The sequence below is a fragment of the Eptatretus burgeri genome, chromosome 4 (assembly GCF_056783735.1).
Source record: "Eptatretus burgeri isolate ZD-2024b chromosome 4, Ebu_testis_v1, whole genome shotgun sequence".
Lineage (NCBI taxonomy): Eukaryota > Metazoa > Chordata > Myxini > Myxiniformes > Myxinidae > Eptatretus > Eptatretus burgeri.
This window is the reverse complement of record NC_140964.1, coordinates 137,436,760-137,580,938: the sequence shown is the minus strand read 5'-3', so window position 1 is coordinate 137,580,938 and position 144,179 is coordinate 137,436,760. Positions and strand designations below refer to the sequence as shown.

The window sequence follows — 144,179 nt, the reverse complement described above, 5'->3', positions numbered from 1 at the left end:
CCTCTTGTGTTTCACGGTGTTGTCAGAGTCTCGAGGCCCCATAAACCCCATGAACCCAAACTCATCGATTCCAGTCAAATATATAAAATAAAACAAGTCACAGAGTTTATTCTGTTCGCCTCCATTTCCTTTATTCATTTTAAGACCGATTTACAGAGTCGATGGAGATTCTGGATCAACTGATAAAGTGTATCCGGTTCACACGACCAGGGGATCCCGAACTCTGGAACACAGAGTGAAACACGTGATCTGGTTCTCCCCACTGAGGACATTGAGTGAACATGTGTTCCAGGTTCAATTCTCAGAGCCGAGAGGCTCCACATATGCCACACACCTGGACACCTCGGCTGAGCGAAACACCCCTAGGGTACTGACGGTGTTCGCCCCGTTCATTTAATACATTGTAAAACCGATTTACAGAGTCGAGGGAGATTTTGGCTCAGATGGCAAAGTGTATCCGACACTCCTTACCCGATGATCCCCATTTCTCGGGGAGTGTGGAAAAGGGACGATCTGGGTTCTCCGTACCGAGGACATTGAGTGAAGATGTGTTCGAGATCTTCAGGAATCTCACACCGCTCACAGAACCCCGTCGGGTGACATCCTTTCCTTTCCCATGTTAATTGGAATGAACAACATAATGTCCGAGTCTGATTCCACAAAGGATTCCTTGGTCTCTTGGGGAAAGTCGAGGATCCGACCAAAGGGTTCACCTTGTATCACCATCTCCCCTCGGTGAAGATCTCCCACAGAAATTGTCATTTTCTTTTTTTCATGTTGATCATAATTCACATTCACAAAGGGCGGACGAGCTCCTTGTGAACCAACGACCATCCATATCTAGTTCCTAACAATGTCTGCGGACGTCCTCCTGCAGTTGGGTTACTTTTTTATCAGTAGATTGGTGGCAGGATTTACACTCCATCCACCGTAAATCCCGTCATTCCTTAAAACATATGAAAAGCACAAAAAACAAATCTGAAAACCCACTCCATGGGAGTACCTGCTGTAGAGGTTCCCTTCGCAGGGCAACTCACCAGATGACAGGATTGGGGCAAAGCCTTTGAGACCCCCATTCTTTCTTTGATGAGAGGAAGAAAACCACGGGGTAACCTTCCCGGGTCAGATTATGGGAGTGTGTATCGGGGTGGTGCTGAGGTCCACCAGATGGCACTCTCCTTGGGTGAACCTTAGGAGGTCCCTTGGGGTGGGTGCCTCAAATGCCCTATTCCTCAGAGAGGATGATCAACTGTCTCTGTTATCATCTGAGCTCAAGCATTTGGACATTGGTATTGCAGCACTCTCTGAACTTTGGAGACCAGATTACGGAGAGATCATGGCCGGTGGTTACACCGCCTATTGGTTTGGTCGCCCTGATGGTTACCATGCCCAAGTACTTGTTGCAGCTGTGTTCAATAAACTGACTCCAATGATAATTGAGGTAACACTGGTAAACGAGCATATTATGGGACTAAGGATTCGTCACTCCTTGGGTATCATTTCCTTGGTCTCTGTAGATGCTCCGACTGAGGCGAGTGATCTCACCGTGAAGGACATTCTGTGCCACACTCGAGACTGTGGTTGATCAGTGCCCCAGGCGAGATACTCTTCTCGTCTTGGGGGATTTCAATGCATCAACTGGAACTGATCGGGATAGTTTTGAGACATGTGATCGTCTTCATGGGTCTGGAACTGTGAACCAGAATAACACGAAGTTCCTTCACTTTGCAAGAAGTCATGGACTTTGGGTGTCTCGTTCACGCAGCGACGTCCTGCTCCAGCATATGCCCCCATATCTGACCTGACCTGATCATAATTCGATTGGAGAGTGATGACAGGTCCAGAGGGATTGGGGTTTCAAAAATTGACCTTAGTACCCATTTGGCTGCCTGATCGCAGCTTTGTTTTTTTTATGATGTCATAATTGTGACATCAAACGATTTATCCGGTCAATGTCAAAATTTGAGGATCATCTCGGGCTAAATTCGATGGTGGGAAGAAATTGACGACGTCATTGGTCATGTGGTTTGGTACCTCTGATTTTTTTTTTTTTGAAGAATAAACATTTAAAAACTTCTGCTTCATAACGGCTTGACAGATCAAGAGGAAACTTCACCCACCTGTTCCCCAAGCCTTGGGCATACCAGGGTTTCAAAAATGATTTATGTTACATCGTCTGGCAGCCATATTGGATGGAACCGTCCAGGCATCCATTGGGACCATACGATGTGCAGAGCATTGGTGCTGTCGAAGCAGTCTCCTTGGCCATTGGACACAACCCTGGACGGGTCGCCACTCTTACACAGTGTACAACCATGCTGGCACTCATTTGTGCCAACCTCAGAAGGATGACAGACAGGGTCAACCCCACATGGTTGTGTGAACATCACATTCAACAGCCGAGTGGGATTTGAACTCAGGGTCCTCGGGTCAGGGTCCTAACCCTAACCCCAACCCCCCCCCCCATCACGAAGCCAACACCAGGCATGATGGAACAAAAACCTTAAAAAAAAAAACATTATATATATATATATATATCTGTTGAGTCACTTCATCAATCAACGTGAAACTTCACAATTATGATCCAGTCGTCATGGAGAATATAAGTTTTAAATTTTAACCTGTTTGGATGCATGGTCTGGCAGCCAGAACAAGAGGGGGAGCACTCGGTCGAGTGCAAAACCTCGGCCGCCAATACTGCTGGGTCACTGAAGTGAACCTGATATCCTATTCATTGGAAGTCAAAACGGATTAGACTCCACTGAACCACGATTGAATAAACTAAACGAGATCGACGCGCATGAAGAAATGGCAAAAAAATAAAATCGAAATTTTTTTTTCTCACAAATTTTTTTTGGGGGGGTTGGAAATCACTAAAAACATGTAGAAATGCAAAAAAAAATTCAAATAAAATCCACATTTTTTTGAAAAAAAGTTGCAAAATTTTCGAAGTTTTTTTTTTGGACCAAGTCCAAAATCTAATGGCATGATCCTTGGATCATACCTAATCCCCCCAACAAGTTTCGTCGACATCCGTCCAGGAGTTTTTCCGTAATACTGTTCACAAAGAAAGAGACAGGAGTGAAAACAGTAACCTCCGTCCATCTTCGATGATGGAGGTTAATTATTTAATATTTTGAGTCAAGGTGCAGGGATTTAAGTGTGTGTGTGTGTGTGTGTGTGTGTGTGTGTGTGTGTGTGTGTGTGTGTGTGTGTGTGTGTGTGTGTGTGTGTGTGTGTGTGTGTGTGTGTGTGTGTGTGTGTGTGTGTGTGTGTGTGTGTGTGTGTGTGTGTGTGTGTGAGTGAGTGAGATGGAATCAAGAATTATCAACTAACCCCATGCTAATTATTTGAGCAAAGACCTTGCCCAGCAGTTAGAGCAGCGTCATCCCTCGGAAGTTGTTGCAGTCTTGGCGATCACCCTTCCCTTTCCAGAGATGGACAACAAGACCCCTCTTCCAGTCAGTTGGGGTGATGCTTGTGTTCGAGGCAGAGTACAGAACTGAATGCAATGACATGAGTGCAGCATTTCCACCAGCCTTGAGAAGTTCAGCATGGATGCCACAGATCCATGGAGCTTAACCGCATTTCAACCAGTTCACCAAAGCCTGTGTTTCCACAAACGAAGGTCGATCACAGTTGATTAGAGGGTCAGCAATAGGGATAGTAACATCCTTGACATCCAACTCGACAGCTGGTGGATCACCCTGATTCAGCCATTCAAAGTGACCGCCCCAGGGGGTCTTCACTTCCGACTCCTCTGCCAAGAGCCCATTACCCTCCGCTCGAACTGCAGAACACCAAGCGATGGACTTAGAGGAAAACAATGCACACCATCTTTTGGAAGAAAGACGAGATTCACATGACCACAGGTGATGCTCCACCCCCTCAGATTCCTCGCACATAGGCCTTCTTGTCCACCCTCAGTGCAAGTGCAGTTTTAATCCTCAACACCCTGAACAGCTCAGCTCTGCCATAAAGCCTGGCCCTGCAACTCTGGTTCATGGTATCCTGTGTCCCTTGAGAGACGTAATTATTCCTCGCCCGACAGACAAAGAGTCAGTGTAACCACTCGCCATGATCTCGCCACCATCTGGTCTCCAAACCTCAGAGGGTGCTGCAATACTTTGAATACTGTCTTTCCACACAGGTTGCGACTGACAAACCAGACATAATCAGCCTAACAGAAACTTTACTTCCTCAAGACGTGTCTGACTCCCAAATATCTCTTCCTGGTTACTCCCTCCTCCCGTATGACAGATCTGAGCCTCGTCCTGGTGGAGGAGTTGCTCTCTTCATCAAAGACTACATTTCTCACTCTCCATGCACTGCCCTCGCTCCACCACACCCCCAAGAATACCTCTGGCTCCGGCTTCCCCTACACTCTCACCTCGTGTTTAAATGTGCACTGTACCATCCACCAAACAGTGATGACGCCATTTACACCTCACTTTCCGAAAACATGGACTAACTTCTACCCTCTCGTCCGAACTCCCTCCTCCTTAAATGTGGTGACACCAATTGTCATCATGCCAGTTGGCTTGGTGTGGGTACTTCTCTCACCTGCCATGCCACTTCAGCATCAGACTTCCGTGAATAATTGGGACTGACTCAATTAGTCAACTTCCCGACCCGGATCTCAACCAATGTTACTCCATCTCTTCTGGATCTGATTTTCAGAAATTTCTCTGAAAATATCTACTGTTCTTCTACGCACCAATCGGTGCTTCTGACCACGTGCTTGTCAACATAACCATCTCTTTGGCTGTTATCAGAAATCCACCTCAGTGCCGTCAAGTCTGGCATTACACTCAGGCCGACTGGCAGGGTCTCCAAGCAGCCATCAAACTTCGAGACTGGTCTCGCATCACTACTTTCTCCAACATCACCTCGTCCTGGGAATTCTTTCAAAGAAACTTGCTCTCTCTCTCTCTCATGCACAGATTTATCCCCTCTCGTCTTCAGTTGTCCTTCCCTTCCTCCCGCCCATGGTTCACTGAAGCTTGCGGCGAGGCAGTTGCACTGAAACAACTTGCCTTCACCTCATGGAAAGCAAACCCAAAATGAGGGTAATCTCAATTCCTTCCATAAAGCTCGGAACAAGTGTGTGTCTCCCCTCACGAGAGCCAGAAAACAACATCTTTCACAGCCCAAATCTGAACTCTCAAACCTCTCTCCCTCCTCCAAATCCTGGTGCCGTCTAATCAAATCTGTTTCTGGTGTATGTTCCCCCTCCGTCTCTCCCTTACATCAAATGGCCCCACTGCTGATACCGCACGTGAAAAGGATGAATGCCTAAACTCGGTGTTTGCATCTAAATCTTGTGTCCGAAACCCATCGCTTTCTCTACCCACCTTACCCAGCCGCACCAAACTGTCCAGAGACTCTGTGTCCTTTTCTCCTGACAAGGTGGAGAGCTTGCTGTCAAACCTCGACTCAGATTCTGCAACTGGTCTCGATGGCATCATAAAAAGGTGCAAAAACAGATCCCTGCAACTACAGACCAATCAGCCTTCTCCCAATCATCAGCAATGTTATGGAATCCATCATCGATTCAGCCATTAAATCCTTCCTCTTCTCCAAGGGCCTGATTTCCGATCATCAATTTGGTGTCAGACCAGGTCACTCTACCCTGGATATGCTGCTACTGCTCTCCCAACAATGGATGGAGGTCATCAATGCCAGCCATAAATTCAGAGCCATATCCCCAGACATATCGTGTGCTTTTGACACGGTCTGGCACCCTGCGCTGCTCATCATACTCTCTTCCTATGGTATCCAAGGTCATCTCCACTCATAGCTCGCATCCTTTCTCCTGTCGCAGCCAACGTGTGGCTCCAAATGGAGTTCTCTCATCACCTCTTCCAACCCAGGCTGGAGTTCCTCAAGACAGCATTCTGGGCTCTCTTCTTTTTCTGTTTTTCATCAATGATCTCTCCAACTCTCTGGAAAATCCTCTTTACCTCTTTGCTGATGACTCTACCCTCTGTCGTACCATCTGTCATCCCTCAGACTGGCAAGCCACAGCTTCTTTGCTCAGTGTAGATTTGGATAAAATCACAAACTGTTCCAACTCGTGGAACATGTCTTTCAATCCTGACAAATCTCACACTCTCACAATGTCTCTCCGGAAGGACCTTTGGAACCCCGCCACCCCCCTCCCCCCCATCTTTCTTAACAATCCTCTGGAAGAAGTCCTTTCATTCAAGCTTCTGTGTCTCACTATCTGCCATGATCTTTCCTGGGAAAGCCACATTTACAAGCTGGCGTGCAAAACCAGTTGACGACTGGGCATGCTCCATTGAGCAAAGTCCTTCCTTGGCACACCTGAACTCCTGACCACGTACAAAACTTTTGTCCACACCCTTATGGAGTACTCCTCTCCCCTCTGGGCTGGTGCTCCTGCCTCTCACCTTTCTCAGCTTTACACTGTGGAAACCAAGGCATTTCGGATCATTGGTATCTCCCATGATGAGGCTGAGTGTTTGGGTCTCTCACTCTCTCACTGCAGGCAGGTCGGTGGTCTTTGTCTTCTGTTGTCTCCTCTCCGGCCTCATCCCCTTGCGCTGTCTGCTATATGCCCCCCCATATTTCCTCAGGGTGCTCAAGGTCCGCCAGGATCCGCCTTCTGATAAAACTACCAAAATCAAGAATCACTGCTCACCTTCACTCTTTCATTCCTCTTTTTCCCCACCTCTGGAACAAACTCCCACACTCTCTTCAATCCCACTCTTCCCTCAAGGTCTTCAAAACAGCTGTGCACCACCATCTCTTGTCTTCCCCCTTTGAACACCGTGATCTTTTCAACCCCCGTTCATCCAACCCAAACCCACCTCCTTCAAATTCCCTGCTTTCCTTCCTCAAAGTCCGTGCCGTGTCCATCTTCTTTCCCCTTTGCACCCTACCCCATCCCTCCACCTTCCACAGATCTCCTCATGTCTCTGTTCCCCACTGTTTTGTCCTTCCCTCTCCCACCCCTCTTGTCTCCTGCTCCCCTTGTTTATGTTCCGTGTTAGCTCTCACACGAGCCTCGACATTACATGCAAAAAACCCCAAAAACTTGATGACATCATCGGCCATGTGGTTCCACAGCCACTTTTTTTCTTTTTTAACATAAAAACTTTCAAAAATCTTCTGAAACGCTGAACAGATCAGAGCAAAACATTTCAGCTCTGATTGCCGATCCATGAGGATCAAAAAGTTCTCCACCTCTGATGTCATAGGTCACATGGTTTGGCAGCTCTGATTTTTTTTTGAAAAATAAACTTAAAAACTCTCTCCAGACCGGCTTGACAGATCAAACAGAAACTTCACCCACATGTTCCCAAGACTTGGACATATCAGGGGTTTCACAGATGATTAAAGGGTCACATGGTCTGGTCGCCATATTGGATGAACAAAAATCTTAAAAAATTATTTCTCTTGTTCCGCTTCTTCAATCGACGTGAAACGTCACAATTATGATACAATAGTCATTGGGAAAATATTTTAAATTTGAACCTGTTGTTCTGGCAGCCAGAATTATTTAATATTACAAATCTGGGTTCAGGGATATAAATCAAACTTGGTGCAAGTATTATAATGATGTAATAATGGGGACGGAGGCATATCTGGTGATGTTGTCGGAGGGGTGGAGGACAAAAAGGTAGAGGAATGTAATGTTGAGTCATCAGTGTACAAATGCATTTGGATATTTGTGGAAGAAACAAGATCACTGATAAAAAAAATTAATTAGAGTGGAGGAGACAGGACAGAACCCTGAGGGATATCGTTGTTGGAAGGGAAGGAGGGGGAGGTTGAAACTTCAACAATTACGGAGATTGAACAGATGAACAGAAAACTCTGAATGAGAAAGCAAAGTGAAGGAGGAAATCAGGAAGAGAGGAGTTTGGAGATCAGACCATGAAACCACAATCTGTCAAAAGCTTTTGAGATATCGAAGGGTCTGTGGGAGCTGGATTATTAAATGTAATATAATAATCACGTAAAAAGTAAAATTTACTTCGTTCTTTTTAAAAAATATTTAATTAACTTAGTTTACAAATGATTTACTGGTCGAGCGAATCGACAGGCATGCGAAAAAAAAAACTAAAATATACGTGCAGAGTGAGCTTGGTGTACGTGCAGAGTGAGCTTGGTGTACCTGCAGAGTGAGCTTGGTGTACGTGCAGAGTGAGCTTGGTGTACGTGCAGAGTGAGCTTGGTGTACGTGCAGAGTGAGCTTGGTGTACGTGCAGAGTGAGCTTGGTGTACGTGCAGAGTGAGCTTGGTGTACGTGCAGAGTGAGCTTGGTGTACGTGCAGAGTGAGCTTGGTGTACGTGCAGAGTGAGCTTAGTGTACGTGCAGAGTGAGCTTGGTGTACGTGCAGAGTGAGCTTGGTGTACGTGCAGAGTGAGCTTGGTGTACGTGCCGAGTGAGCTTGGTGTACGTGCCGAGTGAGCTTGGTGTACGTGCCGAGTGAGCTTGGTGTACGTGCAGAGTGAGATTGGTGTACGTGCAGAGTGAGCTTGGTGTACGTGCAGAGTGAGCTTGGTGTACGTGCAGAGTGAGCTTGGTGTACGTGCAGAGTGAGCTTGGTGTACGTGCAGAGTGAGCTTGGTGTACGTGCAGAGTGAGCTTGGTGTACGTGCAGAGTGAGCTTGGTGTACGTGCAGAGTGAGCTTGGTGTACGTGCAGAGTGAGCTTGGTGTACGTGCCGAGTGAGCTTGGTGTACGTGCCGAGTGAGCTTGGTGTACGTGCAGAGTGAGATTGGTGTACGTGCAGAGTGAGCTTGGTGTACGTGCAGAGTGAGCTTGGTGTACGTGCAGAGTGAGCTTGGTGTACGTGCAGAGTGAGCTTGGTGTACGTGCAGAGTGAGCTTGGTGTACGTGCAGAGTGAGCTTGGTGTACGTGCAGAGTGAGCTTGGTGTACGTGCAGAGTGAGCTTGGTGTACGTGCCGAGTGAGCTTGGTGTACGTGCAGAGTGAGATTGGTGTACGTGCAGAGTGAGCTTGGTGTACGTGCAGAGTGAGCTTGGTGTACGTGCAGAGTGAGCTTGGTGTACGTGCAGAGTGAGCTTGGTGCACGTGCAGAGTGAGCTTGGTGTACGTGCAGAGTGAGCTTGGTGTACGTGCAGAGTGAGCTTGGTGTACGTGCAGAGTGAGCTTGGTGTACGTGCAGAGTGAGCTTGGTGTACGTGCAGAGTGAGCTTGGTGTACGTGCAGAGTGAGATTGGTGTACGTGCAGAGTGAGCTTGGTGTACGTGCAGAGTGAGCTTGGTGTACTGCAGAGTGAGCTTGGTGTACGTGCAGAGTGAGCTTGGTGTACGTGCAGAGTGAGCTTGGTGTACGTGCAGAGTGAGCTTGGTGTACGTGCAGAGTGAGCTTGGTGTACGTGCAGAGTGAGCTTGGTGTACGTGCAGAGTGAGCTTGGTGTACGTGCAGAGTGAGCTTGGTGTACGTGCAGAGTGAGCTTGGTGTACGTGCCGAGTGAGCTTGGTGTACGTGCCGAGTGAGCTTGGTGTACGTGCAGAGTGAGCTTGGTGTACGTGCAGAGTGAGATTGGTGTACGTGCAGAGTGAGCTTGGTGTACGTGCAGAGTGAGCTTGGTGTACGTGCAGAGTGAGCTTGGTGTACGTGCAGAGTGAGCTTGGTGTACGTGCAGAGTGACTTGGTGTACGTGCAGAGTGAGCTTGGTGTACGTGCAGAGTGAGCTTGGTGTACGTGCAGAGTGAGCTTGGTGTACGTGCAGAGTGAGCTTGGTGTACGTGCAGAGTGAGCTTGGTGTACGTGCAGAGTGAGCTTGGTGTACGTGCAGAGTGAGCTTGGTGTACGTGCCGAGTGAGCTTGGTGTACGTGCCGAGTGAGCTTGGTGTACGTGCCGAGTGAGATTGGTGTACGTGCAGAGTGAGCTTGGTGTACGTGCAGAGTGAGCTTGGTGTACGTGCAGAGTGAGCTTGGTGTACGTGCAGAGTGAGCTTGGTGTACGTGCAGAGTGAGCTTGGTGTACGTGCAGAGTGAGCTTGGTGTACGCGCAGAGTGAGCTTGGTGTACGTGCAGAGTGAGCTTGGTGTACGTGCAGAGTGAGCTTGGTGTACGTGCAGAGTGAGCTTGGTGTACGTGCAGAGTGAGCTTGGTGTACGTGCAGAGTGAGCTTGGTGTACGTGCAGAGTGAGCTTGGTGTACGTGCAGAGTGAGCTTGGTGTACGTGCCGAGTGAGCTTGGTGTACGTGCCGAGTGAGCTTGGTGTACGTGCAGAGTGAGATTGGTGTACGTGCAGAGTGAGCTTGGTGTACGTGCAGAGTGAGCTTGGTGTACGTGCAGAGTGAGCTTGGTGTACGTGCAGAGTGAGCTTGGTGTACGTGCAGAGTGAGCTTGGTGTACGTGCAGAGTGAGCTTGGTGTACGTGCAGAGTGAGCTTGGTGTACGTGCAGAGTGAGCTTGGTGTACGTGCCGAGTGAGCTTGGTGTACGTGCAGAGTGAGATTGGTGTACGTGCAGAGTGAGCTTGGTGTACGTGCCGAGTGAGCTTGGTGTACGTGCCGAGTGAGCTTGGTGTACGTGCCGAGTGAGATTGGTGTACGTGCAGAGTGAGCTTGGTGTACGTGCAGAGTGAGCTTGGTGTACGTGCAGAGTGAGCTTGGTGTACGTGCAGAGTGAGCTTGGTGTACGTGCAGAGTGAGCTTGGTGTACGTGCAGAGTGAGCTTGGTGTACGTGCAGAGTGAGCTTGGTGTAATGTGCAGCAGAGTGAGCTTGGTGTACGTGCAGAGTGAGCTTGGTGTACGTGCAGAGTGAGCTTGGTGCACGTGCAGAGTGAGCTTGGTGTACGTGTGCAGAGTGAGCTTGGTGTACGTGCAGAGTGAGCTTGGTGTACGTGCAGAGTGAGCTTGGTGTACGTGCCGAGTGAGCTTGGTGTACGTGCCGAGTGAGCTTGGTGTACGTGCAGAGTGAGATTGGTGTACGTGCAGAGTGAGCTTGGTGTACGTGCAGAGTGAGCTTGGTGTACGTGCAGAGTGAGCTTGGTGTACGTGCAGAGTGAGCTTGGTGTACGTGCAGAGTGAGCTTGGTGTACGTGCAGAGTGAGCTTGGTGTACGTGCAGAGTGAGCTTGGTGTACGTGCAGAGTGAGCTTGGTGTACGTGCCGAGTGAGCTTGGTGTACGTGCAGAGTGAGATTGGTGTACGTGCAGAGTGAGCTTGGTGTACGTGCAGAGTGAGCTTGGTGTACGTGCAGAGTGAGCTTGGTGTACGTGCAGAGTGAGCTTGGTGTACGTGCAGAGTGAGCTTGGTGTACGTGCAGAGTGAGCTTGGTGTACGTGCAGAGTGAGCTTGGTGTACGTGCAGAGTGAGCTTGGTGTACGTGCAGAGTGAGCTTGGTGTACGTGCAGAGTGAGATTGGTGTACGTGCAGAGTGAGGTTGGTGTACGTGCAGAGTCAGCTGGTGGTACTGCAGAGTGAGCTTGGTGCACGTGCAGAGTGAGTTTGGTGTACGGCAGAGGAGCTTGGTGTACGTGCAGAGTGAGCTTGGTGTACGTGCAGAGTGAGCTTGGTGTACGTGCAGAGTGAGCTTGGTGTACGTGCAGAGTGAGCTTGGTGTACGTGCAGAGTGAGCTTGGTGTACGTGCAGAGTGAGCTTGGTGTACGTGCCGAGTGAGCTTGGTGTACGTGCCGAGTGAGCTTGGTGTACGTGCAGAGTGAGCTTGGTGTACGTGCAGAGTGAGATTGGTGTACGTGCAGAGTGAGCTTGGTGTACGTGCAGAGTGAGCTTGGTGTACGTGCAGAGTGAGCTTGGTGTACGTGCAGAGTGAGCTTGGTGTACGTGCAGAGTGACTTGGTGTACGTGCAGAGTGAGCTTGGTGTACGTGCAGAGTGAGCTTGGTGTACGTGCAGAGTGAGCTTGGTGTACGTGCAGAGTGAGCTTGGTGTACGTGCAGAGTGAGCTTGGTGTACGTGCAGAGTGAGCTTGGTGTACGTGCAGAGTGAGCTTGGTGTACGTGCCGAGTGAGCTTGGTGTACGTGCCGAGTGAGCTTGGTGTACGTGCCGAGTGAGATTGGTGTACGTGCAGAGTGAGCTTGGTGTACGTGCAGAGGAGCTTGGTGTACGTGCAGAGGAGCTTGGTGTACGTGCAGAGTGAGCTTGGTGTACGTGCAGAGTGAGCTTGGTGTACGGCAGAGTGAGCTTGGTGTACGTGCAGAGTGAGCTTGGTGTACGTGCAGAGTGAGCTTGGTGTACGTGCAGAGTGAGCTTGGTGTACGTGCAGAGTGAGCTTGGTGTACGTGCAGAGTGAGCTTGGTGTACGTGCAGAGTGAGCTTGGTGTACGTGCAGAGTGAGCTTGGTGTACGTGCAGAGTGAGCTTGGTGTACGTGCAGAGTGAGATTGGTGTACGTGCAGAGTGAGCTTGGTGTACGTGCAGAGTGAGCTTGGTGTACGTGCAGAGTGAGGTTGGTGTACGTGGCAGAGTGAGCTTGGTGTACGTGCAGAGGAGCTTGGTGTACGTGCAGAGTGAGCTTGGTGTACGTGCAGAGTGAGCTTGGTGTACGTGCAGAGTGAGCTTGGTGTACGTGCAGAGTGAGATTGGTGTACGTGCAGAGTGAGCTTGGTGTACGTGCAGAGTGAGCTTGGTGTACGTGCAGAGTGAGCTTGGTGTACGTGCCGAGTGAGCTTGGTGTACGTGCCGAGTGAGCTTGGTGTACGTGCAGAGTGAGCTTGGTGTACGTGCAAAGTGAGATTGGTGTACGTGCAGAGTGAGCTTGGTGTACGTGCAGAGTGAGCTTGGTGTACGTGCAGAGTGAGCTTGGTGTACGTGCAGAGTGAGCTTGGTGTACGTGCAGAGTGAGCTTGGTGTACGTGCAGAGTGACTTGGTGTACGTGCAGAGTGAGCTTGGTGTACGTGCAGAGTGAGCTTGGTGTACGTGCAGAGTGAGCTTGGTGTACGTGCAGAGTGAGCTTGGTGTACGTGGAGAGTGAGCTTGGTGTACGTGCAGAGTGAGCTTGGTGTACGTGCAGAGTGAGCTTGGTGTACGTGCCGAGTGAGCTTGGTGTACGTGCCGAGTGAGCTTGGTGTACGTGCAGAGTGAGATTGGTGTACGTGCAGAGTGAGCTTGGTGTACGTGCAGAGTGAGCTTGGTGTACGTGCAGAGTGAGCTTGGTGTACGTGCAGAGTGAGGTTGGTGTACGTGCAGAGTGAGCTTGGTGTACGTGCAGAGTGAGCTTGGTGTACGTGCAGAGTGAGCTTGGTGTACGTGCAGAGTGAGCTTGGTGTACGTGCAGAGTGAGCTTGGTGTACGTGCAGAGTGAGCTTGGTGTACGTGCAGAGTGAGCTTGGTGTACGTGCAGAGTGAGCTTGGTGTACGTGCAGAGTGAGCTTGGTGTACTTGTAGAGTGAGCTTGGTGTACGTGCAGAGTGAGATTGGTGTACGTGCAGAGTGAGCTTGGTGTACGTGCAGAGTGAGCTTGGTGTACGTGCAGAGTGAGCTTGGTGTACGTGCAGAGTGAGCTTGGTGTACGTGCAGAGTGAGCTTGGTGTACGTGCAGAGTGAGCTTGGTGTACGTGCAGAGTGAGCTTGGTGTACGTGCAGAGTGAGCTTGGTGTACGTGCAGAGTGAGCTTGGTGTACGTGCAGAGTGAGATTGATGTACGTGCAGAGTGAGATTGGTGTACGTGCAGAGTGAGCTTGGTGTACGTGCAGAGTGAGCTTGGTGTACGTGCAGAGTGAGCTTGGTGTACGTGCAGAGTGAGCTTGGTGTACGTGCAGAGTGAGCTTGGTGTACGTGCAGAGTGAGCTTGGTGTACGTGCAGAGTGAGCTTGGTGTACGTGCCGAGTGAGCTTGGTGTACGTGCCGAGTGAGCTTGGTGTACGTGCAGAGTGAGCTTGGTGTACGTGCAGAGTGAGATTGGTGTACGTGCAGAGTGAGCTTGGTGTACGTGCAGAGTGAGCTTGGTGTACGTTTAGAGTGAGCTTGGTGTACGTGCAGAGTGAGCTTGGTGTACGTGCAGAGTGACTTGGTGTACATGCAGAGTGAGCTTGGTGTACGTGCAGAGTGAGCTTGGTGTACGTGCAGAATGAGCTTGGTGTACGTGCAGAGTGAGCTTGGTGTACGTGCAGAGTGAGCTTGGTGTACGTGCAGAGTGAGCTTGGTGTACGTGCAGAGTGAGCTTGGTGTACGTGCAGAGTGAGCTTGGTGTACGTGCCGAGTGAGCTTGGTGTACGTGCAGAGTGAGCTTGGTGTACGTGCAGAGTGAGCTTGGTGTACGTGCAGAGTGAGCTTGGTGTACGTGCAGAGTGAGCTTGGTGTACGTGCAGAGTGAGCTTGGTGTACGTGCAGAGTGAGCTTGGTGTACGTGCAGAGTGAGATTGGTGTACGTGCAGAGTGAGCTTGGTGTACGTGCAGAGTGAGCTTGGTGTACGTGCAGAGTGAGCTTGGTGTACGTGCAGAGTGAGCTTGGTGTACGTGCAGAGTGAGCTTTGTGTACGTGCAGAGTGAGCTTGGTGTACGTGCAGAGTGAGCTTGGTGTACGTGCAGAGTGAGCTTGGTGTACGTGCAGAGTGAGCTTGGTGTACGTGCAGAGTGAGATTGGTGTACGTGCAGAGTGAGCTTGGTGTACGTGCAGAGTGAGCTTGGTGTACGTGCAGAGTGAGCTTGCACGTGCCGAGTGAGCTTGGTGCACGTGCCGAGTGAGCTTGGTGTACGTGCAGAGTGAGCTTGGTGTACGTGCAAAGTGAGATTGGTGCACGTGCAGAGTGAGCTTGGTGCACGTGCAGAGTGAGCTTGGTGTACGTGCAGAGTGAGCTTGGTGTACGTGCAGAGTGAGCTTGGTGTACGTGCAGAGTGACTTGGTGTACGTGCAGAGTGAGCTTGGTGTACGTGCAGAGTGAGCTTGGTGTACGTGCAGAGTGAGCTTGGTGTACGTGCAGAGTGAGCTTTGGTGTACGTGGAGAGTGAGCTTGGTGTACGTGCAGAGTGAGTTTGGTGTACGTGCAGAGTGAGCTTGGTGTACGTGCCGAGTGAGCTTGGTGTACGTGCCGAGTGAGCTTGGTGTACGTGCAGAGTGAGATTGGTGTACGTGCAGAGTGAGCTTGGTGTACGTGCAGAGTGAGCTTGGTGTACGTGAAGAGTGAACTTGGTTGACGTGCAGTATGAGCTTGGTGTACGTGCAGAGAGAGCTTTGTGTACGTGCAGAGTGAGCTTGGTGTACGTGCAGAGTGAGCTTGTGTACGTGCAGAGTGAGCTTGGTGTACGTGCAGAATGAGCTTGGTGTACGTGCAGAGTGAGCTTGGTGTACGTGCAGAGTGAGCTTGGTGTACGTGCAGAGTGAGCTTGGTGTACGTGCAGAGTGAGCTTGGTGTACGTGCAGAGTGAGCTTGGTGTACGTGCCGAGTGAGCTTGGTGTACGTGCAGAGTGAGATTGGTGTACGTGCAGAGTGAGCTTGGTGTACGTGCAGAGTGAGCTTGGTGTACGTGCAGAGTGAGCTTGGTGTACGTGCAGAGTGAGCTTGGTGTACGTGCAGAGTGAGCTTGGTGTACGTGCAGAGTGAGCTTGGTGTACGTGCAGAGTGAGCTTGGTGTACGTGCCGAGTGAGCTTGGTGTACGTGCAGAGTGAGATTGGTGCACGTGCAGAGTGAGCTTGGTGTACGTGCAGAGTGAGCTTGGTGTACGTGCAGAGTGAGCTTGGTGTACGTGCAGAGTGAGCTTGGTGTACGTGCAGAGTGAGCTTGGTGTACGTGCAGAGTGAGCTTGGTGTACGTGCAGAGTGAGCTTGGTGTAATGCGTGCAGAGTGAGCTTGGTGCACGTGCAGAGTGAGCTTGGTGCACGTGCAGAATGAGCTTGGTGTACGTGCAGAGTGAGCTTGGTGTACGTGCAGAGTGAGCTTGGTGTACGTGCAGAGGAGCTTGGTGCACGTGCAGAGTGAACTTGGTGTACGTGAAGAGTGAACTTGGTGTACGGGCCGAATGAGATTGGTGTACGTGCAGAGTGAGATTGGTGTACGTGCAGAGTGAGCTTGGTGTACGTGCAGAGTGAGCTTGGTGTACGTGCAGAGTGAGCTTGGTGTACGTGCAGAGTGAGCTTGGTGTACGTGCAGAGTGAGCTTGGTGTACGTGCAGAGTGAGCTTGGTGTACGTGCAGAGTGAGCTTGGTGTACGTGCCGAGTGAGCTTGGTGTACGTGCAGAGTGAGATTGGTGTACGTGCAGAGTGAGCTTGGTGTACGTGCAGAGTGAGCTTGGTGTACGTGCAGAGTGAGCTTGGTGTACGTGCAGAGTGAGCTTGGTGTACGTGCAGAATGAGCTTGGTGTACTTGCAGAGTGAGCTTGGTGTACGTGCAGAGTGAGCTTGGTGTACGTGCAGAGTGAGCTTGGTGTACGTGCAGAGTGAGCTTGGTGTACGTGCAGAGTGAGCTTGGTGTACGTGCCGAGTGAGCTTGGTGTACGTGCAGAGTGAGCTTGGTGTACGTGCAGAGTGAGCTTGGTGTACGTGCAGAGTGAGCTTGGTGTACGTGCAGAGTGAGCTTGGTGTACGTGCAGAGTGAGCTTGGTGTACGTGCAGAGTGAGCTTGGTGTACGTGCAGAGTGAGATTGGTGTACGTGCAGAGTGAGCTTGGTGTACGTGCAGAGTGAGCTTGGTGTACGTGCAGAGTGAGCTTGGTGTACGTGCAGAGTGAGCTTGGTGTACGTGCAGAGTGAGCTTTGTGTACGTGCAGAGTGAGCTTGGTGTACGTGCAGAGTGAGCTTGGTGTACGTGCAGAGTGAGCTTGGTGTACGTGCAGAGTGAGATTGGTGTACGTGCAGAGTGAGCTTGGTGTACGTGCAGAGTGAGCTTGGTGTACGTGCAGAGTGAGCTTGGTGTACGTGCCGAGTGAGCTTGGTGTACGTGCAGAGTGAGCTTGGTGTACGTGCAGAGTGAGATTGGTGTACGTGCAGAGTGAGCTTGGTGTACGTGCAGAGTGAGCTTGGTGTACGTGCAGAGTGAGCTTGTTGTACGTGCAGAGTGAGCTTGGTGTACGTGCAGAGTGACTTGGTGTACGTGCAGAGTGAGCTTGGTGTACGTGCAGAGTGAGCTTGGTGTACGTGCAGAGTGAGCTTGGTGTACGTGCAGAGTGAGCTTGGTGTACGTGCAGAGTGAGCTTGGTGTACGTGCAGAGTGAGCTTGGTGTACGTGCAGAGTGAGCTTGGTGTACGTGCAGAGTGAGCTTGGTGTACGTGCCGAGTGAGCTTGGTGTACGTGCCGAGTGAGCTTGGTGTACGTGCCGAGTGAGCTTGGTGTACGTGCAGAGTGAGATTGGTGTACGTGCAGAGTGAGCTTGGTGTACGTGCAGAGTGAGCTTGGTGTACGTGCAGAGTGAGCTTGGTGTACGTGCAGAGTGAGCTTGGTGTACGTGCAGAGTGAGCTTGGTGTACGTGCAGAGTGAGCTTGGTGTACGTGCAGAGTGAGCTTGGTGTACGTGCAGAGTGAGCTTGGTGTACGTGCAGAGTGAGCTTGGTGTACGTGCAGAGTGAGCTTGGTGTACGTGCAGAGTGAGCTTGGTGTACGTGCAGAGTGAGCTTGGTGTACGTGCAGAGTGAGCTTGGTGTACGTGCAGAGTGAGCTTGGTGTACGTGCAGAGTGAGATTGGTGTACGTGCAGAGTGAGCTTGGTGTACGTGCAGAGTGAGCTTGGTGTACGTGCAGAGTGAGCTTGGTGTACGTGCAGAGTGAGCTTGGTGTACGTGCAGAGTGAGCTTGGTGTACGTGCAGAGTGAGCTTGGTGTAATGCGTGCAGAGTGAGCTTGGTGTACGTGCAGAGTGAGCTTGGTGTACGTGCAGAGGAGATTGATGTACGTGCAGAGTGAGCTTGTGTACGTGCAGAGTGAGCTTGGTGTACGTGCAGAGTGAGCTTGGTGTACGTGCAGAGTGAGCTTGGTGTACGGCAGAGTGAGATTGGTGTACGTGCAGAGTGAGCTTGGTGTACGTGCAGAGTGAGCTTGGTGTACGTGCAGAGTGAGCTTGGTGTACGTGCAGAGTGAGCTTGGTGTACGTGCAGAGTGAGCTTGGTGTACGTGCAGAGTGAGCTTGGTGTACGTGCAGAGTGAGCTTGGTGTACGTGCAGAGTGAGATTGGTGTACGTGCAGAGTGAGCTTGGTGTACGTGCAGAGTGAGATTGGTGTACGTGCAGAGTGAGCTTGGTGTACGTGCAGAGTGAGCTTGGTGTACGTGCAGAGTGAGCTTGGTGTACGTGCAGAGTGAGCTTGGTGTACGTGCAGAGTGAGCTTGGTGTACGTGCAGAGTGAGCTTGGTGTACGTGCAGAGTGAGCTTGGTGTACGTGCAGAGTGAGATTGTAAGAAAACACACACATGATCTTTACTTTAGTCCAAATAACCTATTGTTAAGTCAGATCTGTTAAATAAACTCTTGACCTGTCATCATGTCGTCAGCAGAATGAAACAATGACTCTCTTACCCCTCCCCACACTCCTTTCCTTGGTTCAGAAAACAAACTCCAACCATTGTAAACCATTGTATGAGGCATCTTTGAACAAATCAAAACCATTGTTTGTGACATATGTGACAGACTAATACCATTGTATGTGGCTTATTTGAAGTCAACACAGTTCCATCTGATATCTTGGTAACAACTGTATAAAACACTCAGAAAAGTTCTGTAACCTGAAGTCTTCAGCTTGTAACCATGTATCAGGTTGGGGTCTTCCTTCCGTGCACGGGGGTGTCTTTCTGTTTTATTTAAATAAACAGCTGGTACATGAACTCACTTGATTTCTTTCCTTGAGGTAGTAGGCCTCGGCCCCGACAGCTGCAACAAAGGATTCCTCAAACTCTCAGAGAATAAGAACAGACGTTTCATTCGTAATATCGGAAAGGATATCACAGGTAGATCTCGCCTTGCGAAAACCACACTGATGATCAGGCAGAAGACTGTGGGGTTCAAGATACTTGAGAAAACGTTGAAAATGGTGGAAGGCTGAGCAAAAGGACGGGAGTTGGAAGGATTTGAATGATCACCCTCCTTCATAACAGGTTGGACGAATGCATGTTTCCAGGAAAGAGGAACAATGAATGCTGACAGACAGGTCACTCGTTTAACGTCCATCCGAGGGACAGCACAAACATTGACACGTCACCCTGTCCATGAAACAATGGGATGACAGTTTATAACTGTGTGTGTACCTCGAGCTCATCCTACCAGTCCTATATAAAACTCATATTTAATATGTTTCCATATAGGATGCACCCCAGTATCTGCTTGTAGTCTGCAAGCAAATCCCACTCGTATGTGGATAACACACCTTGGTGATGTCTGTGTTTGTCTCACTGCTCTCACTCCCACTCCTCTATCCCTCACAACTTCTCCTCCAGTGAATTTAAGTTGACTCATTAACCCACTCCCAATATGAGCAGCAGGAAGGGTTATGTTGTTATCCTCTCTGGGGTATATAGATTACACTAGATGTAGGTTCGGGCCTCAAGAACGTCAAGTTTCCTCCCTTTCAGTTTCGTGTGAAACAGCAACATCAACTGTTTAAAAATGTAAACAAATGTGTTTGTAGTTTATGATTTATTTAGTTTTTTCACTTCCGGTTGGGATGCCCCACAAAACTCCACCATGAGTTATTTATCCATGTGAACATGATGTTTGTCCAATGAGGGGAAATCCCTTGGGGAGAGGGGTTTATTATTCGTTTTTTTGTTGTTTTGTCATCACATTAATATTATGTTATTTTCATTAGTGCTGTTATTCGTCCCCGAACAGTTTCACCTCCTAATCTGTGGGATTGCTGTCCATCTGTCCGTCTCACCTGTGGTTTTTCCTACTTTTTCCCATACCCTGAAACATATTCAACTGAAGCTTGGTACATGACTTTACTATGATAAGTTACAGAAAAAGTTCAAGTTTCAGGTCATTTCGTCAATTTTTTTACAAAGTTATGCCATTTTTAAACTTATAAAACATCACATTATATTGTTGCGGATCCGGGGTGGCGGGATTCTCACCCGGTCCAAGGCGCCACCCTCACCACCACCGTCTCCGGGGTTTATAACGCCGGCCGGCTCAGCACAGGCCTCGGGTCACACGTCCTCAATCGCGATACCAACGTACTCCTTATATCTTGCCAGTTGGTGAAATAGAATCCCTGGTTACAGACTGGTTTTGTCAGAGACCGAGCGGAGACTACCAGTCTGTAAGCACTTTGGTTTTATATGCCAATCGAACGGATCGTTCCTCCACGCGACACAAATTATTCCATAGCGGCAACTTCATACGAATTAACCAGATATATTGGGGAACATCAGGGATCACAACACAAGCAATAAACACGACAATGTTTTTACGAACTATCTTTAACCCGTTCTTAACTAGGGGACTATGGAGTACAGGTTTCGAGGGGATCGCTCCCGAAATATGCCTTTGACAACGTGCAGACAAAGACAGAGACAAACAGCATGCATACAGACAGAGTACTTGGTGATGTCTCATGGATGAGAGGAAAGTGTCCAACGCACGAATGGCACCCGCAACAGGCGGATGTCCACGGATTTGAACTCCTGCTCGAACGTGCCGCGTGGCAAAATGGAGGCGTCATACTCTTGGTCCCTCAAGGCACCACTTGCGCACGCTCTCCTCAGCGCGTTCCGGCCCCACGCAATGTCGACGATGGGCCTCAGCCGATCTCTCTCGTGGTCCAGCGTACAAATCCAGGCCTGGCCTGTCCTCCAGACAAGGCCCAAATCGAGGGGCCGAGCTTCGCAGGCGGATCGACTACGTGTCAAGCGGTGAGGTGAGTACGGACGGAGGCTCTACAGCCAGACGCAGGCTGAATGGGTCGATCACCTCCCCATACGAGTCGATCGTCGACTCCACGTGCAGGCAGCCTCTCAAAGCCGACTGCCGTTTTTGTACCGGCAGATTCCACAGTCCCTCCTTCGTTCGCTCGCTTCCAAAACACGAGCAGCCTCTCAACCGACTGCAGTTACCCAAACTGCCAAAACTGAGCCTCAACCTGAGGTCTTCGCTTTCCCTCTCGCTCGTTTCTTCATCGACACACCAGCCCGTTTTTATGAAGCATTCGTTTCTCTCGCTTCGACACACGAGGACCGCCTCTCAGCGACCGCCAACAAAAGCTCCCCCCCGCTCGCGTCACTTCCTCTCTCAAGACACACTCTCTCTCCAGGCCACACCCCCTCTCCGACTGGGCGGGGCTTATCGTCTGTCGAGGGGAGGAAGAAGATCGAGCCCTTGTTTCACCACCGTATGAACATAAAAACAGCCTTTTACACCTCCTGACACACATATAACGTCCTTTTTACAACACAACCTCGCTAAACAGGCATTTAATGGGGGATCTGAGCTAATCCTATCTTTCGTATTCCAATAAGGGCCATTTCCGTAACACTACCCCCACCTTTCTCCGGAGACTCTCCCGAGCCTCCATCTGGGGCAGCCCATTGCAATGGCCCTGTCTAACATACAGCACAGATCTCCCATTTACTCCAACCCCCACATGGGAAGCACTTAACTCCAAAAATTAAAGTGTCAGTAAGATTGGCATGTCCCTATCCTCATGTGTTGGGTCACCAATCCAACAAACAAATTTACACTCTATGCACACTACTTAACATTCTAATTACGGATTTGAACGGGAGGGCATTCAATTTTACTTTTTACACCAATATCGGCATATGAGCAGGACATTCAAAGGTTCAAAGTTATTTCAGCTCCTTCATGCCCCCTCCCGGCAGTATCGTCCATTTCACCCCTGAGGGTTTCCTCACTTCGTGGCCTTATTGGCCTCACACCAGCTGAATTCAGTTGGCCCAGTGGCCTAATCTCACAGAGTTCTTTGGCCCACTGAGCCCACAAAATGGCGTGAATCTTTGGCCGCAACGGCCCACAAAAGCACTTTGGCCTCAATGGGCCACAAAAATGCTTCGGCCCATATGGCCTACTCACAAGCAGCAGCAGGCAACAAGCCCTGCATTGGACAGCAGGTGACACAGCAATGGTGGCACGGTGATATCGATGGTAAACAAATGCAGTTTGGAGACGTTCTTGAGGACGCAAATGGGTGTGATGAACTTAGACCAGGTGAGATGGAGTGTACCCTTAACCTTCCTTGCCTGACTTGTTTTGGTCAAGTTCTCCTTTTTTTTTCTCTTTTTTTTTCTTTTACAGACAGGATGGTGTGTTTCTTACTCAATTGTTATCTTCGTGGATACGTGCTCATGACATACTGGTGGCCTCTCTGGCACTTGGAGAGGTTGACCTAGCCTGGCCCTTGCCAACAATTTCTCCCATCAACACTACTCATACCAGGTATCACAAATGAATGGTGCGGAGGAGAGTCCATCGAACCCAACCATTTACTTTTAGTTCGAGACAATGCAACAAACCCTGCTGTGGCTGGAATGATCCTAATGACCCATTTTTCCCGACCTGGCACACTGTTCCATTCTATTAAACCTGGGCAAGGCCCTTCTTTGTCCTTTTCCATTTGGTGGTGCCAGGCATAACTCGCTGGCTGGGGAGTGTGACTACTACTCGGCCTCTTTGCCTGCTTCCAATCGGGGGTGGAGGACACCCAGTGACCTCGGGGTTCACCTGAGCGTGCTTCTGGCGCTCATAACTAAGGGGTGGCTCTCTCTAGCCTCCATACTTTGCTCTCATAGAACCAATACTGTGCTTTCATAGCACCCATACTGTGCTCTCATAGCACCTACACTGTGCTCTCATAGCACCCATACTGTGCTCTCATAGCACCTACACTGTGCTCTCCTGGCACTGAACACTGCGGTGCTCTCCTGGCACCTCTGACAGCCTTCACCTGCCAGGAACCCCCAAAGCCCTGCTACCGTATTTCCCGACTCATCAACCTCCCATAACATGTCACACTACCAACCAGTACCCCCATACCTTGGCCTGCACCTACCCCTCGCAGTCTGCCTGCACAATGGAACAGCAGCCAGAATCCATGTCGAATCCTCTAAGTCCCCCTAACCTACACTAACCTGGTTAGGAGACTCCTACCGACAGGGTACGTTGTTCGCACTCACTCTCCTCATCCACACAATCACGCCATTCACCCAAACACTTTAGTCATTCATTCCACAGTGCCACACACCCAGCCCACAACACCATCCAACATCTTTCACGTTTATGTGAAAACAAAAACACACCAGTCCCTCGGATACCACTTGGTCATCAAATTTAACTGGTACACTTTTTCATCAAACCCCAATTAATTTGTCACTACGTCCGTCGTCCGCTGGCCTCCTCCAGACTGCCCAAATCGTTTATTTCCAAAAGTTTAAACGAAACATCAAAATCTCTTCACCAGCCCCATGGAACCTCTGCATGGTTCCAACCAGGCATTTCAATCCTTCCTCAAACAAGCCACTCTTTGTCATCCACTTGTTTCAGGTGTGTTTACGCTCTGCCGGTAATGTCTCCACCACTCTTTTTCAATAATCACCCAAATCCACTTGTGCCACTCTTATGCCCTCTGCCATCTCTCAATTTGCAATCACTTTCGGTACAATTTCCAATCAAAATTTTCACATCCCCATATAGCCGGCTTCTTTGGCTCATTGGAAGGGGAGTGAGGGAACGAATCCCTCATTACCCATTTCATGAGCCCGCACCTTTCCGCCACGGCACAAAGGGGTCACATCTCAATGGGGGCCGTGATCTACCACCTCCTTTTCTCCAGGGTTCGCGGAAATCAGGAAAACCCCAATCGGTGGAATGGCCTTCCCCTCTTCTCCATAACTCCCTGAAGACAGATGAACCCCATTCAGCTTGCCAAACCACTAGTGTGCTCAGAAAGGTCCGAAGACCAAGTGACACACGCCAGTGTCGCCTGCCACTCATCTGCACTCCACTCCAAAGTTCCTGTGAGGCTGATAGAGAAATTAAAATCCAATTTCTAAATTGGATTTCTAAAATCCAATCTAAAACTGCTCCTGGATGCAGCACCTCCAACTCTGTATGAACCCATGCGGAGCTGTCCATTATGGTTTCCGTCCCTTGGCTCAAGTTCTGTCCTGGTGGCATTTCTATTTCTCTTTGCACCTCAAACCTATTTCCTGTGTCACCACTCATTCCATGCTCAGGACTCCCACACACAGCAGGCTGCACACATTCCAAGGTTAGGTGTTGACCCTCCACACATTCAACCTTGCTTGTGTACTGACCAACTGCGTCGCACTCCAGGGCTACATTCTCGACCGCCAGGTGAGTACCCACACACACTTCGGCCTCGGCAGCACATACCGGTGCTGTCGTCTGGACTGTGGGCTCACAGCATTCGTTCACAGGCACTCCACACACCCATTCAGGGGTCACGGATACGTGCACCCCATCGGACAGAGTCTCTTCCTTAACATAAAATTCAATTTCTACCTTAAGCTTCTCGTCCGCATCATGTATGCATGTACCCACGTACCTGCTTCGTTCCAGAGCCGCCTCTGTCCGGTCGCTTCTCTCCAGCAGGTTGCTCATCGTTGATTCACCACACTCCTCCGGGGCTGTCAGCTCCACATGCTGGACCTGCTCAAAATGTATCTCACTCGTCAACAACCCCGCATGCTCCCTCAATGTCAATGTCTCAATCACCAGGGTTTGCTCTAATTGTGGTGTCATCCGACGAGTGAGGTGAATCAAGTTCCACACCACGAACATGACTCCCTGTGGTGATGTCACACATCCCATATTATTGTGCTGTTCTACTTCCTGGCTCCATTTTCCTTCCCATTTGAGTCGTTCTTCCTCTCCGAGCCTTTTGAGTTGTTTGTTATCTTTCCAGAGTTTTTTTTTAATCTCTGTGGAATCCAACTTTGCTCTCTCCTTGAGTTGGTCAGTTTCAAATTCGTTTTCTTTTTGTTTTCTATCCCACCGTCTCTCTTGTTCTTCCTTCTCCAATCTCGTTATTTCCCTCAATTGGTTGATCTCCCTTTCCTGCTTCATTCCTTGTTCTTTTTGTTTCTTATCCCACTGTCTCTCTTGTTCTTCCTTTTCCAATCTCGTCGCTTCCTTCAATTGGCTGATTTCCCTTTCCTGTTTCATTCCTTGTTCTTTCACTATCACCTCGTACTCCAACCTTGCTTTTTCCTTGAGTTGTTCTTGTCCTTTTTGTTTCCTCTCCCACTGTCTCTCTTGTTCTTCCTTCTCCAATCGCATCGTTTCCATCAATTGGTTAATCTCTCTTTCCTGCTTCTTTCGTTGTTCTTTCACCATTCTTTCTTGCATCTCATTCTTTCGTCTTGCTTTGGCTTCTCGCTGTTCGATCTGCACAGTGTGGTTCCTTAACGTTTCATTCTCCGTTCTCGTTCTTTCCTCTCTGAACATCCTCAGCTCGTTTTGTAATGCCATCTCTTTGTTTTGGTGATTCTGTAACTCAGAAGTTTTTTTCCCATAATTCCTCTCTCATTTCATCCATTCTCTTCCTCATCTCCGCACCTCTTTCGCATGCTTCCCTCCTCATTTCGTCCATTTTCTTACCGTGTTCCATGAGTTGTTCCTGATATTTCTTTTTTCCATTTATCGTCTCTTCGAGGCGCTCCTTTATCTTACCTCTTCCTTCAGTAGTTCCAATTCCACATCATGTTTCCGTTTTTCCTCTTCCAGCTTTGTTTTTTTCCCGTTTTTCCTTTTCCAGCTTTGTTTTTTTTTCCGTTTTTCCTTTTCCAGCTTTGTTTTTTTTTCCGTTTTTCCTTTTCCAGCTTTGTTTTTTTTTCCGTTTTTCCTTTTCCAGCTTTGTTTTTTTTTCCGTTTTTCCTTTTCCAGCTTTGTTTTTTTTCGTTTTTCCTTTTCCAGCTTTGTTTTCCATTCTTCTTCCAAGTTCTTCCTATTGCGAGAATTATAATTTGCTCTTCCTCTTTTCTTTTGTTCAGTTTACTCGCCTTTTGTAGCAAAAACCCACGAAACCATTCAACTTTCGTCGTTTCTCCATGTAGTTCCACGCATGTGTTGGCTAAGTCCTTTTCCAGCTCTTGAATTTGTTCCTGTGCATCGGCCAATCGTTGCGATTCCATGTGCACATTATACTCATGAACCCAGTCTGCGTTGGCGAAGTCCTTTTCCAGCCCCCAAATTCGTTCCTGTGCATCGGCCAATTATTGTGACTCCCCATGCACACAATCCTCCTGAACCTCGTCTGCGCGCTGCTGTGCCTCGTCCAATTCAATCTGCAATTCCTCTATATAGTTATGAGCACACCTCCACTGCCCCAAGGCATCCGACAATCGTCCATGAAGCTCATGAATGTATGCGTCGTCGTCCTGCTTCGTTTGCCATGGCGCCGTGGTTTGAACCGGTGGGCGGGAGCGCTTCCCCCGTGCCGCGTGGTTCATTCCGCTATAATTCACCCACTCCCGCTTGGTGTCGTGCTGAGATGGAGCCGCGCCACCATTTTGCGAATCCATTTTCTTTATAATTTGCAAGTTTTTCCTCCGATCCGCTCAAACATAAAATCAAATCAAATTTGAAGCGTTAATTTTTTTGCAACCAATGTCCGGGGTGCGAAATACACCACAGGTCCAAATATCCCACTCCTGACGACAGTTGTTGCGGATCCGGGGTGGTGGGATTCTCACCCGGTCCTTGGCGCCACCCTCACCACCATCGTCTCCGGGGTTTATAATGCCGGCCGGCTCAGCACAGGCCTCGGTTCAGGCGTCTTCAATTGCGATACCAACGTACTCCTTGTACCTTGCCAGTTGGGGAAATAGAACCCCTGGTTACAGACTGGTTTTGTCAGAGACCGAGCGGAGACTACCAGTCTGTAAGCACTTTGGTTTTATATGCCAATCGAACGGATCGTTCCTCAACGCGACACAAATTAATCCATAGCGGCAACTTCATACGATCAACCAGATTTATTGGGGAACATCAGGATCACAACACAAGCAATAAACACGACAATGTTTTTACTAACTATCTTTAACCCGTTCTTAACTAGGGGACTACGGAGTACAGGTTTTGAGGGTATCGCGACCGAAATATGCCTTCGACAACGGGCAGACAAACACAGACAGACAAACAGCATGCATGCAGACAGAGTACTTGGTGATGTCTCATGGATGAGAGGAAAGTGTCCAACGCACGAATGGTGCCCGCAACAGGTGGATGTCCACGGATTCGAACTCCTGCTCGAACGTGCCGCGTGGCAAAATGGAGGCGTCATACTCTTGGTCCCTCAAGGCACCACGTGCGCACGCTCTCCTCAGCGCGTTCCGGCCCCGCGCAATGTCGACGATGGGCCTCAGCCGATCTCTCTCGTGGTCCAGCATACAAATCCAGGACTGGCCTGTCCTCCAGACAAGGCCCAAGCCGAGGGGCCGAGCTCCGCAGGCGGATCGACGTGTCGACCCATGAGGTGAGTACGGACGGAGGCTCTACGGCCAGACGCAGGCCGAATCGGCCGATCACCTCCCCGTACGAGTCGATCATCGACTCCACGTGCAGGCAGCCTCTCAAAGCCGACTGCCGTTTTTGTACCGGCAGATTCAACACTGTCCCTCCTTCATTCGCTCCCATCCAAAACACGAGCAGCCTCTCAACCGACTGCAGCTTCCCAAACTGCCAAAACTGAGTCTCAACCTGAGGTCTTCGCTTTCCCTCTCGCTCGTTTCTTCATCGACACACCAGCCCGTTTTTACAAAGCATTCGTTTCTCTCGCTTCGACACACGAGGACCGCCTCTCAGCGACCGCCAACAAAAGCCCCCCCCCCTTGCGTCACTTCCTCTCTCGAGCCACACCCTCTCTCCAGGCCACACCCCCTCTCCGACTGGGCGGGGCTTATCGTCCGTAGAGGGGAAGAAGAAGATCGAGCCCTTGTTTCACCATCGTATGAACATAAAAACAGCCTTTTACACCTCCCGACACACATATAACGTCCTTTTTACAACACAACCTAGCTAAACAGGCATTTAATGGGGGATCTGAGCTAATCCTGTCGTTCGTATTCCAATGAGGGCCATTTCCGTAACAATATCCACATGTGAGAGGGCAGCTGCCCTGACTCCACCTCCTGCTTTCCACCCATTGGCTGTATGGCTGGTCTGACTCCACCCACTGCTTTACACCCATTGGCTGGATGGCTGGTCTGACTCCACCTCCTGCTTTCCACCCATTGGCTGGATGGCTGGTCTGACTCCACCCACTGCTTTACACCCATTGGCTGGATGGCTGGTCTGACTCCACCCACTGCTTTACACCCATTGGCTGGATGGCTGGTCTGACTCCACCTCCTGCTTTACACCCATTGGCTGGATGGCTGGTCTGACTCCACCCCAATAAAATCACGCACCACAATTGCATGAAACAGCACAGATCGGTCGGGCCTCGGCCTGGATGATTGTCCATGACACAGTGCAATTGAAATGATCCCAGGTATATAACCACGATGTATTGTTGTGGGCCGGTGTTCGGTGATGATAAACAACCACTAGGTGGAGCAGTAGAGCCGTCTCCCACCGAACACCCGGAATTTAGGTCGTGACTCTCGGATAAGTCCGAAAGGTCACGGGTCACTTAAATGACCGTGTTCACCAATATTTTGATGTCGTGGTGTAGGGTTAATTGCCTAATTTCAATGTACCTAAGTACCCATGCCGTCTTACTACCGGGGAAGCCACACCCTCAGCCGACTTTGTCCGAACCAAGTCGTTATCACCGACTCGGATCCGGCGTAACCGAGCGGAAGTTACCAAAGCCGCGCCGGATCCAATGACAACTTACCGGCCCAAACGGCCTCACTAATGCTCAATATGCACTGTGCTGGGCCAATGGTAGAAACGACAGGCAACGAACTGGAACATTTAACAGATATTTATTTGCAATAATAAGACAGTGCAGACGGAATCACGAATATCAGGCAGGCAATGTACAGTGAGCAAAAGCACTTAACAGTTCTACTTATCAGACTGGCGCCACACACACACACAAAAGAAATGGACCCCGTGGGGTCTTTATTCGGTACCTCAGCTCAGGAGGGAAAGGCGAGCTGGGGACCAGGGCCAAGCCGGGTACCTCCCCGCCTCATGCAGTTTCACCGGACCTGCACTTGTGGAGCTCGGAGTCCGTGGACGGGAACGGGGATCCCAGCTCGAGCGCTCCAACGCAAACCACCATGGTGGGCCTCAAACCCCACGAACCAGAAGTCCACAAGCTGAGGAGGCTGACTGCTCGACCACCACCACCACCACGAGGAGCCACCGTAAAGGACCACAGACCACGTTCGCAGACCATGCCACGGCGCCAGACCAGACCAGACGCAAAAGGCCACGATGACTGCCGTACTCTCCTCTCGCAAGGCCCGAGCGATTTCTTTCCTCGCCACTCGCCTTCTGATTGGACGGTTCCATCGCGCGATTCGCTGGCCACCCCTCATTGGACAGGCCCACAGAGTAGGTGGGGCAACTCCCACCTTTCTTGGGCGGAGTCGGAGCTGAGGCGATTGTCGCTCCACCTGCCTCCTCACCTAAGGCCGTGTGCATAATGGTGACGGTGGAGCAAGGCGACGGTCCGCTGTTGTTGATGTATAAAGCCTGACTGTAAAATAACTCGCAGCGCACACAAGAAACTCCCATTTGACAGAAGGAGGGATTCTAACTTTTCACATACTTATCGAAATAACTGGACTATGGGTACTCTGGCTGTTTGTATGCAAAAGGTTTTCAAATCCGTAAAAGTATTATGTATGTACACAAGGCAGACATGTTTTTTGCTTCATGTTTGTCCATTTGGGTATTATTTGATACCAGCAAATGCAACCTGTCGTTTTGCTGATGGGGGGTATTAAGGAGGGAGACTGAGAGAGGAGGAAAGGGAGGGAGAGAGAGGAAGAGAGGAGAGAGAGGAAGAGAGGAGAGAGAGAGAAGAGGCAGGAGGGAGGGTTTACCAGCTTGTTGCAGGAGAAAAACAGCAAATGGTCGCCAGGTTATCTGTTCAGTGAACAGTAGTTTCTGCAGAGACTGCAATCGAAAGGCCACAGTCCAACCAAAGATGTGGATAACACCTTGGCTACCTTCCTTCCGGAGATAGTACAGTATCTCACGTTGGAGCCAATGGTATCCACTCCAAAAGAAAATTACCAGCATTCACAGAATAGCCATAATTAGTTGATTTGATGGCTGCAGAACAGTGATTCTGTGCCACAATTTTGTTGCAATCAAATTACTAATGACAAGAGTATGACCTGTTTATGAAAGGGACTTCAACAGTCCTTCCCATGTTTTCAGTGTGTACTTAATTTGTTCCAAAACTCCTTCCCAATTTTTCATCTCCATCTCATGATTACCAAGGTACACTCCAAGATATTTAACTCCGTCCGTTCTGCAGACCAAGTTCTGTGGGAGTGATAGTGGTAATGCACAAGAGGTCACTTTTCCCGCACAATAAAAACCGAACAATATTTTCTTTAATCACTTCAAAATGTTCATCTTCCTCTTGAGGTGCACTCGAAGCTTCCCGCAAAGAGGATGGAAGGTCATCAGCCATTACATCTGGCTCATCGTGGTCAGTTGATTGTGCTTCAGCAGCAAGCTTTGCTTCTGTGCTTCCTGCTCAGTCATCGTCCACCTTCAGCTCCTCATCCTCATTCTTCTCAAGCGGGAGGGTGGAGACATCGCCATTAATATCACCATCAGTGATCAATTTGCTTTTGCAGGTTTGATGTCTGCTTTCAGAAAACCCTTTGTTTTCATGATGAGCAGGTGGCATGATCTCAGCCCTACTCTCACCACTTTGCTCACTCTCAACAGCATTGGGACTATTTTCCACTTCGACCACAAACACCTTGCTGCCCTTATCCTCCTTTCCAATTTAAAAAGGACCTTTTCAAAGGCTTCCTCAAACCTGAGTCCACAATCATTTCCTCTGCAGGCTGTGACTCCTCTTCTGTGTCATTTTCACAACACACAGGCACATTGGCTGACCCATCGTTGACATGATTAACTGCCATACTTGTTATCTCATTGTTTATACTGTGCCTATGAACTTCATCAGCATCCTTCTTGACTGCACCCCGGCGTCCCGGCACAGACTCCTGCTCTGCACGTGACTCGTTTTCAACATTCTCTGTGACGTTCACAGGAGGGCTTGCTCTGGTTAACGTAGAATATGTTTTCCTCACATGAGGACAATTTTGCCTTGTGTGGCCATACACTCCGCACTCATAGCACATTCGCCTCTGTTCTTCTTCTTCTTCTTTCGGCTGCTCCCGTTAGGGGTCGCCACAGCGGATCATCCGTATGATCCGCATTGTGATTTGGCACATGTTTTACGCCGGATGCCCTTCCTGACGCAACCCTGGTCACCTCTTACGACACAGGGATATGGTACACCTATTTTAACCGGGGTATTCACGGGCCCAGTACACTGGTACTCATTTCGCCGACCTTGGAGGGATGACAGGCTGAGTCAACCCCCTGGTGTATTAATTCAGTGGCCCAACGGGGCTTGAACTCAGGACCTTTTGGATCCCAAGCCGCTGCCCTAACCACTGCGCCAACACCAGGCTTAACCACTGCCCTCACCACTGCGCCAACACCAGCACATTCGCCTCTCTGTTGCTGCAAAAATCCTCTGCTCACGTTTTGCTGTTTTGAACATGAGAGAGGCATTTAACTGTGTCGCACCATCTCTTAAAACAATATAGCAAACCCGTCCAAACGTTTCAACATGTCTAAGCTTTCCATCCATGGTGTGAATGGAGGATTTAATAATTCTCGACACTACAGTACCATACTGACTGAGTTTTTGAAGAATTTCTTCCTCAGCATCGGTAAAACGTTGGACAACAAAATCTTTGATGCTGGAGTATCCCACGATGAATTGGAAACATTCTGGGCATCACCCAGAACGAGTCCATTCTGCACAACAACGTGTGCGAGTTGGACTTTCAAGATGAAAACAATGATCTTGTGGTTAATTCGAGATGCTGCACTAATGTTCTCACAACCGATCAGTTCGCCAATCATGAGGAGAGCTTCCTCCATAGAAACACCTTCCGGCGGCACAAAGCACATGCCGTGCTTGTCTGTTAACACCTCGTCGGTGTTGTGAGTGGCAGCACCACGCCGATCTTTACGAGCCATTTTACTAATAAAGAGGAAATAAAAACAAAAAAAGTATAGTGGTTATAATCCCAAGTAAAGAGCAGAAAGAAGAGGAAAAAAACCTTAATAATAACTATGTGGGAGACCCACTGTTCCGCGAACACGATCTACCTTAAGTGGTTAGCCGCAAAACACTCCGCGCTGTCTCTTTCTCTCTCTTGCTCAATTGATAAGACAAACCAAGGAGAAAGGGGTAAAGAGAAACGAAAAAAAAGAAGAAAACGTTAGACGATAAGAAGAGAGAAAGGAGAAAGCAAAACAAGCTCCACACGTACCGCCAGAGACCGAGCAACAGCACCCTGTGATTGCACGTGCATGCCAAGCGAGCAACAGCTGTGCAAAGTGGGAGGAGAGAGAGGGGGAGAAAGAGAGGGGGAGAAAGAGAGGGGGGAAGAGAGAAAGAGAGTGGGGGAAGAGAGAAAGAGAGGGGGAGAGAAAGAGAGGGGGTAAGGGAGAGAAAGAGAGGGGGGAGAGAGAGGGGGAGAGAGAGAAGAGAGGAGAGAAGAGAGAAGAGAGAAGAGAGAAGAGAGAAGAGAGAAGAGAGGAGAGAGGAGAGAGGAGAGAGGAGAGAGAGACTTCACTTGTTTATACTTTTATTCTAAAAGTATCAAAACACACCAGAAAAGTAGACTCCATAAAAACAAGACAAAAAAGTTTTTACAGCAAAAATAAAATCAACAAAAGCAAAACAAACAAGGATGTATGTTCATGTCAAACACACCACAGAATGATACATATATGCAAAAAATAAGTGAAAGTACTTTACACTTTCACAAACCGGATTCCTTCACAAAAAGAATCCATAAACCTCATCAGTGTACCGCAGATCACCCTCAATATTCGAGCTCTCAAGATAAGCTTGCTCCATTTTTACTCGTGCCAAAACCAGAACTTTATAACAAAAAACATATTTGCATTTTTCCCTTCAATTTTGCTTTCCTGGTTTTGTAAAATGCCAGTTTAGCAATACCCAACAGAAAAGACAAAAACGGGAGTACTGGTTTACTCTTAGAATTCCTGTCAATTCCATAAATAAAGACTGGAAAGGAAAAAACAAAATTAAATTTATAGAATAGCTGTTGAAGGAAGAGAAAGAGGGGTACCGATCTGTTACATTCAATAAGTGTGGGCAAAATTTTCAACGAAACCACAAAACGGAAAAAAAAACATTGGAACAGAAGAGTTAAACTTATGGAGTAATGTCTGTGTGACCAGGGCTTGATGTGCGAGTCTCCAATTCGTCCAAGACTGAGAGAACAACACATTTTGTTCCAAACTGGAGTTAAAAAAGCTCCAGCAGGTAAGGTCTTATTCCACGGGTTTTCAAAGTTTTGTAAAACCAGGTATACACGCTTCTCGACATATTTTGTAGATAGCCGTTTTCCCCATGACATGAAACACACCAATTTCCTCAAAGTATGAGAAGAACATACCCTCCTTCTGTTTTTTTTTTTGAAGCAATTTGAATGAAGTTCAGGGAAATAGAGACATGAGTGGACATGAGTGGACCCAATCCACCCAATGTTTAGTCGATGAAAGTTTGAATTGCAGCTTTCAAGACATTTTCCACTATTTGAGCAGAAAGAACCCCAATATTTGAGAAAAGTGAGCAAGCAGGTAACCGGGTGATTAAGGATGCCTCCAACAGGTCTTGCACTCTGTTTATTCCAACAATGGTGAAACAATGCCTAAATGACTGAGAGGTTGAAATTCCAGAGAATAAGGGATTTTGAACGAATGGCTCATGTATAAACTTTTGGGCATCGTATGACACCTCCAAACGTTGCACTCTTCGGACTTGCCAAGCATTCAAAAGGCCCTGGTGAAAACTGGAGATCTGAGATATGTCAACGTGTTGCAGGTCGATGAGGAAGAGTTCACGGTCATATTTCAAACCTTCTGCTTTACGCAGCCAGGTGTTTGTGAGAGGTCGCCGAGGAACACACTTACTGCAAGTAAGCGCCTTGTCATGTAAATCCGAAACGCCATTATCCGACTTGGCATATGCATCAGGTTTTGACCAACTGCATTTTGGGGTCTGCAGACCATGTCTCGGCCAAGCCAATGGAGGCCACCCCAGAAAAAATATCAGTCAGAACCCTCTGAATGCCCATGACCAAGTATCTCGGAGGCTCAAGTGAGACAACTTGATGCCAAATAAATGGAACCACCATGTTGTTTATGATTGTCACCCGTGTCTGAAGCGAAAGAAGGTGATGCAATCTTTTCCACCTTGCCAGTTTCAATTTGATTTTTCCCAGGAAGTTCTCCCAATTTTTTTGTTCATACACTTCAATTCCTAAAAATAAGCCGAAATATTTAAACCCCTCACGACTCCACTGTATTCCTCCTGGCAACACTTTTATTCCAATTTACCCTTGCAGTTGAAGCGAGCTCAAACTGGGTAAGACAACGAGAGACCTCAGAAGCATCTTTTTGATTTGAAATAGCAACACAAATATCATCAGCATAAGCTGAAACAACAACTTTGGAGTTTTTTGAAAGAGAGACTCCTAACACTGAGTTCCGGAGTAAAGTGAATAAAGGTTCATTGGTTAGATTGCAGAACATGCCTGAAAGAGCACAGCCCCGACGGATGCCTCGCTGAAAGGGGAAACGGTGACGAAGACTTATTTATGTTCAGTAGACAGGATGCATTTTTGTTCAATCACTTAACAAACAAAATAAATTTTTCCCTGAACCCTGTTCTCCTGAATACATCAAACAAAGAAGAATGGTTAACACTGTCAAAACTATTTCTTGATTTAAAAGTAACAAACCAAAATCGAAAGATGTTGTTCGACCGAGACCGATCCAGTCTGTCACCAAAAAAAATATTATCATGTATGGAACATTCTGGAACACAGTGTGAGTGATCAGTGCCAATCAAGAAAGAGATGACTTCCTTCAGACGGGTTGCAAGTGCTTTGACAAGATTTGTCATCCATGTTGAGGAGTGACACGGGTCGCCAATTTGCAGTCCCATGCAGGTTTCCTTTCTGAGGAAGGAGGCACAAAACTGCCCTCCGGCACCTCAGTGGCAATTCTCCTTGTTCAACACTCTCCTGAAAGACCTCAAGAAGAGTAGGGCCGAGAATGTCCCAGAAAGCCATATAAAATTCAGTCAGAAGGCCATCAAGTTCAAGGGCTTTCCCATCTTTGCGATCTTTAAGTGCAGCAGTAACCTCTCCAAGAGAAATGCCAGGCTCAAGCAATTGTTGTTGATCTTCAGACAGAAAAGGGAGCAGTTCAAACATCGCTTTCCTGTTCTCCTCATTCACAGTTCTAATTGCGAAGAGTTTTGAAGAATAATCCTGCAGTTCATGCTTCATATCACTCTGGGAGGTCAAAAATGCACCAGCAGAAGAGCGCAAAGCATGGAACTGTTGAGAGGTCTTGACCGCTTTTTCCAAACTGAAGAACCCTTTGTGTGGTGTGTCAAGATGCATTTTGTCGTTCCGCAGTTGGACGAATGCTCCGGCCGCCCACTCTTTCACAATTTCAGCCAGAAGGGTCCTTTTCTCTGACAACTGCTGAACATTCTCATGAGAGATTCCAACTTTCTGCTCCCAAATAAGTATATCGATTTTAAAGGCAGATATCACACCAAAAGCGTTGTATGTGCTGCAGGAGCTGTATTGTTGGCAAAAACATTTGATTTGGGATTTTGTGCAATCCCACCATAGTCTTAAGTATGAACCCTTTTGCAACTCACAATTTTCCCGAACCATTTTAAAAGCTTTGTGGAAGTTTAACATTAAAAGTCCAAATTGCACTTCTGCAGACATGATGAGGAAAGCCACACACCATAACAATCATGTGATGATAGGACAAACCAGATGGTCTTACATAAGAGTTCTTAACCAGATTTACCATTTTGTGATTCACATAAAATCTGTCAAAGCGAGCCATCATTAGAAGATTTCTTGACGCACAGACCCATGTAAACTGACGGATGTAATGGTTTTGTACCGCCCACACATCCACAAGTTTAAACTTTTTAACGAGCTGTGCCAAAGGCTGTGCAATGGGTCGATGAGACTCACAAGTGTTCCCATCAAGTTGTGGGTTGAGGATATAGTTGTCGTCACCCCCCAGACACAACAACATTTTTAAGTCAATGGTGCTTTCAAACTCTGCCAACTGATACAGAAAGGCACCTCTTTCAGATTTTGCACTACGACAGTCAACATTCGTCATGCAAATCTTTCGGACACCACTGATAAATTGCACAGACAATCAGTAACCTTTTCAGATTTCTTTACAAGTTATCTCCGAAGTCTTGAGTCTGGGATGCACCATTCTTACCAGACCAACCTTGGCCTCAACAAGCGCACTGGGGGAAAAAAAGACAACCTTTAAAGATCCGACGCCACTCATCCTCAGAAGACTGATTTGCATGCATCTCCTGTAGTATTAGCAGATTAATTTTTCATTTTGAAAGAGCTGAAATGACGAGACGATGCAAACAACTGCGGTTTCCATTGATGTTCAGGGATGCTCCGTTCATCTCCATTCTGTCAGTTATTCTTGAAGCTCCTTCCCAGCACGAGTAACACATTTCCTTCATCTTTGGAATTGGGGATCTGACATGTTAATCTGAGAGGGTTCACGAATCATACTCCTTGCAGTTTTAATAAAATTGTGTAGATTTGAGAAGTAATCTTTGATTTCGACATGTCTTTTCCTGAATATACCATCCAGGAAATTAATTACATTTTCTTGAGACACGAAGGTTGTGTCGTTTACCCCCTCATCCTCGTGAGAGCATAAAGTACTGAAATATGGGGTCGAAGAGGTTTCGTCCATATCAGGTTCTTCAACTATGATCTCTCCTATTACAAGTGGAACACAAACTTTTGGCTCAAAAGATCCCGTGGGAACAGAAAGTTCTGCCCTCTTTACAGACCCCTCCAAATTTGCCTTGCCCATGTCCTTCACTTTACATCCCTTTTATCATCATCTGTGAGGAAAGGGTTAACATTTAGCTCACAGAGATTTTCCCCTTTATCCATTTCCCCATTACTGTCAGATGCAGCTGTTAACTCGTATGAACACGTTTGGCCATCAGGAAAAACACGCAAGACATCCTGAGACGCTTCACTATTCTGTGTCACGCTCAGTCGGCAAGTGGAGAAAGCGAAGTTTCCACACCCGCACATAACTCCGGTACCACCAAGGGGTTTCCGATATGGGATATACCTCGGAGGTCCCGCGATCCTGACACGATCTGAACCTTATTCTGCTCTTTTGCATCAAAGGCATCAACGTTTGTCCGTTTTTGGACTTTCTTCCTGGAATCACTGAAGCCTAAGTCACATTTGCTCTATGGCAAGGATACGGCAGCCGTGCCCCCCCCTGAATTGACAGAAACGTGCGGCAGCCGCAGAGTTCCTGAGGTGGCCTCAGGATGGCCCTATGCCATTTGGCTACGTTTTACAGACCGTAGGGGTCGCCGTGGAATTAGAGCACGGAGTTATAACTTTTTTCATTTTGACGTTGGCCATAGCATTTTGACAAGCCAGAAAAAAAAACTGGTAAAAAAAAGAAAAACCCACTCGTTACCGTCCATCTGGCCGCACGTTCGCCTTAGTTCGCCCTGCGGTCGCCTAGCGGGCACCTTGAGGCTACCTTGCATCTGCCTTGAAAATTCTATGGCCACCGCAGGGCCGCGCTAAGGTCACCGTGCGACATCAAATCAAAGACCGCACGGCACCCCCACGTTTTCGGTCTCCACAATTTCAAAATACACTGTGTGGCTCCCCGAAAAATAAAAACACATGTGACTGCGACATTGTGTGACCGTGGAAATACTGCAGCCGCCGTATAATTGTTAGTGGCTGTCAGTAGGGTGAATAGACTGATTCTGGCTCACTTTCCCCATGTAAAGTGAATGGGCATTCTCAGCGATTCATTTTTTTTTCCCCCTAAAAATAAACCCCCTTTTTATCCCAAGGTATATTTATTTGTCTCCCCTTTTAACCTCGGGGCACTTTTTTCAAATAACCAATGCATATCGTTTAGCTCACTCATTGAACCTATAAAGATTTGTTCAAGTAGTAAAGTAGTAGTATAGGGTGAATATACTGTGATTTGTTAAAGGTGATTCTAAAGAAATATCTAAAACATGTTGGTGAATGGAGATTTTAATAACCTCCCCTTTTCACCTTGGAGCACTTTTTTCAAATCACCAATGCATATTGTTTTGCTCACTTATTGAACCTCTAAAGATTTGTTCATTCTCAAATTCCTTCAACAGTTTAATTTTCTTTGCACAATAATCCCCATCGAAAATATTTAAAAATAAAACATTTGAATGTTTATATTTTTCAAGATACCCCATTTGTGTCATTATGAAATGATATACTGCTCTCATTGATCTCATCTGACCACCTCCTGAGTTGCATATCATTTTGAGAAAGTAGTAAATTATTTTTCCATTGTTCAATTGATAACCATCAAAGTTTTCAGTCCATTCAAGGATATATATTTTTTCTTTACATCCTCTAACTCAGTAGTTTTTAAATTTATTCACGTATTTGTTATATTTACCTTTGTTTTAGTTATTTTTTCAATAAGACATTTGATATTTTTAACATTCATTATGTTTTCCATTTATATACCAAGACTGTGATTTTCTCCACTCTTTAGTTTGACTATATATATATATATATATATATATATATATATATATATATATATATATATATATATATATATATATATATATATATATATATATATATATATATATTGTGAAAAACACAGCGGTTGCCCTTGAAAACACTAACCCATATTTTATTTAGTTAAAACTTGTATCCATCTGGAACACAATCTATTCCATTATCTAAAATAAATCTCTTATCACCAAAGGCTCCTCATGCCTTTTTATTGACTTCTTCACTATATATCTTACGTTTATAACTTCTTATTGTATTCATTTTCCTGTATTCTTCTTTCTTATTCATCAAACAATTATAATAATTTCTAAAGGTTATTGATTTCTTTATTACATATTTCTTTATTCCCTTTAACCTTTTATCAATCTGATCACCATACTTATAGGCATATGCCTTTGTTCTCAATCCAATAAACTCACTCATTACTTTTCCACCCAACTCATCCTGAAACTTACCAATAACCTTTTCATTCTTTTTTGAAAATAACTCACTCTTCTTACTAAAATTACTTGGATCATCGACTCCAATATTTTTCTTCATATCTTTATAAACCATCAGTTTTTATATGAAGAATAAAACTTTCAGTGTCCATATACAACAATGAAACATTTTCACGATACTCTTTCTTGAAGCAATGATACAAATAATCATACATCAATATCTTTGATAAATCAAGAACTGCTGTTCCAATATAAATTGGTTTATCCATTACAAAAGTTTCCTTTTTCATATGAATTGCAGAAAAGTTCTCTGAAAAAACCTCTTCTCTCTCAAAACTTGGTTTATTTATCAAACTCAAAGCTTCTTTCCAAGAAGGTTGCAAATCTAATGTTTTGGCTGTTTCTAACATTCTCCATTGTCTTTCCAAAGACAGCATTATTCATCAATTTATAGAATTCCCCTTCAAATTTTACCTTTGTATTTGTTCTCAAATCTGTATTGAATTCAAAATACTTTTCCATCCAAGAACTTTGTTTGAATTTTAAAACTCGTCTCATTCACTCGTCTAAAACTCGTCTCAAAATTTTAGCTCGTCTCAATCCTTCTCTCAAAATCTGTTTCAAGCTTCTCTGATGCAAAATATATCCCTCTTTATCATAGAATGTTGTAAATAATTTTTCTGTTGATTTTCTATTAATATTAAAACTTTTATGATTATCACTTCACCATTCTTTCTTTGGGGTTTCTTTCTCACATGCAAAAGGAAGGTCTTTATGCTTATCATGAAGATCACTCTGGTACCTCAAATCAACTTCAAAATAATAATCTTCTTCTTCCTCATTCAATTTCACTTGAGAAGAAATAACAATATTCATCAAAGCCTTTTCATAATCCTTTTCTTCCACCCACTCTAATTTACCATTAGGCAGAGATTGAGACATTGCCCATCCATACAAATTATTAGCATCAAAATACATCAAAATCTTTTTCACTATCATAATTTGGAAGATATTTATTATTTGCTTTAGCATATCTTTTTGAACATACTTGTGATACTCCACCTCTCTGAGACTTCTCAATCATCAAAAGCATATCTACATCACTGATTAAATCTATATCTTGTTTTGTCATTTTCAACAATGCACTCCAAGCTAAACCAGGAGCTGTGAAATAGTGGGCAGGATCTAATCCATAACAATTTTTATGATGACAGAGTGATCTCAAAGCTTCAAACACATCAGCGAACAATAAAACATCTGTTTATAGATACAAGTCATGATATTCTCCAAGGTTCTTTATCTTAAATATTTTCCAAATTTCTTCTGCGTGTTTATATTCCTTATCACTTATCTCTTCTTCATAAAGGTCATGAAAGAAACTTTCTTTTGAAGGAAGTTGTGTTTCTTTAAATCTCATAAATGAATCCATATAATCATAAGGACAAATTCCCTGACTTAGAAGAATTTTCTCTTTACTTTAAATTTCATTCCTTGTTTGAATTTCCTCTCGAGTTAGAATTCCCCCTTTAATCAGAATTTCATCTTTAATCAGAATTTCCTCTTTAGTTAGAATTTCATTCATTGTTCGAATTTTCTTTATAATTAGAATTTCATCTTCAGTTAGAATTTCTTCATTAATTTCCTCATTAATTAGAATTTCCTCTTTACTTTGAATTCTCTCTTTAATCTGAATTTCCTCTTTAGTTCGAATTTCCTCTTTTGGAAAGAATGAATTAAGATTTGGAAAATACCCCGTGAAAGCTCAGATTTGATGTGATGGAGGATCGTGGTGTTCCCATAAACTTGTAAGAATCTACAAACCTAATACGAGTAAAAGGTTTTGTGAATATCATTTTTGCAAATGAAATATACTTTTGACTTGTGTTTGTTATGGCAGAAATATTCCCTGGTGTTTTTGAAAGTTCATTTATAAATAGATGTGTATCATAGTTGGTGCAGTTGTGAAGAAAGACTGGAATAAAAGAAGGAAATTTATAATTAAGATTAGAACAGGAATGAGCGGGACCTCTATATTTACCAGTAAGATGACAATGAACCCTAAGTTTAGACTCCTCAATTTCCTCCCCACAAATATGACATTTATTGTTCTCTCCAAATTCCTTTTCCTCTTCTTCGGTTAATTTCATCGGTTCACTTGCTTCTTTCATTAATTTGGTTAGTCTTTCACAATCCTTTTCTAATCGTTTTACAAACTCTTGTGAAGCTTTTTTTCCACTATAAAGGTCGAACTTGTATTCATCACCAGCAGCTGATTTGATATTATAACAGAAACCACAAGGAATATGTTTTTGATATTTATTTGTATGTGATTCTTTTGGATAAGGAGAAGCAGTATTTATCTTTTTTAGGATACATTCAAAATCAGCATACATCACAAATGGGTGCATGAGAGATTTATTAAAGTCTTCAAAAGAAATCTTTTCACCAGGTTTAGGCATTGTAATTACAGCTGATTTATGATTACTACAATATTTTGAATGTTGTTCTAATCGTTCTTTTGTATGAAATGAATGAAGACATCGCTTACAAGGATATATTTTGTTTGCTGTTCTGAATACCTAAAAAGAGATTAATCTTGATAAATTATTGATGCATGTATAATGTGAATTCTTTCCAACACTAAAATATAAAAGATCAAGTGTGTTTCTTCATTTTGATAGTTGTTTGAAATTTTTAAAACCTGATCTTTATTCTCTCTCATTAATCCATATGTATTAATAGAAAGGTTATTCTTTTTCTCAAATTTAGGAATATCTGTTTGTGGCATTGGGAATTTAAAATCTTAAATGTCCAAGGTATTCTCATATTTCATATATTGTTTTACCCTTTCTGAATTACAATTTGGTGGATGTCAGTGAGCAAGAACAGACCAGAGAAAACATTTATTATCATTGTTCTTAATATTAACAACTGCCTTCTTTAGTTTTATTTGTTTTGGTAATTCAATAGGTAATTCAATAGGTGTCATTTCCCTGGTCTCTATTTATGCTCCGACTGAGGCGAGCGATCTTACCGTGAAGGATGCATTCTACGCCACACTCGAGTCTGTGGTTGATCAGTGCCCCAGACGAGATACACTTCTAGTCTTGGGGGATTTCAATGCATCGACTGGAACTGATAGGGATGGTTATGAGGTGTGTGTTGGTCCCCATGGGTCAGGAACTATGAACCAGAATAGCACTAAGTTCCTTGACTTTGCAAGAAGTCATGGACTTAGGGTGGCTGGTTCATGGTTTCAGCGCCCGCAAGCTCATCGCTGGACTTGGTATTCCAACGCTGGCGGTGTGGCAAAGGAGATTGACCATGTCCTCATTGACGGTCGTTGGAGGATGATCCAGAACTGCAGGGTCTACCGGAGTGCTCAGTTCCTCAATACTGACCACAGGCTTGTTGTAGCAACTCTAAAGCTGCACCTTAAATCCTGGAGAATGGTACCATCCCAGCCTAGGCTGGATGTTGCCAAGCTCAGGGATGAGAGAGTAGCTGAGGAGTTTGCGAACAGGCTGAGTGGACACTTGGGGGTCTGGGTGCTTTGGGGGGTCCTGAAGAGTTGTGGAGCACCTTCAAGACCACCGTCCTTGATGTTGCCGGTGGATGCCTTGGAGTTCACCGCAGGGCAAAGAAGAATTTTGTCTCTCAAGGGACACTGGATACCATTGACCAGAGTCGCAGGGCCAGACTGAATGGCAGAGCTGAGCTGTTTAGGGAGCTGAGGCGTAAAACTGTACGTGCACTGAGGGTGGACAAGGAGGGCTATGTGCGAGGAATCTGTGAGGGGGTAGAGCATCACCTGTGGACAGGTGATTCTCGTCCCGCTTACAGGGGAATTCGCGCATTACGTTCATCCAAGCCCATCCCTCGGAGCACTGCAGTTCGAGCAGAGAGTGGTAGGCTCTTGACAGAGGAGTCTGAAGTGAAGGCCCGCTGGGCCGGTTACTTTGAGCGGTTGTACCAGGCTGATCCCCCAGCTGTCGAGTTGGACGTCAAGGGTGTTACAATCCCTGTTGCTGACCCTCGAATCAACTGTGGTCCACCATCGCTTGTGGAAACACGGGCTGCGGTGAACCAGTTGAAACGGGGCAAAGCTCCAGGGATCTGTGGCATCCATGCTGAACTTCTCAAGGCTGGTGGAAATGCTGCACTCGCGTCGTTGCATGCAGTTTTGTGCTCTGCCTGGAACACAGGCATCATCCCAACTGACTGGAAGAGGGGCCTTGTTGTCCCTCTCTGGAAAGGGAAGGGTGATCGCCAAGACTGCAACAACTACCGAGGGGTGACGCTGCTCTCAGTGCCGGGCAAGGTCCTTGCTCGGATAATTCTTGATAGGGTTCGCCACCATCTGCTTGAGCACCAGCGTCCAGAGCAGTCAGGCTTTACACCAAAGAGGTCAACGATTGACCGTATCCTTGCTCTTCGTGTCCTCACTGAACGCAGACGAGAGTTTCGGCAGGGGCTGCTTGCAGCCTATGTTGATCTCTGTAAAGCGTTCGATTCAGTGAATCGGGATGTCCTCTGGAGGATTCTTGGTCTTCGTGGGTGCCACCGAAACTGATCGATCTGATGTCTGAACTCTACTCTGGTACTGAGAGTGCTGTGAAGTGTGGTGGTACCGCCTCTGACTTATTTCCAGTTGTTACTGGAGTTCGTCAGGGATGTGTACTTGCCCCCACACTTTTCAGCACTTGTATGGACTGGATTTTTGGGAGGATGTCGGAGAGATCAAGTTTCGGTGCATCGTTTGGCAATGTCAAGATCTCGGACCTTGATTTTGCAGATGATGCAGTCATCTTTGCGGAGACTTTAGACATCCTCTTGGGGGCCCTCGAGGTGCTGAATGAGGAGTCGGAGCCGTTGGGATTACGGATTTCTTGGGTCAAAACAAAGATCCAGGCTTTCGGTGACATCTTGGATGCTGCTGTCCTGTCTGTGTCTGTTTGTGGTGAGGATGTTGAGGTCGTGGATAGATTCACTTACCTTGGCAGTGATATTCATGTCTCCGCAGGTTGTGAGCCGGAGGTCAATAGACGTCTGGGTCGGGCCTGGGGAGTCATGGATTCACTGGATCATGGGGTGTGGCGCTGCCGGTACCTGTGCGGGAGGACGAAAGTCCGAGTCTTCAGGTCCTTGGTACTTCCAGTCTTGCTCTATGGGTGCGAGACTTGGACTTTGACCAAGGATCTGAGACGGAGACTTAATTCCTTTGGTACCAGGTCTCTTCGGAGAATCCTTGGCTATCGCTGGTCGGATTTTGTGTCCAACGAGCGGTTGCTGAGAGAGACTCGGATGAGATTTGTTACCTGCATAGTCCGTGAGCGTCAGCTGCGGCTGTATGGACATGTGGCTCGTTTTCCTGACGCTGATCCTGCTCACCAGATTCTCTCAGCGAGGGAGTCTCATGAGTGGAGGAGGCCAGTGGGCCGACCACGTGCCTCATGGTTGCAGCAGGTTGACCATCATCTCAAGGAGATGGGGATGGGCCTGGCATCTGCCTGGGGGATGGCCAGACGGAGGCCCCTGGAGTACCGGCGGAAAGTGGACGCAGCGACGCGCTGTTCTGGCACATGCTCCCATACCTGACCTGAATAGAAGAAGCTTAAAGAGGGTATGCTTTTAGAATGTGTATATCTAAAAAGATGATTTTTAAAAATATTAAATCCACTTCCTACCACTGTATTATCAACATCCTCCTCTTGTCTTGATAGTTCTTCATAAACCTCACTTTTCAAAAAATCTTGAAATGATGTTATAAAATGAGGATCTGTTCTCATCTCAGGAGTTTGTTCTTCATCTTGTCTTTTCATATTCATTTTCACTCCCACATAAAACTTTAAAGTTTTCATTTCTTTTAATGTCTTTTTAATAACTTTTTCAACATCAGGTTTCACTATTTCAATTGATTCAGCTCTTGATGATGGACCGGGTTCTCCAAATTGAAAAATCCTTATTTTTATATGCCCTTGAAATGTGGGTTCTGGCTTGGTAACTCACAATGTGATACATATCTTGGAAACTCAACAGGAATGTGGTTATACCTTGGAGACTTGGAAAGTTGGGTTTATTTTGGAGACTTGAAATGCGACCACTCTTTGGGATCTAAACCTATCAAGAAAGTTCTTACTCCCTCTTTCTACGTCATCAAACCTGAAAGCTTTAAAAGACAGAATTGGAAGAAGAGAAAAAAAATATACATTGTTCGTTCTGGGAAGAAAGTGCAGGCTTACTCCCCCTTTCTATGTCATCAAACCTGAAAGCCTTAAAAGACAGAATTGGAAGCAGAGAAAAAAACATAAAATATATACATTGTTCATTCTGGGAAGAAACTGCAGGCTTACTCCCCCTTTCTACGTCATCAAACCTGAAAGCCTTAAAAGACAGAATTGGAAGAAGAGAAAAAAACATTAAAAAAATACATTGTTCGTTCTGGGAAGAAAGGGCAGGCTGACTCCCCCTTTCTACATCATCAAACCTGAAAGCCTTAAAAGACAGAATTGGAAGAAGAGAAAAAAAAAAAACGTAAAAAATATATACATATAGGTGGAAATCTCATTTTGAAAAAGACATTGTGTTGGGCGAGGATTGAGTTGGGGTTGAGATTTTGAATGTGAGGGTTGGGTTGAGATTTTGAATGTGAGGGTTGGGACACACACACACACACACACACACACACACACACACACACACACACACACACACACACACACACACACACACACACACACACACACACACACACACACACACACACACACACACACACACACATCAACAAACAAAGTTAAGCCTTGACTATTCAGTTGAGGATTCTGTGTTTGGGGTTCACAGATCTAAGAACGTCCACCCCTTGACACACATTATATACTGTTATACACCTCGGACTTGGCCCTCGAGTGTCCACAACGGTGTATAGTAGGAGGGAGTGAAGCGCCAACCCATTGCTCCCATTGCACACACACACACACACACACACACACAACAACAAACAAAAGTTAAGCCTTGACTATTCAGTTGAGGATTCTGTGTTTGGGGTTCACAGATCTAAGAACGTCCCCCTTGACACACATTATATACTGTTATACACCTCGGACTTGGCCCTCTAGTGTCCACAAAGGTGTATAGTAGGAGGGAGTGAAGGGACAACCCATTGCTCCCATGGGTATTATCTGCTTAGTTTTGTCTTTTGTAATTCCTGTGAATAAAATGAACCTAAAATCTCTTCCCTTTCCAAATCATATATCTTATAAGTCCAAGGAACCGTATCTATTACATCAACAATTTTAAAAAGTTCGTTCATCCATCGTTTAGTATAACCCTTTTCAAAATGAGATTTCCACCTATATATTCTTACGATATCACCAACTTTGAACTTAGGTTTTCTGACATTAATCTCTTTTTCATATTTTAATTTTGTAAATGTTTCTGATAGTTTCATATTTGTTGACGTGTGAATCGTGTCATTATACTTCTCCACAATATCCTGAATAAAAGATGACCATTGTTGTAAACCGAGTTGTGTGAATTTTTTATATAGTCTCTCTTTTAAGGTACGATTAAAACGTTCAACAACTGCCTTCCCTTCATTAAAGGTACTGTATAATGTAATACTGTTATTTTTTAGAAAATTCATAAATTTCTTGTTATAAAACTCTCTTCCCTCATCAGTCCACAATTTTTAAGGTTTTCTCTTACTTTTATTAAATATCTGTTGAAAGGCGAACATAAGAGTATTTCCTGTTTTGTTTTTTAAAGGGACAACCCATGCGTATCTACTCCTCAAATCAATAACGGTTAAAGCATACTTGTACCAATACCAACGAAACTTTGTGAATATTGGTTTATGTAATTCATCAGCTAATGCTCTTCAGTCTTAATGACATTAGAGCCTATAAGTTTTTTGAATTTCCAAGTCCAAGTTTCAATTTAGCACTGATCATCTTCTTCACAATGAAACGATCAACTTTTTCTCTCAAGGTTGGATTTTGTATCAGAGACAAATTATACAACATTTCTCTATCAGCTTCATGCTTTTCTTCCAAAGTTGTGGTATTCCCATAATCAATATCGTGTCTCATGCACACTTCATCAACTCTATTGATGGGTTTACTCCATGATTTAGGATTGTCTGCCTCATCTAATCTTTTATGCAAGTTTGTGCCTGGACCACAGAAAGAATACCCTGGAAGATGTAATTCCCCTGGTATTCCAGTAGTTGTAAATTTACTTCCTGATAAAAACTTTTGTATATCTCCTCCGAGTTTGTGTTTGGAGATAAATTGATTTTTTTTTGAACCACACACCGAACATATACTTTTTTGTATAACCCTGTTATTTTTACTTTTAAAATATGAAATATTTTTAGTATTAGTTTTCTTTTTACATTTGAGACAATAACTCATTTATTTATGAGAAAAATTCCTGCAGAGTGCAAAAACCTTTTTAGTTTCCAACATGCACATTTGAATCTTATTTTTAAAACATAAAGAATCCTTAGAAATGCCTTCACTCTCTCCTCCATTTATTTAAGAAAAAAAAAAAATGAAAAACTTGAATTAAAATGAATATCTTGTCGATGTCAATAGTCTTGTCGAAAGTATTGCAAATAGACTTGTCAATTTTTTGTTTTCCTCCTCGGTGGGTTGAGTTATTTTCTGTAATACCACCAATATTTTTTTTAATCTCACTGGTTTCCATATTTTGATATTTATTTTGTCTCGCTCTTTCCTCCCTCTCCTTCTCCCTCTCCTCCCTCTCCTTCTCCCTCTCCTTCTCTCTCTCCTCCCTCTCCTTCTCGCTCTTCTCCCTCTCCTCCTTCTCCTTCGCTCTCTTCTCTTTTTTCCTCCTTAACTCCTTCCTCATCCCTTATTATCCTTGAATCGCTTACACCCCATAGAATATCATACATATATTCATCAGGATTTCTTGTTATTCCTGTATCCAAAATAATTTTTTTTTATAACAGGAAACCAATAAAATTTCTTTTGAATTTCTAAAAGAGCCTTACCTTTTCTTAACTTCATAATTTTTTCATTATTTAACATTCTAATTAAATCTAAAGTTGTCGGTTTATCAACATCAGCATAATGCCAATCTTTTATTGAAAATACCTCATTCTTATGTTGTAGAACATATTTATTAAAATACCGAATACCCTTTTCTTGAAGGTATGCTTGAACACAGAAATGATAATTTTCTTGAAGCTTATTTGCTGTCATTTATGTATTAGAAATATATGTTAGAATAATATTATGGCACGAAACACCTCCCCATCTTCCCATAGTTAAATCATTTTGTATTTCCTTACTTATTATATATAATCCTGTTTTTTCTGTTTTCATGATATAGACAAGGGCAAAACCATTATTATATTTACCCTTATTAAATTATTTTATTTGTTGTTTACGAATCGTGGCCCCACAAAACTCATTCTCGATACCAAGTGGATAATATTCTTCCTTACGAGACTTATTTAATTGTTCCAGGTCTTCGAGGTCAATTTTAAATGACCAATTATACCCTAAATCATTCATATCATACCCCCATTGTTCTATTCTCATACAAACGATACGCCCTTCTTTATAAAAATTTATTTTAATTCGAACTGTGAATTCTGTATGACCTGGAGATAATATCAACACTTCTGTATCTTTGGAATACACGGCCGTTTTATTTAAGGATATATATTGTGATAAATCGCTTAATCTCACAAAGTCATTCGCGTCAGTCGGGCTTGGATAATTTTTTAATTTATAAGCATTTTTCATGTTAATATTTTTGGTTATATTAATGTTGTTCAGCCTGTGCCTTTGTGTAATAATTTGATAAATCAATATCCAGTTCTTGGGATACACCAAAGATAGAACCATCTTTACCAACATAAGTCATTTATATTAGATAAAAAATAATATCGTAAAATTTTTTATTTTTGTTGAGTTGAAATAACACATGTAGACATAATTGACCAAAACACTTGGAATTTAATTCTTGGACTTGAAATGTTTGATAAACACCATTCTGTAAGAATTTTATGACTTCAACAGGTGGTGGAAGACCAAAACTATCAAAATAATATTTGTCTTGACTATTAAAAATACAAACCCAATGAGAACCGTTCCCATTATTATCTTCTAAGTTCATAATCATATTCTTTGTATGTTTCGGCACATTTGTTAATTCATCTCTCATACAAATAACCACATTATGAATTTTTAATTTCTTACAATATTTGACAAGTTTTAAATTTGATGTTGTATTCTTTCCAAATTCTTTAAAGCACTCATCAATGCTCATTTATTTATTAGAAAGATATAATCCATGACCTCTTTTCGTTAATTTTACACCTGCTTGTGCTATAGAAGAAAGCATATCTCCAACTAACAATCTCGCTTTATCAGGCAGACCTTCAAGTTTTTCAGCAAAATCTACAATTACACCACTTCCACTAATTTGTTTCTCCAACTCTTTGTTATGTCTTTCCAATTCTTTTTGAGCCTGGAGTTGAGCCTCCCTTTCGTTGGCAGTTTTCACCACTGTTGAAATACCACCCGTCAATACTCCAACCGCACTTAAACCAGCAAATAAAGGAATTAGAAATGGGAGAAATCCTCCACTCGTCTCTCTTATTGAATATTTTTTCAACATTGGTTTTGTCATTTTAATTTTAAGTGAGCCAGTGTCATTCAAGATTTTAACCTCTTCTCTTGTGAGCAACATCAATTCTTACTGCTCCTTTTCTCTGAATTGTATTAACGTTAATCGTACAAGGCTTTTGATTTTGAACACAAGATGATAGTTTATGAAGATTGATTTGATTAACATATACCCCAGTTGGTACTTTGCCACTCATTTATTTAACAAAAAATTATGTGAGACTAATCATCACACCATTATCTGTATTAATCTGCAATTCTGTTTCTTCCAAAAGCAAACAATATGCATCAACTTCTTCAATCTCTCCTCTTTCAATGTATAGGGAAGTATCCACTCGATTAGACTTTATAGTTTCCTTTTGAGCACTCAGGTCAAACGCATAGATTGTATACAAACTTTTAAATGCTGTCGTATCCAAAATAGGTTCTTTATTTCCATTACTTTCACACACCTTTTGGTAAGACTTGTATGCTTCAGCAAAATCATTTTTTCCCAATTAATTTCCAACCTATCTCGTGGATAAAATGTTCCATCGAGAGAAACGCGAAGTTGTTTCACCTTAGCATTATCACTCAATGCATTATTCTTATCAGTTGCAGTATCACCATCTGGCTTTTTTAAAATGATCCACAGATATCGTGGCTTTCCTTCTAGAACACCCAAATTCCACGTGTAAGTGGTGTAGTTGAGTTTAACATGTTGACATCTTCTTTTGAGGTATGATACACTGAGTGGTTTCTTTGAGTTAAGTCTTCTATTCAACATCTCTTCTGTTTTAAGATTAGGAGTATATTCACTGAAAAACCAACTCATTTCCTCAATTACAAATTTATTCTGTTCAGCAAAAGCACTACCAACACCAAAAAGCAATCTATTTTCATTATCATTCCTTTGTAGTTGAAATATAATTTTAAGACCATACAGAACTTTATCATGATCACAAAATCCAAATATACCTTCAAGAGGAACTGCCACAGTAAAACTATTACCTGCTTTTGAATCATCATTATACGCTCCTTTCCTTTGAGTATATCCAGGGTCTGTGTTTGTTCCCGTTGACATATCAGGAATAAAATCTTCGACAGACCCCTTTCCCATTCTATCACTGAATGTATAGAGTGTAAATTTCATCATTTCAGATACAGCAGAGACATCATCAACCGCTTCAACTTCTTGTGTTCCAATATACAAACGCACACTATCAAACATTTTCCAGAAGAAATCATTTACAAGTGTAGCGTTTGTGTTAGTCACAGCCTTAATGAATTTAAATTTACACAACAAGAAACTTTCGGATAGATTCAAATCGGTTTGTTGATTATTTATTTCAAAACTTTTTGTACCATTCGTATTCCAGTCTGTTCCAGTTATTGCATTTACCTTGAAGTAATCTTCTTTTTTAGTGGAGTTTGAGATAATAATAGTATCATCCAAATCATAGATACTATCAATTGCTTCCATACTTGTATTTATTTAGGAAAAAAGATGTTAAAACTTTTGAAACCATGATCCAAGTATTCGAATTATTTTCTGTCGTTCTTGGGGGGACAACTGAGTTTTGCCTTTCTTAATTTCTTTTATTGCTTCTAATTTATGAGATTCCTTCTGGGCATCTTTTATGCTCTTTACAACACCTGCTACATTTCCCACAGCAGAAGCAGTTGAACCAATTAGATCTTTATGTTTAAGAATAGTTGAACCAATACCCATGAGAGTATCAATTATCCCATCTCTTCTAAATTGATGTCCAACACCCCTTTGTCTCTTAGGTTTATAGTATCCTCGACCAAGATACATACCTTAACCCTTGTAGTATGGGGAAAGGAACATCCCATCCCCTGTAATTATTTTATATTTTCCCAACTCGTGTTTCCTTACAATAACCATCGTATTTATTTATTGGAAAACTTCATGTAGGTGAATTCTGATGGATATAACTTCTCCATTAAAAGAAATCATACGATTATCTTGTTCGGTTATCCTAAAATTTACTCTGTGTTTATGTTTTTTCCTGACACAGGGAGATAAACCAAATTTTGGGGTTCCATATTGAATTAATAACCAATTGGGGTTGAGTATGTGCTGAATGAAAATATTGTATTTGTTTTTATTCCATGATTATCAGCACCATCAATCAAATCACAGTGAATTAACACCGAATTTATTCCTGAGGATATTTGAATGACATTATCACTGTAAAACGTCCCATAATAGTTTCAATCTTTTTTGAGGAGAAACCCAATAACTCTCTTAATGAATTATCAATTGTGAAATCAACCTTGAAGTTATTTTTTAACTTTAATCGTTGATTTTGAAGTATGTTTTTGAATGTCTATAACAATATTTTTTGGTTCATCACCCTATTCTTTCATAAGACGAGCAATTTCGGAAGATATTTGAGAAATCTCATATGCTCCGGGTGAGACTGTTATCGTTTTGTATCCACTTCCGGGATTATAACTAAACTTGTCATTTTTCTCAGTTATATTAAATAAGGTATTATAAGTTTCCATGGACAATAAAGATGCCTCAAATTCTTTTGTTGGGTCAAGTTGCAGTGGGTATGGGAATGAAGATGTGTGGTCACTTGTGAAATTAAAACTCAGGATTGTGCTTCTCATCTTATTTAATATGAGATAAAATGTCTTTATATTGAGATTTATTAATTATTTTCATGTTCATCAACTGGTCTAAAATGGCTGATGCTTCATTCAAACAATTGTTATTTCCAGCCTTCTTATTACCCAACAACAATAACAGTCTATTAACTAATTGCGATGGGTCATTTGGAAGAAAACTAACACCTGAACCAAGGATACTTAAAGCCTGAATAATGTGTTTCTCCTTCTCATTCTTCCTACTTTTACTCGAAATACTAACCCTATAATTTGGAGTGTTCAGCAGATCAATATATACTCTATCATCATTATTTTTCAGATCCAATGGTTTATCAATATACTTTGATTCATCCCTCACAGTTGAACCTTGTCTTCCATCTTTTGTGAGAAGAAACATTAATCTCGGAGTTAGTTTAACAGGGGGTTGAGCAGAACCCAAGAACCTTAATTCATCATTAAATATCAATACCTTTTCTTGAACAAGATGAAATATTGCTGGTTGTTCTGTTGGAATGAGTCCTGCTTTGGTATTTGAATCCGCTGAATATTCATTGTTTTGAAGAGCATTCACAATATAATCAGGGGGTTGATTATTCTCTTCCAGTTGTTGAAATAAACCTTCATCATCATATTCTAATTCTCCTAAATGCTCTAATTCTTCCTCCGTCATTTGATCAAAATCTTTTAACATTTGAAGTTTTTTAGGAGTATATTCGACTGTGGGAACTGTGGAAACATCTTTCATTTTTTCTTGGGAAGTTTTTAAAAGTGGTTTAAAAAATTTCTCTTGTTTTCTTTCAAATGCTTCTTCGCCTGTTAGTTTCTGTCTGCGTTTCTTCTTTATGTCTTCTTGTTGTTTTACAACTTTTGAAACCAACTCTTGATGTTCCTTAAATCTTCTTGCTCTTTCTTTTGCATCCATTTATGTATTGGAAAATATCATTTAATGAATTGTAAAGATCAACAGGAAATTTTCCTTTTCTTCATCATCCAAGTAGATGTGTTCAAATAAATCCTTTTCTTTAAATATTTCATCAAATTCTTTATTAACATTAATGCGAGTTGTAATTTCTTCTTCACTAATACTTGCATCTCTGCTTTTCATACGTTTGCGTTCAGTTTCTTCATCAACATCAAAACCGAATGATAAAATCTTCACTCCGCTCAGATGTTTAATAATTTGTCTCGTTCCTTCTGGATTAGTTTCTAATATCCCAAGACCACCAGATTTTAGTTTCCTTAACTCACTCTTACAATGTGAATATTTTGTTGTACCAAGAGAAACCTCCTCAAATATTTGACCTTCATTCCTCAATCGCATATGTTCCTTCACTGAAATATCGTGATAATCTTCACCTTTTACTTCTCCAGGTCTTATTGCTCAAGTTGTTGTTGATACAATGCGTATCACGGGGTGTTTTTTAAGTAAATTTACAATATTCTCATTTGTACTACACAAGAACCTTGATTTATGAAAGTTTTTTTCCAGAAGCAGATTTACGCACAAGATTTATAATAATAGTTGTCATTTATATATGTAATTGTTTATAAAACAAAAAATATATCCCTTAATATCTCATCTTGTTTCACAACAATATATTAACATTTTTCAGTCGTGTGCTTCATGTAATCCCCAAATTTCTTTTTACTACATAAAGTAGAACAATTATCTCTCCAAAAATTATTGATATCTATTGAATTTAACTTGAATAAAATAAAAGTATTAGCATTGTTTGTGATGGAACGATGAGGAAGCTGAAAGTACGATTGACGAAGATAAATACAATTACAAGAAGAATGTCTCCCTCTTGTGTAGTAGCTGTCCATTTCCGTTTGGTTTCTCTCATTAACACAATCATCAAAGATAACGAGGTTCTTTTTTGATTTATCCAAATATTGGGAAGATGGTATATCATCCGTATTATCACTAAGAATACAAGTTATCGGATTTGATTTCTTTTTACATCTCTGTGTATCACAAAATAGTTGAATTATATCTTCAATGTTATAATCATTTAGGTTTTTTTGAAGTTTAAATAAACCGATTATATCTTCTTTTTGAAGACCAGCATTAAAACCTTGTGAGAGTAGTTGATACTCTGGTTGAAAACTCGACTTTGTGAAAATTATTAAATTATCATAATCTAAAAAGTTGGGAGTCAGGAGCATCTTCAAAAGTAAGCAGGTTTTTTCCACATCCGCATGAACCAACGATGAGACATCTTCATGAATTTGGAAGATTTTTTATGATTGTTAAATTTTATCTTATTTTCCCAAATGGGTAAAAAATCATTCATTTATATACTTGGAAAACAGGTTATTTAATTTATTATTGGCTTTTTTAGAAACTCTATATTTTATCCTAAGTTCAGGTTTAATTTCAAGATAATCCATTATTTTATTTATGCAATATCTTGTGTTGATATTTCCCTGAAAATCACATCCATGAATAATATATAACAACAATCCTTTGAACATTTCTCTAATACGTTCAGTTTCTTCCCTTGTAAGGAAAGGTGTGTTATCACCCTCATACTTTACATTCATTTCTCTAATCAATCTTGTAAAGTAATTCATTTTTGGTGTAAATCTAAAAGAATTATTTTCCTTTTTATATTTTTTATTATCATTAATTGGAAGATAATCACAGAATATACATTGTTTATAGGCTTTTGACTGTGTTTAATCCCCGTCTTTCACACGCAGGACAATTCTCAAATTTGTCATATGGAGAATCAGGAAAGTCCAGCATATTTATAAAGTAAAACTTTACTAAAACTGAAATTCATCTATACTTTCAGTTGTATATTGACTCATATTTAACAATATTACCATCAATATACTTTTTTTCATTACCAGATTCAACGACAACATTTTTTATATTAAAGGTAATTTTAAAATGATCGTTAAGTACTATTGAACGAAATGTCATTTCACCTGATATATTAACATCCTTTATTTCATCAGGATTTACATCTTTAGGGTTGTTGAAAAAAATACAAATTTCTCCTTGCATTTTACAGATGGTCTTATCTTTTCTTTCTAAAGCTTCATCCATAAGGTTTTTGTTTTTTTGATACTTTTTCTTGTTTCATTGCTTTTTCTAGTTTTGAATATATTACCAGAAGGAGAGGAGAAACTTTTGTTCGAGATACTTTAATTGATGTTCTACCAGGTATACTAAAAGCCCTTCCACTGAAGGAAATTGACGAACTCATCATATCCACCATAATTGTTTTTATCCAATAGTTGTTATATTTATCTTTGTTCAATTTTACATCCTTGACATATTTCTCAGTATCTTTAACAAATGAAGAGATTGATTGAAACTTGTCTTTTGTGTCTTGAAACATTGTATTTATTAAGTGAAAAAGTTGGAGGATAAAATGGTTTTAAGCACAGATTCACCTGTAAAATAAACGAAATTTTCATCAAGAAAATTTTAGTTCAAGCAAAGATTTATTATATAAATATGGTGAATACAACATACTGCGATGTTTGTAATCACAAATATAAACATGATAGAAAACACCTCCGAACCAACAAACACACATTTAATCTATTTCATAAAATATCTCCTTTTGAGTTGGAAAGAAAACATTGTGATATCTGTTCAAAGGATGTTTTGAAGAGTCGTCATAATAGACATCTTCAATCACAAAAACACAAGAAAAATAAGTTTAAAGTAAAGGGAGACTATTATATTGAAAACACTGATGGGGCATTTAAAGGGCATATAAAAATAAGGATTTTTCAATTTGGAGAACCCGGTCCATCATCAACAGCTGAATCAATTGAAAAAGTGAAACCTGATGTTGAAAAAGTTATTAAAAAGACATTAAAAGAAATGAAAACTTTAAAGTTTTATATGGGAGTGAAAATGAATATGAAAAGACAAGATGAAGAACAAACTCCTTATATGAGAACATCTTCATTTTATAACATCATTTCAAGATTTTTTGAATAGTGGGGTTTATGAAGAACTATCAAAACAAGAGGAGGATGTTGATAATACAGTGGTAGGAAGTGGATTCAATATTTAAAAAATCATCTTTTTAGATATACACATTCTAAAATCAAACCCTCTTAAAGCTTCTTCTTATATTGAATTACCAAAAGAAATACAACTAAAGAAGGCAGTTGTTAATGTTAAGAACAATGATAATAAATGTTTTCTCTGCTCTGTTCTTGCTCACTTTCATCCACCAAAATGTAATTCAGAAAGAGTAAAACAATATATGAAATATGAGAATACCTTGGACATTAAAGATTTTAAATTCCCAATGCCACTAACAGATATTCCGAAATTTGAGAAAAAGAATTATCTTTCTATTTATGTATATGGATTAACGGATACAAACAAAGTTCAAATATTAAAAATTTCAAACAACTATAAAAATGAAGAAACACACATTGATCTTTTATATTTTAGTGTTGGGAATAATTCACATTACACATACATCAATAATTTATCAAGATTAATCTCTTCTCAGGTATTCAGAACAGCAAACAAAATATATCCTTGTAAGCGATGTCTTAATTCATTTCATACAAAAGAACGATTAGAACAACATTCAAAATATTGTAGTAATCATAAATCAGCTGTAATTACAATGCCTAAACCTGGTGAAAAGATTTCTTTTGAAGATTATAATAAATCTATCATGCACCCATTTGTGATATACGCTGATTTTGAGTGTATCCTTAAAAAGATAAATACTGCTTCTCCTAATCCAAAAGAATCATATACAAATAAATATCAAAAACATAATCCTTGTGGTTTCTGCTATTATATCAAATAGGAGAAAAAAAGTTGGAGAAAAGTATAACAAACTTGAACATTATAGTGGAAAAAAAGCTTCACAAGAGTTTGTAAAACGATTAGAAAAGGATTGTATAAGACTCACTAAATTTATGAAAGAAACAAATGAACCGATGAAATTAACCAAAGAAGAAAAATTAGAATTTAGAAAGAACAATATCTGTCACATTTGTGAAGGGGAAATTAAGGAGTCTAAAGTTAGGGATCATTGTCATCTTCCTGGTAAATATACAGGTCCCGCTCATTCCTGTTGTAATCTTAATTATAAATTACCTTCTTTTATTCCAGTCTTTCTTCACAACAGCGCCAACTATGATACACATCTATTTTTAAATGAACTTTCAAAAACACCAGGGAATATTTCTGCCATAACAAACACAAGTCAAAAGTATATTTCATTTGCAAAAATGATATTCACAAAACCTTGAATTCGTATTAGGTTTCTAGATTCTTACAAGTTTATGGGAACACCACTTGCCTACGTCGCATCAAATCTAAGCTCCACGGACTCTTTTCCAAATCTTAATTCATTCTTTCCAAAAGAGGAAATTCTCACTAAAGAGGAAATTCAGATTAAAGAGAGAATTCATAGTAAAGAGGAAATTCTAATTAATGAGGAAATTAATGAAGAAATTCTAACTGAAGATGAAATTCTAATTATAAAGAAAATTCGAACAATGAATGAAATTCTAACTAAAGAGGAAATTCTGATTAAAGAAGGAATTCTCACGAGAGAGGAAATTCAAACAAGGAATGAAATTCAAAGTAAAGAGAAAATTCTTACAAGTAAGGGAATTTATCCTTATGATTATATGGATTCATTTATGAGATTTAAAGAAACACAACTTCCTTCAAAAGAAAGTTTCTACAATAACCTTTATGAAGAAGAGATAAGTGATAAGGAATATAAACACGCACAAGAAATATGGAAAATATTTAAGATAAAGAACCTTGGAGAATATCATGATTTATATCTAAAAACATGTTTTATTGTTTGCTGATGTGCTTGAAGCTTTTAGATCACTCTGTCATAATAAAAATTGTTATGGATTAGATTCTGCCCACTATTTCACAGCTCCTGGTTGAGCTTGGAGTGCAATGTTGAAAATGACAAAACAAGATATAGATTTAATCAGTGATGTTGATATGCTTTTGATGATTGAGAAGTGCAAGAGAGGTGGAATGTCACAATTATGTTCAAAAAGATATGCGAAAGCAAATAATAAATATCTTCCAAATTATGATAGTGAAAAAGATAGTAATTATCTGATGTATTTTGATGCTAATAATTTGTATGGATGGGCAATGCCTCAATCTCTGCGTTATGGTAAATTAGAGTGGGTGGAAGAAAAGGATTATGAAAAGGCTTTGATGAATATTGTTATTTCTTCTCAAGAGGAATTGAATGACGAAGAAGAAGGTTATTATTTTGAAGTTGATTTGAGGTACCCGAGTGATCTTCATAATAAACATAAAGATCTTCCTTTTGCATGTGAGAAAGAAACCCCAAAGAAAGAATGGTTCAGTGATTATCATAAAAGTTTTAATGTTAAAGGCAAATCAACAGAAAAGTTATTAACAACATTCTATGATAAAGAGGGATATGTTTTGCATCAGAGAAGCTTAAAACAGTTTTTGAGAGAAGGATTGAGAGTAGCTAAAATTCATAGAGTTTTAAAATTTAAACATACTCCTTGGGTGAAAAAGTATATTCAATTCAATACAGATATGAGAGCAAATACAAAGTAAAATTTGAAGGGGACTTTTATAAATCAATGAATAATGCTGTATTTGGAAAGACTATGGAAAATGTTAGAAACAGGCAAAACATTAGATTCGCAACATCTTGGAAAGAAGCTTCGAGATTGATAAATAAACCAAGTTTTGAGAGAGAAGAGGTTTTTTCAGAGAACTTTTCTACTATTCATATGAAAAAGGAAAGTATTGTAATGGATAAACCAATTTATATTGGAACAGCAGTTCTTGATTTATCAAAGATATTGATGTATGATTATTTATATAATGACTTAAAGAAAGAGTATGGTGAAAATGTTTCATTGTTGTATATGGACACTGATAGTTTTATCCTAGATATAAAAACTGATGATGTTTATGAAGATATGAAGAAAAATATTGGAGTATATGATACAAGTAATTTCAGCAAGAAGAGTGAGTTATTTTCGAAAAATAATGAAAACGTTATTGGGAAGTTTAAGGATGCGTTGGGTGGAAAAGTAATGAGTGAGTTTATTGGATTGAGAGCAAAGGCATATGCTTATAAGTATGGTGATCGGATTGATAAAAGGTTAAAGGGAATAAAGAAATATGTAATAAATAAATCAATAACTTTTAGAAGTTATTATAATTGTTTGATGAATAAGAGAGAAGAATATAGGAAAATGAATGCAATAAGAAGTTATAAACATAACATATATAGTGAAGAAGTAAATAAAAAGGCATTAGGAGCCTTTGATGATAAGAGATTTATTTTAAATAATGGAATAGATTGTGTTCCATATGGATATTGTATGAAAGAGTGAATAGAATAGATTGTGTTTTAACGATGGGAAGATGGGTTAGGGTTTTTTAAGGGCTACCGCCGCGTTTTCTCGCAATATATAAATGGTCAAACCAAGTATTAATCAAACTAAAGAGTGGAGAAAATCTCAGTCTTGGTATATAAATGGAAAACATAATGAATGTGAAAAATATCAAATAAGTCTTATTGAAAAAATAACTAAAACAAAGGTAAATAAAACAAATAAGCGAATGAATTTATAAACTAGTAAGTTTGAGGATGTAAAGAAAAAAATGAATATCCTTGAATGGACTGAAAACTTTGATGGTTATCAATTGAACAATGAAAAAACAATTTACTATAATCTCAAAATGATATGTGGCTCAGGAGGTGGTCAAACAAGAGCATTAAGAGAAGTTTTATCATTTCGTAATGGCACAAAAGGGGTATCTTAAAAAATATAAAGATTCAAATGTTTTGTTTTTAAATATTTTAGATGGGGATTATTGTGCAAAGAAAATTAAACTATTGAAGGAATTTGAGAATGAACAAATCTTTATCGGTTCAATGAGTGAGCTAAACAATATGCATCGGTTATTTGATAAAGAGTGTCCCGAGGCTTAGAGGTTTCAGATATTTCTTTGGAATCACCTTTAACAAATCACATTACTACTTTGCTACTTGAACAAATCTTTATCTTATTGAATGGGTTATTTGAAAAAAAAGTGTCCCGAGGTTAAAAGGGTAGACAAATAAATATACCTTGGGATAAAAAGGGGGTTTACTTTTGAGGAAAAAAAAATGAATCGCTGAAAATCCCCCATTCATTTACATGGGGAAAAGTGAGCCAGAATCAGTATATTCACCCTACTAACAACTTTGGATTTAACTAAAATGTTAAATAATGACAAAATTATAAAGTTAAGAAAACGTAAGGCTCTTTTAGACATTCAAAATTTTTTTATTGGTTTCCTGTTGTAAAAAAAAAAAAATTTGATGCAGGAATAACAAGAAATCCTGATGAATATATGTATAATATTCTATGGGGTGTCAGTGATTCAAGGATAGTCAGGGACGAGGAAGGAGTTGAAGAGAGAGAAGAGGACAAGGAGAGAGAGAAGGAGGAAAAAGAGAAGGAGAAGAGAGAAAAGAGAGAGAAGGAGGAAAGAGGGAAGAGAGAGAAGGAGGAGAAAGAGAAGAGAGAGAAGGAGGAGAGAGAGGAGCGGGAGGAAAGAGAGAATAAATAAATATTAAAATATGGAAACCAATGAGATGACAAAAAGATTGGGGGTATTACGGAAAATAACTCAACCCACCGAGGAGGAAAACAAAGAATTGACAAGTCTATTTGCAATATTTTCGACAAGACTATTGACATCGTTTTCAAGCGAAAGATATTGACTTTAATTCAAGCTTTTCATTTTTTTCTTAAATAAATGGAGGAGAGAGTTTCTAAGGATTCCTTATGTTTTAAAAATTAAGATTCAAATGCGCATGTTGGAAACTAAAAAGGTTTTCACAGTCTGTAGGAATTTTTCTCATAAGTAAATGAGTTATTGTCTCAAATGTAAAAAGAAAACTAGTACAAAAAATATTTCATATTTTAAAATAATAGGGTTATACAAAAAGGTACATGTTCGGTGTGTGGTTCAAAAAAGAGCCAACTTATTTCCAAACACACACATGATATACAAAAGATTTTATCAGGAAGTAAATTTTCAACTTCTGGAATACCAGGGGAATTACATCTACAAGGGTATTCTTTCTGTGGTCCAGGCACAAACTTGGATAAAAGATTAGATGAGGCAGACAATCCTAACCCATGGAGTAAACCCATCAATAGGGTTGATGAAATGTGCATGATACACGATATTGATTATAGGAATACCACAACTTTGGAAGAAAAGCATGAAGCCGATAGAGAAATGTTGTATAATTTGTCTCTGCTACAAAATCCAACCTTGAGAGAAAAAGTTGATAGGTTCATCGTGAAGAAGATGATCAGTGTTAAAATGAAACTTGGGCTTGGAAATTCAAAAAACTTACAGGCTCGAATGATGTCATTAAGACTGAAGAACAATTAGCTGATGAATTACATAAACCAATAATCACAAAGTTTCATAGAAGGAAGGTTTATTCCAAGGAAGTTGATTATATCTGGTCTGCTGATTTGATTGAACTCAATAATGATAAGGGGTACAAGTATGCTTTAACCATTCTTGATTTGAGGAGTAGATACGCATGGGTTGACCCTTTAAAAAACAAAACAGGTAATATGCGAAATATGCGATCAACAATATGCGAAACAATAAGATAACTCTTATGTTTGCCTTTCAACAGATATTTGATAAAAGTAAGAGAAAACCTCAAAAATTGTGGACTGATGAGGATGGAGAGTATTATAACAAGGATATTTATGAATTTTCTAAAAAAAAATAACAGCATTACATTAATACAGTACCTTTAATGAAGGAAAAGCTGTTGTTATTGAACGCTTTCATCGAACCTTAAAAGAGAGACTCTGTAAAAAATTCACACAACTCGGTTCACAACAATGGTTATCTTTTATTCAGGATATTGTCGATAGGTATAATGACACGATTCACACTTTAACGAATATGAAACCTCTCAACCCTCACCCCAATTCTCACATTCAAAATCTCAACCCCCACCCCAACCCTCACATTCAAAATCCTAACCCCCACCCCAACCCTCTCCCAACACAGTCTTTTTTTTTCAATACGTATTTCAACAATTTTTTTTTATGTTTTTTTTTTTCTCTTCTTCCAATTCTGTCTTTTAAAGCTTTCAAGTTTGATGAAGTAGAAAGGGGGAGTAAGAACTTTTCTGCACTTTCTTCCCAGAACTTTCTTGATATTGTTCTCATCAAGCACCATCCAACAAAGAAGTACATCGATAGGTTTAGATCCCCAAGAGTGGTAGAAACCACATTTCAAGTCTCCAAAATAAACCCAACTTTCCAAGTCTTCGAAGGTATAACCACATTCCTGTTGAGTTTCCAAGATATGCATCACATTGTGAGTTATCAAGCCAGAACCCACATTTCAAGTCTCCAAAATAAAACCAACTTACAAAGTCTCTTCGGGATAACTCATTTCCTGATTTTTTCAAAATTTGTGAGTCTCCAAGGTAGGCCCCATATTTAGAACCATCTTGGCAGAACCCTTTTCCTGAGTCTCCAAGGTAGTTATTTAAACCATCAAGGCAGAACTCATTTACTGATTTTTTCAAAATTTGTGAGTCTCCAAGGTGGGCCCCATATTTGGAACCATCTTGGCAGAACCCTTTTCCTGAGTCTCCAAGGTAGTTATTTAAACCATCAAGGCAGAACTCATTTTCTGTTTTTTTCAAAATTTGTGAGTCCCCAAGGTAAAACTTGCATTCTGGCTCATCAAGGTATTACTTGTTCAGTGGGTATTGTCTTGATAACTCACAATGAGTACGATTGCAAAACTCTTTTTCAGGATTTTGCTGGTCTCCAAGGTATAACTCTGGTTGGGTCATCGAGGACAAGCTCGTTCTCTGGGTCTTGGTTGCTCACAAGGTCTTCAACCAAGCCAACAATTTCGCCCCAAGTTGCAGCAAAAGCAGTATTTTCATTTTGTATTTCAGATACAATTTCCTGTGAGAGAAAATAATAATGTATTAATTAAGTGATTTAATTATTAAATGAGTCTTTGCTTAAATCAAACTCTGCAAATAGGAAAATAAAATCTTACCTCAATAGATAAGAGGTTTGAATACAGTTCATCAACTTGAAGGTTTAGTTCCATACAAGTAGTAGAACTCCAAGGAACTCCAAAATCATCCCACTCAAGATCAGCACAGCACTCCATTTTCAGTAAAAGTAAAAAATATGTTTAAAATGGAGTCTGGGTTTGAAGCTTTTTTAGAGAAAGACTGGTTTCCCTGGGCAACCCCAGGCAAGCCTTCGTTGGGAAATTTTTCAAAACCATAACATTCTAGAATTTGAGTGAATTATTTGAGTCGGAGATGAACTGAAAATGATGCAAGAGTAGGCGGGGCTTAGTAAAAGTGGGCGTGGCATACGGAAATACCTCATTAAAGTGGGCGTGTCTTATGAAAATACCTCATGAAAGTGGCCGGGGCTTATGAAAAGTGGGCGTGGCTTATGCAAAAAAAATAATCTGAGGCTCAGGAGGTGGTCAAACAAGAGCATTAAGAGAAGTTTATCATTTCGTAATGGCACAAAAGGCGTAGCTTGAAAAATATAAAGATTCAAATGTTTTATTTTTAAATATTTTAGATGGGGATTATTGTGCAAAAAAATTAAACTATGGAAGGAATTTGAGAATGAACAAATCTTTATAGGTTCAATGAGTGAGCTAAACAATATGCATTGGTGATTTGAAAAAAGTGCTCCTCGGTGAAAAGGGGAGGTTATTAAAATCTCCATTCACTTACATGTTTTAGATATTTCTTTGGAATCACCTTTAGAAAATCACAGTATATTCACCTGACTACTTTACTACTTGAACAAATGTTTATAGGTTCAATGAGTGAGCGAAACAATATGCATTGGTTATTTGAAAAAAAGTGCCCCGAGGTTAAAAGGGGAGACAAATAAATATACCTTGGGATAAAAAGGGGGTTTATTTTTTAGGGGAAAAAAATATGAATTGCTGAGAATCCCCATTCACTTTACATGGGGAAAGTGAGCCAGAATCAGTATATTCACCCTACTGCCGTAGATTCTGGAGACCCCACGGCCGCCGTGGCAAAGGTGACTGAGGCCTTACCGATACATCCATGTCGTCCACACTGTCCTTTGCAATGGATTATACAGGAGAGGATTCAACCACTTTCACTTCCTCCTTTGGTGGGGGAGGATTAATTACGCCACGATCAAACACCCTCTACTCAACTCCGGTCAGGGTGGAGGAGTCGAACCCGTCACACACCTCAGTCAGTGGGGGGGGGGCTCCCGATTTACCTTCTCGCCATCAGTGTGTGGTGAGGAAGAATCGTTCCTCGCCATTCCTTTACTTTCTTGCGGTTTAACCGCATTGGGACAAACACTCTTCCTGTATAAACACATTTGTAAACACAAATGCCTGTATGCTTCACACCCAAAACACGTCATGACCTCTGAGGAGGCATACATTTTATCTTCAAACCAATAATTTTTGCACTAAGCATGACATTTAGTGTTTTGTCATTTTCAGGTAGTATCATATTAACTAATCTTTTAAAGGACATGACGTGTTTAAACTTATCGCTAATATTACGCATCGGCACCATTGAGATCCTCGACACAACCTTACCGAACTTGTTTAACTGGTTACACAAGTCCTCGTTCTTTATGAATGGTGGAATATTAGTAATAGGAACTTTAACTGTTGGGGCCTGCAAAGCGAACACAGAAAGGTAAATGTTTAGTTGGATGAACAGGCCGTGCTCAACTATCGTTGCCACCATGTGTTCCTCCGACACAAACATGACAAACTTCTTATTCATGCAACAGCAGCACAAATGTTCTGTGATCGAATGATGTTACCAATGGTGGAAAGTACATCGTTCAGTTCCACCTCATTGGGAAGGATACAAAACACAACATGTTTACGAGTTAATGACTCAAACATCTCAATGAGGAAATGTTCACCTGCCATTCAAACTCAAGAAAACAAGTCGGTAAACTTCACCGAAAGAATAAGGCGTTTCACAAGCGCCAATATATCAATCGATTAAAATCGAGAACAATAAACAACACATCAAAAACAAAGCGATGCCCCCAAATATTGTGGGCCAGGTATCGGTGGCAAGCACAACCGCTGGAGGGAGCAGTGGAGTCGGCTCCACCGAACACACCAGAATAGAGGTCGTGACTCTCGGATAAGTCCGAAAGGCATGGGTCCCTTCCTGGACCATGAATCGCCAATAATTCGACCACGTGGAGTAGGGTCAATTGCCAAACTTCAATATATCTAAATACCCATGCGGCAAAGCTACCGGGGACTTCACACCCTCGACGGACCTCGAGCGGAACGGCCGTTAGCAGACTCGAACAGTGTGTAACCCGAGCGGTGGTCACCAAGGCCCATCGGACCAAATGAACAATTTGCAACCTCGCTATTTCTCTATACACAGCATGCTAAGCCAATAAAATAAATTACAGGGAACGAGCTGGGACATTCAACAATATGGAAATTTATTTTACAATAATGGGCAAAAATCGGGAAGGGAGACAAAGAGCAGATTACAACCGAATATATTCCAATGTACAATAACGCAAGCGCTTAACGATTCTACTTAACAGACGGGCCCACACACAGACACCCCCCCCAAAAGAAATGATGGCTGCGGCCTTTATTGCTACCCCCAGCTCGGAGGGAAGGTGAGCTGGAGGTAAGAAGCCAGCTTGGACCTTCCTGCTTCATTCGGTTTTCGATGATTCGGTTCGGTGAGACTCGAACCCGCAACACAATGCAATGATGGATGCCAGCCGGTGCGAAGGTGGATCAGACAGAACGCCGGCAGGCCAGACGAGACGACCAGGCGACGAGGCTGACAAGGCAACCAGGCGACGTGACCTTGACTGGAACTCTGCTGGATCTCAACACAACTGAACTCCACTCGACTCCAACTAAACTCGAAACGGATCGTAACTCCAGACGGATCATAACTTCAGTTGAGCACAGTAGGGTCTCAACACACTCTGGCCACAGTCCGATCGCGCCGAATCCTTATCCTCTCCTTGTCCGGGGGGCGGGGGGGGGGGAAGCCTACTCGCAACCCGCTCTCTCTCACTCGATGGTTTGGGTGCACAAAAGCGCTCGTCGCCTCTGTAACCGGCCAAAATGGGCGCCAAATCCGTTGATTTGTCCGGGGGCATGGTGACATCACGTGGACTGCCCCTCACAGAGTGGAGGAGTCCCATTGGTCGAAGGATGGCAACCTCGCTCGCAACACCCCGATTGGGCGAGAGCCGCCGCGAGGTTCCGCCTTGATCTGCGCCCACCGCGGGTGCTGTGGTGTCGGGTTGAGGAAGCGAGGCAAAGGCATGTTGTTGTTATCTTTGTTGTTCAAGATGTCAGATATAAAGATTTAAAGCCCGACTATGAAATAACTTCGCAGCGCACAAACACCCAATTACCCACTAAACAAGGGACGGGACCCTAACGAGAAACACACACTTACCGATATAACTGTTCTATAAGGACGTGAACGTTGAGTGCTCCTGGTTGCCAGATTCGTAACAATGTCATACTTAGGTCCAAAAAAAAACGAAGGTATTCCTTATTGAGGTGATAATAGCAGTGATTTTGGACGAAACGATGCAGAAATCAAGAAAATGTCCAAACACCAAGATCTCAAGAAAGATGCGAGAAGATCCTGGAAGCTGAAGAATGCCAAAGTCATATGGGCTTTTCACAGTCATGGTCATTTCTGGTATTTTGTACCCTTGCATGCTAAATAGCTAAATGAGAAGCTGTATTATCTGTCATTAAGGCCAGTAGTTGGTACTGGTGATGGCACAACTTGGACCACTTTTTATTTGACAAAAAATGTCATTTTTTGGCAGAATGGCATAAAAATTGCCATTTTTTGACAAATAGCTGTCTCATTTTCTCCAGGTACACTGCATTCACAGTGTATAAACAAATATAAGCAGAAATTGGGACTTTTATTTGTTGTTGCATCAATTTAATACCTCTTCTGTACTTTTTCCACAACATATTATTCATTTCAGACGATGAATATTTATTTCACCCTCAATAAATATGTCCCACCGTTCGTCCGTCAAAAAATGTCCTCTCTGGAAATGCATATTGTAGAATTTTTTTATATCAATAAAGGGTCTTTTTAAAAGTTTATTGTCTTTTACCAAGTCTGTATATACCTGCACTGATATTATGCGACAAAGTATGAGTGTAACCAATAACCTTCTATTTGCATGGCCTGCACTGATTGCCTTACATGTGTCCGTCAAAAATGTGTCCTCTCCGGAAACACCTAAACTGCCACGAGTTATCAGGAAACTACTTGCTGGCTATAAACTTTGATTTTTTTTTTTTAAGGTTGACATGGTCATGAATATCCATTATCAGTAAAAGGTATTTACATTCATGAAATTTATCTTGTTACACCACTGGTGGTTATAGTTGAATTGTATTAATGACTGTTGTAGTTTCAAAAATACTCTCCTAACATCCTTGGGGTATTATTTTTAATAAGAAAGATTCATTCAGATGCTCCAAAAATTTGGATCTAAGTATTGTAATTAACAATGTTGGATTTGGAGAAATAAAAACATAAAAATATTGAGTTTGAATTTTTAGTGTGTGTGAGACAAACTTGGTACCCTCATTGTGAAACAGCCCATATCAGTGATTGCTGGACCGACAGGAATGATGTTGTTGTGGAAGTTATTGATTAACATATTATTTGGTCCTGTATTTACTTTTAATTTACCGTTTAACCGACTCGATGCAAATCCTGTTATTCAAATCAAAGACACCGATCAATTCACTTGCCACAACGTGAAAGTACATCACATCAGAGAGTTTTATTATACTTGGTACTTGGCTAGTGCCAAGGAGTACAAGCCACTGAGATGGTATACATCCTCACATGCTTGAACGAAAACAAGATTACAATTTCTGGTATTTATATGCTTTTCATGGGAGAGTGGTGGGGGCTGTTAAGCCTTAAACAAAGAACTCCAAAATGCAATACATGTCTTCTAGGTGAAAAGCAACTTTGTAATCATAAAAACCTTGGTGTTATCAGAAAAGGTCACTTTGTTCCAGAGCAAAACATTCCTTTTATAAACATTTCGGGAAAAAGACTCTTGACGAAAGGGAAGGAACACTGACAGCCAATTCGACTGAGAGCATAAAAATTAAATTTATAAAACACCAGCACAATTACAATTTAGAGTAGGCCTACATCAATATAATTATTTCTTCCACAATGTCAAAGAACCTCACAGAGATATGAAATACAGGGGTAATACCCCGAGGCGCTCACCTGGTAGTGGCTGGATAAGACAACCAGGCAACCACTGGTCAGCATGGATGACCCACAAAATACATAATAGAGAAGAAAGTAAATATCTGTGGATGGTTTTTTTAAATGCCATGAACAAACCTTGGTACATCACTGGTGATAAAGGTTGTGGTCAAGTTTCATTGAAATTGTGTGTGGTTTCAGGAAAGAAAGCAAATGCATATTTTATGGAGCAACCCCCACCCCCCCCCCAGAACCCCTTCGACCCCATTTTTTTAATGTTGGTACATCACGGTTGGTGAAGATGGTGGTCAAGTTTCATCGGAATTGTATGTCGTTTGAGAAGAAAGCAAATACCTCTTCAGGGAGGTAACCTACTCCTTCCCTCCCTCCCCCCCATAAACTCCCTCTGGAGACCCCTTCAGACCTCTTTTTTATGCCATCATGAGTGATGAAGGTTGTGGACAAACTTCATTGAAATCGGATGTGGTGTTTCTGAGAAGAAGATGTATTTGTGGACAGACGGATGACATGCCATCCCATGAACTTCCCAGAACTACTTTACAAGTGTGCTACACACTATCCCTGGGAATATGATTTCAAACGAACTGCAGTTCGAAGCAGTCCAGGGTTCAGTAACGATCCTGAAGAGAGCCCTCGCCACGAAACTTTGAAAACAGAAAACGTCACAGCTTGGTCCATGAATGATTGGTCCGAGGTGTATGCTTTCGGCCTGCCCTGGGAGGACTCCATTCTACATTCTGTAACCTTCATATGTCGATACCAATCAACACACACACACACACACACACACACACACACACACACACACACACACACACACACACACACACACACACACACACACACACACACACACACACACACACACTGCTACCTGGAAGGTCCCTCTTTCACTTCCTGATGAACCCCACCCGCATGTAGAGACAGCAGGCAACTCGTCAGTCCCGTGTTTTATCAATGCAGGGTTGTGTCAAAGCCGGACATCTTGGCACCTTGTCATCACTGCCAGCAGTAATAAAGTGGTAGTTCTTGTTAACCTCCGCCATCTTCGAAGATGGATGGAAGTTACTGTTTTCACCCCTTTCTGTTTGTTTGTTTGTTTGTTTGTTAGTGAACAGTATTACGGAAAAACTCGACAGATTGACGAAACTTGGTGGGGGGGGGGGTTAGGTATGGTCCAAGGATCATGCCATTAAATTTTGGACTTGGTCCCCCCCCAAAAAAAAAGAATTGTTAGAGAAAAGAAAAATTGGGAAAAATTGGGGAAAAATTAATTTTTTTGCATTTCTACATGTTTTAAGTGATATCCAACCCCCTCCCAAATAAATTGTTACCCCGCCACAAAAAAAAATTGTGAGAAATTTTTTTTTTTGCATTTTTACATGTTTTTCAGTGATTTCCAACCCCCCCCCCCAAAAAAAAAAATTGTTGGAGAAAATTTTTTTTGCATTTTTTATTTTCAACAAAATTTCGATTTCTTTTTTGCATTTCTCCATGTTTTAAGTGATTTCCAACCCCCCCCCCCAAAAAAAAAATAGTTGGAGAAAAAAATTTTTGCATCTTTTTTTTTCAACAAAATTTCGATTTCTTTTTTGCATTTCTCCATGTTTTAAGTGATTTCCAACCCCCCCCCCACCCCCCAAAAATGGAGAGAAGAACTATAACTCTGTCAGCACTGTTGACATCATATTTAATGAATAAGATATAAGGTTCACTTGAGTGAGCCAGCAGTATTGGCGGCGGAGGTTTTGCACTCTCTGAAGTGCTCCCCCTCGAGTCATCATTGTTGTTCTTCTTCTTCCCCATTGGATTGAGGCGGAAATTGGGGCTTATGGATTTGGTCTCGATTTCTGTGTGTGTTCGTTCATCCGCAACCATATCACAAACATGTGTGGACCAATTTTATTCGTACTTGGCACAAAGACAACACATGATGACATACATCTGTTCATGTGATTGATATCTCCATTTGCAGGTTTCAGGAGGGAGGGAAGGGAGTTCTCCCAGAAATGAAAATCTCCACCTCATATTTTTGGTGAAGGATCGTGATTCATGAACCAAACTGTGATGTTTTGTTTTCATGGCCTCGTTCCAGGGGCTCTTTTCAAAATCTTCACTGATCCTCCAACATCCTCCACTTGTCGCTCGTTTGTGGTGATGTTCCAAGGAATGATTTTTAAGTGCTCACTCAGGGTTTTCTTCATCATTCCTGTGGCTCCAACTGTCACTGGTACAATTTCAGCTTTCTTCAATTTCCACATCCTCTTGACCTCATTTATTAGATCCTGGTATTTCGTAATTTTCCCAATCTCTGAAGAATTTAATGCGATGTTATTGGGAACCAAGACCTCGTTCAAAAATGACTTTTATCATTTTTGTCTTTGAACACCATGTCCAGATGCAATGATTTGTTTGCAATGTTCACACTTGACGGGAACATCTTGTCACACGTGAGCATGATGTTGTGGTTGTTGAGGTAAATGGAGGAATTTCATCGCAAAATAAGGATTGTATGAAGTTGCTCGGTCCGTGTTTGTGTTGGAGACATTTCGATGTGAAGTAAGTGTGGAAAATGTGAGCTGAAGTGTTACATGTCATCACACGAGAGGTGGTGCTGTGTTGATTAAGTCGGGATTGAGGATAATTTCTCCCAGGAAAAATTGCTCCCTCTGACGTTTTCCTATGTTTTTGGATTTTATGTTTTTGGATTTCACGACCGGTGATACAGGAGAGATAACATCCTTGGAACAACAATCGAGCCACACGTCGAAGCAGGCAGAAAGCCCCACCTCCAGGGGGTACATCACTGTACGGCAGGCAAAACCACATCCCTGGAGGGGATGATTAATGGATGTGACGTCAGAGAGCCAGTCGAAGGACAGTGAGGTTTGGAGCAGGAGAACGGTGAGGACAGTTGTCGAAGAGGACAGTTGTGAGAGGAACGTGGCTGAGATGGAGGATCTCGTTTTTGCTCTCCTCTCGGGATGAAAAATGGCTTCGCCATTCTCGTGTCGTGCTGTGAATGTGCCTGCATGACGGAGCATGACACCAGTCATTGACTGTTCGGCTGAATCTTGAAGTTGCACGGTTCTGAGAAAGAGAGGAAGAGGAGTGCTCTCAGCAAACTCAGCGTGATCCCATTGTTATCCCTTTCCCTGGAAGCTTTTCGCAGGTTTATTCGCTTTCATTTTCATTTGCTCGGCAACCATTGCTGCGAATGTCACAAAATCTTCGCCATATTCCACTGATGTATAATTTTTTTCGGAATAATTATGACGTAACTGGTAAATTGATACGGTTAGCATTTTGGAAAAACAAAAAAAAATTTGCACCTCAATATCTCCAAAACTGTTCGATGGAAAAAAATTGAAACAGCTCATTATCAAGTATACCGCATGAGGAATAAGGACTGTTATCAGTCCCTTCAATAATTATCAGTCCCTTCATGATGATGTTAAAATTCGACAAGTACAACACTTTATCCAAACATGAAGAAAATTATTCAGGGTTACATGTGCAACGACATTGTTATCGATCTGGGGTTTGAGTTTCACCACGAGGGGAAGCGCTCGAGTTCCTCCCAAACACCAGGCCCCGAGGCCACCGAACACAGATAATTCGGCACTCCAGCGGGTTGCAGAGCAAAAATGAGTACCGATTGGTACTGCCAATCCACAGTTACACAACTTTGCATGGAACCTCAAGTGTGGACGGCTACACCAAGGGTGGGGAGGGGGAGGGGGGTCTCATATCCGGGATGAGTAATCTGGTTCACTCAATGAATCAGGTGGAACCGAGTGGAACTGCGAGTATGCACCAGCTAACAAGAGCAAATTTTGTGGGGTAAAGCTACCCAGCTGATGACGTAAGGATCATACTGGACCAGTGGATGAAAAGACAGGACGAAATGGGTACAATCACAATATAAGCAATTTATTTGCAAAGCAAGGGCGAGGAAAGGCATGTGGAATAATAAAAGCTTTTCATACAAAAGCATTATGTACAGCAGCGGAAAGCAAGGATGGATGAGGTGCGGCAAAATAAATGCAATTATAAACAAAAGAGAAGACATCGGGCAGATCGACATCAATCTAAACTTCTACAATCTTAATTATGCTAACCTAAAGGCCATCATCAAACACCTACTCAAGGAAATTAGAAAGGAAAGAGAGCTGAGGAAAAGGTTGAGGTGTTGACGACCTCTTTTTGTTGCTGGCGTGGCCGATGGCTCCACGCTTCCCAGTCAATGAGGAAGGGGAGGAGGGAGGAAAACTGAGGTGTCAACTGTGTATGGTCAGTGGATGTGTGATAATTGGCAGATGAGGTGTAAGGTAAAGAGGAAGGTATAAAGATGTAGGTCAGGGGGTTTTGGAAAGAGAAAAGAATGTGTGAGAGGATAGACCACCAAGAGCGGAAAGAAATCTGTTCGTGCAAATGTTTATGCTGTCAAATTGGACTCCGTCTGGCGTTGGGCTCTTCCACTCGGTTGTGGACTCTCTTCCGATCCGTTCCACCGCTCATCTCAAAAACTAAAGAGTGACTCAGATCACAAGAGAAGAGAAGAGAAGAAAAGAGAATTGAAGAGAAGCGCAGGCAGGCCAGAGACGAGAGCGAGCAAGCGAAGAGGGCGGGCCAGATCAGAGATTTTTCTTTTATACGTTGGTAGAAGACCGAACATACCATGAAGACAAAGTGGGTTGCATCAAAGCAGGGCAACTTGGAACCCGGTCGTATCTGCTCGCAGTCATAAAGTGGCCCGTCTAATAATAATTATTATTATGAAAGCCAATATGACAGGTCTGAATCATCGTTGTTGCCATGGTGGTGTTACAGCGTGCCTGCATGAGGCTGAACACAATATCACCTTCACAATGATATTTTGTCAGCAAGGCAATAATTCCCTTGTTTTAAGAACTATGTTGCACTTATCCTTTTATATTTCAAAGCAGACACCTCTGCATGTTGAGTGTAGAAATAATTTTATCAACGAGGGTGAACCTTTCGGAAAGCCATGAAGACTTGGCAAATTCTGGGGAAGCCACAAAGGGGAGTAAGCATTTTACTCTGTTTATACCGTATTTATTTCCTGTGGCTGGAGAATGTAAAAGAACAATGAACAATTAAATGAAAAACTCACTCTCTTTCTGTGCCTTTGTCAAAATATGCACTACAAGTGGATCACGAAAGTGCATTTATGAGTTGAATCTCCGCGGATGACACGTAAGCATGCAAGTGCAGCGGTGTGTAAATTATGTGCGTGAATGGGTATGCTGGATTGCTCACTTGCTCACATACTCGACATAAGTCAGTTATTCCTTGTGGATGTCATCCTGAACAGAGTCCATTTTATCTCATAATACATTGACGTCCAATGCAGTTTTCGCAAACATTTGAAAAAGGTTATCTGTGGACCACATCTCTGTGAATTGCAGAATTTGTTCAACTGGCTAGCTGTTGGCCGATCTGGATCCGGATCTTTACCAAAATCTCATCAGTTTATCCTTGTCACACACACAACCTGCCCAACAAATTTCATTCGTATCCGTCCACAACTTTTTGAGATATCAAACAATCAAGAAGACGTCTTGCAGATCACGATACTTGAAAAATCAATCAAACAAATTTGACCTCAAAAATAAATAATTGGTGGTTGAATTGAACGACCAAATATGCATTTCCTCTTCGAATTCCAAGTCAATCAGATGAAAATTGAGAATATTAGAAGTCTCACCTGAGATGTTGACCTTTTGACTTCAAAAACAAAAGGCTTCTTCCTTATGACAAACTCTTCGATGTGGTGAACTTTCATGAAGATACATTTGAAATTGTGATCTGTACGTGATAGTCAGTCAGTCAGACAGTCGAGTGGCCAATATACTTGAAAAATCTTCCATTTTGCAAGTAACAAAGACAAACAAACAAACAAACATCAGAGAGGGGTGAAAATATAACCTCCTTCACCTTCAGTGGAAGAGGTAACGATTCAGCCTGGCGGAGGTGCTGTATATGCTTAACCCAGTGCTATTCTTGCGCCCCTCAATGAAGGAGAGGGAATTGTATTGGGGTCCGTTTGTTACTTACGAAATCGAAAGATTTCGTAAGTATATTGATGACTTCCGTCCTCTGTTTGTGCGTTTGTGTTTGTTTGTAGGCACGATAACTCGAGAACGGAAGAAGCTACCAGTGTGAAATTACACCATGTGATTCAGGAGGGTGATGGCTAGCGCTGATTATCCTTTGGTCAAAATCGATCAAAGGTCAAGGTCACAGTGAGGTCAAACATCCAAAACACGATAACTCGAGAATGGAAGGAGCTACCAATGTCAAATTACACAACTTGATTCAGGAGGGTGATGGCTTGCGCTGATGAGATTTTGCTCAAAGGTCAAGGTCACTGTGAGGTCAAACATCCAAAACATGATAACTCGAGAATGGAAGGAGCTACCAATGTCAAATTACACAATGTGATTCAGGAGGGTGATGGCTTGCGCTGATGAGATTTTGCTCAAAGGTCAAGGTCACAGTGAGGTCAAACATCCAAAACATGATAACTCGAGAACGGAAGAAGCTCCCAATGTCAAATTACACCACGTGATTCAGGAGGGTGATGGCTAGTGCTGATGAGATTTTGGTTAAAATCGGTCTAAGGTCAAGGTCACAGTGAGGTCAAACATCCAAAACATGATAACTCGAGAAAAGTTACCACAGGTATTGTTGACGGAGCGTGAGTTTGGAAGATCGAGGTAAGTTCGGCGGAATTTGTGTGTCAATTCATCGAGTTACGGCGGTTTTAAAAATTTCAGTGTTATAAAATAATATTAAATATTTCCGTAAATTCCTGTGGAGAAATGGAGTATTTCTGCTTCGGTCGATGTTACGAGTTTGTTTTAACTTCGATTTTAATTTTGTCTTCGGTTTTTACGATGGATTGGGACGCTTAAAACTCGGTTGTCGAAATTCTGGTAAAAATCGGATATTTTGGAGACGTTTTAAGATTGTATAAAAAATATTTCACCCGCCGCATCACGGCTCGTCACGTGGTGCAGCGCGCTCGAGCAGACTCGTCGTTGAGTCACGTAAAGGTTTTGCGTGTGAGCACTGACATCATCGCGATCGCCCCGGCGTCCTTTCGAGTTGGGGGGGAGGGGGGGCGTCGAGTGTGACCTTTACGTTACGTTAATCCACGGTAACTCGAGAACAGAAGAAGTTGATGGTTTGGTACAGAATCAACGTAGAAACTTCTGGTTTGCATCGCTACCTTCTCAAGAGAAAGCTTTTATTAGACAAGGTCAGAGGTCAAGTTGACGATTTTGTAAGTACCAGTCTATGACTGCTTGTTTGTTTGTTTGTCCGCACAGAACTTTAATGTTTTTCTCTGCAATTACTTGTCGGATTAAGACGAAATTTTCATCATCAGAGCGACAACTGATGTGGAATGTTTTATTGTATTTTTTGTATACATTGTCGAGGCTCATATGAGAGAGAACATACAACACACAAGGGGGGCAGGAGACAAGAGGGGCGAGAGAGGGAAGGACAAAACAGTGGGAACTCGAGGGGGGGAGCACTCGGCAGAGTGCAAAACCTCTGCCGCCAATACTGCTAGGTCACTCAAGTGAACCTGATATCGTATTCATTCAATTTGACGTCAAAAGTACTCACAGAGTTATAGTTTGCAACTTTCCCTTTTACTTTGAACTTTTACATACTTAATTCATTCGTCATAACTAGATTCCTTGAGACAGAAATTGATTTGACGTGGGTATATCCACCTGAAGTTCCAAAATCAGCCGCAATTATAATTTTGGCATGTTTTTTGTTGGAAATCACTTATAACATGTAGAAATGCAAAAATATTATCGAAATTTTGTTTAAAAAAAAGTTGCAATTTTTTTTTCTCTTACAATTTTTTTTTTTGGGGGTGGGGGAGGGGTTGGAAATCACTTAAAACATGTAGAAATGCAAAAAAAAATTCAAATATTTTTTTCAAAATGGCCGCCATAGCGGCCATATTGGATTTTGGACCAAGTCAAAAATCTAATGGCATGATCCTTGGACCATACCAAATCCCCCCACCAAGTTTCGTCGAAATCCGTCAAGGAGTTTTTCCGTAATACTGTTCACAAACAAACAAACAAACAGAAAGGGGTGAAAACAGTAACCTCCGATCTTCGATGGCGGAGGTTAAACAGACATGAGGAGATCTGTGGAAGGGAGAGGAATGGAGCGAGGAAAATGAGGTAAACAAGGTGGACACCTGAGGGACTTTCAGGTCCTTACATGACAGGAATCTTTCGGGAAGGAAAGCAGGGAATTTGAAGGAGGTGGGTTTGGGGTGGATTAATGGGATAGAAATGATCATGGTTTTGGATCAGTGAAGATAAGAGGTGTTAGTGACCAACTGTTTTGAAGATCTCGAGGTGGATTCGGCCAATTTCTGAGATATGTGACTGCATAAAGTTCTGAAGGCATTATTGAGGAAAAGCTGGTAAACAACCTTTTCCAAAGGATTTGGGTATGCTAAAAATGAATATTTTGTTTACGAAGCTGAATTTTGAATTTTTAGCATCAAAATTATCAAAAAACAAAATGGCTGCCAAGCAAAATTTCAAACGCCCATAACTTATGAACGAGGGGTGATAAAGTCATGATCTTTGTGTCTAAGACCATGTTTTTGATAGGTATGAATGCACTGAACACAACAGATTAACAATTGTGTAATGCTGAAATCACTATTTTAACACTCTTCGGTCAAGATCAGGGACAAATAATGATAAAACGTATGTTACACAATTAGGTTAAATATTGCTAGTCTGGCATAACATGTATTATTTTAGAGGGGCCGCAGTGGGCAAATGGTCTGAAGCACTGGCTTACGGATCACAGGTCTCTGACCGCCTGGGTTTGAGTCCCGCTCGATCCAGTGTCAGAAAGTTTGTCGGTTTACTTGCCGCAGGTCGGTGGTTCTCCCGATTTTCGGGTCTTCCTCCACCATTCCCAAACCAACCGCCTCGATATGAGTGAAATGTCCTCAACTGAGGCGTAAAGAAATATTAACTTTTTTTTTTTTTTTTTTTTTTTTCTTTTTTTTTTTTGTATACCTTGGTCGAGGCTCGTATGAGAGCTAACACACAACTCACAGCAAGGAGGCATGAGACAAGAGGGGCGGGAGTGGAAGGGACAAAACAGTGGGGAACAGACACATTAGGTGAACTGTGGAAGGGAGAGGGATGGGGATGGGACGGGGAACATGGCGAAGAGAAGATGGACATTACAGGGACTTTCAGGAAGGAAAGCAGGAGAATTGAAGGAAGTGGGCTTGGGTGGATTATCGGGGGTAGAAAAGATCGAGGATTTGGATGGGGGAAGATAAGAGGTGGTGGTGAACAGCTGTTTTGAAAGCCTGGAGGGAAGAATGGGAAAGAATAGAGTGAGGAAGTTTATTCCAAAGGCGGGAAAAAAGAGGAATGAAAGAGTGAAGATGAGCAGTGATTCGTGATTTTGGCAGTTTTACCAGACGGGGTTGGTGGCGGACCTTGAGCGCCCTGTGGAAATGTGGTTGGGACAAATCGCAGAGAGAGCAGGGGGGGCAAGGCTGGAGAGGAGTCGGTAGAAGACAGAAAGACCACCGACCAACCTGCGGTGATTGAGTGAGAGGCCCAAAGACTCAGCTTCATTGCAGGAGATGCCAATGATCTTAAAAGCCCTGGTTTCGACAGCGTGAAGCCGAGAAAGGTGGGAGGCAGGAGCACCAGCCCAGAGGGGAGAGCAGTACTCCATCAGGCTACGGACAAAAGCTTTGTAAGTAGTCAGGAGCTCAAGAGGGCCGAGGAAGGACTTTGCACGACGGAGGATTCCCAGTCGGCGACTGGCTTTTGAGGCAAGGTTGGAAATGTGACTTTCCCAGGAAAGGTCATGGCAGATAGTGAGACCCAGAAGCTTGAAAGAAAAGACTTCTTCCAGAGGATTGTTGAGAAAGTGGATGGGGGGTTTTCTAAACGGTCCTTTCGAAGAGACATAGTGAGAGTGTGAGATTTGTGTGGATTGAAAGACATGTTCCACGTGTTGGACCAGTTTGTGATTTTATCCAGATCTGCAGTGAGCGAAGAAGCTGCTGCTTGCCGGTCTGAGGGATGACAGATGGTACGGCAGAGGGTGGAGTCATCGGCAAAGAGAAATAGAGGATTTTCCAGAGAGTCCGAGAGATCATTGATGAAAACCAGAAAAGAACAGGGCCCAGAACGCTACCTTGAGGAACTCCAGCCTGCACAGGAAGAGGGGATGAAAGAACTCCATTTAGGGCCACACGTTGACTGCGACAGGAGAGGAAGTCTGCGAGCCATGAGTGGAGATGGCCTTGAATACCATGGGAAGAGAGTTTGGTGAGTAGGGCAGGGTGCCAGACTGTGTCAAAAGCACGTGATATGTCCAGGGATACGGCTCGGATTTCCTGTCTGGCATTGAGGACCTCCATCCATTGATGGGAGAGCAGTAGCAGCATATCCAGGGTAGAGTGACCTGGTCTGAAACCAAATTGATGATTGGAAATCAAGCCATTGGAGAAGAGGAAGGATTTCATGTCTGAAGCGATGATGGATTCCATAACCTTGCTGATGATTGGGAGAAGGCTGATTGGTCTGTAGTTACAGGGATCTGTTTTTGCACCTTTTTTATGCAGGGCAGTGATGTTAGCAGATTTCCAAGCAGATGGCAGATGACCTTGGGAAAATGAGAGGGTGAATAGAACAGAGAGAGGGTGAGCAAGAGCAGAAGAGCAGGCTTTGAGGACACGTGGGCTGATGCCGTCTGGACCGGTTGCAGAATCTGACTCGAGGTTTGAAAGCAAGCTCTCCACCTTGTCAGGAGAAAAGGATACAGAGTCCAGGGACAGTTGGGTGCGACTGGGTAAAGTGGGTAGAGATAGTGATGGGTTTGGGACACAAGATTTAGCTGCAAACACCGAGTTTAGACATTCAGCTTTATCACGTGTGGAATCAGCAGTGCGGCCATTTGAGGTAAGGGAGGGGATGGAGGGGGAACATACACCAGAAACAGATTTGATTAAACGCCACCAGGATTTTGAGGAGGGAGAGAGGTTTGACAGTTCAGACTTGAGATGAGAAAGATGTTGTTTTCTGGCTCTCCTGAGGGTAGATACACACTTGTTCCGAGCTTTGTGGAAAGAACTGAGATTGCCCTCAGTTGGGTTTGCTTTCCATGAGGCAAAGGCAAGTTGTTTCAGGACAACTGCCTCGCCACAAGCTTCAGTAAACCAAGGGCGGGAGGAAGGGTAAGACAACTGAACACGAGAGGGGATAAATCTGTGCATGAGGGAGAGCAAGTTTCTTTGAAAGAATTCCCAGGATGAGTTGATGTTTGAGAAAGTAGTGATAGGAGACCAGTCTGTAAGTTTGATGGCTGCTCGGAGACCCTGCCAGTCGGCTTGAGTGAAATGCCAGACTCGACGGCGGTGAGGTGGTTCTCTGATAACAGCCAGAGAGATGTCCACTTTAATAAGGACGTGGTCAGAAGAACCAATTGGAGCGAAGGAAGAGCAGCAGATATTGTCAGGGAAATTTGTCAAAATCAGATCCAGAAGAGATGGAGTACCATTGGTTGAGATCCGGGTCGGGAAGTTGACCGATTGAGTCAGTCCCAATGAGTCACAGAAAGCTTTTGCTGATGTCCCATGGCAGGTGAGAGAGGTACCCACACCTAGCCAACTGGCGTGATGACAATTGAAGTCGCCACATAAGAGGAAGAGAGAGTTTGGATGAGAAGATAGAAGATGGTCCATGTTTTCGGAGAGTGAGGTGTAGATGGAGTCATCACTGTTCGGTGGACGGTACAGTACACATATAAACATGAGGTGGGAGTGGAGGGGAAGCCGAAGCCAGAGGTATTCCTGGGGGTGTGGGGGAGTGAGAGCAGTGCAGGGAGAGTGAGGAATAGAGTCTTTGATGAAGAGAGCAACACCTCCACCAGGACGAGGCTCAGGTCTGTCATACCGTAAGAGGGAGTAACCAGGGAGAGATACTTGGGAGTCAGACACGTCTTGGGAGAGGAAAGTTTCTGTTAGGCAGATAATGTCTGGTTTGTCAGTGGCAACCTGCATGGAAAGATCTGAAAGGTTTGAGCGAAGGCCCCGGATATTTGAGGTCCACACTTTTAATGAAGAGGTAGGGGAGGAGGCTTTTGGTGCAGGAGGGGGAGGGGGGGGGGGAGGGTCGGACGAGGGACGAGGGGGGGAGGTAAGGAGGGTTGCTGAAGGAGTGTGGGGTATTGCAGAATAGCGAGGGGAGGGGGCCGAATGAGGAGGAGAAAAGGCTCTGTGGTGCTGTGAGAGAGGGGGGACAAGAGACAATGAAGATGGCAGTTGAGGATTTGAGAAGGTGGGAGTGAAGAGATGGAGGTGAGAGGGCAGTGGAGGGAGGCAGGTTGGTGGATGAGAGGGGGGCAACTTAGAGAAGGAAGAGTGAGGGGGATGAAAGGTGGGAGAAAGGTGAGGGGGGAATTTTTGAAAGAGGTGAGAGGGAGGCTTGGAGGGAGAAGAGTGGGATGGTTGCTTTGAGAGTGAGAGTGAGGGGTGAGGGGGGTGAGTTGGCACTGAAGTTGGAAAAAAAGAATGGTTGATGGAAAGCGAGCATCCATGGCAAACTGTGGTTTTTAAAAGTTTTAGGTCAGAGATGCGATTTAACACAATTCTTGATGGATGCAATGAAGGCGAATTCAGAGCATGACAGCCAGAGCATGACAACCTTACCTAACCTATTATTTTATAAGTTATTAATACCTATAGGTAGGCCTATATTTTCTTTATTAATAATAATTTATGTTCCATATTTATTTTCAGAGCAAAGAAGTCATGGACCCAGTCGTTAGCCTAAAGTGATCAACGCCAGTCTCTATTGAGCTGTGCATCATTTGTCAAGAATCCAAACATGATGCATTATTCGATGCAACCTCACAAGGCCTCAACTCCATGAGGGATGCCACTGCAGCAAGGAAGAAGTTAAGGGATGCCAAGTACAAAGATGCAACAGACAGACTAACTCCAGCCTTCAAAGCTACCTCAGCACCAGTACCGGGATGGCATAAGTCATGTTATGCTGTGTATACAAGCAAGGAAAAAAAATCAGCAATTAAAGAAACAGTATGGTAAGACCTTACCTACACACTCAGATGGTCATGCATCTCATGCCCCACACTGTACATCTGCAGGCTTGCGAAGCCAAACAAAGCCAATGGACTGGCAACTCTGCATGTTCTGTCAGGGCACCAGCATGAAGCAAAAGACATGCACTGTTATGACCAAGAACATGAGTAACCAAATTATGTCAGCTGCGAAATATGTAGAAAATGTCAATATTCGTGTGGCAGATGTCAATGATATTATGGCAGCAGAAGGATGCCACCATCCAAATTGCCTGAAGACGTTTATGAGAGCCAGCGCCAAAGCTAAAGTTGAAAATGTCTTTTGATTTAGCCATGGTCTGGCTTGGGCAGGAATTGAGGCACTCAACGGATGAAGGTCATGTTTTGGAGCTAGAACAAGTTTGGCTGCACTACAAAAAATTGGCAGATGAAGCAGGCATCGAAATTCCAAGATCCTTCATGAGCCGTCCAATCAACATTCAAAGAAAAGTTGTCAACTCTTGTCAATGATGTCTATGAATTTATTTTACTGCATGACAACTCTGCATGTGGTAAACAAACAATACTTCTGCCTGTAAAATTCCACAATATCCCATTCTCTGATGTTATGATCAGGATTTGGATGAGGAGTTGACAACTATTCCTGCCTTCAAACCCCCAGAAGATGACTTTCTCTCCATGGTTCATGTTGCACTAAAACTACGATTACATATACTGTCTCACCCTTCATACAATGGAGTAGATGTAAGCGAAGAGGCAGCAATAGATTGTGTTCCACCAAAGTGTGTATATGTTTATCAGTCTCTTGTTAGGTGGACAGTCACTCTTGGAATTTGATCCTGATGAACATAATGATGAGGTGGAAGATGAAGAGGAGGACGCACACAAAAGAACAAGGGTGCTTAGTATTGCATAGGACCTCGTCTATAGTGTTAGTGGGGGAAAGAAAATGACTCCGAAACATGTTGGACTTGGGTCAACATTGCACCAAGCAACTCGGTCTAAAAAACTGGTAGCAATGTTGCATAATACTGGTCACACTATCAGCTACAAAGATATACTCCGGATTGACACAGCATTGGCTGAGAATACCTTGCAGCACATGGACCATGTGAATGGAGCTGTAGTATCACCGAACTTGGTTCCCAGACGGTTCATTCACTTCTCAGCTGACAATAATGACATCAATGATGCAACTTTAGATGGCAAGAACACTTTCCATGTCACACAAATCGCTGCTTGGCAAAGAGGGCCAACACACGATAACCTGTTAAAGAATATTAAACCTTCGAAACGAACAACGTTGATTGTTCCACAAGCAATGGAAACAATCATTACTGTGAACATTTCTGAAGGCACAACTGAACCACATTTTCCTGAAGTGCAAACAGAATGGTTTGATAACTCAAAGGATGATAACAGCACCATAACAGCTGCAGCCACTGATATGGCATTCATGCTTAAACGTCAACATGAGCAACCAAGACCCACCTGGACATCATTTAATCAAAAACACAGCCAGATTAATCCAGAGCAAAGCATAGTCAGATACCTGCCAATTTACAAGCCCCTGCATATGACATAAATACAGTACATTAAATACAGTTGTGCAAATAATTTTACATATAACAGCGTCTTCACAACAACAGCATGCAGTACTGAAGGTGGACCAGGCGCTCTTTCCTGCATTGATGGAACTGAAATGGGCAAATCCTCAATACAAGGATGTTTTGATTCCGAGATTAGGAGGATTGCATGTTTCTATGAACTTTTTGAAAATCCTGGGTCAGCACACACAGGATTCTGGTTTGGCGGAGGTCTGGATAGAGAGTGGATTCATGGGGCCGAATTCTACGGAGAAAGTGTTGGCTGGTAAATCTTATGCAAAAGGTGTTCGTGCTTACAAGCTAACAGTACAAGCATTATGGAAATTACTGATACCCCAGTTGATGCCATATCTGCAGGAACATGACCAAGAGCTGGAGGATGATATTGAGAATGCAGTGAGGTCAAACGACCCACAATATTACTCTGCATTAGTATAGTGGATTCTGCATTAGTAGTATTATCTGCATTAGTATCTGCATTAGTATAATACTTGCCTCTGCCAAATTTCATACTCACATGACTGTATTTGGCCAAGATAGAGACCCGAACTTCCAATTTTGGTGGCAGTACATGGACATGGTGTGTATACTCCTCCGTTTTATCAGGGCTCAACGGGATGGACTTTGGGAGCTTCACATCGTTACCTTTCGGCAAATGCTCCCATACCTTCATCTATATGATCACACCAATTATGCCAGGTGGGGCTGTGTTTACTTGGCAGAAATGGAAAAACTTCCAGATGAAGTGAAAGATGAATTCGTCAAAGGTCACTTTGTTGTCAAAGGATCTGACCAAAGACTCAACCAAGTGAGCTCTGACCACAGCCAGGAGTGGCTCACTGGAACAGGAAAAAAAGGTGGTGGCATTGTGGGAATAACTAAAACTACATCAGCATTGAACAGATGGGCTCTATCGTACAACCTTCGTGCCTGCATCGCAAACAAAACTAGGGCACTGTTTCATGTAGGGAGTGATGATCAAATGATTCACAATGAAACTACTAAAGGCAGAATGAAGCGAGACAGTGAGGATGAAGAGAATATCATGTCAGTTCTGCAGAGATTCAAAGTGTTCTCACCAGAAGCGGGTTATGATGTTCTCCAGAATATTGCTCCAAAGAATTTGGCAACCATCGACATTCAGCAATCTCTTCTGAATGCTGAGGAGATGGGCCAAGTACAACTGATGACTTTTGTCAAAGAAAGATTAATCATCTCTGAAGATGGTCATTCAACAAGAAAGCTGAGAGATCCATTGCACAAGGCCAATGCTCTCACTTTTTCATCCCTTTATGAAGCCAAGAAAGACAGGGGAAAAGATACCATTATGAAGGCAGATAGAAGTATACATTAGCGCGTGATTACTGCCCACCAGGCTGGGATGAGCGTTAACCTTCACACAATATTAAATCATGAGCTGATGCCTGTGCCAGTTTCCATTGCATACACGAATGGCAGTCTGCGGACTGGGAACAAATCCGTCCTCCTTGAGGTGATGACACAGGGTGGAACATGTCCAGCAGAGGTTACAATTGATGGAACATCATGCCTTGTGATCGACGGGCAAGCCCTGGTCATCTCATTGGGTAAACCTGCTGGCATCATCAACTTTGGGGAACTGGCAGATGCATTTGTCAAATTGGTTATGCATGTGGGCCGATGTTTTGACAGGATTGATGTCACATTTGATAGGTATAGAGACACTTCAATCAAGGCTGACACAAGGATGAAACGCTCGAAGCATGCCCGTCTCATCAGAAGAATAATAGAAGATGGCTCAGTTCCAGTTCCCCCCAAATGGACTGACTTTCTCGCCATGCCTGAGAATAAGGCAGATCTAGCATGCTTCCTCTCAAATCACCTGATTTCAAATGCCCCAACAAACAAAACCTAAGAAGTTGCTGGTGGTTTCCAGAGAGAGGATGAAGTACAAATATCAAACCATGAGTTGGACATTCAACAGTTGGCGGCCAACCATGAGGAGGCTGATACCAGACTTGTCCTACATTGTGTGCACACCAATGCCGAGAGTGTTGTTGTATCAGCACGAGATACTGATGTGTTGGTCCTGCTGGTGGCACATTTTCACAAAATGGCATGCCCAAAGTTTTTGATGAAGGCAGGTACTGCCAAATGCCAGAAGTATATTCCAGTACATGAAATCCAACAGGTCCTTCTATTCACGCAGCCAGTCTTCGAAGCCCTTACCTCTTTTGTGCTGGGATGTGTGCTGCACACACACGAGGGATGTGTGTGAAGCCCAGCACATTCGGAGAGTAAACCACCAAGTACGGATTTGGAAGACCGCGCATATTCCACAACCACAGATTCCGAAGGCCAGTCAGGGACATGGTTGGGAGGAAAAGGGTGGTAACCTTGATCCTTTATGGTATGAAGGAGATGTCTTCCCACGGCAACTGGGTGACATTGCTGAAATCACACCTGACGACACTGACTCTGATGAGGATTCAGATATGGATGCATTTGGTGATATAGAGCAGGCATTGGAGAGTGATGACGACAGGGATAATGAATATTATGCGTAATCCATGCACAATGACATTTTGTGGACATGACATAATAAGCTTCAATTGTTTTTCTAAAATAAACTTGCAATTTATATTCTTTATGTGAAGTAAGGAATATTTTCTCAGTCTTGCGTCGTACTGGTGACTACATGTTGGGTGTTGCAACAGTGATGTACTGATGTTTAAGACGTAATACCTGGTACATCTTTAGTTGGTGTGGGACAATTTTGGTATCAATAGAAAGGTAGTAAAATTTGTGATATCATAGAAATATTTATTTGTTTGTGTCGGGTAAAATGAGCATGAATATACGTTATTATTTCAGATATCTGAGTTGAATCTGAGTTGTCAAAAGGAAAAGCGAGGTACTCCTCTCCATCACTTCTTGGGACAAACATAATGCGATTAAATTTGACAGAAGAATCTATTTTGAAAATCTGCATGTGAGAATCTTTCATTTGATATATAATTTGTTAATATTAATGCGTATTGGGCAACTGCAGAGATCTCATCAGTCAGGGGATTTTTTTTATGTGCGAAACTGAGGGAAAGTTGACATTTTGAGGGTACCGTCAGATATGGTTGGAAAATGGATAGCGAGTCCCAGTTTATTCACTATTACCAGTTGAATTAATGCTCAGGGGACCCTAAGGCTTCAGAAAAATATGGGGTCGAAGGGTTGTGGGGGGGGGGGGGTGCACGTAGACCATATCTGGCCCATGGCCTAATAAAGGCATCGTCTGAGACATGAAAGATCCAAATAATATCAGACATGGTGTATATTTCCTCCACTGATTTTAATAAAGAAATCGCCCGCATAATCAAAAAATAATTTTTAATCATGATTAAATGATCATCCGCTGATTCCGAATCCAGGCCGAAGTCACCGGAAATTGCGTATACATTTGTCAACAAGTTATAGGTAAAGTCAGAAGCGAATGTAAGAATAATTCTACGTTCGCTTCTCGGCTTTGCTGATTCCATATTCCTTTTCAGCATAGTCAAATGCTTCAGAAAAACTAGTTTACCAGCTTTTCCTCAAAAATGCCCAATGCAGTCACATATCTCAGAAATTGGCCGAGTCTAAGGGAAGAGTGGGATTGAAGAGAGTGTGGGAGTTTATTCCAAAGTTGAGAAAAAAAGAGGAATGAAAGAGTGAAGGTGATTGTCCATTGGAGAGAGAGATGACTTCAAAATTAGTCTTGTTCTGAGCGAGTCTTCTTTGCTGATAATTTTACTCATTTTTTGTGTTATACTAGGGGTCTTCTTTTATTCTGAGGTGTTTGTGGGATGCTTCATTTTCTCGTTGCTGTGTTATCTGGTCTTTTTTATGGATTTTTTGCACGCTCTCCTGCGTGGAACCTCATGTGGTAATTCAAATCGCTTTTTCAGGAGAAACCTTTATCACATGTGGAACATGTGTAAGGACGCTATCCTGTATGGCTCTTCATGTGTTTATTCAAAATGCCTTTTTGAGAGAAACCTTTATCACATGTGGAACATTTGTAAGGACGCTCTCCTGTATGGCTCCTAATGTGTTTATTCAAAATGCCTTTTCGAGAGAAACTTTTATCACATGTGGAACATTTGTAAGGACGCTCTCCTGTGTGGGTCCTCATATGCAGACTCAAATTGCATTTTTTAAGGAAACCTTTATCACATGTGGAGCATTTGTAAGGACGCTCTCCTGTGTGGATCCTCATATGCAAATTGAATTGGTCTTTTCGACAGAAACCTTTCTCACATGTGGAACATTTGTAAGGTCGCTCTCCTGTGTGGATCATCATATGCACATTGAAATGGCCTTTTTGAGAGAAACCTTTATCACATGTGGAACATTTGTAAGGACATTCTCCTGTATGGCTGTTCATGTGCTTCTTCAAACTACCTTTGTCTGAGTAACCTTTATCACATGTGGAACATTTGTAAGGTCGCTCTCCTGTGTGGCTGTTCATGTGCTTCTTCAAACTGCCTTTTTCTGAGAAACCTTTATCACATGTGGAACATTTGTAAGGTCGCTCTCCTGTGTGGATCCTCAGATGCTGATTCAAAGTAAATTTTCGAAAGAAACATTTATCACATGTGGAACATTTATAAGGTCGCTCTCCTGTGTGGATCAACATGTGCAAACTCAAAGTGCCTTTTCGAGAGAAACCTTTATCACATGTGGAACATTTATAAGGTCGCTCTCCTGTGTGGATAATCATATGCAAATCTAAATCGAATTTTCGAGAGAAACCTTGATCACACGTGGAGCATTTGTAAGGATGCTCTCCTGTGTGGATCATCATATGCATATTCAAAGTTTCTTTTCGAGAGAAACCTTTTTCACATGTGGAACATTTGTAAAAACGCTCTCCTGTATGGATCCTCATATGCACATTCAATCTGTCTTTTCGAGAGAAACGTTTGTCACAGACAGAGCATTTGTGTGGACGTTCTCCTCTGTGGGTCCTCATGTGTATTTTGACATTACTCGGTGAAGTAAAATGTTCACTGAATCTCTTACACTTACCATGCATTTGCCTTTCAATAACCTTTTTGGGTTTGAATAATTTAATATTGATCTTTGTGCTGTTTTCACCAGACGTACACTTGTATTTTGGAGGTCGTGAGTCTTGTTCTTGGGATTGTTTCTTCAAAGTCGATATCTTCTTCACTGTGACACTGCTCCTGGATCGTATCTGCCCAAATGGACTTCTTGATTGTTCTACAAAGACAAGGAACAAGTTATTTTACGTTTTTTTTGTCAAACTCGAAATGCAAAATATTTCATGATTTCAAAAATTTTATAAACCCTGAATTAAAAATATTGAATGTTCATTTTGTCGGTTACTGCTCACCTGTTAGAGAACAGACAGGACTGCCATTTGTCAAATGAACATCTGAATCTTCCTTTGTCGAAGAATATCTTGAAGTTTCTGAGAAAGATGAACCGTAGTGTCGTCTGGATTCCACATTTACAGGAGAGACATCACCTGAATACAATGAAGGATATGAAGCTTAAAACGCTGCCAAATATATATCCGGTCAATAGGTGGGATGCAAGAGACGTCACTACAGCTGTTGGGACGACGCTCCATAATACTGTCACAATTACAGGAGAGGAAAGGAGGCGTTTACAAGGACAAATATATATATATATATATATATATATAGATATTCTTCTTCTTCTTCTTTCGGCTGCTCCCGTTAGGGGTCGCCACATCGGATCATCCGTATGATCCGCATAGTGATTTGGCACATGCTTTACGCCGGATGCACTTCCTGACGCAACCCTGGTCGCCTCTTACGACACAGGGATATGGTACACCTATTTTAACCTGGGTATACACCGGCCCAGTACACTGGTACTCACTTCGCCGACCTCGGAAGGATGACAGGCTGAGTCAACCCCCTGGTGTATTAATTCAGTGGCCCAACAGGGCTTGAACTCAGGACCTTTTGGATCCCAAGCCGCTGCCCTAACCACTGCGCCAACACCAGGCTATGTGTATATACATATATATATATATATATATATATATATATATATATATATATATATATATATATATATATATATATATATATATATATATATATATATATATATATAGTGGGGAGAACAAGTATTTGATACATTGCCGATTTTGCAGGTTTTTCCCACTTACAAAGCATGGAGAGGTCTAATTTTTATCATAGGTACACTTCAACTGTGAAAGACAGAATCGAAAACAAAAATCCTGAAAATCACATTGTATGATTTTTAAATAATTAATTTGCATTTTATTGCATGAAATAAGTATTTGATCACCTACCAACCAGTAAGAATTCCGGCTCTCACAGACCTGTTAGTTTTGTCTTGAAGAAGCCCTCCCATTCTCCACTCACTACCTGTATTAACTGCACCTGTTTGAACTCGTTATCTGCATAAAAGACAGCTGTCCACACTCAATCAATCAGACTCCAACCTCTCCTCAATGGGCAAGACCAGCGAGCTGTCGAAGGACATCAGGGACAAAATTGTAGACTTGCACAAAGCTGGGATGGGCTACAGGACAATAGGCAAGCAGCTTGGTGCGAAGGCAACAACTGTTGGCGCAATTATTGGAAAATGGAAGAAGTTCAAGACACCAGTCAATCTCCCTCGGTCTGGGGCTCCATGCAAGATCTCACCTCGTGGAGCCTCAATGATCATGAGAGGTGAGGGATCAGCCCAGAACTACACGGCAGGACCTGGTCAATGACCTGAAGAGAGCCGGGACCACAGTATCAAAAAAAAACCATAAGTAACACACTACGCCATCATGGATTAAAATTCTGCAGCGCACGCAAGGTCCCTCTGCTCAAGCCAGCGCATGTCCAGGCCCGTTTGAAGTTTGCCAATGACTATCTGGATGATCCAGAAGAGGAATGGGAGAAGTTCATGTGGTCTGATGAGACCAAAATAGAGCTTTTTGGTTTAAACTCCACTCGCCGTGTTTGGAGGAAGAAGAAGGATGAGTACAACCCCAAGAACACCATCCCAACCATGAAGCATGGAGGTGGAAACATCATTCTTTGGGGATGCTTTTCTGCAAAGGGGACAGGAGGACTGCACTGTATTGAGGGGAGGATGGATGGGGCCATGTATCGCGAGATCTTGGCCAACAACCTCCTTCCCTCAACAAGAGCATTGAAGATGGGGCGTGGCTGGGTCTTCCAGCATGACAACGACTCGAAACACACAGCCAGGGCAACTTAGGAGTCGCTCCGTAAGAAGCATCTCAAGGTCCTGGAGTGGCCTAGCCAGTCTCCAGACCTGAACCCAAAAGAAAATCTTTGGAGGGAGCTGAAAGTCTGTGTTTCCCAGCGACAGCCCAGAAACCTGAAGGATCTGGAGAAGATCTGTATGGAGGAGTGGGCCAAAATCCCTGCTGCAGTCTGTGCAAACCTGGTAAAGAACTACAGGAAACGTCTGATCTCTGTAATTGCAAAAAAGGTTTCTGTACCAAATATTAAGTTCTGTTTTTCTGATGTATCAAATACTTATTTCATGCAATAAAATGCAAATTAATTATTTAAAAATCATACAATGTGATTTTCAAGATTTTTGTTTTTGATTCCGTCTTTCACAGTTGAAGTGTACCTATGATAAAAATTACAGACCTCTACGTGCTTTGTAAGTGGGAAAACCTGCAAAATCGGCAGTGTATGTATGTATGTATGTATGTATGTATGTATGTATGTGTGTGTATATATATATATATATATATATATATATATATATATATATATACATATATACATATACATATATATATATATATATATATATATATATATATATATATAAATATATACACACACACACACGAGCGGGAGTGTGGAGCAACCATTTCAGAAGTTCGGTGTTTCCCCATTCTTGACTCAGTGAAACCATAAATTGATGTGGTTAAGCTGCAAAAGAATTTTGTGAACTCGCATGTTGACTTCCGGGTTCGGGGATTATTGTATTTTAGCAATTCCATGCCAAATACACTATTATTACTGGAATTCTTTATTATTATTATTATTATTATTATTATTATTATTATTATTATTGTTATTGTATTTGGCAATTCCATGCCAAATACATTGTTTTTACTCGAATTCTTTATTATTATTGTATTTGGCAATTCCATGCTAAATAGTGTTTTTACTCGAATTCTTCATTATTATTATTATTACGAGTGCGGGCCCGTAGGTACGGGCCCGTAGGTGCGTGCCCGTAGGTGAGTGCCAGTATGTGCAGCCTTCTCTTACCCCCTCTCTCTCGCCCCCCCCCACTCTCATCCCCCCCACTCTCATCCCCCCTCTCTCTCACCCCTCTCTCTCCCTCCTCTCTTTCCCCCCTCTCTCCCCCCTAGTCTCGTCCTTCCTCTCTCCCCCCTCCTCTCCAGCCCCTCTTTCTCTCGCCCCACTCTCCCATCCCACTCTCTCTCGCAGATATTGGTCGACAGATAAATGGCCGTAACTTGGGAACCGCTTGTCTAATTCATATCAAACCTCGAAAAGGCACATCCGCGGGTCCCCAGCAATATTCCTGGCAAGTTTCAATCAGATCGGACCGTCAATCGTGCAAAAAATAAAAATAAATAAATAAACATTAATTTTGACGTCATTCGTGATGTCATCGCACCGTGTCTTGTCATTGGTCGAGGGATAAATGGCCGTAACTTGGGAACCGCTTATCCGGTTAATATCAAACCTTGAAAATTACCCCCGTGCGGGAGTGACGGTCATCTCCGCAAGAAAATATATAGCCTCCTGAAGGTAGGGCAGTTTTTACAAACTTAGAAGTCACCTGACGCGAAAAAGATAGCGAATATCGAAAATCTGGCCCGACAAAATTTAGATATTGTCCCATAGATTCATATGCCACAATCAAATTCAAGATCGCTTGAGAAATGTAGGAGGAGATAGATTTTGAAAATCGTCATTTTCGCATTTTCTGCCAACTTTGAAGTCACGTGACACGAAAACGAAAGCGAATATCGAAAATCCGGCCAGACCAAAATTTTGATATTGTCCCATAGATTCATATGCCACAATCAAATTCAAGATCGCTTGAGAAATGGAGGAGGAGATAGATTTTGAAAATCGTCATTTTCGCATTTTTTGCCAACTTTGAAGTCACGTGACACAAAAACGAAAGCGAATATCGAAAATCCGGCCTGATCAAAATTTAGATATTGTCCCATAGATTCATATGCCACAATCAAATTCAAGATCGCCTGAGAAATGGCGGAGGAGATAGAATTTGAAAATCGTCATTTTCGCAACGGACGGATGGATCGAAGGACATCTACACCCATATTATTGTCATGCTCGAAGAGATGACCTAAAAAGGCACATCCACGGGTCCTCAGCAATATTCCTGGCAAGTTTCAATCAGATCGGACCGTCAATCGTGCAAATAAATAAATAAATAAATAAACATGAATTGCGACGTCATTCGTGACGTCATAGCACCACGTCTTGTCATTGGTTGACAGATAAATGGCCGTCACTTGGGAACCGCTCGTCCGATTGACATCAAACCGCGAAAAGGCACATCTGCAGGGCCCCGGCAATATTCCTGGCAAGTTTCAATCAGATTGGACCGGCGGTCGTCGAGAAACGGCGGTCGCAGACAGACAAACAGACAGACAGACACACGCACACAGAGACGTCTGGAATTGTAGATAGATTATTATTATTATTATTATTATTATTATTATTATTATTATTCTTTTCGTCACACATCCATTGCCCTAAAACTCCTCCTATTGCTTTTGTCTAGGACTTGGTTTTTCAAACCCGGGGGCGCGACCCTAAGTGGGGTCGCCGAGCAAATTTCGTAGGGTCACGGGCATCCGCTTGCAGCGAAAAAAAATTGTCTATTTTCGATCAGTGTTTGCTTTTACGGGATGTAATATAAACGGTTCGTTCAAAGTATGGGAACCGGCGCAACACGACGCTTGGAATGGGATCCAGCCAATGCGCGGGCTCGCTGAAGGGCGGTTCATTTTGGTGGGAAATTAGTGGTTTGATCCACGGCCTCTCAGACTCGGACTCTGACTCTATCATTAACGTCTATTTACGTCTCCACGTACGATTCGAGACCTTATTTGTGATGGCAGCACCGGCCACCAGCAAATCTCGAGAAGGTTCTTACCAGGATACATTTCTGGACCTTGGATTTTACTACGAGGTGGATAAAAGCGGGGCACAGAGGCCTCAGTGTGTGATTTGTTTCGAAGTGCTTTCTACGGAGTCTATGAAACAAAATAAGTTGCAGAGGCATTTGACTACAAAACATGCACCTTATCAGGATAAGAAGAGAGCGTTCTTTGAGAGGAAACTTCTTGCACTCACGAATTCGCGTCTTGACAGAGAGGGTACATGCCATCAGACCAATTCTCGGGCATTAGAGGCCTCGTATCGAGTGTCGCTCCATGTTGCCAAGGACATGGTATCTCTGATGGTTGGGGAGGAAGCGGCGAAGAAACTGGCAGTTATACCCCTCTCTGACCACACCATCCAACGCAGAATTGAAGATATGAGTCTGGACGTAATGGCTCAGGTCGTACAGATGATCAAGGAATCGCCGTGGCATGCCATATGGTTGGACGAGTCCACTGATATCGCATCGTATGCGCAACTCATCTTCTGGGTCCGCTTCATCAAGGCTGATAACTTTGTCGATGAGCTTCTGCTCATCAAACTATTGGAGGCCACCACCAAAGGTGAGGACATTTTGGGGAGAGGAGAGCAGTTTTATAGTGACCATGATCTGTACTTCGGAAAGTTGCTCGGTTCTACAACAGAAGGTGCGCCAGCAATGTTAGGAGTGCGTTCTGGATTCAAGGCTAAATTGCTTGAGGTGGCTCCTCAGACCTCCATGGTACACTGCATGATTCACCGAGAAGCGCTCACCTCTCGTACTTTGTCAGAAACCTTGCAGAGCGTGCTCTCAGAAGTCGTAAAAATGGTGAATCACATCAAATCGAGCGCCCTCAACACTAGGTTATTCAGGCTATTCTGCCAGGAGATGGACGCCGACCATAAGAATTTACTATTCTACACTCGTCAGATGGTTATCTCGAGGAAACCTTCTTCTGCGCGTTTACGAGCTCAAAGACGAACTGAAGGAGTTCCTACGCACACAAGGGAAAACGGCATGGGTAGCGTTGCTCGAGTCGGACTCTGGGCTGTCAGTACTGTGCTATCTCGTTGACATCTTTGAACGTCTCAATATCCTCAACCGCTCCCTCCAAGAAAGACGCCAACCTCATGATTTTTCACGACAAAATGAGTGGATTTCTGGCGACTCTAAAATTACTGGCAGACAAATCAGCTGTTAAGCGCTTCAGCCTTCCCCCCTCCACCCCCGCCCCCCCCCCCCGTCTGGTGGAGCATCTAACGACCTGCCAGTATGATGATACTGAGCTTGAAAGTCTTTCTGGGGAGATAGCACGTCACCTTCGGTCGCTCATTGAACAGTTCGAGCACTATTTCCCTGAGCTGGATGTGCAGTCCTTTTCTGTGGTTTGGGACCCTTTCACGGCTCCACTGGACTCGATTGCTGATGAAGATGATACAGCACAGGACGAGCTTGTACAGCTCCAGCAGGATTCAGGAGCGCAGGCTTTTGCGCGGATAAATTCGTTGTCGACATTCTGGTGCAAAATGCTGCCGTCGTACCTGACCCTGTCATGGTGCGCCATTAAGGTTCTCATGCCATATCCTTCATCATACTTTTGTGAGCAGTCGTTCTCCACCATGGTGGTGATTAAAACAAAGTACAGAAATAACCTAGAAATGGAGCATGATATGATCCTGGCATTGTCATCTACTTCTCCATGAATAGAGAAGTTGGTTTCTGAAAAACAGGCTCATCCTTCTCACTGATGTATTTAAATGTCATTCGGACTAAACTTCTGAAACATTCAACTGTACTATTTGGATACTGTCGGCTATTCTCCGTTTACTCGTCTATGAAAACATGATGATGGTGAATAAAGTAAACAGTAAATGTTCTTGTGTCATATGAAATCTTATCATATATTAGGAATTGGGTTTTGAATCTTTTGGGTTCGTTGGGTTGCCACTAAAAAAAAGTTTGAAAACCACTGGTCTTGGAGCACTAACAATTGTGTCTTTGAAATGGGCTGCATTCAAGGAAGTGCAGTGTCAACTTTTGACCTTCAAATTCTCAAGGTTCAGGTCAAGGTCACACAAAACGTCAAAAACACATTTTGCCCCATATCTTCGCCCCACGGAAAGATACAGGTTAGCCGCTGACATTTTCTGATAGGTCACAAGAGGGCCGACAAAAAATCTTTTTTGACCAAAGTTGTGTGACCTATATCTTCTGAGATCGGTAGGGGTCAAAGTTCATGACGTTGTTCAAAAACACATTTTACCCCATATCTTCACCCAACGGAAAGATACAGGTTCGCCGCTGACATTTTTTGATAGGCCACAAGAGGGCCTACAAAAAACCTCACTACAAAAAAGTTGTGTGACCTATATCTTCTGAGATCGGGAGGGGTCAAAGTTCATGCCATTGCCAAATACATATTCGCTGCAAGCGAATGCAGCCCTCCAGTTGTATTTGGCAATTCCATGCCAAATACACTATTATCACTGGAATTCTTTATTGTATTTGGCAATTCCATGCCAAATACACTATTATTACTGGAATTCTTTATTATTGTATTTGGCAATACCATGCCAAATACATTGTTTATACTCAAATTCTTTATTATTATTATTATTATGATTATGATTATTATTATTATTATTATTATTCTTTTCGTCACACATCAGGTCAGGTCAGGTAAAGGAGCATGTGCCAGAACAGCGCGTCGCTGCGTCCACTTTCCGCTGGAACTCCAGGGGCCTCCGTCTGGCCTTCGGCCAGGCAGATGCCAGGCCCATCCCCATCTCCTTGAGATGGTGGTCAACCTGCTGCAACCACGAGGAACGTGGTCGGCCCATTGGCCTCCTCCACTCACGAGACTCCCTCGCTGAGAGAATCTGGTGAGCAGGATCAGCGTCAGGAAAACGAGCCACATGTCCATACAGCCGCAACTGACGCTCACGGACTATGCAGGTAACAAATCTCATCCGAGTCTCTCTCAGCAACAGCTCGTTGGACACAAAATCCGACCAGCGATCGGCAAGTATTCTCCGAAGAGACCTTGTACCAAAGGAATTAAGTCTCCATCTCAAATCCTTGGTCAGAGTCCAAGTCTCGCATCCATAGAGCAAGACTGGAAGCACCAAGGACCTGAAGACTCGGACTTTCGTCTTCCCGCACAGCTACCGGCAGCGCCACACCCCATGATCCAGTGAATCCATGACTCCCCAGGCCCGACCCAGACGTCTATTGACCTCTGACTCATAGCCAGCAGAGACATGAATATCACTGCCAAGGGAAGTGAATCTCTCCACGACCTCAACATCCTCACCACAAACAGATACAGACAGGACAGCAGCATCCAATATGTCAATGAAAGCCTGGATCTTAGTTTTGACCCAAGAAACCCGTAATCCCAGGGGCTCCGACTCCTCATTCAGTACCTCGGGGGCCTCCAAAAGGATATCTAAAGTCTCCGCAAAGATGACTGCATCATCTGCGAGATCAAGGTCCGAGATCTTGGCATTCCCAAACGATGCATCACAGCTTGATGTTTCCGACATCCTCCCTAAAATCCAGTCCATACAAGTGCTGAAAAGTGTGGGGGCCAGTACACACCCCTGAGGAACTCCAGTAACAACTGGAAATAAGTCAGAGATGGTACCACCACACTTCACAGCACTCTCAGTACCAGAGTAGAGTTCAGACATCAGATCGATCAGTTTTGGTGGCACCCCGCGAAGACCAATAATCCTCCAGAGGGCATCCCGATTCACTGAATCGAATGCTTTACAGAGATCAACATAGGCTGCAAGCAGCCCCTGCCGAAACTTTCGTCTGCGTTTGGTGAGGACACGAAGAGGAAGGATACGGTCAATCGTTGACCTCTTTGGTGTAAAGCCTGACTGCTCTGGACGCTGGTGCTCAAGCAGATTGTGGCGAACCCTATCAAGAATTATCCGAGCAAAGACCTTGCCCGGCACTGAGAGTAGCGTCACCCCTCGGTAGTTGTTGCAGTCTTGGCGATCACCCTTCCCTTTCCAGAGAGGGACAACAAGGCCCCTCTTCCAATCAGTTGGGATGATGCCTGTGTTCCAGGCAGAGCAGAAAACTGCATGCAACGACACAAGTGCAGCATTTCCACCAGCCTTGAGAAGTTCAGCATGGATGCCACAGATCCCTGGAGCTTTACCCCGTTTCAACCGCTTCACCGCAGCCCATGTTTCCACAAGCGAAGGTGGACCACAGTTGATTGGAGGGTCAGCAACAGGGATTGTAACACCCTTGACGTCCAACTCGACAGCTGGGGGATCAGCCTGGTACAACCGCTCAAAGTAACCGGCCCAGCGGGCCTTCACTTCAGACTCCTCTATCAAGAGCTTACCACTCTCTGCTCTAACTGCAGTGCTCCGAGGGATGGGCTTGGAGGAACGCAATGCGCGAATTCCCTTGTAAGCGGGACGAGAATCACCTGTCCACAGGTGCTACTCTACCCCCTCACAGATTCCTCGCACATAGGCCTCCTTGTCCACCCTAAACGCACGTCCAGTTTTACGCCTCAGCTCCCTGAACAGCTCAGCTCTGCCATTCAGCCTGGCCCTGCGACTCTTGTCAATGGTATCCAGTGTCCCTTGAGAGACAAAATTCTTCTTTGCCATGCGGTGAGTTCCAAGACATCCACCGGCAACATCAAGGAAGGTGGTCTTGAAAGCACTCCACAACTCTTCAGAAACCCCCAAAGCACCCAGACACCCCAAATGTCCACTTAGACTGTTCGCAAACTCCTCAGCGACTCTCTCGTCCTTGAGCTTGCCAAGATCCAGCCGAGGCTGGGATGGCACCATTCTCCAGGATTTAAGGTGCAGCTTTAGAGTTGCTACAACAAGCCGGTGGTCAGTATTGAGGAACTGAGCACTCCGGTATACCCTGCAGTTCTGGATCATCCTCCAGCGACCGTCAACGAGGACATGGTCAATCTCCTGTGCCACACTGCCAGTGTTGGAATACCAAGTCCATCGATGAGCTTGTGGGCGCTGAAACCATGAACCAGCCACCCTCAGTCCATGATTTCTTGCAAAGTCAAGGAACTTAGTGCTATTCTGGTTCATAGTTCCTGACCAATGGGGACCAACACATGTCTCATAACCATCCCTATCAGTTCCAGTCGATGCATTGAAATCCCCCCAAGACGAGAAGTGTATCTCGTCTGGGACACTCATCAACCACTCGAGCGTGGCATAGAATGTGTCCTTCACGGTGAGGTCACTCGCCTCAGTTGGAGCATAAACAGAAACCAAGGAAATGACACCTAATGAGTGACGAATCCTAAGTCTCATAATAGTATGTGCTCGTTGACCGATGTTACCTCAATTATCATTAGGGTCAGCTTATTGGACACAGCTACAGCAACTCCTTGAGTATGGTAACCATCAGAGCGACCAGACCAATCGTAGGTGTAACCACCCACCATTATCTCTCCGCAATTCAGTCTCCGAACCTCAGAGAGTGCTGCAATACCGATGTCCAAACGCTTGAGCTCAGATGACAACAGAGACAGGTGATCATCCTCTCTTAGGGATAGGACATTCCAGGCACCCACCCGAAGGGACCGCCTCAAGTTAACCCAAGGAGACCGCCGTCTGGTGGACGACACCTCAGCACCACTCCGACACACTCTCCCGCAATCTGACCCAGGGATGTTACCCCGTGGTTTCCCTCCTTTCAAAGATTGGGGGTCCCGAAGGCTTTGCCCCAATCCCGTCCTCTGGCGAGCTGCCCTGCGAAGGGAAGCTGCACAGGAGGTACTCCCACGGAGTGGGTTTTCAGGTTTTTTTTGCGTTTTCGTGTTTTGTGGAATGAAGGGTTTTACGGTGGCCGGAGTGCAAATCCTGCCACCAACCTCCTAATAAAAAGTAACCAAACTGCAGTCGGACTTCTGCAGACACAGTTGGACACTAGATATGGTGTCACACATCCATTGTCCTAAAACCCCTCCTTGGGCTTTTGTCTCGGAGCACGAACAATTATGTCTTTGAAATGGGCTGCATTCAAGGAAGTGCAGTGTCAACTTTTGACTTTGAAATTCTCAAGGTTAAGGTCAAGGTCACACAAAACGTCAAAAACACATTTTGCTCCATATCTTCGTGCCACGGAAAGATACAGGTTTGCCGCTGACATTTATTGATAGATCATAACAGGGCCGACAAAAAAAAATCTTATTTGACCAAAGTTGTGTGACCTATATCTTCTGAGAGCAGTAGGGGTCAAAGTTCATGCCGTTGCCAAATGCGTATTCGCTGCAAGCGAATGCAGCCCTCAAGTTGTCTTTGGCAATTCCATGCCAAATACACTATTATTACAGGAATTCTTTATTAATATTCTTTATTTTCGTCACATCCATTGCCCTAACACTCTTCCTCGGGCTTTTGTCTAGGAGCACAAACAATTATGTCTTTGAAATGGGACCATCTCAAGGAAGTGCAGTGTTAACTTTTGACCTTGAAATTCTCAAGGTGAAGGTCAAGGTCACACAAAAGGTCAAAAACACATTTTGCCCCTTATCTTCGCCCAACGGAAAGATACAGGTTAGCCGCTGACATTTTCTGATAGGTCACAACAGGGCCTACAAAAAAGCTCACTCGACCAAAGTTGTTTGACCTATATCTTCTGAGATCGGTAGGGGTCAAAGTTCATGACGTTGGTCAAACAGATTTTGCCCCATATCTTCGCCCCACGGAAAGGTACTATACAGGTTAGCCGCTGACATTTTCTGAAAGGTCATAACAGGGCCTACAAAAAAAATCTTCTTTGATCAAAGTTGTGTGACCTATATATTCTGAGATCGGTCGGGGTCAAAGTTCAACAAAAACACATTTTGCCCCATATCTTCTGCCCACAGAAAGAGACAGGTAAGCCGCTGACATTTTCTGAAAGGGCGCAACAGGGCCTACAAAAAATCTTATTTGACCAAAGTTGTTTTACCGATATCTTCTGAGATCGTAGGCGTCAAAGTTAATGGCGTTGCCAAATACGTATTCGCTGCAAACGAATGCGGCCCTCAAGTTATTATTCTTTTCGTCACACATCCATTGCCCTAAAACTTCTCCTTGGGCTTTTGTCGAGGAGCACTCACAATTATGTCTTTGAAATGGGCTGCATTCAAGGAAGTGCAGTGTCAACTTTTGACCTTGAAATTCTCAAGGTTAAGGTCAAGGTCACACAAAACATCAAAACACACATTTTGCCCAATATCTTCGCCCAACGGAAAGATACAGGTTAGCCGCTGACATTTTCTGATAGGTCATAACAGGACCTACAAAAAATCTTATTTGACCAAAGTTGTGTGACCTATATCTTCTGAGATCGGAAGGGGTCAAAGTTCATGACGTTGGTCAAAAACACATTTTGCCCCATATCTTCACCCCACGGAGAGATACAGGTTAGCCGCTGACATTTTCTGATCGGTCACAACAGGGCCCACAAAAAATTCTTATTTGACCAAAGTTGTGTGACCTATATCTTCTGAGATTGTTGGCATCAAAGTTCAAGACGTTGCAAAATACGAATTCGCTGCAAGCGAATGCAGCCCTCTAGTTCTTTTTTTTGCACTTGTTGATCGAATTTGTCACTCCCAGATGCTGCATCTATCAAATTAAAGCGAATTTTTCCAAACCGGAGTCGTTGTGTTTTTCTGTTACATCTTTGTCCATGTGTTGCTGTCATATCCGATCATAAACACAACCCTTGTGAAAGGATGTATGGATGCTAAAGAGGCGTTTTGTGCACACACTGTGTGTGAGTGTGCGAGTGTGTGACTTTTCAGTGACTCGATTCGACTCACCAGACACATCAAACTCTTCATCGACGAGAAATGCTTGTTCTTTTAAAAGCATTTAAAAATGCTTCACTTTCCTTATTTTTCCATGAAGAGTACCACACCTTCACCATCATCTATTCCTCTTCCTCTGAAGAATATCTTCATTGTCCAATTTGGGAATTTGGAATCAGCACCCCTCCCCTTCATGTCCCCTCTTTCTGCAGCCCTTTTCACCCTACCCTCTCAATGCTTCCCCCCCACACCCACCAACTACAACCTTGCACAATACTTTATTTATTCATTCCCCTAACCTCATCCTCTGGAAGCTCCCCCCACACCCCCAATTTACACCCTCTCATCTCTCCACTCAGGTTACCCCTCATCTCATCCCCTCCCACCTTCCACCTATCCCGCCCCTTCCTACCCACACCTTCTCAACCGACACCACCCCCACCTCCCCAGTCCCTCACCCTCCACGCTTTCCACCCTCTCAACACCACCTCCCTGCCCCTCACTGTGTGAACCTCAAACATCTGAGGCCTCTGCTACATCCTGACAGATGTCTCAATCCAAGCTGCAGCTTACAGCCCAGACATCATCAGTGCAACAGAATTATTTCTCCCATAGGATATCCCTCACACTGTCCATGCCTATACGAGGGGTGAACAAACTACTTCCTTCATGTGGTTAACTTAAATGTGCTGTCAAACATGGACCACTTTGGAATGTCATGTCATTTCAAATAAAAAAACATCGTCTTGGTATATCATGAATCTAAACGTCTTCAGCAACACAAAATTGTTCCAAAATAGATTCCATAAGTTACAAGAAAAAAAACACATTCATGGTTGAATAACAAGGTATTTCTTGACATACTCGTGTGTATAAAATAGTGACATACCAGACTTGGGTGTTAATCCAGCATCCTGACAGTGGAGGTCGCAGACATCACTGAAACTGATTCCCTTGAAACCAGGAACATTTTCCAGCTGTACATTTTGGAATCCAACAAACTTTTGGCAGAAACTGGAAAGTTCTCGAATAACATTCTCTAAGTTGACGAACACACTTCCCAACAGAGAAGATCCTGCAAGCTGGGCAACCTGCGGCTTCAAAAAAGATTTCACAAATTTACAGAAGTCAGCGTACATTGCAAATTTAAATTTCTCTTTGGTGAGAGAGAGGAGCTCTGTTCGTAATGAATCGGAGTCTGTACAAGCTCGAAGAACCTTCCGATTCTCAATTCCAAGTACATTGATCACTGCTTGGGCTGTTTCTGCTCTCAGACCTTGTGATTGGAGCCATTCCAAGAAGTTGTCCATTTCACCGATGACCTGCCAGGAACACAATGGTAATGTTAAAAAAAAGGAAACGTTGGACATGTTACTTTCTTTACTCTATTTTATCCCATCAATGTGGGGTTTACAGCCAATTTGTTCACCCCATGTGGGCTGTCAGGATGGCCTTGAGGTGGGCACACTTGCCTCTGAGTTGTCCAGCTTGGGTTTGGATCCCGATGTGGCTATAAACTGTCACCGTCGTGTTTCACAGAGAGGGAAAGGGATCAATGTGTGTGCAGTCTTTCAGATGAACGTTCAACAGGGCATCCCCTCTTGCAGCATGAGTTGGTGGACATTAAAGACCCCACAGTATCTTTCTTGAAGAGTAGGCGAGTTATCACTGGCACACTGCCCAAATTCCGAATTTCTTCTCTCATTTACAGGGGGCACTAAATCAGTGGTACAGCCACACTCGAAGCAATGATGTAACGAGCAGCCACTGCAAACAAAATGAAAAAATGATCAATGAAAGTGCCCCATCACCACCTCACCTCCACTCTTCCCCCTTGCTCTCCAATTATTGTTTCATGAATCAAATCAGCATTTAATCAATGTCCGTAACCAGGTTGCACAAAACAAGGACAAAACAAACAGAAAAGCCATGGTTGGGAAGAACCTCTTGTTCCTTTTCTTCTTCCTCATTTCCATTTCACGGACAACCAGCAGGACGAAATACAAAACCTGCCAAAGGGCAGAGGAGCTCGTGACCCAAAACCATCCATATCTGGTGCTAACTGCATTTGCAGATGTCCTCCTGCAGTCGGTTGCCTTCCTGAGGAGGTTGGTCACAGGATTTGCACTCCGGCCACCAAGAAACACTTCACTCTGCAAAACACACTGTTGTGTGTGTTGGGGTGGTGCTGAGGTGTCATCCACCAGAGTCTCCTCGGGTTAACCTGAGGCTGTTCCTTCAGGTGGGTGCCTGCAGTGTCATATCCCTAAGAGACGGGGATAAGCCAGGCATCTGCCTGGGGTATGGTCTGACAGCAACACCTGGAGTACTAGTGGAAAGCTGACACAGCGACTTGCTGTGTGCATGCTTCCAATGAATGAATGAATGAATGAATTTCCCTTCACACAGTGTAAGGCCTGATGTGATCAATCTGCTACTGCCCTACATAGGGCCAGCCCACACATGACGCCGAATGCAAGAGTTGTCTTCAGAACCCCTCTCCATTTATTCAACATTTGAAAAACTTGTGAGGGGGTAGCGAGTGTCGGCAGTGGTGATGGGTGCAGCGAGTGCAGGAAGTGGTGTGGGCAGGCAGTGTCGAGGTGGTAGTGAGGGCAGGCAGAGGTGAGGGGGGAGCAAGGGTGTTGTCACGGGACAGTGTGTGGTTGATGTCGTCTGTTCTTGACCCCTAAACTGCTTCCACCTGCCCATAGTGCAGCAGATAACTGCAAAACTACTTCGGTTTGTGATGCAAGCATGAAATTTGGCACAAATACTCTGAGGTCCACTTTTTTCAAAAAAGGCGCTGGCCACGCAAAATTCCAAGATGGCGACCATTTTTCAAGATGGCCGCCATATGCACAGAAAATTCCTCTTCTGCAGCTAAATATTTGAAACAAAACAACATTAAGGGTGTAAACCAAAGTTTTTGTGTCTAAGATTTTAGCATGATTATTCTTTGTAATGTAACACCTCACAGCATGGTTGTAACAAAGATGGCATCCAAGATGTCTGCAACAAAACCAAAACAATGCTCATATTTCAGGAAATAATAGACATAGACTCATAATTTTTGGATCTATACATAGGTTTTTGGGATCAACTAATTAGGTGGACATGGTTTTAGATTCCAAGTTCCCATGCATACTGCTGAAACAAAGATGGCAGTCCAAGATCGCTGCCACAATAGCTATAAACCATTGTTCACGAACTAGCGTTTGGAACAAAATCAAGATTTTTTTTTAACTTTTACCAACTTGACAGATATGGTTCAGATATGGACAGAAAAATTCTTCCCATTTTGCAAAGGGAAAATCAACCATGGACGGTTAGTTGTCATCGGAGATGCTGAGGCCATGCTCATGCAGCATTTCTACCAGGCTTCTCTTCCTGGTTTTGGCAAAGATAGAGAGACCCATGTACACTGGGAATGGTGTTTCTCTGTCTTTGGAGTGTCTGTGTGTTGCTGCTCCCTCTTTGTATCGGGAATAGCAGTTATCCTGCAGCAGCTGGGAAATGGCCTGGTCAGACTTTGAAGCCCCAAATCTCAGCTGTGATTTGATGTCTGCTCAATGTTCAACCATCCCGATGAATTGAAGGAGAATGGGTGGTATAGCATCTTTAACACAGCATTGAGGAAATGTGCCATCAAATGTTGATTGATGGTCTAGTATGTGTCGTTCACGATTTTTGTAGCTTTAGCGATCACAAGTGCATCAGAGTATTCTGATGCTTTTGATGGTGACAAAGCCATATCTTTCTGGAATGCTAAAAGCACACCTCTTCCCTTTTTGTGAGCTTCAAGCTCAGGGATTTCAGCCAATAATTTATCCTTTAATCTGGTGGTATTGACAGTGGGAGTATCAACAGCCAGTTGTGCCAGACGTTGTTGGTATAACTGGTAAATATCTGCAAGGGGGAAGACTGTGGGACCGTCTGAATTCAGACTGGTTTCAACAATGTAATTCACAAATTCCAAAAGAAACAGTGGGTACACATCTGGTTCCTCCTTAGTTTGATGTGAGTCTTTCTCAAGACTTCTGAGATGGTACAGAAGCAGTGAGACAGGCATGATGATATTTTAGTTCCTGGGCAATGGCATCTCCACCACCCAGTTTTGCTAACAACGTGCCATCATTCAGTGTTTGAGCACACTCTTGCAGCCTCTTGTCCAAGTTCATGGTCATAACTTGCCGAAGATCAGATTCAGGTGATGTCTTTTCACAGATAATACATACTTGACCATCATGGCTAGTTCGTCGCTGCTTCACATGCCCTTCATCTGTTTCACTACCACGAGAGTCGGATCGACGTTTCTTGGCACGATCGAGTTTAGTGTTATTAAATGACAACCGACAACTCAGGTGGTACTTTGCCTCATTCCTTCTCAGCGTTGCCTCTATACCTCCACCCTCATTCAGTCGAGCTGGGTCGAAAATTTACGGTGGCCATCTTGGACGCCATCTTTGTTGTGACAGGTAATTTTGCAATATATGACAAACAAGTGAACATTTATGCAATAAATCAGAAATAAAAGTGTTTTACCACTAAATTTTGTGAAATGATAAATGATTATTGTGGTGTCCGGGGTGCAGTGAGGCACGGAGAGGTTGAGAGTGCAGTCATAACTCTGGTTTATTGAGTGTCCGGATGTACACCACTGTGTGCCTCGAGTGGACGCGTACAGATATATGCACCCCTAACCACGTGGCTATTACCACAAGCACTCCAGGCCCCCACAGCGCTCTATGCCCATACACCACACTCCTTCCACCTAAAATTATACTTATAAAATGACAATTATAATTATAAAATGACAAGTATAAACGACAACATGATACTAATCAAAAATCATTGACACTATGACACAAAAAGCAACTAGTGACAAAATGGCACTTAGCAAAAGCATTGGCACTATGACACAAAAAGCAACTCGTGAAAAAGGACACTGATCATCCAAAATCCCCCCCCCCCCCAAGTACCACGTCTCTTGATCCGCCCTGGGCGGACAGCGCCACCAGACGGCCCATGCTTACACGCCTTCTGGCTAGGTCGAGGTGACACCCGAGGCGAACCTCCCCCTGCGCCATCAACCGCCCCCGGCCGACAAGCTTGCTCATCTCCCTCGGACAGGACTGAATCAGGTAAACACCTCGAGTCCGCAAGCCCCGTGGGCACCAGCACGTCTGGCCTTGGCAAAAACAGAGGTGGGGGCTCCATGTCGCTCGGCACGTCTGGACTTGACGATATCAGAGGTGCGTGTGATGCTGAACAGCGAACATGCCCTGGTTCCACGTGCCGCTTCCACACCTCCCCATCATCAATCTGAACCAGGCAATTTGCTGGTTCCAGTACCCGCTGTCCCACATAAAAAACGCGCACCAGCGGGCGCAACATTGCCCCAACCACCGACCCTCCAGGTCGCAGCAAAATGACAGGAACATCCTCACTGGCCAGATGCATAGTATTCCCACATGGTCACAAAACGACACCACTCAAAACCCTTCTCGCCTCCTCTTCTGCGTTGCCTCCTCGACCATGCAGACCGTGCTCGAGGCAATCACGTGTTGAACGATTGCCTGCACGACACGAGCGCGCGCAGGATAACGAGCCGATTCCACTGACGAAGGCAGATCGCTCCAATCCCCCGTTGGAATCACCTGAACGACACGGGCTAGTACTCCGCTCCAATCCCCCGTTGGAATCGCCTGAACGACATGGGCGAGTACTGTATCATGAGCCGATTCCACCGCGACCTGCTTGGCGGTGACCGCCTGCCCTGGACCTGGCTCAGTGCAAACACATCAACCTGGTCGGCTGATTCAGACGAAGTTGGACCCTCCGCGCAAGGCAAGCGCGAGGGACCGTTGCAATCGGCATGCTTCCCATGGCCCTCCGCGCAAGGCACGCGCGAGGGACCATCGCAGTCAGCACGCTCCCCGTGGCCCTCCGTGCAAGGCAAGCGCGAGGGACCGTCGCAGTCGGCATGCGCTCCGGAACTGTATATCGTAGTTGTAGGAAGCAAGGAACAGACACCAACTGTATCCGCGCGGCCCCTGCCACCAGCACCTCGCACGCGGGCTGCAAGGGGGTACCCCTCCCTCCTTCCTCAAAAGCTTTGCCTGCACGCCCCCGAGTTGTTCAAGCTTGTTGCAAAACAAATCTTGATGCTTTTGAAAAACCTCCTCCGACTGATGCTCGAATCGGCTCAGCACGGGTCGTCCAAGGTGAATGGCTGGCGCCGTCCAGTCAAGCCTGATGTGAGTCAGCCAGTCTCGGCCCAGGAGCGCCGGCCCCTCCCCTCGCACCACAAACAGCGAGAGCACGGATCTTTGATCTTGGAAGGTTACAGATACGTCTGCTATTCCAACTGTTGTAATCGCTTAGCTGGTGTACGTGTACAGCGTGAGGTTAGACCTGATAAGGTTGAGACCGTTGAGTCTGCGAGCGGTCTGCTCGTCTATGATCGACACCGCGGCCCCGGAATCAATTTGGAATACGCTTGGCGTGTTGTTCACCTCGATTTCCATTGTCATCGGTCTTGGCACCACAGGACCAATTGCAAAAAGGTTCATCATCGGCTGCAGGTCCCGCTCCGGGTCATCGGGGTTACCTCGTGCAGGTTGCAGATCTTTCTCCGGGTCGTAAAAGCGTACGTCATGTACAAACCCTCGCACAGGTTGCAGGTCTTGCCCCGGGTTGTCGGGGTTGGCCCACGCCGCGTGGACCTCCGGACCACCTGTGAGGCTCTGTCCGGCAATGGTTCGGACATCTCTCAGTGCCTGTTCGACAGCCGATGCCGTTTCGACTGCTGAATTGAACGTAATGTCCTCGTACTCCAGCCGTAGTAATCGCCAAAACCATTTCCGAGTCTTGCAATCCAGAAATAAAACGATCCTTCAGCCTGGCCTGCCGTTCACTCGACGTGAATTTGAGGCGACGGCGAGATGTTTCACCCGTGCGGCGAAATTCGCGATGCGCTCCCCTGGGCTCCTTGCCAGGTGATTGAACTCGTACCACGCCAGCTGCGATGATTTTCCCGGCGCCGTGTGCGCCTGGCAATCCAATTGCTCCGGAAACAACTCAAAGTCATTGCCGATGAAAACATGCACACCGCCATGAGCGGTGATTCGATCCCATCCTCGTCACCAACTGTGGTGTCCGGGGTGCAGTGAGGCACGGAGAGGTTGAGAGAGTAGTCGTTACTCTGGTTTATTGCGTGTCCGGATGTACACCACTGTGTGCCTCTAGTGGGCACGTACAAATATATGCACCCCTAACCACGTGACTATTATCACAAGCACTCCACGCCCCCTCAGCGCTCTATGCCCATACACCACAATTATTACCAGCTTGATTTTTCTGGAGATACGGCTCAGCAGACATCTTGAAAATGGCAGCCATTTTCATTTTCAGCAGGAGCAATATTTTTGCATAAAGAGTGATCCTTGGAGACTAGAGATCATTTATGTTAAATATCATGCTTGCATCATAAGATATTCTGATGAAAATAAGAAAATATCTTCAGCACAGTTCCTGAAATATTAGGATTTCTAGATTTCATGGCGGCTATCTTGGACGGCATCTTTGCTTTGACCATTTGATTATGTACTAGAGCCCAGACAACATTCCTATGAGATTCTTTGACCCCTAAAACCTAGGTATATGCTCAAAATATTGTCTTTAATCCAAATACTTGCTTGAGGAATAATACTGTTACAGATGTGGAAATTCGCATGACACCATAAAGAGTCCTCAGGTGAGATATCTCGATAAGTCCATGTGTAGTTAGACAACACCCGTTGTATAGAGGGAATTTATGTGATCCATTCGGGCTGCGATCCTTCAGTTAGCCATTTTTTCTTTATTGTTATTTTCGACCATTAAGCCGCCAACAACGCAAACAGCCACTACCTTTACCTTCACAACTCCATCCTGCAAACATCGCTTCACCGCCATTCCCAAACGACACCAGAACCATCAAACCACCACAGAAAACCCTCCACCACCTTCGCCTTTCTCCTTTACAACCAACAACCGCACCACTTGTGAACACTGAACGTCGGGCTGTCTCGGGCCCGTTCGGCGATTGGTGCCAAACGCACCGAGCCGCGAGCGCGAATGGCGGCCTTTCTGAGGGAGAAATTTGGATCCAAAATGATTCACGCCCACTTCCCCTCCGTCCAATGGGCGAGCGCGAGGCGGCTTGGCCCCGCCTCCAAGTGCGTGTATGTGAAGTCCGTTTATGCAAATATGTGGATCAAGGGAGGTTCACACCCCTTTTTGCCGGACCAATGGCTGAACAGAGGGTGGCGTGGCCCCGCCTCCAATCGTGTTTTGATCCGCATATTTGCATATCGGCTCCTCCTGAGTCCTATAAAGATGCGAGCGCAAGGTGACTCGAGGGAGAGTGGAAGAGAGAGAGGGTGAGTTGAGCTGGGAGGAGTTCAGGGAGAGTTGGAGAGAAGTTGCGGAGGAGTTGCAGGGAAGACGGCGGACGGCGACGAGGTTGCGGTGTGGGGGTCGCTCGACTCGTCGCGGGATCCAGGCCAGCCAGCTATACCCCTCTCCCTGAGCATCAACGATTCCCCCCCCATTCGCGCTGAGATAGCGCCGAGGGGGCCCCCGTTCCTCCCCCACCATAAACGTGGTGCCAACAAAACCGCTCGCGCGGAGCACGCCGGAGAGGGCTCGCCGACCACGCCAGGGCATGGAGTCGGGATGCAGCGGAGCGAACATTGCGGCTTGCCCGCCATCGCGTCACTAGGACGCGGGTAAGACCTCTCCGGTCTCGTGGACCTGGCCAATCCTCCAGGATCCACGTACATTTGGTCTACGGACCTGTCTGCCTCCTCGCCTATGAGGGTGGCTTTCTTTTTCCTTTTCTTTTTGTGTAAATGCTTGTGGTGGCGCCGTCTGTTAAGTAAAACTGCGTAAGTGTTGCCATGTGTCGGTCTTAGTCGTTAGTATCTTTCTTTTACTGTTTCTTTATGTGCTTGAATATGTGCCTTTTATTATTATTACTGTGACTGAATACGTGCCTTCTGTGCTGTCTGTGTGTGAATAAAGTTCTGCTTGTTGAACTGTTTTCCCACTTCGCTTCGTCTTTTCCTTTAACTGAACCTCCATCCTGCATCGCGTAAGAGATTGGTAGTGGGTGTAAGTTCCCGGTAACTAATCCTAACCGTCAAGGTCGACGATAACTCCGCTCGGTTATGTCTGCAGTACGGAACGAACCGCTTAAGCAGTTCGTGTCCGAAGTCGACCTGCGGAGAGGTACGATCGCCCGATTAACCATCCGCGTAGGTACTTTGGTAGGTCGAGTTTGGCGAACAACCCTATCTGACGCGGGTGGCCGATTGGCACGATTGTGGTGAGGTCGAAAGACCCACCCATGACGAGCTCCCGGCGTTGTTCCGAGAAGGTCACGACTGAATTGTCCGTCCGGTGGGCGACGTGCCACAATTCGAGTTACGTGGCCGATCGCACGCCGGCGGGCGCGAATCCGCAACAATACTTTTCAATTTGGATGGTGGCCATCTTGATTTTTTTCGTGGCCAGCACCATTTTTTAACACAGTAGACAAAAGAGAGTATTTGTGCCAAATTTCTTGCTTGCATCACACACCGAAGTATTCAAGGGGTATTTTGCAGTTATCTGCTCCACAACCACCCACCCGCCTTTCGTCCTCCACCAAAATTCGTGTAATTTTTTTATTATTATTATTTAATTTTAACCCCGTGGTGATATCCCTGCACCTGCCCCACTTTTCTCATCTCCACGCTCCCCCACCCCCAATCCCCTTGATCAATTGAGTCGTTGGCTTGACAGATTTATTGAATTTGAATTGTGGTGTCGGTCGAGCACAGACATGACAGACCAAATTTGAATTGCCACCTCCTGTGCCAAATTTCCTTGTTCACACCTGTTGTACACTGCATGGCCAAAATAATGCGGACACCCCTTCTGATTGGTGGATTCGGCTATTTCAACTACATCCATTGCTGACAGGTGTATGAAATCAAGCACACAGCCATGCAATCTCCATCGATAACCAGTGGGAGTTGAATGGGCCGTACTGAAGAGCTCAGCGATTTCAACGTAGCACCCTCATCGGATGCCACCTTTCCAACAAGTCAGTTCGTCAAATATCTGCACTGCAAGAGCTCTCTGGTCAACTGCAAGTGCGGTTATTGTGGAGTGGAAAGGTCTCGGAGCAACAGCAGCTCAGCTGTGAAGTGGTCAGCCACACAAGCACATAGAATGGGACCACTGAATCCTGAAGTGTAAAACACAGAAAAATTGTCTGTAGGCGGTTGCAACACTCACTACCGAGTTCCAAACTGACTGGAAGCAACGTCAGCACAAGCACTGTTTGTCGAAAGCTTAATGAAAGGGGTTTCCATGGCCGGGCAGCCACACACAAGCCAAAGAGCACCATGCGCAATTACAAGCCACCATTGGAGTCTGGACCAGTGGAAATAGGTTCTCTGGAGTGATGAAACACGATTTCCCAGAAGAGTGGAGGCTGTTGTAGCAGCAAAAGGGACCAACACCATATAACTACCATTGATTTTGGAATGAGATGTTGGACGGGCAGGTGTCCGCATACAGTACTTTTGGCCATCTCGTGTATCTTCGTGGCAGGCTCACCCAAACCCGTCACCCGAGGCAGTCACCTGGATCAACTGCCCCTAAATCCGGCCCTGGCCACACCATCTCAATATAATAATAGGCTAATGCTGTCTGTCTGGTGAATCCTGAAACACAGAAACACTCCTTGGAGAGAAATTTTAAAAATAAAAGTTGCTTCAAAATAATCCAAACCTGCAGGAAAATTACAATTTTTTTTCAATCAGATAAAAAAATTTGAACCTGGGAAGTGTAGAAAGCTGGGTAGTGTCGAACGGGTGGTATCAAAACCACCTGGATGGTGAAGGAAGCAACAGACAGCTGCCTCGATATCTTTGCTGTTAAATATGATTTTAGAATTTTACACGATACATCAATGTGTCATCATATGCTGGTTCATCCATCCGTTTGTGTGTAACATTCCTTCCATCCATGAAAGATATCATTTGACGACAATATTCGTTAGGTCAAAGGGATCGACAGGGTATTAAAAGGTGTGAAGGTCCAAAGAGTAGAAAGGAGTCTCATGGTCTTCAGGGTTCGAAAGGGATGAAGTGAATCGAAAGGGTCTTGGAGGTCTCAGTGCTCCAAAAGGTCTTGGGAGAAAAGTTTGAGGTGAATATATAATGAATGTAACAAAAGCACACTTTGTAAACCAAGCACAGCATGCCAAGTCTGAACATCATATCATATCCCTCACTGGAGATGAGGTTTCAGGAACATTCTCCAAGCAGGATGAAGATCGTTCAAATCGTGCCACAGAGAGGATGGCTGAAAGGGATGGAAGAAAAAAACAATGTGGTTGTCTTTAACCTTCCTGAATCTTCTCCAAATTCTTCCAAAGGTTGGTAGAAAGCAGACTGAAAGTCTGTTGCAGAATTGATAGAGATAAGAACACAGGTAGAAGGAATACATATGAATCATGCCATAAGGATGGGGGGGGGGGGTTATTGGACATAACCAGAATGTGGGTCCAGAGTAGCACTTGTTGAGCTAAAAGATATATAAACGAAAAACAGAGTCCTCCAAAGCCTGGTGTTGGCTTCACGGTTAAGGTGGCTGGCTGAAGATCTTAGGGTCTTGAGTTTGAGCCGTCATCCAAGGAATTAACATCAGCTGGGGTTATTGTGAACAGCTTGTCATCGTTCTGAGGATGGCAAAATGAGTAACAATGCACTGGTAATAGAGGGCACGAAATTAGCAGCACAGTCATGCCCCCAGAAAATGATGCAACCAGCAGCCACAGGCTGCACACGAGAGCTCGCTCGCTAAGTAGGACAGCCAGTTCTGGGCAAAGTCTGGGTCGTTCCATTTCCTAATGATGGAGCTCACTGTGCTCTTGGGAACTTTCAACACTCTAGAAATTGTTTTATACCCTTCCCCAGATCTATACCTCCTTACAGTTTTATCTCGGAGCTCGACGGACAGTTCATTGGACTTCATTTTAGAGTTTCCGCTCTGACATGAACTGTCAACTGTGGGACCTGATATAGAAAAGTGTGTTTCTTTAAAAATGATGTCCAATCAATTGAGTTGGTCACAGGTGGACTCAAATTAAGTTTTTGAGACATCTCAAGGATGACCAAAGCAAAATGGATGAACCTGAGCTCAATTTGGAGTGTCAGATCAAAGGGGTTGAATACTTTTTGACTCGACATTTTAAGCTTTTCATTTTGTTCTGAAATTGTAAAGGTTTCCAAAAACATGTTTTCACTTTGTCATTACGAGGAATTTTCTGGAGATCGGTGACAAAAAAAAATTAAATTTAATCCATTTTACATTGAGGCTGCAACACAACAAAATGTGAAGGGGTGTGAACACTTTCTGAAGGCACTGTCTGGTCTCGAGCTGTTTTTACTAAATCTCACTGAGATTGATGTCATCACTTCCTCTGTACATGCAGAGTTATCAACACCTGGCAAGCTTTGTCACTGCATCGTGAGACCAAAAATGTGTTTTGTAAAAAATGAAACGGTCGATTGTCCTTTTTGATGTATTCATGAATTGTTTATTTTTTGCTCACATCTGCTTTGTAAAATGTTTTTTTGTGAATATATTTTTGCAATGAAAGGACATAAAAGCAAAGTGTCAAGTCTGTCTCTGTCTCTGTCTTTCCGTCAGCAAAGCCATAGGTGGTATTTGCATGTCGAAAATAATCAATGAGTGTGTCAGTAAGTGTCTCCTCCATAACTCCAAAACCATGAAACCAAGAGGCACAAAACTTTGCATGCACACCAAGGGAACCCCAAGGGAGTGTGTGAATGAAAACTGGGTGTTGGGGTAAATTTAAACACTCCGTTTAAAGATAATTTCGGGGGTGCTCATTCCAGAACAAACAAACAAAATAAACCTCACAGAAATGGTGGCACACCATCTTGGTCAGCCTTCTGTCACATCACCGGTTTAAACCGGCATTTTCTTCGGCCAGCACAAAGACACCTCAACTTGGAACTACGATCACCTCTCATGGACTAATTAAAGTGCTGCCTGTATTCAAAATCTGGCTTCACATTTGAGGATCCAATCTTGTGGACTAAATAACTTTCAAAATATGGAGTTTGGCAATTCCGCAGTTAGTAACGTTACATTTTAGGGACATTCTCATTATTTAGATAAGAGTCCTTTCTCTATCTGTGGATGTAAAGTCTCATTAATGTCACCAGAGATCAACCTAGTCTAGACGTAGAACAGAGCAAAGAATGAAATCATTTCATGAAACATTCTAGAAGAAAGAACTGCTTTTAATGCCGGTTAGTAACGTTACAAAAAAAGGACATGAAAAATTGATGAGCATCTTTGAATGAAAAGTTTGCTAACATTGGTATAGCTTGAAACATATCAACTCTATTTTTTCATTTCTAGCTTTAAGGGCAATAGCTACCCTAAATATCCTTTCTCATTCTAGCTTTGTTTGAAAATTAGGAACAAAAATCATGGTTAGTAACGTAACGGTTAGTAACGTTATACTTTGTCCAGTGATTACAATGACTCACAGAATTATGTTTAATCTCAAATCATTACATTTTTCCTCAAGAGAATGTGAAATAAGCTAAAAAAACATCAGATAAGACATGAAACTCTTATTTCAATCACCAAACTCAAGCAGTATAGTGTCATTGTACTTGTACAATGGTACAAATTACATATGTGTTAAAAAAGACAAGAAAAAGTTACAATAAATTACAAACAACAAAAGAGTACCACTTTAAAGACTGGGTCAAGTGATATCCACAGATCCATAACTATGCTGATCACAGTTCATCGTGATTCACTGGAATTCACAAGTTGAACAAAACAGTACATATTGTATGTGTTCCTCATTCAAGAGTACCTTTCATATAGGGGAAAGAAACCAAAGAGCAAAAACTAATGTACCGGTATGTAGTATGTACAGTGTATGGCCATAATGCAACATTTGATATTGTGACAGTAGTTTACATCATAGTATTTGAATTCATGTTTATTCAAGTCTAGAGATATGTGATATGTTTTTTTTTTTCTTTAGACCACTTTGAACGTATCTCTGCATTGACGTGAAAACAAAAGTCTGTTCGCTGTACCTGAAATGTAATTACACCTGACAAACCACCGTACAATAATTTCAAATTGGGACAAAAAATTTGAAATGGCCTCGATTGTTCACTACTTCTGGTGCATCCAACGGGGCAATCATCTGGTGTCTCATGTAGAAAATAGCATCCCTAGTTGAAGGCCATTTCCAGTACTTCCCGACATGTGCCATTACTGACACCTGGAACTCTCCATCTCGTACAGCAAGAACTTCTCCTGGAAATTGTTTTCCATCGTACTCAACTATGAACCAGTCTCCCACTGCTGCAATGGTCTCACTGCTGCTCTGGGTTGCCTCATCGTGCTTGTCTCTGCTCAGGACATAGGCTACCACCTCGTCATTTACCACTTTGAAGAAGTGCATCTTTGCTATGCCAGTAATGGCCTTGGCTTCACTGAAGATGACATCAAGGTTCAGCTTCTCGTTCCTCTTTGTTCCTCTTCCCAGTATCACAATGAACAGAAGGTTTTATGAAAAACTTATGCCGCATGGAAGAATTCTGTACTGACTAGACAGACAAGTCATGTGGTACGCTCCATTGTAACCACCACTGGGCACCATGTATTGAAGAGTATGTACTGTGCACTGGTCACTGCAACATAAAGCATGCATCAGCCACATGTTTCCAAAATTTACCCCTCCCCCCCCCCCCACTGTCTTCATACTGCCCTCTGTTGTCTTACTGTCACTTTTGTCTTGACCAGGACCTGTATATTCGAGTCTTATTCACTTATTTCATGGTTAGTAACGTTACATGGTTAGTAACGTCACACATTTTGATTGCTGTTATTTCTAACTTCTATCATGACAAGTAATACTTATTTATATATTTCAATTAGTCATTGGACACAGCAGGAAAAATTGAAATATTATCATTCATAGACACTTTATACACTCTGGAGGTAAATAATTTCACTTTTCGGTTAGTAACGTTACATGACTTTCTAGGGGTTGGGAAATGCACACATGTTTGCATTTTGAAGACATGTAGGTTGATTTTACTTAATATATCCATGAAAGCACTACACTGCCTCTATGAATTCAATATTTTTGGTAAGAAAATGGCATTTAATTTGACAAGATATCTTCTTTGCCATTATGGAGATTTTGCTGATAAAATTTATCTGGAACAATTCTTGTTCAAAATTGGTGAATTCACCACCTAAAACTATCAATATACCCTGAAAAATATTTTTTCCTGAATCATCAATGTGTCCTTTCGTAAATCACACACAAAAATCAAGGAAAAAAACAAATTGAAATTTTAGGGTCATGTCCCTCTAACTGCGGAATTGCCAAGTTAAATGTGAAAAGTAAAAGAAATCAGCGATTCTTTCAACCAAGTGTATTTATTTATTTGAGAAAGGCATTCATCCCTCCTTTTGCCGTGTCGTCTTAATTCATACCTCTCGAGAATACAGTGTCACTCCACTGGAAACCCAAAGACTAGAAAACTGGAAATGGGGGAACCTGCGATACTTGTCAGAAACCCAAAGATTTGAACAATGTTTGAAAAATTCCCTCTGCATGAAGAACCCAGATTGCATCCATTTTTAAGTATTAAAGAAGTGTGGATGGACATTCTGGATCTGGCGAACATTTACAGCCATTTGAACCAGAAGTATTCCTAACTGCATGGCAGTTCTGAGATTTAAAAAAGAGAGTGAGAAATCTTTGTTGTATTATGGATTGGCTTTGGATACGAGGATCTGATCTCGTGGACTAAATCTGAAGTGAAATCTGAAAATTTTTAGAAATTACCAATTCTTGTAACTCAGTATAATGATGTATTTATTGAATTAAGAAAGGATATCGCCTCTCTTTCTGCTCTGTCGTCTTAATTCACATCTCCATAGGACAGGGTGTCACTCTCGTGGGACCTGCAATACTTGGAGGAAACTCAAATATTTGAAGGATCTGTTTCTTAAATTCCCTCTTGAAACAGGGAAGGGGGGGGGGGGGTGATTGGTATGTTGGATCTGCCGAACATTTGAACCACAAGTATTCCCCACTCTGCAAGGCGGTTCTAACATTTTTACAAGAGAGCAGAAAATCCATAAAGTATTATGGAATAGCTGAAGGTTCCTTTCTTCACCGCTTTTACATCTGGCCATGTGGTGTATATATGGAGCCACAAGGCTCTGAAAATGCCATAAAATTTAAAAAGAAAAAGATCTCTCCTTCAGTATCAGTGAAGCCACGGGTGGTATTTCCATATGCTGAGTGGTATTTTGAGAGACATACGGCGTGGCCCCATGGTGTCGATACGTATCTTTTCACAACACGGCAATGCCGATTGAATGACGTGGTGAGGTGAACGGAATGATAAAGTATTACGGAAGCAGCTCGATCATGTGTGGTGACCCCAAATTGTTTTAATTCACAGGCAAAATAAATAATAAAACGGTGTGTGTGTGTGTGTGTGTGTGTGTATGTGTGTATGTGTGTGTGTGTGCGTGCGTGGGTGCGTGGATATATACATATATATATATATATATATATATATATATATATATATATATATTCTTCTTCTTCTTCTTCTTCTTTCGGCTGCTCCCGTCCGGGGTCGCCACAGCGGATCATCCATATGATCCGCATAGTGATTTGGCACATGTTTTACGCCGGATGCCCTTCCTGACGCAACCCTGGTCACTTCTTACGACACAGGGATATATATATATATATATATATATATATATATATATATATATATATATATATATATATATATATATATATATATATATATATATATATATATATATATATTGTTGTGGATTCCCACCTGTTCGGCGTGCGGATGACCGCCTCAGACCAATCGCGGCAGCATGCATCCACCGAACGAGCAATCCAGATCAACGCTGAAATCTAGCTATGGGTGTGTATTTAATCACACTGTAGATCAGCTAACTCTTCTGTCCACGCGCTACAGGGTCAATATACCTAATTATTCGCGCAGACAGAAATTCCGGGGATCTTCACCTCGGCGGAAGCCGGCACAAAACCAGCCACTTTACGCGCAGCTCGTTTTGTATGCTATTGCCGAGTGGTGGTTTATCGCCCGGCCCCGCCGGATCCGATTACTTTATCGGCTATTAAAAAGCCAGCTAATATCCCGTACGCAGCGATGGCAACTCAGATGAGGAAAGGACGCACGAACAGGTATACATTTAAACAAGTGCATTATTTTATACACATAACCAATGCAATGTACAAGCACGTATGCAATGCAATGAAGCAATGGGGGAAGGGGGTCAAGGACAAGCAGAAAGACCAAAGACCTACAGCCGATGACTAGTTATTATTTCCAGTCACTTATACAGTTTTACTTATGGGACTGGCGCCACGAACACACACACAAAAACCCAGAAAAGAAAAGAAAGAGAACGTGACCGTGTGGTGAAGTCTTGGGCTCCGTTCTCCTCGATCCGACCTTCCCCAAGAGAGCATCCTCGCACACGATCCAGAGAGGCCACTCGCACACGATCCAGAGAGAGAGAGAGAGAGCGAGCCCACAACCGATGACCGAGCCACCAGAGAGAGCCAGAGCGCACGCGATCCAGATGGTGAGAGAGCTTAGGGCACGATGCGGAGCCCAGAGAGAGAGAGAGCGATTCTCCTCAGTACGTCTTTTATAGCCCCTCCCCTCACCCCCCTCCCTTCTTCCAGCACGGGAGGGAAACTTCCAGAAGAAGTCCTTTTGCCGCCCAATCGGGGCCGTTCCCTCGACGCTCTGCCGTATTCGTCTTTGTCTTTGTGCCTTTTGGAGGGTCGAATTCACTGCGCCGGCCGGCAAAGACGCCACTCGTTGGGGGGGGGGGTGGGGATCGCCTGCTTTCCCTCGACGAAAGCCAGGCTTCTGACAATCGTGTGCTGAGGTAGAAACGCGGTGGTGTGGTTGAGGTGGTTGTTGTAATGGTGGCGTGTTTGGCGTTGTGGTCAAGGTGGTTGTTGTAATGGTGGCGTGGTTGGCATTGTGGTTAAGGTGGTTGTTGTAATGGTGGCACGGTTGGCGTTGTGCTCAAGGTGGTTGTTCCAAAGTCAAGACAGCAAAAGAATAACACCACCTCAAAGATCACAGCCTGGTTACACGAATAATACCCACGAGACGACGGTGGGGAAATCTACCTGAACACGTACTTATCGGCATCACTGAACTAAGGACCTGCATGGTGTTCTTTGAATTTCCACAACCATAACGATCTATCTATATATATATATATATATATATATATATATATATATATATATATATATATATATATATATATATATATATATATATATATATATATAAATATAAATATAAATATAAATATAAATATAAATATATATATATATATATATATATATATATATATATATCTGTTCGTCTTTCGGCTGCTCCCGTTAGGGGGTCGCCACAGAAGATCATCCGTTATGATCCGCAAACTGATTTGGCATAAGTTTTACGCGGGATGCCCTTCCTGACGCAACCCTGGTCGCCTCTGACGAGACAGGGATAAGGATTGGGTTTCGCCAAGATTCCGAACTGCCCTACACCCTCTCATAGCACGGCCCAGCGCAGAGCTACCATCCTCAAGCGGTCCTCCAACCCAAGCCTCCGAGTAGCCGGATTTCAGCCGCCACTACGCCCGGTACTATAAAAAAAAAAAAACATATATATCTTCTTCTTCTTTCGGCTGCTCCCGTTAGGGGTCGCCACAGCGGATCATCCATATGATCCGCATAGTGATTTGGCACATGTTTTACACCGGATGCCCTTCCTTACGCAACCCTGGTCGCCTCTTGCGACACAGGGATCTGCGACACCTATTTTAACCGGGGTATACACCGACCCAGTACACTAATACGCATTTCGCCGACCTCGGAAGGAATGACAGGCCGAGTCAACCCCTGGTGTATTAATTCAGTGGCCCAACGGGGCTTGAACTCAGGACCTTTTGGATCACAAGCAGCTGCCCTAACCACTGCGCCAACACCAGGCTTCATGTATGTATGTATGTATGTATGTATGTATGTATGTATGTATGTATGTATGTATGTGTATGTGTATGTGTATGTGTATGTGTATGTGTATGTGTATGTGTATGTGTATGTGTATGTGTATATGTATATGTATATGTATATGTATATGTATATGTATATGTATATGTATATGTATATGTATATGTATATGTATATGTATATGTATATGTATATGTATATGTATATGTATATATATATGTATATGTATATGTATATGTATATGTATATGTATATGTATATGTATATATATATATATATATATATATATATATATATATATATATATATATATATATATATATATATATATATATATATATATATATATATATATATATATATATATATATATATATATATATATATATATATATATATATATATATATATATATATATATATATATATGTATGTTGAGCAGTGGTTAGGGCAGTGGCTTGGGACCCAAAAGGTCCTGAGTTCAAGCCCCGTTGGGACACTGAATTAATATATGTACATGTATGTAAATATATATATATATATATATATATATGTATATATATATATATATATATATATATATATATATATATATATATATATATATATATATATATATGTATGTGTGTGTTGTTGTTGTTGTTCGTCTTTCGGCTGCTCCCGTAAGGGGTCACCACAACGGATCATCCGTTATGATCCGCATACTGATTTGGCATAGGTTTTATGCCGGATGCCCTTCCTGACGCAACCCTGGTCGCCTATTACGACACAGGGATAAGGATTGGGTTTGGCCATGATTCCGGGCTGCTCTGCATCCTCTCGTAGCGCGCCCAGCGCAGAGCGCCCATCCTCAGGCGATCCTCCACCCCAAGCCTCTGAGTAGCCAGATTACAGGCGCACGCCACTACGCCCAGTATATATATATATATATATATATATATATATATATATATATATATATATATATATATATATATATATATATATATATATATATATATATATATATATATATATATATATATATATATATATATATATACATATACATATATATATATATATATATATATATATATATATATATATATATATATATATATATATATATATATATATATATATATATATATATATATATATATATATATATATATATATATATATATATATATATATATATATATATATATATATATATATATATATATACATATATACATATATATACACCAAGTCGAAAACACCAGGGGGTTGACTCAGCCTGCCATCCTTCCGAGATCGGTGAAATGAGTACCAGTTGTACTGGGCCCGGTGTATGCCCCGGTTAGAATAGGTGTATCATATCCCTGTGTGTCATAAGAGGTGACCAGGGTTGCGTCAGGAAGGGCATCCGGCGTAAAAACCTATGCCAAATCATTATGCGGACAATAAAACGAATTTCCATACTGGTTCGGTCGAGGCCCGGGTTACCAACGACCGCCACCGCTGGTCAGCAGGGTACCAGTGGAAACTGTGCTACTGCTGGGCGAAGGAGGAGAAGGAGACGGGGAAGGCGAGTCCGGAGACAGTGGGAGAGGGGGAAGGGCAGAAGTGTGCAGGTGAGAGTTGGAACTCTGAATGTTGGGACGATGACTGGCAAAGGGCGAGAGTTGGCTGATATGATGGAGAGAAGAAAGGTGGACATTCTGTGTGTACAAGAGACCAAGTGGATGGGGAGTAAGCCGAGGAGCATTGGAGGTCATTTCAAACTGTTCTACCATGGTGTGGATGGGAGGAGAAATGGTGTCGGGATAATCCTGAAGGAAGATTATGTCAAGAGGGTATTGGAGGTGAGGAGAGTGTCTGACCGAGTGATGAGTGTGAAGTTGGAAATTGAAGGGGTGATGATGAATGTCATCAGTGCATATGCCCCACATATGGGATGTGAGATGGAGTATAAAGAAGATTTCTGGAGTGAGTTCGATGAAGTGGTGGAGAGTGCACCCAAGGATGAAAGAGTGGTGATTGGAGCAGATTTCAATGGGCATGTTGGGGAAGGGAATAAAGAGGATGAGGAGGTGATGGGTCGGTACGGTCTCAACAAGAGAAATGTGGAAGGGCAAATGGTGGTAGAGTTTGCAAAAAGAATGGAAATGGCAGTGGTAAATACATATTTCAAGAAGAAGGAGAAACACAGGGTGACATACAAGAGTGGAGGAAAGTGCACACAGGTGGATTACATCTTAAGCAGGAGATGCAACCTGAAAGAGATTAGCGACGGTAAGGTGGTGGGAGGGGAGAGTGAAGCTCGACAGCATCGATTGGTGGTCTGTAGGATGACTTTATAGGTGAGGTTGAGGAAGAGAGTGAGGGCTGAACTAAGGACCAGATGGTGGAAGCTGAAGGAGGAAGACTGTTGCGTGAAATTTAGGGAGGAGGTGAGACAGGCGTTGGATGGTGGTAAAGATGGGTGGGATGATTGGGCAACTACAGCAGAAGTGGTGAGGGAGATAGCTAGGAAGGTACTTGGTGTGACATCTGGACAGAGGAAGGAAGATAAGGAGACTTGGTGGTGGAACGAGGAAGTACAGGAAAGTATAAGGAAAAAGGGGTTGGCGAAAAGCAAGTGGGACAGTCAGAGAGATGAAGAAAGTTGGCAGGAGTACAAGGAGTGGCGTCGAAAGGCAAAAAGAGAGGTGGCAAAGGCCAAGGAAAAGGCATATGACGAGCTGTATGAGAAGTTGGATACAAAAGAAGGGGAAAAGGATTTATACCGATTGGCAAGACAGAGGGACCGAGCTGGGAAGGATGTGCTGCAGGTTCGGGTGATAAAGGACGCAAATGGGAATGTGCTGACGAGCGAGGAGAGTGTGTTGAGAAGGTGGATGGAGTACTTTGAGGAGCTGATGAATGAAGAAAATGAGAGAGAGAGAAGGTTGGAAGAGGTGGAGAAAGTGAATCTGGAAGTGGGGTGGATCAGTCAGGATGAAGTGAGGACTGCTATGAAGAGGATGAAGAGTGGAAAGGCGGTTGGCCCAGATGACATACCAGTGGAGGCATGGAAGTGCTTCGGAGAGATGGCAGTGGCGTTGTTAACCTGATTGTTTAATAAAGTCTTGGAAAGTGAGAGGATGCCGGAGGAGTGGAGATTAAGTGTGCTGGTTCCGATTTTCTAGAATAAGGGTGATGTGCAGAGCTGTGGAATTACAGAGGGATAAAGTTGTTAAGCCACACCATGAAGGTGTGGGAAAGAGTAGTGGAAGCTAGGTTGAGAGGAGAGGTGACGATCTGTGAGCAGCAATATGGGTTTATGCCAGGAAAGAGCACCACTGATGCGATGTTTGCTTTGAGAATGTTGATGGAGAAGTATAGGGAAGGCCAGAAAGAGTTACATTGTGTGTTTGTGGATTTAGAGAAAGCTTATGACAGGGTGCCAAGAGAGGAGTTGTGGCATTGTATGAGGAAGTCGGGAGTGGTGGAGAAGTATGTGAGGATTGTGCAGGATATGTACGAGGACAGTGTGACAGCGGTGAGGTGTGCGGTAGGAATGACGGACTGGTTTCAGGTAGAGGTGGGATTGCACCAAGGATCGACTCTGAGCCCTTTCCTGTTTGCAATGGTGATGGACACATTGACGGACGAGATCAGACTGGAGTCTCCATGGACTATGATGTTCGTGGATGACATCATGATCTGTAGGGAGAGTAGGGAGCAGGCTGAGGCGAGCCTCGAGAGGTGGAGGTAACGCACTGGAGAAAAAGGGAATGATAGTCAGTCGGAGTAAGACGGAGTACATGTGCGTAAATGAGAGGGAGGGTGGTGGTTTGGTGCGGTTGCAAGGAGCTGAGGTGGGAAGGTGGATGGGTTTAAATACTTGGGATCAACTGTAGAAAGTAACGGAGAGTGTGGGAGAGAAGCGAAAAAGAGAGTGCAGGCAGGATGGAGTGGGTGGAGAAGAGTTGCAGGAGTGATTTGTGACAGAAGGGTCGCTGCAAGAGTGAAGGGGAAAGTATACAAGACGGGAGTGAGACCAGCTATGTTGTATGGTTTGGAGGCGGTGGCGCTAACAAAAAGACAGGAAGCGGAGCTGGAGGTGGCAGAGTTAAAGATGCTGCGATTCTCATTGGGAGTGATGAGGATGGACAGGATAAAGGAATGAGTATATTAGAGGGACAGCGCAGGTAGGACGGTTTGGAGACAAAGTGAGAGAGGCGAGATTGAGATTGTTTGGACATGTGCACAGGAGGGAAGCGGAGTCTATCGGGAGAAGGATGTTGAAGATGGAGCTGCCAGGTAGGAGGATAAGAGGAAGGCCAAAGGAGAGGTTCATGGATGCGGTGAGGGCGGACATGCGGGTGGTTGGAGTGTCAATGGAAGATGTGGAGGATAGAGCGAAATGGAGACGGTTGATCCGCTGTGGCGACCCCTAACGGGAGCGAGCCGAAAGAAGAAGATATGTTGTGTGTTGTTATGTTGTGTTTAATATATATATATATATATATATATATATATATATATATATATATATATATATATATATATATATATATATTATTTGTTGTGTGTTGTTCGTCTTTCGGCTGCTCCCGTTAGAGGTCGCCATAGCGGATCAACCGTTTATATATATATATATATATATATATATATATATATATATATATATATATATATATATATATATATATATATATATATATATATATATATATATTTTGTTGCGGATTCGCGCCCGCCGGCGTGCTGACGGCCACGTAACTCGAATCGCGGCACGTCGCCCACCGGACGGACAATCCAGTCGTGACCCTCTCGGACTAACGCCGGGAACCAGTCACGGGTGGACCTTTCGGTCTCACCGCGATCGAGCCAATCGGCCCCCGCGTGGGATAGGGTTGCTCGCCAAATTCGACCTACCTAAGTACCCACACGGAGGGTAGACCGGGCGATCGCACCTCGCCGCAGGTCGACTTCGGACACGGGCCACTTAAGCGACCCGTTCCGTACTATCGGGATAACAGAGCGGTGTTATCGTCGGCCTCGACGGTTCGATTAATTATCGGGCGTATTCAGCCCACTACCAACCCTTTACGTGAAGCAAGATGAGGATTCAATGAGAGAAATGACGAAGCGAAGCGGGAAAGCAGTTCAACATAAAGCACATTTATTCGCGATGAACGGAAAGCACACATATACAATTCCACCAAAAGCACATAGAAGGAAAAGAAACACAATGCAATTTTACACAAAAAGCAAATGTAAAAGCGAAGACACAATGCAGAGCTAATACCGACTACCGAGCACACGGCAACACTTATACAATTCTACTTCACAGACGGCGCCGACAACACATACCCAAAACCAAGAAAAAGAACACCCTCAAGGATGAGGCGGGCCTGAGGCCGAGACCGGGTCGGGCCTACCCGTCTGGTGATGAGACGCGGAGCGGCGATGGTGCCTCAACTCCGCGGGCCTCGCGGACAGTGTCTGGTCGGGGGTGGGAAAAGGGGCCCCCTTGGTCGCACGATCTCAGCGCGGGGGGAAACAGGAGGGGGTTGCTGATGCTCGGGGAAAGGAGGATTTTTACTCTGTCTCGGGTCCCGCGACGAGCGTCTCCACCTCGACCAGGTCGCGCCGTCGGCCTCCCTGGTGTGCAGCTCCCGGCACGACGCGAGCACCCCCTCGTCTGCCTTCGCCGCCTCTCCACAGCTTCGTCCTCTTCGCTCCGACTCCAACGCACACGACGACGACGCCGACCAACAACCAATTCTTCCTCTTCCCAACTCCACCGACTGCGAAGTCTTAACTGACTGGACTGACGAACGCAGCCGCTTATATAAGCCCCGTGGCTTCGCTCTCTCATCTTTGACCCCCTGCCTTCGACCTTTCACCTCGCTCCCCATTGGCCCGAGAAAAAGTGGGCGTGAATGCTTTTTGATCCATAAATTTGCATATAGCGACCGCCCTCCAACGCCCTGGAGGCGGGGCCAAATCGCCCCTCGCTCACCGATTGGACGGAACAAAAGTGGGCGTGTGTCGTTTTTGATCCGTTTTTGGAGCGGAAAATCCGTGGTTTTGTACACGCTGTTCGGCGCGCGCCCTGCACGAGTCCAACACCGGTACCCACAAGCGGCGCAAGAACGGTGGCGATGCGACGGTTGCGAGGTGTGACGTGAAGCGGCGCCGCGGTGGGTGGTTGATGTTGTGGTTGGTGGTGGTAACAATGGCGGTTGGTCCAAAATAAAGATAGTAAAAGAAAAACGGCTATCCTGAAGAGTCGCAGCACGCATAAATGACATGTATTCCCACTAGACAACGGGTTTGGGCCTAACTACACATATACTTACCGAGATATCTCACCTAAGGGACCTGAATGGTGGTTTGCGAATTTGGTAACCACAACAATATATATATATATATGTATATATATATATATGTATATATATATATATATATATATATATATATACATATATATATATATATATACATATATATATATATATATATATATATGTTGTGATTACATTGGAGATCTCTCACACACACACACACACACACACACACACACACACACACACACACACACACACACACACACACACACACACACACACACACACACACACACACACACACACACACACACACACACACACACACACACACACACACACACACACAGCTCCGTTCCACCTTATAAAACCCACACATGGAGAGAACAACCAACACACATCGAAATTCACTTTCACTGTAATTCTCACACACAGACACACCATGAATTACCACTTTCCTGGAAGATAAATTTCAAGGTTCATCTCGTTCAATCACCTCAGAAACGAGATTCGTGCTTTGATGGGAAACGTACACGATGATTAAGGAAGGGGGGGCAGGGTGGCGGGGGGGATAGACAGCGTGGTGGGGAGAAGGGGACACAGCGTGGCGGGGAGGGGGGACACAGCGTGGCGGGGAGGGGGGGGACACAGCGTGGCGGGGAGGGGGGGAACACAGCGTGACGGGGAGGGGGGACAGCGTGGTGGAGATGGGGGAACACAGCGTGGCGGGGAGGGGGGAACACAGTGTGGCGGGGAGGGGGGAATACAGCGTGGCGGGGAGGGGGAACACAGCGTGGCGGGGAGGGGGGGAACACAGCGTGGCGGGGAGGGGGACACAGCGTAGTGGGGAGGGGGGAATACAGCGTGGCTGGGAGGGGGGACACAGCGTGGCGGAGAGGGGGGACACAGTGTGGCGGGGAGGGGGGAAACAGCGTGGCCGGGAGGGGGGCACAGCGTGGTGGGGAGGGGGCACAGCGTGGTGGGGAGGGGGAAACAGCGTGGTGGGGCGGGGGGCACAGCGTGGTGGGGAGGGGGCACAGCGTGGTGGGGAGGGGGGCACAGCGTGTCGGGGAGGGGGGGACAGCGTAGCGGAGATGGGGGAACACAGCGTGACGGGGAGGGGGGGAGTGGGGACTGTGTTCATGACGTTCCCAATGAGTTGTAGAATTCCAGAATAATTTCCCTGAGGAGTCCAACATCCCTGACACGGAATGTCCCCCGAAGATTAACGAGGAATGTTACATTTTCGACCCACACGATCTTTGGGAGTTTTTGATGATGAATCAGGTTTTTATCTCCATTCAGGTGATGAAGGTTAAATATCCCACGGAACAGGTAAAGTAGGTAATCGTACCTCGTTTCACCTCCTCATTTAGAGATAAAATTGGATTTCCAAGTTAATAATAAAAGGTTTCTGGTAGTTTTGTAGTTAAAAGGAAGAATGAGGTTTAATCCTCGTTGTGGGAAGTTTCGTGATGATGATTAATAAACAACGTGGAGAATAAAACAAAACGAGTGAAAAACACCTCATGAAATCAACAACCAAACACCTCAACAAACATTGAATAAAAACTCCTTTAACTTCCCTTCGTTTCCGTCATCGAGGAACAGAGAATTATTTTATATTTAAATTACCGTTTCCCCCTCTCTCTCCTCCTCTTCACATCATTTCCTCCCCGACCACGAGGACCCGGGTTGGAGAGAACAAGGTCACAGGAACATGAACCCGGAAGTTCTTCCTCCTACTTCCGGTTAACTCACATCATTCTTTTTCTTCCTCATTTTCAATATTACTTTTATTGTCCTTTGATTCACTGATCTCCATGATAGTTGTTGATGACTTAAATTTTTCCTCTTTTGATTTTTTTATGTCGATCTTCTTCTTCCTCTTTATGTGTTTCACGACGCGATCAGAACCTCGAGGCCCCATAAACCCAATGAACCCAAACTCATCGATTCCAGTCAAATATATAAAATAAAACAAGTCACGGAGTTTATTCTGTTCGCCTCCATTTCCTTTTTAATTTTAAGACCGATTTACAGAGTCGATGGAGATTCTGGATCAACTGATAAAGTGTGTCCGGTTCACCCGACCAGGGGATCCCGAACTCTGGAACACAGAGTGAAACACGTGATCTGGGTTCTCCCCACTGAGGACATTGAGTGAGAATGTGTTCCAGGTCTTCAGGAACCTCACACCGCTCACAGAACCCCGTCGGGTGACATCCTTTCCCATATAAATAGACGTTTCGAACTCAGTGTCCAAGTCTGAGCCTGTGGAAGATTCATTGGTTTCTTGGGGAGAGTCGAGGAAACGAGACCGAGGATCGTCCCCAAAGGGTTCACCTTAAAGCTCCATGCGACATAAGCAAGACTCCCCCTTGTCGACGATGATGACGACGATGTTTCTGAATTGCAGGCACTTAAAACACACATTACATCTTCCCCTTCAACATGGACAAGTTATTATTACAGAGCAAATAGTGCGGAACTCAAATCAATTCAGTAAGAGAAATAGAATCAGAGATCACTTGCAAAGTCCAACTCAGTGCCAAAATGAAACACCAGATCAAACACTTCAATCAACATCACCTTGTAACAAATGAAATCCAATTCAGTGCGAGGATATATCCAAACTTAGCAAGGGTAACATTTACAGTTCATCACAAGTCAAGTCTGTTTGGTCGTCGACTGATACGACCACTTCGAGTACGAGTTACACATGGGGTAACTGGGTGAGCTGAACACACTGACGGGGTAACTGGGCGAGCTGGAGACACTGACGGGGTAACTGGGCGAGCTGGAGACACTGACGGGGTAACTGGGCGAGCTGGAGACACTGACGGGGTAACTGGGCGAGCTGAACACACTGACGGGGTAACTGGGCGAGCTGGAGACACTGACGGGGTAACTGGGCGAGCTGGAGACACTGACGGGGTAACTGAGTGAGCTGGAGACACTGACGGGGTAACTGGGCGAGCTGAACACACTGACAGGGTAACTGGGTGAGCTGGAGACACTGACGGGGTAACTGGGCGAGCTGGAGACACTGACGGGGTAACTGGGCGAGCTGAACACACTGACAGGGTAACTGGGTGAGCTGGAGACACTGACGGGGTAACTGGGCGAGCTGAACACACTGACAGGGTAACTGGGTGAGCTGTACACACTGACAGGGTAACTGGGCGAGCTGTACACACTGATAGGGTAACTGGGCGAGCTGTACACACTGATAGGGTAACTGGGCGAGCTGTACACACTGATAGGGTAACTGTGCAAGCTGTACACACTGACAGGGTAACTGGGCGAGCTGTACACACTGACAGGGTAACGGGGCGAGCTGTACACACTGATAGGGTAACTGGGCGAGCTGTACACACTGATAGGGTAACTGGGCGAGCTGTACACACTGATAGGGTAACTGTGCGAGCTGTACACACTGACAGGGTAACTGGGTGAGCTGTACACACTGACAGGGTAACGGGGCGAGCTGTACACACTGACAGGGTAACTGGGCCAGCTGTACACACTGACGGGGTAACTGGGTGAGCTGTACACACTGACGGGGTAACTGGGCGAGCTGTACACAATGACGGGGTAACTGGGCGAGCTGTACACACTGTTAGGGTAACTGGGTGAGCTGTAGACACTGACGGGGTAACTGGGTGAGCTGGAGACACTGATGGGGTAACTGGTTGAGCTGTAGACACTGACGGGGTAACTGGGTGAGCTGTAGACACTGACGGGGTAACTGGGTGAGCTGGAGACACTGACGGGGTAACTGGGCGAGCTGTAGACACTGACGGGGTAACTGGGCGAGCTGTAGACACCAGTAGGGTGAATATACTGATTCTGGCTCACTTTCCCCCATGATAAGTGAATGGAGATTCTCAGCGATTCATATTTTTTTCCCTAAAAAAAAAAAACCCCCTTTTTATCCCAACCTGTTGAATTCTCTGCTGTTGAAATATTTAAAACATGGAAGTGAATGGAGATTTTAATAACCTCCCCTTTTTACCTTGGAGCACTTTTTTTCAAATAACCAATGCATATTGGTTTGCTCACTCATTGAACCGAGAAAGATTTGTTCATTCTCAAATTCCTTCCATAGTTTTATTTTCTTTGCACAATAATCCCCATCTAAAATATTTAAAAATAAAACATTTGAATCTTTATATTTTTCAAGATACCATTTTTGTGTCATAATGAAATGATAAACTTTTCTTCATGTTCTTGTTTGACCACCTCCTGAGCCTCAGATTATTTTTTGCATAAGCCACGCCCACTTTTTCTGAAGTACCGCCCACTTTTCATGATGTTTTCATAACCACGCCCACTTTTTCGAGGCCCCGCCCACTTTTACTCGCCCCGCCTGCTCTTGCATCATTTCCAGTTCATCTCTGACTCACAAAGAATTCACGAGAAAATTCTAGAATGTTATGATTTTGAAAAAATTCCCCAACGAAGGTTTGCCTGAGCTTGCCTCAGGAATTTCCAAAGGAAACCACACCCACCAGTCTTACTGTATAAAAGCTTCAAACCCAGACTCCATTGTAAACATTTTTAAAGCGCGTGCACTGTATACAATTGCACCGAGTTTGAAATGTCCCCGGCGTCGTCTACCACGTCTCCGGTGGGTCCAGTGTCCCACCATCCCCCCCCCCCGCCCCCCCCACGTGCTTCAAGACAGCCAATGACGGCCGTCCGGTAGATGCAGTGCGTAACCTCGATGGAAATGGCGACAATTGACGGAAATACCCGAGTATTTCAATGGAAATTTGTGAAACTAATGTGTTATATATGTGAAAAGCATTTAATTTATTGCTTGACAGAAAAAAACGAAGAAACGCTCCCCTCATGTAGTACGAACTGTTATGACTCTTCACCCGGCCGAGTAATGACAGAGTCGAATGAGGGTTTTCGAATGATACGATTTATTTCAGAAGATGGCACTACGCATGCGGAATGCAGCCCAAAGGCCCTTCAGTCAGGTGCCCCCGGACCACATTGAGATTCTTACTTCAAAACAGTTGTATATATAATCACACAAAAGCAGAAATGGGTGTGGACTACAAGTGTGTGCTTAAGGGATAAAGAAATAAAGAAATAAATGCGGCAGTGGGCTTCTTTCCCCCCTCCCTAGGGGCCCTCAGGGAAGTTGGATCAGTCAATCCTCAGATTCGCAACCCAACAGTTCATCTTGCAAACTAATAACTTTCTAAGACTCCTACACCCCTACACTGGCACCTGCTGATAGCAAAGGCGAAACTCTGGTGATGACTAAGAACAGGAATGTGTGGGATATCAGCATACACAGTTTTCCCAAGGACATGCTGTTGTGCAGCTGCAGAGCCATAAAGAGTTATCAAAGACATAGTGAAAACAGCATGATACATTTAAAGCAACATTTTAAAGCAAGGTTTGAATAATACACAATTACAAGCAAGGTTAGAATCCCGACAGCTGATTAACACACAGCTAATGGTCCAAAATATGACCACCTAGCATATCATCATAACAGTTTCCCTCCTTGGTCATATTTTGACCATACCCAGCCACACCTGATACTCACCAACCGAGTGGACCCCTATTTGGTTCCTGTAGCAGCTACCCCTAGGCCCCCGTGCCTGCCAAACGGGATTTGCAAATGCCGTGGATAGCCATCAACATTCCCCAAATGAGAAGTCCCCAACTGCCGGTGGTTCAGGTTAGCTTCTGTTGCCTTTTATCTTGCCCACTGCCACAAGTCTCCCATTAAGTTGTCATATACAAATTTGATGTTAAGTCCACACAATATTAAAGGCACTACAAGTCTATACAATATTAACAGCAACATTATTATTTAGGCAATTATACTCAACACTAATTACAACAATAATATTTACAATATGCAAATGTATTAATGGGTGAGCAGCACTGTGAGCGCTCAAGGCATGGTGTAAGCTCCTTTCTCAACTTGCGCTAGAAGACAAAAGAGTCTCATGAGATGCATATTTACATATAAGGGTCATACAAGTATTTTCCATACATTCCTTCACTATCTGGTATTGTCCATTTTCCACGATTATGCATATGCTAGTCAAAACACTGCCACATCTATCATAAACCTCCATCAGCATTTTACTTGTAGATTTCCTTTCTTTCTTGTTACAACTTCCTGTATCTTCGTGTGTAGTGAGATGTATGAGTCCATGTTTGGCTTACCTTTTCACTTGAAAGTTCGTTGAGTAATCAGTAATACCTGGAAGAGTCTTCCCCAGGGCGCCCTCCGCCAGAACACCTTGTTGGCTCCTCAGCTGGTGGGGGTCGGGTCTGGTTGTGGCCCCATACAGAGGTCCTCGGGGTCTTCCTCCATGAGTTCGCTGTTAATTATTATGATGGCCTGGGTGAGGGGTGAGGCTTCACAGCATTTCTTTAGACAAATGGAAATGAGACGTTTGATCAGAAATACTCCAAAAATGATTCCCATGATGATTAGGATTGCTGCCCCTACCAGGCACAGTAACCAGTCTCCCCAGTCATGAAATATAAATCTCCACCCTGCGTAACCCTCCTTGCGTTCCACTCGATCGCTCGTGAGAGCTTCAAGCCTTATAGGTGAAAACACCTATAAGTGAAATGTGTTCTTCTCTGGGAGGTTACTGTATTTTCACAAGATTTCACAACTGTACTCCAAAAGGGTTCTTTCGGGGCCCATGGAACTTGGGTAATTAGAGATGCGTGTTGACCCCATATGAATCCTATTTGTGCAAAGTGCCCCCACTGGGTTTTGTCTTGCGTTTTGTTCTGCCAAGCCACTTCTGTCTTTTCTGCATTTTCTGACGTCCCCCTTTGCCACGGAGGTGTATACGGTTTCTTTGGCTTGAGTGTGTTGCCTAGTGATAGGTCCCCCCCACAAAGGAGTAGTGTCAGTACCAGGAGTTGCATATTGTGTCGTCAAAGGTTCTGTCACTGTCTCCGTTACTACAAGGTTTACAGCATGCCACTGCACTGAACACTGCAGTCAACTGCAACATAATGACAAGTATTTGTGTAAAAGATTATTTTTAAATGATACCTCCGTATGAGGCTCCCACCATGACTAGAGCTTGCAGGACTGGAAGTTGCTCTGGGTGCATGGTGAGTGGACGTGAAGGCCAGAGACCTTACTGTACACAACTGTGGATTTTGATCAGGCAAGCATACCTTCCATCCATCTCCTTGTCTGACGGCCTGTAAAGTGTTCTGGTGTTCGTTGCCCCATCTTGTGGTTCTGGGGCGCATCTCAATCTGTTCACCATTCTTCCTAACTCCCCTGCACTATGTCCGTTACTAACTGCCATTGAGATGTACGGTGTTAGTCCTTCTCTGTGCTTCATTAGTTCGCGCTCTCTGGCGGCTTGTTTCACCTCCACCGCCGCTCCTTCCTTCCCGATCCATCGGTTGGTTGTCATCAGAGAGCGTTTGACGGTGTAATCTCTATGTGCTTTGGCCACGTATTCATAATCCTGCCCTGTTTCATCGTAGTCAACAGTGAGTGCAGTGCAAAGCCAATTCCATTCCTTCCAGATCGATGTCGTTGCTAAGCAACCGTTCCTCTACATCCCTTTAATTCCGCTTATACTTCCCAAATCCAATGAATTTATCCTGACAGATAGAGGCTCATATAAAGACCACAGACATGCTTTTCTGTCCGCTTCCAGACAAACATCTCGACCCCGACAGGCAGAGAATCGAAACGCTCCCTCGTCAAGGCCCACGATGGCTGCGTGTTCAAACAGCACGAGCTCCGCCCGTAATTTTTCCCAAAAACACCGCCATCCTGATAAGTGCGTAGCCTACCAAACGTCCTTGTTCTTGGATGTCTGACATGCAAACAAGGACAAATGTGTCCAAGAGCCACGTCCTAAAGGTTTTGTCTTCACCAGAATAATAATAAGAACAACGCGGAACTCTTAGAGCCGGCGTTTACTACGCGAGACGCGGCTAAAAGATAAACCCACTTTAAATAAAATCCGTTCCTTGTTCAAAGCATTTAAATCCTCCTTTCCATCTGTTGTAGTAATCAACAATAAACCTTTTCGATCGGCTTTATTCTCACAAAACCCATACGCATATCTGCAACAACATAAATATACATAGGGTAAGAATAACAAAATACAATAACTTGTACACATACTCTAATACTGAAGGCAAACTCCATATAATACTCTAATCCCAATTACATTCCTCAGAGTACACCATTCCTAATACAGTATACTACATACCATTACTGTTCCAGCACGACCCTCCACGGAGCACGCGGCATACGAGTCATCACCAGCCACCGAGTCATCACCAGCCACCGACCCCCATACACAGTGCTGCCACATCCGCCCAATCTCCGTTGCCGCTAATCACAGTACGGCACTTCATTACCACAACACCATCCATCCTAAATCCCTCGGTCCTGCGCCTCTTCCGCGTCTCTTTTTTTTTTTTTTTTTTCTTTTCCTCTTCCGGTCACGAAGCCCAATCAACAACAACAACAACAACAAAAACAACAACAACAACAACAACAACCGGAACAAACATATATATATATTACAGCCTTGTTTCAAAGCATTGTCGCTTCCATGTTCCGATAGCGCGTGCACTCGCCTCGAAACACAAAATCGAGCGATCCTTTGAAACGTCAATGTCCTTATTAATTAATTTTACCACAAAGCTATCTCTTTAAAATCTAGTTTGTCCACCATATTCAAAATCAGCCGCCTCGAGAAATTCTTGTACATTGCTCCGACAAGCAGGCACGTTCACAGCAGGGTGTTAATTGCACTTTCAAGTTTGACAAAGCGCGCTGGGCCCATGCGTGATTACGTCATCACGCACTCACATGAGCAATACGTCTTATCAGCGCGTTGGTTTTTACCATCAAACTCACGGAACAAATATTTGACGACATCTCAAATACGTTCGTTTTAAATCGGAATTTTACAGAATCCTATGAAGGGCGTCCCCATCTTGTAAAATGTGCTAATCTATTTCGTAAACCCTCACGATAAGCTGTCCTTCGACGGGACGATTTCGTGCTTTCGGCGCGCCTGTTAAATCCTATGGCACGTCACGTGACTCGCAAAACCCCATAAAATAAGTTTTTTTTTTCAGATTTACGAAAGTCAAGCATAAAACATGCTTAATGACCCCAACAATGAAACCAGAATTGAAACTGACGTTAAAACGAACCCGTAACGTCGATCAGCCTTACGAAACATGCAAAGTGGAAACAGAACTGAATTTCAATTTGAAATCAAAATGATGCTCCGTGGAGACCATCCATTTATCACGTACAGTGTTCAAAGCCAAAACAGCATACAGAGTTTATCGGACCATGAGAAAACCCGAACGTTGGTCCATTTGACATCCCATTTGACAAACTGTCTGCTGAAGTGGTTTTAATTATTCAATTCCCCATCCAGTTCACACACACACACACACACACACACACACACACACACACACACACACACACACACACACACACACACACACACACACACACACACACACACACACACACACACTCTCTCAATGACATTTTCCCATCACTGAATTAACAACACGTGCAGAATCGGTCATCATGGTCCTTCCTCCAGATTTGGTGTGCGCAATTCACCTCGTCCAAAGTCTTCACATTGACGATGACGACCCATCATTATCTCCATACAAACATACAAGTTGTTCCACACATACAAGTTGTTCCACACATACAAGTTCCAGGTTGGAACACTCAACTTACGTCTAACACAAAACTCAACCTTCCCCACCACATTGTATTCACAAATACATCCAAACAGGTAACTTCTACAAACAGCCCTTCTCCTGGCTCATTAACCTTGTGTTCTTTTCCCGTTGGTTCAAGATTCCCTCTGAATCGAATCGCTTACGTCCTGTCTCACTTTGTGACTCCGTTAGCCATGCTGCAAACGCTCTCCAGTGTTTTCCACTTTCACCGATAACTTTAAGTGTTGTTCCTTTGGGTAACTCTATGTTCTTTGCAGAGTTATTCCCCATCTTTTGTTCTTATCTTACCAACCGCCTAATAGCTGTAAATCGTTTCTCCTTTTACGTCGGGACCGAAATCCCTTTCAATCAGCCGCCTAATAGCTGTAAATCGTTTCTCCTTTTACACCGGGACCGAGATCCCTTTCGACCCGCCGCCTAATAGCCTCAAACCCAATGAAGGCCTCTAACCTTCCCTCTCTTGGTACAGGATTCCAACCTGTTTCCTCCTTATTTCACACGGATACCTTTATCCTCGACCCTTACCGGTTCTAACATACGGCCTGCCAGCCCTCTTTGTGCCCTTCAAACAAACCGCATTCGAATCACCTCATATGTTTTACCGTTACAGTTCTTGATCCGAGCAGATCCTGGAGCTGCGTCCAGCGGGGCACTGCCCACCAAGTGTACAGTTTTCACCTAACTAGGGCTCCCTGTCTTAGGTGCCCTATACGTGCAATTTCCACGTACCTTTAGCTGAACCCTTGTGATCGCTGTACACCAAGTGGAGTCCCGCCGTCCACACCGCCAGCATCAGTCGCATCCCATCCTCGTCGCCAATTGTTATGACTCTTCACCCGGCCGAGTAATGACAGAGTCGAATGAGGGTTTTCGAATGATACGATTTATTTCAGAAGATGGCACTACGCATGCGGAATGCAGCCCAAAGGCCCTTCAGTCAGGTGCCCCCGGACCACATTGAGATTCTTACTTCAAAACAGTTGTATATATAATCACACAAAAGCAGAAATGGGTGTGGACTACAAGTGTGTGCTTAAGGGATAAAGAAATAAAGAAATAAATGCGGCAGTGGGCTTCTTTCCCCCCTCCCTAGGGGCCCTCAGGGAAGTTGGATCAGTCAATCCTCAGATTCGCAACCCAACAGTTCATCTTGCAAACTAATAACTTTCTAAGACTCCTACACCCCTACACTGGCACCTGCTGATAGCAAAGGCGAAACTCTGGTGATGACTAAGAACAGGAATGTGTGGGATATCAGCATACACAGTTTTCCCAAGGACATGCTGTTGTGCAGCTGCAGAGCCATAAAGAGTTATCAAAGACATAGTGAAAACAGCATGATACATTTAAAGCAACATTTTAAAGCAAGGTTTGAATAATACACAATTACAAGCAAGGTTAGAATCCCGACAGCTGATTAACACACAGCTAATGGTCCAAAATATGACCACCTAGCATATCATCATAACACGAACGAATGAACGAAAGACGTCATTTCCGTCCACCATGGGATTTCGCGCCGAATGCAGAAAGCTAAGTTCTTCTTATGCCCTCATTCTCTTTAATATTAGCCATAAACAAGTGTTTCGTCATGCATTAGTAGTTGAAATTTACTTACAACAAGAACGAAAAAATAATCTCCTCATATTCAACAAGAACGAAAAAAAAAAAACCCGAAAACATCACGTGCAAGACAAGACCAATCCAGCTGAAGGAAACGACACTGTAACTGCACTGCTCCTGATTGGTCAAAGGACACCACGTGTGTTGTGTGGGCGGTGTTATGCACGAGGATTCCAGGCTAAGTTCTTCTTATGCCATCATTCTCTTTAATATTAGCCATAAACAAGTGTTTTGTTATGCATTAGTAGTTCAAATTTACTTACAATCATTCTTTTGCGGCCTCCTGCCACGCTGTGTCGAACGATTTCATTCCTTCTGTTCTATATAAAGGTGCTTATCACAATAATAACAAGATTTTTACATTTCAAATATTAAGTACGCTTTTTAATTGTTTTTCAACTGAAAAAGCATAAATTGCATATTTTAACATTAGTGTACTCATTTGATTCACCACACACGCTGTATTGAAGGATTTCACTTGTTTTACTGAAAATGGAGTGCTGTGCTGAGCTTGAGGGAAATGACTTTGGAGTTCCTTGGAGTTCCACTACTTGTATGGAACTAAACCTTAAAGTTGATGAACTGGATTCAAACCTCTTCTCTATTGAGGTAAGATTTTATTTTCCTATTTACAGAGTTTGATTTAAGCAAAGACTCATTTCATAATTAAAACACTTAATTAATACATTATTATTTTCTCTCACAGGAAATTGTATCTGAAATACAAAATGAAAATACTGCTTTTGACACAACTTGGGGCGAAATTGTTGGCTTGGTTGAAGACCTTATGAGCGACCAAGACCCACAGAACGAGCTTGACCTTGATGACCCAACCAAAGAGTTACACCTTGGAGACCAGCAAAATCCTGAAAATGAGTTTTACAACAATAGAACTCATTGCGAGTTATCAAGACAATACCCACTGAACAAGTTATACCTTGATGAGCCAGAATACAAGTTTTACCTTGGAGACTCACAAATTTTGAAAAACTCAGTAAATGAGTTATGCCTTGATGGTTTAAATGACTACCTTGGAGAGTCGGGAAAAGGGTTCTGCCAAGATGGTTCCAAATATGGAACCCACCTTGGAGACTCACAAATTTCAAACATTTTGAAAAATGGAGTTTTCCTTGATGATCCACAGTTATACTATGTGAGATCAATCACCGAAACCCATAAAAATTGGAAAAATGGAGATTTCCTTGATGATCCACAGTTATACAATGTGAGATCTATCACTGAACCCCATCAAAATTGGAAAAATGGAGATTTCCTTGATGATCCACAGTTATACTATGTGAGATCAATCACCGAAACCCATAAAAATTGGAAAAATGGAGATTTCCTTGATGATCCACAGTTATACTATGTGAGATCTATCACTGAAACCCATAAAAATTGGAAAAATGGAGATTTCCTTGATGATCCACAGTTATACTATGTGAGATCTATCACTGAAACCCATAAAAATTGGAAAAATGGAGTTTTCCTTGATGATCCAGTTATACTATGTGATATCAATTACCGAAACCCACAATATTTATGGAAATTGTGATTCTACCTTGGAGTCATGGAGAGATGGTTATAATTTTGGAGACTTGAAATGTGGGTTCTGGCTTGATAACTCACAATGTGATACATATCTTGGAAACTCAACAGGAATGTGGTTATACCTTGGAGACTTGGAAAGTTGGGTTGATTTTGGAGACTTGAAATGTGGTTTCTACGAAGAAGACTCTTGGGGATCGAAACCTATCGATGTAGTTCTTTGTTGGATGGTGCTTGATGAGAGCAAGATCAAGAAAGTTCTGGGAAGAGAGTGCAGGAAAGTTCTTACTCCGCCTTTCTACTTTCAGCAAACCTGAACACCTTAAAAGGCAGAATTGGAAGAAGAGAAAAAAACATAAAAAATGTATATTGTTAGTTCTGGGAAGAAAGTGCAGGAAGGTTCTTACTCTACCTTTCTACTTCATCAAACATGAAAGCCTTAGAAGACAGAATTGGAAGAAGAGAAAAAAACATTAAAAAAAATATACATTGTTAGTTCTGGGAATAAAGTGCAGGACAGTTTTTACTCCCCCTTTCTACTTCATCAAACCTGAAAGCCTTAAAAGGCGATTTGTTAAAATTTGGAAGAAGAGAAAAAACCATAAAAAATATATTGTTGAAATACGAATTAAAAAAAAGACTGTGTTGGGTGAGGGTTGGGGTGAGGGTTGGAGTGAGGGTTGGGATTTTGAATGTGATGGTTGGGGTGAGGGTTGGAGTTGAGATTTTGAATGTGAGGGTTGGGGGGGAGGGTTGGGGTTGAGATTTTGAATGTGAGGGTTGGGGGTGGGGGTTGAGATTTTGAATGTGAGGGTTGGGGCGAGGGTTGGGGTTGAGATTTTGAATGTGAGGGTTGGGGTGAGCGTTGAGATTTTGAATGTGAGGGTTGGGGTTGAGATTTTGAATGTGAGCGTTGGCGTGAGGATTGAGATTTTGAATGTGAGGGTTGGGGTTGAGATTTTGAATGCGGGGGGGGGGGGGTACACACACACCAACAAACAAAAGTTAAGCCTTGACTATTCAGTTGAGGATTCTGTGTTTGGGGTTCACAGATCTAAGAATATCCCCCATTGCACACACACAAACAAACAAAAGTTAAGTCTTGACTTCAGTTGAGGATTCTGTGTTTGGGGTTCACAGATCTAAGAACGTCCCCCTTGACACACATTATATATTTTTAATTTAACCCTCGGCAGATGCCACCTGTTATACACCTCGGACTTGGCCCTCGAGTGTCCATAACGGTGTATAGCAGAGGGGAGTGAAGCGCCAACCTATTGCTCCCATGGGCATTATTTGCTTTGTTTTGTCTTTTGTAATTACTGTGAATAAAATGAACCTAAAATCTCTTCCCTTTCTAAATCATATATCTTTTCAGTTCAAGGAACCGTATCTATTACATCAACAATTTAAAAAAGTTCATTCGTCCATCGCTTTGTATAACCTTTTTAAAAATGAGATTTCCATCGATATATTCTTACGATATCACCAACTTTGGACTTAGGTTTTCTAACATTAATCTCTTTTTCATATTCTAATTAACCTCCACCATCGAAGATGGACGGAGGTTACCGTTTTCACCCCTGTCTGTTTGTTTGTTTGTGAACAGTATTACGGAAAAACTCCAGGACGGATTTTTACGAAACTTGGTGGGGGGGGGGGGGTTAGGTGTGGTCCAAGGATCATGCCGTTACATTTTGGGCTTGGTCCAAAGTCCAATATGGCCGCTATGGTGGCCATTTTGAAAAAATATTTGAATTTTTGTTTTTGCATTTCTACATGTTTGAAGTGATTTCCAACCAAAAATAAATACATTGTTAGAGAGAAAAAAAGAAAATTTTGCAACTTTTTTTCAAAAAAATTTCATGTTATTTGAAAAATATTTGATTTTTTTTTGTATTTCTACATGTTTTAAGTCATTTCCAACCCCCCCCCTCAAAAAAAAATTGTTGGAGAAAAAAGAAACAAATTTTGCACCTTTTTTTTCAAAAAAATTTCGATTTTCTTTTTTTGGCATTTATACATGCGTGTCGATCGAGTTTAGTTTATTCAATCGTGGTTCAGTCGAGTCTGATCCGTTTTTACCTGCAATGAGTAGGATATCAGATTCACTTAAGTGACCCAGCAGTATTGGCGGTGGAGGTTTTGCACTCTGCCGAGTGCTCCCCCTCTAGTTTTGTAAATGTTTCTGATGGTTTCATATTCGTTGACGTGTGAATCGTGTCATTATACTTATCAACAATATCCTGAATAAAAGATGACCATTGTTGTGAACCGAGTTGTGTGAATTTTTGATGTAGTCTCACTTTTAAGGTGCGATTAAAGTGTTTAATAACAACGGCTTTTTCTTCATTGAAGGTATTGCATAATGTAATGCTGTTATTTTTTTGAAAATTCAAAAATGTCTTGTTATAAAACTCGAAACCCTCATCAGTCCACAATTTTTTAGGTTTACTCTTACTTTTATTAAATATCTGTTGAAAGGACAACAAAAGAGTATTACCTGTTTTGTTTTTTAAAGGGACAACCCACACGTATCTACTCCTCAAATCAATAATGGTTGAAGCATACTTGTACCCCTTATTATTGAGTTCAATCAAATCAGCAGACCAGATATAATCAACTTCCTTGGAATAAACCTTCCTTCTCTGAAACTTTGTGAAAACTGGTTTATGTAATTCATCAGCAAATTGTTCTTCAGTGTTAATGACATCATTAGAGCCTACAAGTTTTTTGAATTTCGAAGCCCAAGTTTCAATTTAGTACTGATCATCTTCTTCACGATGAACCTATCAACTTTTTCTCTCAAGGTTGGATTTTGTAGCAGAGTCAAATTATACAACATTTCTCTATCGGCTTCATGCTTTTCATCCAAAGTTGTGGTATTCCCAAAATCAATATCGTGTATCATGCACATTTCATCAACCCTATTGATGGGTTTACTCCATGGTTTAGGATTGTCTGCCTCAACTAATCTTTTATCCAAGTTTGTGCCTGGACCACAGAAAGAATACCCTGGTAGATGTAATTCCCCTGGTATTCCAGTCGTTGTAAATTTACTTCCTGATAAAAACTTTTGCATATCTCCTCCATGTTTGTGTTTGGAAATAAATTGACTTTTTTGAAGCACACACCGCACATGTACCTTTTTGTATAACTGTTATTATCTTGCCAAAACGAAGTTTTTGCAAGATATGTTCGTCAGCTTGTATGTTTTTTTTTTTGTTTGTCTGTAATCACGTATAAAAAATTCTGCAGAGCACAGTTATCATCGGAAATTTTTCTAACTTCGCATATCAGAGGCCTATAGAGGTCCCTTTCAGTTCACAAAATTTTGAAGGTCAAGGTCAAAGGTCAAGGTCACTTTGTCGCAAATCAGAGGATTCGACGAAACCCTTATTTTTTGAGTAATTTTGATCGGATCGTCTTCAACTTCATGGGAATATAGTTCATGGTCTGGCGCTCAGCTGATTAATTTTTGGTGGCGATTGGCCTTGACCTTCATGGTTAGCGCCTCAGGTCAAACATATTTGACCCCAAGGTCAAATTTTCAAGTTTTAGGAACCAAATCGTGTAGTACCTCAAATTGAACACCTCGATGAGTGCTTTCTAGATATGTCAAGCTTGAGACATTATGACGTCATTTGGTGACGTTATGAGGCAAAAGCATATTTTTCATGGTTACTCTGTAGAACGATTCTCATCGGAATCTCTCGTAGGCAGATATTCCTCAAGGAGTCGCTCCTGGTGGATATCAGCTTTGTTCACCTCAGTGTGACCTTAAAGAAGTCACATGTGGTCACCTTTTGGCAAGATACAGGTCACCCTGCGGGTGACATTGGTTTATTTATTTTTACTTTTAAAATATGAAATATTTTTCGCATTAGTTTTCTTTTTACATTTGAGACAATAACTCATTTATTTATGAGAAAAATTCCTGCACAGTGTGAAAAACTTTTTAGTTTCCAACATGCACATTTGAATCTTAATTTTTAAAACATAAAGAATCCTTAGAAACGTCGTTACTCTCTCCTCCATTTATTTAAGAAAAAAATGAAAAACTTGAATTAAAGTCAATATCTTTCCCTTTTACACGATTCCACTATTCTTATCGAATATATTTCCAATAGA

General features: G+C 43.5%; 2 protein-coding genes and 1 pseudogene across 2 annotated transcripts; 1 reads left to right on the top strand and 2 right to left on the bottom strand.

Annotated features, from left to right (window-relative positions):
- Positions 1-22,345: 22,345 nt before the first annotated feature.
- On the bottom strand, positions 22,346-25,628 carry LOC147029208 (uncharacterized). The gene has a single exon (XM_085876447.1). It carries the CDS (start codon positions 25,336-25,338, stop codon positions 23,596-23,598), a length of 1,743 nt encoding a protein of 580 aa, XP_085732573.1. The 5' UTR covers positions 25,339-25,628; the 3' UTR covers positions 22,346-23,595.
- Positions 25,629-72,187: 46,559 nt separating this feature from the next.
- Positions 72,188-128,877, bottom strand: LOC147029206 (uncharacterized). Its single transcript, XM_085876443.1, has 7 exons — positions 128,751-128,877; positions 103,067-103,361; positions 102,484-102,916; positions 88,980-89,114; positions 82,725-88,846; positions 82,017-82,113; positions 72,188-74,678 (listed from the first exon to the last, which is right to left on the bottom strand). The coding sequence occupies exons 3-5, from the start codon at positions 102,902-102,904 to the stop codon at positions 87,567-87,569; spliced, it is 1,836 nt and encodes a 611-aa protein (XP_085732569.1). The 5' UTR covers positions 102,905-102,916; positions 103,067-103,361; positions 128,751-128,877; the 3' UTR covers positions 72,188-74,678; positions 82,017-82,113; positions 82,725-87,566.
- LOC147029207 (uncharacterized) lies at positions 81,953-83,586 on the top strand (annotated as a pseudogene).
- Positions 128,878-144,179: the final 15,302 nt, after the last annotated feature.

Excerpts from the sequence above, each read along its gene's own strand:
- LOC147029208 (XM_085876447.1), bottom strand. The coding sequence starts at position 25,338 with ATGGCATTACAAAACGAGCTGAGGATGTTCAGAGAGGAAAGAACGAGA.
- LOC147029206 (XM_085876443.1), bottom strand. The coding sequence starts at position 102,904 with ATGGACAACTTCTTGGAATGGCTCCAATCACAAGGTCTGAGAGCAGAA. Across the intron at positions 89,115-102,483 it reads TGGATTAACACCCAAGTCTG|GTGATGTCTCTCCTGTAAAT; the intron begins GTATGTCACTAT and ends CATTGTATTCAG. Across the intron at positions 88,847-88,979 it reads TCCTGTCTGTTCTCTAACAG|AACAATCAAGAAGTCCATTT; the intron begins GTGAGCAGTAAC and ends TTGTCTTTGTAG.